This window comes from Eulemur rufifrons, chromosome 7 (assembly GCF_041146395.1).
Source record: "Eulemur rufifrons isolate Redbay chromosome 7, OSU_ERuf_1, whole genome shotgun sequence".
Taxonomy (NCBI): domain Eukaryota; kingdom Metazoa; phylum Chordata; class Mammalia; order Primates; family Lemuridae; genus Eulemur; species Eulemur rufifrons.
Genome location: NC_090989.1, coordinates 79361402 through 79469123, shown reverse-complemented (window position 1 = coordinate 79469123; position 107722 = coordinate 79361402). Strand labels below are relative to the sequence as shown.

At 38.3% G+C, this 107722-nt stretch overlaps 1 protein-coding gene across 2 annotated transcripts; it reads left to right on the top strand.

Annotated features, from left to right (window-relative positions):
- Positions 1–9120: 9120 nt before the first annotated feature.
- On the top strand, positions 9121–104295 carry YEATS2 (YEATS domain containing 2). Of its 2 annotated transcripts, XM_069472865.1 has the most exons (31): positions 9121–9309; positions 23630–23748; positions 26365–26462; positions 27335–27427; positions 32189–32434; positions 33992–34107; positions 36706–36867; positions 43998–44109; positions 51984–52028; positions 54355–54535; positions 55376–55615; positions 57135–57293; positions 58891–58991; positions 61362–61469; positions 61978–62160; positions 70450–70708; positions 71891–72052; positions 73591–73802; positions 74593–74751; positions 82664–82840; positions 85451–85634; positions 89036–89164; positions 89657–89755; positions 94341–94443; positions 95355–95428; positions 97003–97082; positions 97783–97984; positions 99621–99847; positions 100750–100824; positions 101251–101324; positions 102659–104295. In XM_069472865.1, the coding sequence occupies exons 2-31, from the start codon at positions 23649–23651 to the stop codon at positions 102765–102767; spliced, it is 4269 nt and encodes a 1422-aa protein (XP_069328966.1). In that variant the 5' UTR covers positions 9121–9309; positions 23630–23648; the 3' UTR covers positions 102768–104295. The 2 variants fall into 2 exon arrangements, with proteins under 2 accessions (XP_069328966.1, XP_069328967.1); XM_069472866.1 differs by lacking the exon at positions 9121–9309 and having other exon boundaries at positions 23649–23748; positions 55373–55615.
- The last annotated feature ends 3427 nt before the right edge of the window (positions 104296–107722 follow it).

The following is a 107722-nucleotide window of genomic DNA, read 5'->3' as shown; positions in this document are numbered from 1 at the left end:
TTTTGACTGCATTTGATGACTCCAAAATCTAATGTTCAGTCAAGATTCATATATCCAAATGTCTTCTACAAATTTCTATCTGAGTTCTTAATATGGAACTACTAGCACCTGAAATTCCAAAACCTCTTTCTCCAAAAATACCCATTTATCTTGTATTTTCTCTTCTGGTTAATAGCAACAATATTGACTGTCTATCAAAGCCAGAAGTACAGGAGTAATCTTTTCTGTTATTCAAACATGCATTTCAAATATTTATTTATTTAGTGTCAGGAACTCTTCCTCTTTGACATCTAAATCTATCTATCTATCTATCTATCTTTACATCCTCCCTATCAATGCCTTAGTTAAGACTTTCATCATCTCTTAAGTGGAAGAGCCTCCTAAGTGCCTTGCTTAAGATCAACATTCCTTGTTGGCTTGCAAGTGAAACCAACTCTCTCTGAATAGGGAATTTATTGGAAGGTGCCAGAAGCTCACAGAATTGATGAGAAAGCCAAGCATTAGTCACATGGTCAGATGGCCACTCCTGGCTGCTAGGGTAGGTGGGAAATTGAGTGTTTAACTTTCCAGCTTCTACAGAAGAAGGGAAAAGAGAAAGGGTTGGGAATGAATGCTAAATCTGCCAAGCTACTGTGTATGCCACATCTAAAAGAAGAGTTTCAAAAACGAGGAACAGCGGTGATTAAAGGGAAAGGGGGAGACACAGCTTTTTATCCCTATGTTGTTGCATACATCTTTTATACAAAATATAGATGTCAGCATTGTACAAGGAATATGTAATTAAGGGTCAAAAAATCATATGAGCTTTCACAGCTATCAGTTTATCATATCAGTCAATATTATGATTTTTTCCTTTAAAACAGCCTGCCTGCATTTGGGGCCATGAAAACCAGACTCAGTCTATACACAAACTCTGATTACCCAAACTCTCAATTTGGTCTTATTTATAGAGAATAGAATACAAAGCAGCAGGAAAAATTCCCTGACAGTTTCCCCGTCTTTTGTTTCTTTTATAATGAGAACAGTTCTTCTTTAGGCACATGTATGATGTAGGGGCCAAGGAAAAACTTCCCTGTCACCCTCTGAAGGTTCCCTGAAAATCAACTAACAAAAGGCAGATTAATAGGAGAAAAGGCATACAAATTTATTAATGTACATGCGGAGAATCCCAGAGTGATTACAGCCACCACGCAATGGGGCTATATACCCTTCACAGGATAAAGGGCGATGGAGAAGTGTGGATGATTTTAGGGAGTAGCAAATGATTTTGGGGGGAATTCAATGGGTTTGAAGAACATACAGTGGCCTGGGACAAACTCTGTTGGGCCTGCAGAGCAGATGATGGTTTGTGACAAAAGTCTGTCCAGATGTGTTGGCAGACTTCAACCTTTCTTCCTGCAATATGAGTTCAGTGAATGAAAACTCAGGTAATATTCTTCTTTGACAGTCAGACTTTGGGCAGGTAAGGGAACATCAGAGGATAACTACCTCATCTTGTGCTTTGGGAGAGACAAAGGATGGGGTGGGGGAAGGCCAGAGAGACCTTGAGGCTTCTTCTTCAGTGTAGCATTTCGAAGTGCCTGCCATATATTGGGATATTGGTTTCTGAGCCTCAGCAATGACTGTTCTGACATTATCTGCTGCTTAACTAGGGAACACCAACTCTGCATGAATTTACTACTCTAAACATATGTTACTCTGAACATATAAAATAGGATAAATTCATATTTAGCCTATGAATAAAGCAAAGAAAGAGAAACATAATGGTCATATTTTTTTTAAAAAAAGACTTTGGGAATGTTTGGAGAAATAAAAATTACACATGTGGTGTGTTTCCCTGCCAAAGTCAAGTCATAGAAGGGTGCTCTTTCCAACCAAAGTCCCTGTTCACTTTCACTGGAGAAATCTTAAGATCTGATTACAGGTCAATGTTCCACAAATCTGCCATTGGGTGGCCCATTGTGAAGACAGAATAAGACATCCAACAACAGCCCCCAAAGGATAGGACTCTGGGCAGTAATCAATTCTTGCAACCTTATATATCCAACATTATTTGTTTTGGGCATCCTCGGTCTAGGCCAACAGTGGCCTCTTATTACATTTAAGAATGAGGGCTATTTACAGTTAGGAGTATACCTCTTCACTGGGGGCATTTCTAGAATGGATAGGCCATAAACTGGAAAGCAAGGAAAAGATTATGAGGAAAGCTAACGTAGGACAACACAAGTAAATACCATCAAAGATATGAAAAATTCTTTCAACAAATAAATAAGCTCAGGACTAGTGTCTTTATTTATCTTCCACAACAGAGACCTGTAATGTGGAAGTCCAATTTAAAAACAATAAATGAATATATCTCAGTATCATATTAACTGGGCACTTAAAAGCTGATTAAAGATGTAAATAAATACAACCAAATTAAGATAAAAAGTCTTCAATCTTTAAAAACTTGACCCAAAGGTTTAAGTACAACCATTTTCACACATTCCCCTTTTTACATTGTCCATATTTCATCAAAACCAATTCATAACAGAAACCTGCCTATTAACAACTGAAATTTTATATTTATTTTACCTTACCTTTAGAAATGATTTTTAGACATTTTTAGTCTACATCCAGAGGTTTTTTTGTTGTTTTTGTTGTTTTTAAGAGACAGAGTCTGGCTCTGTTGCCCCAGGCTGGAGTGCAGTGGCATCATCACGGCTCACTGCAGCCTCAAACTCCTGGGCTCCAGTAGCTGGGACTATACGTGCATACCACCACACTCAGCTAATGTATTTATTTATTTTTTTGTAGAGATAGGGTCTCGCTATGTTGCCCAGGCTGGTTTCAAATTCTGGTCCTCAAGCGATCCTCCCATCAGAAGTTTCTTTTATTAACAACTCTGTTGAGATACAAGTTTTTGCTATGAACGTTTGTGTACAAATGTTGTGTGGACATATGTTTTCATTTATCTTCGATATTTACCTAGGAGTGGAACTGCTGGGTCACATGGTAACTCTATGTTAAACACTTTGAGGAACTGCCAAGCTGTTTGCCAAAGCGGCTGTACCCTTTTATAGTCCCACCAGCAATGAATGAGTGTTCCAATTTCTCCATATCTAAAGGCTTTATTTTTATATTAAAAAAACACAGGGAAACCCACCAGTTCCAACTATAGAAAGTTTCCTTCTGGGGCAGATATTCATTTTTTTTTAAATAAATGACAATGTCTTGCATCATGTCCCCCATCCCCAATGTTTGTATTACGTGATGACTGTACAATCCACATGGAGGGTGTCTTAGTCCACCTGAGCTGCTACAACAGAATACTATAGACTGAGAGGCTCACAAACAGAAATTTCTCACAGTTTTGGAGGCTGGAAAGTCCAATATCAAGGTGTCTTCCTGCAGATTCAGCCTCTGGTGAGGGTCTTTTTCCTAATTCATAGACAGCTATCTTCTTTCTGTGTCCTCACAGGGCAGATGGGGCAAGGGAGCGCTCTGGGGCCTCTTTAATAAGGGCACAAATCCCATTCATAAGGATTCCACCTTGATGATGTAATCACCTCCCAAAGGCCCCACCTCCAAATACTGTCACATTGGGGATCAGGTTTCAATATATAAATTTGGGGAGTCACAAATATTCAGTATTTGCCATAGGAGGAGTACCATACATGGACTCTTTTGGGTTATGATAGGGCCTAATAAAATCTACAAGGGTGGGATACTGTTTTGCCAAATCTCAAAAAGGCCAATCAGACATTTGGTTTCATGTTTTGACCTGGTTGGGGAAAATAATTTATTTTTAATTGCCTGAGTATAATTCCCAGGCTCTAATGACTTTAACAGTATTCCTGGGGCTGTACAAAAGTGGGGTTCTCATTTTACTAATCTCAGTCTAATTAGTATCTGCATTCAGTAAGGGAACCTCATCACCTTAAGCCTTCTGGGGGTCCCACTCCTACTAATCTTAGCAAGCGTAGTTGGTCTTCCCAGGAAGGAGGCCAGGATACCTTGGGCCTGGGTATCTCTGGGTCAGAGCTTAGCAACATTTTCCATCTGAGCCGGTTTCCTCATTCCACTATTACGCAGAGCTCTGGGCTCACTATCCTTCTCGTGCTAGCCTTATTTCTCTGATCACTGCCTTCAGCCAGCTCCTCAACCCCAACTTAAGCCCCTCAAGCTGCTGGGCACCAGCTCCCAGCATGAGCGCCACCCCCAACTACTGGACTCCTTTTCTTGGGTCAGTGTCGACATTCCTGAAACTTTCCTGACTAACTTTAATAAAAGTTGCTTTTCCTTTCACTAATATTTTACATTTAACATCCACTCCCCCCCCCCCACTGTCACTCCCACACGTTTACTAACAGACTGGTGAGCAATCCAAACCACCCCATTCCCCTTTCCCAGTTAGGCAGAGTCTGTAAGAAAAGCCAGATGCAGTAGTACACGCTTGTAGTCCCACCTACTCCGGAGGATGATGTGGGGGTGTGGGAAGATCCCTTGAGCCTGGAAGTTCTGAGTTCAGCCTAGGCAACAGAGACCTCATTAAAATAAAAGAATTTTTTTAAAAGCCTGTAAGACAAGACCTCAAACTGACAACTGACTAAAACTGTATTTTTCCCCCAAGACTTGAAGACTTGAAATCAAGTTAAGCATATTGTCAGTCTTCTCCACCTTAGTCTAAGGAGATTGGTCTCATCTAAATAACACTACCTAAAATAAAAAATTAGTTATTTAACATTTTAGTTGCCTTGTCTCTGGGTCATTTTCTTTCTTTCTTTCTTCCTTTTTTTTTTTTTTTTTTTTTTTTTTTTTTTTTTTTTTTGTAGAGGATGGAGATCTTGCTATGTTGCCAGGGCTGGTCTCAAACTCCTGACCTCAAGCGATCCTCTTACCCCGGCCTTCCAAAGTGCTGGGATTACAGGCATGAGCCACTGCACCCAGCCTCTCTGGGTCATTTTAATCTCATATACTTGGGAATGATTGATCATCACAAGAAATATGATTGTATCGGAAGCATAGAAACATACTTAAGAGTTTCTTATACATATTTGTTAATTTGTTTTCACCAATATTAATCTGACAATTAATACACAAATAGAAGTTTACAGTCTAATTATTTTTAAATTCTTATCCATAGAACTTAGTTAGATGTCTTTTTTTTTTAAGACAGGGTCTTGCTATTGCCCAGGCTGGCCTGGAACTCCTGGGCTCAAGTGATCCTCCTGCCGTGGCCTCTGAAGAGCTGGGAGACTAGAGGTGTGCACCACCACACCTGGCTGGAGTTAGATGTCTTAACTGAATATTTTTAATTTTCTACTTGGCATGGTTATAGAGAAATAACTCCCTAGTATGAGAAAATAGTAGTGCGAGTTAAACAATAAATGGCAACTCCTGCTCAGACTTAGATAGGGAGGGGTGTCAAGAAAACCGTAGGGTGTGTTGGGACCTTCACCCTGAAAGCAATAGGGCTTCTCTAAATGGGAGTGCAATACTCTGGTTTTTCTTCAGATTGTATAAATGTTTTGCCTTTTCTAAATGGGATTGCAGCTTTCTAGCAGCTTCCCTGGTAAGTTAGCTAAACTCTCAGACCCTGGGGCCAGACTGCCTGGGTCTGCAACCCAGCTCCACATTTCTTTGCTGTCTGACACAGCTAAGTTAACTCAACCTGTTTGTGCCTCAGTTTTCTCTTACTTAAAGTACGAATACTAATAAAGTTCTCATGAGGATTAAATTTGTGAACACTGGGAACACTGCCTGCTAGGAAGTGTTAGCTAATATCTAATAACAATGTGGGGCCAGGTTACCACAGCCTCTGATTTTTCATAGAAGCAGAAATCCAGGTTATTATGTGAAATTTCTCAATGTTTGAAATGTTGGCTTGTTTAAAGTAAACATGTTGACAACTGTAGGCTGTGGCTGTGCGACCTCTCCACATTGCACTCTCTTCCATGGCAACCTCACCAGCTCTCACGAACTACCTGCTGACAACATCATGCTGACAGTATCACCCATCAGGTCTCCCCTGAGCCACAGAGTCGTATGTACAGACATAATATCTTCAGGTGGATGCCTCAAACTTAAAAGGTCCCACAGGAAGTTCTTGATTCTCCCATCCCCATCATACAAAATCTGTCCTTCCTTCAGCCTCCCTCCTCTCAGTAAATGGCACCACCACCCACCATTTGCCACTGCCAGAAACCTGGGAGCCACCTGGTTCTCCTCCCTCCTAAACTTCTCCCTCCCAGCCCACCCCAGTGGTTGTGCAGGCAAGTGCCATCTAAGGGGATCTGCCCAACTAGGGGCCTGAACTCCAGCCTCTAGCAACTTGCCAAGCCCCAGAGCAGGGCGTGATCTGCTTGGAGGAAGAGGCAGCTTTTTCTAAGAGGCCAATTGACTTAGTAGGGGCCAGTCTCCTCCCAGTTCATCACCAGGTCTTTGGTATTTTCTCCATAGTTCTTGTAGCTATCCATTCCCTCCATCTCCACTGCCCAGTGTAAGCCACCCTCATTTTTCACCTAGATGACTCAAACTGCTTTCCAACTGTCTCACTGTTTCTCTGTTCACACTCCCCTCCCCGGTCATTCTCCACCCATTTGCTGGGACAAGTGATCTTTTTAAAAGAGCAAATAGAATACTGTACTGAACATCACCCCCCCTGCTTAAAACCATTTGATGACTTCCTGTTGCTCTTGTGGTAAAGATCAAAATCTTACCACCACCTCCCTGCATGATCCTGCTCCTCCCTGACCCTCAGCCCCAGCCCCGGCCACTCTGCTCTTACTTAAGGCGCCCTGGGATTCATTCTCACCTTGTCTCAGGTCTTATCCTTCCCAACAGCTTCCACTTCTTCAGGTTTCACTTACTAATTTTTCAAAGAGGACTTTTTTACCTTCACATTAGATTTGGTTCCCTGGTGTTGTGCTTCCCTAACATCCTGCCCATTTCCTTCTTAGAGCTTATCTCCCTTACTGAAACGTCCACACTGCAAGCATGTGTGTAAAAATCTGTAGCTGTGTTATTTCTTTAAATGATGCAAACGTTCTCAAGGGCTCTCATTCCTATCAGGGAGCGGGCTAAACCTCAACTTGCCAGTGAAAGTTATCTGAATCCCTTCTGGTCTAAAATAGTTTCATTATACACCTAAATCTATCAAAATATGAAGAAAAAAATAAAATAGTTTCATTTTTGGTAAATATTTGGGTAAATGGTTCAAAGTTGCAGTCCTAACAGAACGTTCCCCTCCTCCCCTTGACTTCCCAAGGTGGGCTATGGGATAAAGGGGAAGCCTCAAGGCAGTGGTGGGAGGGGTCTCAGGTTTGTGTGCAGAGTTGTAAGAAGTCCTCACTGGCATCTACTGCTATCTATGTTCCTGGTCACTCCTGGTCACCACTGCCCTGCTGGCAACAGCTGCAGAGCTGGTTGGCTGGCAAGCTCATGACTTGTTGCTTCAGTGCCTTCAGAGTCTGATGTCTCACCTTTCACCCCCACCCCTCTATCCCTGCTCCTCTCACCAGTGGACTTACAGGACTTCAGCTCTGTTGCCATCTTCAGCTCTGCCCATCCTTGGAGTCTCAGCTACATTCTCCAGCCATTCCCTGCCCATCAGTCTACCACAAGGCCTCTGCTTAGGACAAACTGACCCCTGGCAAGTGGCAATTGGCCTGTCCATGGCCTTCAACCTGCTACTTTCCGTATGGGCAGCAGGGAGCATGGAGCATACCAAGAAGTCTGGGTTTCTGGCACACCATCTTCCAGCTGTGGAGACCCAGCAGTACTATCTCAGACTCCTCTCCCTTCCACTGCCACAGTCTGCTCCTGAGCCCTGCTCAGTGTGAGACTTCTCCCAAAATTGGGCAGCCTTCCAAGCTAGACCAGGGGAAGTGTGCTTCTAGCTTCCTTGGCACTTAGTTGGATATCTCTATGCTGCTGCCTCAGGGTTAGAGTCCAAGAGTTGAGAAACACTAACACACTCTTTCAGATCTTTTACCTTACCTTTTTCTCCATGAAAATCATTTTTATCTCCCCAATTTTCCTATTCTATCTTGAGTCTTAGCTTAAGGCTCAAGGAAGCCTTTCTTAGCCTTTCAGATTCAATTAAGTTTCCCTGTTATATGATAATTAGACTCTAAATTTCACAAGGACAGGAATTCTGCTTTCACTTCTGTGTCCTCGGTGCCTAATATAGTGTTTGGAACATAGCACCAGCAAACAGAATAGAAATGCAATAAAAATTTGTTGAGCAAATATTGTTAATCTGCTTTTACCTCTAATAGACCTTAAGGTCAGGAGGCCAGTGGTGACATATTATAAATTCCTCTATTCCTTCATCATGCAGAGCTTTCTACTATTCATACTTTCAACAAATACTTTTGGAGTACATACTGTGTGCAAAGCACTGGGCTTGCTATTGGGGATATAGGAGTAAATCCCCTAAAACATTGTTAAATAATACATACATCAAAAAATTGATCACATGTATGTAAAGTATAACAAATTGAACCCCATAAACCCACCACCCAGCTCCAACGGTAAATCTTTACACAATGAGGAGAAAAGATTGAGGGCGGGCAGAAGTAGATCCCTGGAGACCAGTTGGGAGGCTACCACAGTCTTGGGCAGAGAGATGGGTAGGGGGTAGGATGGTATAAAAAGAATGAAAGAGAAGGTAAACCTCAGAGATATTTAGGGGGAAAACTGGACTTGACGCATTGTCACTCACTAGTTGTGTGATCTAGATAAGTCCTAAGTTTTCTGAGCCTTAGTTTCCACATCTGTAAAATGGGTTGGTAATAATTATTGTTAATTTGTGTCCCTAGCACCTAGCACAGAGCTTGGCACAAGTTGGCACACACAAAAATCATAGTTATTATTGTTATTATGGCAACTCATAAATAACGGTAGAATGAATATTTTGTCAAACTTGGGGCTGGAACTTGCCATCTTCTTCTAGGCAGGTAAATGAAGGATGATGGTGCCTTCGTCAGAACCGATGCCTACTCCGTGCAGGAGGCGCGGCCGCCAAGGCCAGGGTGGGATCCTGGGCCAGCCCCGCCACGCCACGCCCCCATCCCTATGAGCTCCGCCCTCTGGACGCGCGCGCCAGCGCGCGCCGCCGCCGCCGCTGCGCTCCGCCCCTGCTGCTGACGTGCGGGGCGGAACAGGCCGGGCGGGCTTCGCGGAGCTGTGTGCTTCCGCGGGCTGCGGGGTCGCTAGGGCCTCGTGGCGGGGCGGCTCCGTGGGGCTTCGTCGGCTAGCGCGCCTCGCCGTGCTCTCTCGCGGCGCCTGGCGGGGCCCGCCGTGCAGCCGGACACCGGAGAAAGGGTGAGTGTTGGCGGGAGCAGGATGGGACTGGTCGGGCGCGCGCCCCGCTCTCCAGGGCATTGTCTGGGCGGGGGCGGCGCGGGCACGTGCGCGCCCCTCCCCCACCCCGCGGGCAGCGCCGAGGCGGGACCAGCGAGTTCCCGGCGGAGGGGAGGGCGGGGAGCTGGTGACTGCGGAGAGGAGAGGCTCTCGAGGTGAGTGTCGGGGAGCCCCAGGATTCAGATGAGTGGGGGGGTTCCTTTTCAGCCTGGCGCAACGCTCTCTGAGGGACTGGGGGCCCTGGAGCCTCAGCCGCGGGAGCGTTCGGACGGTAAGCCTGGTGGCCTGCTGATGGCACTGGAGACCAGATGTGGCCCCAGCACCGGCAAGTTGTGGATACACCAAAGGATCCTGGATCGTCCCTCCAACCTGTCACCATCCCTACCGTCTCCCCAACCCCCACTCTCGTGAAGGATGGGCAGGCTTTAGAAAGCTTGGGGAATATTCCGGGGATGGTGCCAGAGTGAAAGCCCCAGAGGTGTGAGTGCAGGGTTGGAGTGGAAAGTGAGGACCCGCAAGAAAAGCTGGCTTGGTGGGCTGTGGCCAGATTGCAGGAGACAATGAGGTTTATAACATAACCTTTTTTTCCCTATTATGAATGTACTTACGTTAAAAATAGGAAATAGGGGAGGAAAAATATTACCAGTAATCCTACAGCCGTGACACATCAGTCTTAGAGTTTTGATAGATGTTTGCTGATATCTTCATCTAAAGCATATTCCTTAACAGTTAAGAGTTGACCTACATTTTCCATTCCCTTTTCTCTCTAACGTGTAAAAAATGCGGTGCAGTAGTATATAGTATTCAGCAATATCATTTCCCCTTTCTTAATAAGTAGCAAGTATTCATTGTAGAAAAATTTAAAAGTACAGACAAGCAAAACGAGTAAAAGTAGATTTACTGTCTAGAGATAATACCTTTGGGTTGTGTGTATGCTTTCAAACATAGGAGCAGATGATACTGTGGTTAGGAGTTTAGTTTTTATGGGAAGCCTTTGAAGGTTTTAAGGAGGCACGTAGTATGATCTGACTACTATGTGGTGGAAGAAGGCTGGAGTGGAATCTGGGAGATCGGTTACTGTGCTGTTTGCAGTGGCTTGGGCTAGGCCCATGGCATTGGACATGGGGAACAGTAAAAAGATTTTAAAACATTTTGAAGGTAGAATGAACAAGACTTGGAAACGGATTGGTGAAGGAAAGGGAAGAGTCTTTGCGTTCTTGATTTTTGTTTGGAGCAACTGAGTAGATGGTGAAATTGTTTACTGAGATGAGGTGAGAAAAATCATAAATTTTTATTTTGGACGTGTTAAATATGAGATGCACATTGATTGTGAAGTCAGTATGTTGAAGAGGCAGTTGGATGTACAGGTCTGGAACTCAGGGAAGAGAAGCTAGAGATAAACTTTGGGAATGATCAGTATATAAATGATACTCAAAGGTATGGGACCATGTGAGATCACTTAGGGAAAGAGTATAGAAAGAGGAATGCAAATGGCTCAGGCATTCACATATTTCTCAGTCTGGTAGATGAGGAAGATTGAGCAAAGGACGCAGAAGAAGTAGCCAGTGAGGTAGGAGAAAAAGCAAGAGACTGGTATGGAAGCCAAAAGAGTTAAATTTCTGGAAAATGGAGAATTGGTCCTCTATCAGTGGCTCTGAGATGCTTAGTAAGATTGTTGATTGGATTTGGCAACATGGACGTTTTGGTTTTGGTCATTGTTCCTACCACAGTTCTGGAAGTGAGAGGTGGAAACCAGATTAGAATAGTTGAATGGGGTGTGAGGAAGTGAAGAAATAGAAAAAAGTGCCCCTCATCTCCATCTGTCCCCAACTAAATTTGTTAGATGAAAAATGGTGTCTTTCTTGTTTTTCATTTTTTGATTACTAGTGTGTTTGAACATTTTTTCACATTTATTGGCCATTTGTGAATTTCTGTTCCTTTTCCTGTGCATCTTTTTTGTTTCCTAATTGATTGCCAAAAGTTCTTAAGATATTAAAAATATGTAGCTTGACATATAGCATGCAGAATTTTCCCCATATGTTTTTCATACAGTTTTAAATGCCTTCACATTCTTTGGATGACTATAGGTTGCTATGGACTTTTTTTTTTTTAAGACAGGATCTTGCACTGTCTGGCGCAGGTTGTAGAGGAGTGGCCTCATTATAGCTCATTGTAACCACGAACCCCTGGGCTCAAGCAACCCTGTCACCTCAGCCACCTGAGTAGCTGAGACTACAGGCAGTGCCTCCATGCCCAGCTAATTTTTCTGTGTTTTCTGTTTTTTCTCGCTCTTGCTCAGGCTGGTCTTGAAATCCTGGCCTCAAGTGATCCTCCCACCTTGGCCTCCCAAAATACTAGGATTACACAGGCCTGAGCCACTGCACCAGCTAACTATTTTTTTAATCACAAAACCTGTAAAAAGAGAAAAAGTAACATTTAAGTTAGTTTTCTCATTCAACCATGGATTTTTTTCCATTTGAGAAATTCAGTTTAAAAAAACATGGATTTTTATTTGAATCTTCATTGCCACTTTCTTAAATTGACCGCCCCATCTCCCTGTCTTTATTCACTCCTTTTTCAGTCTATTTTCTACAGTGCTGCAGAGTGGAGGGTGGGGCTTGGTGCACCTCTCACTCAGAAAACAAGACTTAAGAAGCAGATTGTTTCTATATCATCTGTTCTGTGGGAGTTAGAAAAAAAGTTTTCAAAGCCTGGAGTTCATGGATGGCTCAGAATTTGATTCTTGAAGGCTGAAGAGCAGTTTCAGTGAGTGGAGAAGGTAGAGATGAAATATGAACCCAGGGGAAGATGATTGTGAGATGTCCAGGCATGTGAACTTTGATGACAACAGATGGGGAGAGGTTAGAAGAACTAGTTCTCCTCCTAGACAAGAATTGTTTATTCTGCTCATCTCAAGAGTGAGCTGTGGAGGTAAATGAAGGCTGAAGGTGAGGAGAATGCAGGGGAGGCTTCAACTTTATTTGTAATGGTTTTATGCACAGAATTGCAGATGCAGTGCTGATTGCTATGTGTTTTGTTAAAATTTAGTTTATCTGAGAGTGTAGGTATACTTTTAAAATTGAGATATAATTCACATAACTTAAAATTCACTGTCTTAAAAGTGTGTAATTTGGTGGGTTTTTAGTATATTCACCAAGTTGTACAACTACCATCACTTAATTCCATAATGTTTGTATCACTCCAAAAAGAAACTCCCTACCTATTAGTAGTCAGACTCAATTCTCATCTCCCCTCGTCCTTTGGCAACTACTTTCTGTGTCTATGGATTTGCCTGTTTCTAAACATTTCATATAAATAGAATCATACAACATGTGGCTTTCTGTATCTGGCTTCTTTCACATAACACAGTGTTTTCCAGGTGATTCCATGTTGTAGCATCCCTTCTTATTGCTAGGAATTGTAGAAATGTACCACATTTTGTTTATACGTTCATCAATAGATGGACGTTTGTGTTGTTTCCACTTTTTCGCTATTATGAAGAATGCTGTTACAAACATTCATGTACATGTTTTTTTATAGACATATGTTTTCAGTTCTCTTGGATATATACCTAGGAGTGGAATTGCTAGGTCTAATGGCATTTCTTTTTGAGGAACCACCAAACTGTTTTCCAGGGAGGCTGTACCATTTAACATTCTCATCTCAATGTTTGAGGGTTTTCATTGCATATTCTTTGCACATTTTTTGGCAAACTATATTTAATAGTTGTGTGTGTGTGTGCGTATGTGTGTGTTTAAACAGCTTTATTGAGGTACAGTTGGCATGCTACAAACTGCACATATACAAGGTGTACAATTTGATAAGTTTTGACATTCATATACCTGTGAAACCATAACCATAATCAAGATAGTAAACATATCCATCATCCCCAAAAGTTTCCTGATGCCCCTTTGAAAATCCTCTCTCCTCCCTATCCTTGTGCCTCTCCCAGGGCACCCACTGGTGAGCTTTCTGTCACTCTAGACTAGTTTGCATTTTATATAAATGGAGTCATATAGTATATAGTACTTTTTTTTAAGCTGTCTTCTTTCACTCAGCATCATTATTTTGAAATTGTTGCATGTGTCAATTCATTCTTTTTTATTGATGAATAATATTGCATGAATATATCACTGTTTATCCATTTATCTGTTAATGGATGTTTGGATTGTTTCTAGTTTTTGACTATTTCAAATAAAGATGCTGTGAACATTTGTGTACAAGTCTTTGTATGGACATATACTTTTATTTCTATTGGGTAAATACCCAGTAATGGAATGTGTGGATCATATAGCAGGGGTATGTTTAATTTTTTAAGAAATTGCCAAATGGTTTTCCAAAGTGGTTGTACCATTTTATATTCTCACCTGCAATATATAAGAGTTTCAGTTGTTTCACATTCTGAGTTGTTGTTGGTTTGTTTTTTTTAAACATACAGAGAAGTAAGAAGAAACCAGAAAGAGACATAGAAACATCTATAATCCATTTTCCAGATTAGTCCTTTTGGCATTTTTCTACCCAAAATAACAACACATTGGTAGAAAATTCAACCATGGTAGTCAGGAATAAAATGAAAAGCAAATCAACTACCCAGAGGCAGCCATTAAAAACCACATTAATGGTTTTTGATCTTTCCTTCCAGAAAACCTATGCAAGCATACACCAGCTCATCTTTTGTCTCTTCTTTCTCCCCGAGTTACACAGAAGGAATCAAAATATAAACACTTTTCTGCACCTTGGTGTTTGTTTTTCACTTTACAATTTATTTTAGAAATATTTCCATATCAACACATTCTTTTTAATGGCTGCATTACAATCTTAAAGTAATATAGTCAGTTTTGCTATAAGAAAATATAAATTTGTTCCAATGCAGTTGTTAATGTTTGGGCACTATCTGAGCATAATGTGAATTTAACATTTGTTTATGCATGATTCCATCAGCAAGAAACACTAGGTGAATGCAGAAAACTGCACCCTGATGAACTGATCCATGGAAAGAATACACAAGGCGCACACGCACACACCTCAAATGACTCCCAGCAGTCTCAGCTTACTGCTATTTTATGATCCACACTCATGCACATCTGGTGTTACAACTTTCTGTTGATCGCAAATAACTCTTCCTCTACCACTTCCAGTAACTCAGGACCTTCACTGCCTACTTCCACAAGTAAACTCAAGGTCTTTTTCAAGACAAGGTGTCATTTATGTAGCATTTATATATTTCTTAACCATCTAACGTGTAAAACTGTGCTGCCATTTTTATTAGATTCCTTTTTTATGTCACTGATAATGATTTTGATGGAGTGTTGTGCCCCAACCTTATTTACTCCATAAGCCCTGTGGGTTTTTATTATGCAATTTTACATAGCAGTGATTTTTAAGAATGCATATGTCATATTATAGCAGAACTGTTCCATAGTGTGAATGTACCATAATTTATTTATTTGTAAATTTTTTAGTTTTTAAGAACTGTGGGCCGGGCGCGCCTGTAATCCTAGCACTCTGGGAGGCCAAGGCGGGTGGATCGCTCGAGGTCAGGAGTTCGAGACCAGCCTGAGCAAGAGCAAGACCCTGTCTCTACTAAAAATAGAAAGAAATGATTTGGACAGCTAAAAAAAAAATATATATATATATATATATATATATATAAAGACAAATTAGCCGGGCATGGTGGCACACGCCTGTAGTCCCAGCTACTCAGGAGGCCGAGGCAGGAGGATCGCTTGAGCCCAGGAGTTTGAGGCTGCTGTGAGCTAGGCTGACGCCACGGCACTATAGCCCAGGCAACAGAGTGAGACTCTGTCTCAAAAAAAAAAAAAAAAAAAGAACTGCGAAATATATATACCAAAGGGGACATAAAATAAGTATGTTTTAAAGAATAACAATAAAGTAACAAATTCCTACTTTTAGCTACCACCCAGCTTTAGAAATAGGAAATTATGAATACTTTTGAATATCCGTATATTCCTGTAACTGATCATTGTATACTTTTTTGAATACCTAAAATATTTTATGGTAAAATTAAGAAGTATTAACAACTCCCCCAACCCCAGATTGGTCTTCCTAATGTTGATTCCCAAGCTATTAATAACTGCTCTTTCCACCCCCGACCCCTTACCCCCAGCAAAGGTATGCATAGCATGTATACACATACTTGGGAGGAAGGATAATCTATAAATAGGTAGGTTTCTGTTTAAGGTTAATATATATTGGGTTTATCATTGTTATTTTTTAAAACAACTTTCTTGAGATCTAAGTCACATAATGTAAAATTTACCCTTACAAATTGTAAAATTTCAGTGGGCTGTTTTTTAGTATATTTACAAAGTTGTGCAACCATCACCATATCTAATTTTATTATTTTATTATTTATTTATTTTTTTGCACATCTGAGCTGAGGGTGGAGCCATATCTAATTTTAGAAAATTTTCATCAGTTGATAGATTTTTGAAGATGGATAGATTTTTCTAGATTAGGTAGAGTTGGTCTGAAGAAAAAGCAATTTTCTAGAAATTTATTTCATGGTTTAAAGTGCTTGTTTCCTTTCTAGAATCTCAACTCCAGATAGAAAGACATGAGACTTACCTCCATAAGGTTTATTGTCCGTTTGAAAGCTCCATTGAAAGTCCCTATTTAGTGGTGTGTGCAAGATTTGGTTCAATTTATGTATTCTCAGTGACTGTGCCCTGGAGTGTGACAATCTTGATCTAGTCCAGTTCCTTTTCTTCTTTTCATCCTGGATTTTTAGACTAGTGTTGTTTCCTTTTTACTTCCTTTGGAAAGAAAAATGGCATGGCTTCACAACTGAAACAGCAAAATTGCCATGAGACAGAACTATCATTTTAGATAATTTCAATAACCTTTGTCTGAAAGTGACTTCAAGGAAGTCACTGGAAGGTTATGTGGCCTCCCTTATGTCATCTTAAGAAGAATTTACCTTAAATATCTCAAAACCCTTGAATATCCCATAGCTCACTCTTCAAGAAAAAGTATGGTGAACTGGTGGGGGAAAGGACTGGTAAAACTCACCTAGAGTCAGCTCTCCAGTTGTTGCATTAATGGCTAGACACAGTGGCATGGATAATTTAGATCAGCTGTTATATCCTAAACTCTTAATTATGAGCTAGTTTGCAAGGTTGGAGATAAAATACCAGCCTAAATGGATCCTGGGGCTGACCTTATTAGCAAACTGTGTAGTCCTAAGCAATTTTATTTATAGGAAACTAGATGTTTCTGATCTATAAATACATAATACTTAATGAAACAATTTTTTTGAGCTCAGCTGTCTAGCTTTCCCATTTTGCTCGGCTCTTTATATGTCATATTAGGAATGGCCCACATCAGTTTGATGCCAATGACCCAGGCCCCTCTCATCTTCCCACCATTCTGGTCCAGTGTGTAAAATTGTGATTATGTTTTTACTTGAAAGACCTGTTTTTGTTTCCATACCAGATGGTTTGAAGAAAAAGTGATCATGTAGCCCCCAAAGTGGGAACATACTCAAAAGGTTTTGTGTATAAGACTTGGCTTAAAATAATTAGGATAGAGGTTTGTCAGTACCAACGCTAGTGAAAACCGCACCAGAATTTTCTCTCTCCTAGATTTCTCTTGGTCTGAGTTTTTCCTATGGTAGATTACTTCAGATTGCTTGTATTGTAAAATGAGCATAATTTGGGGTGAAAATTAGGTGTATTTTTTCAGTTATCTATATCAATGGGAGATGACAGTTCTATGAGTAATCTTTAAATGGATGGAAAATTTTAATTGACATCAAAATATACATTTTGATTTTTTTTTGTTTTTTTAAAGAGACAGGGTCTTGCTCTGTCACCCAGCTGGAGTGCAGTCTCTTGATTATAGCTCACTGGCAGCCTCGAACTCTTGAGCTCAAGCAATCCTTCTGCCTCAGCCTCCCAAGTAATTGGGACTGCAGGCATGCACCATCACCTGGCTAAGTTTTCTTATTTTTTTTAGAAACGGTCTCAGCTGTGTTGCCCAGGCTGGTCTTGAACTCCTGGACTTCAGCGATCCTTCTGCCTCAGCCTCGCCTCCCAAAGTGCTAGAATTACAGGCATGAGCCACCCCGCCCAGCCACATTTTGATTCTTTTAATAGGACTTCTATCTGCCTAATGATTTTTCTCAAAGTATTAAAATGGACATATATTTTTTGGAGTGCACATTGGAAAGACTTTGGGAAGCCTGGATGGTGTTTGTATAAAAGCTGCTGCTATTTTTAGTTTGGAAAATATAATTCATGAAATGTATCACATGTATTTGGATTACTGAGTCAGTTGCATTAAAATGTTCTAAAGGTTCAACATTAGATATGTGTAGTGCAAACCATCTTCATCTGAATCGTCCTACTTAGGTTTTAGGGTTTAGCTTTTGTTCATTCTGCTTTATTTTTTTTCTTTTGCTGGCAGTAAAACCTACCAGTTGTGATGTATTATTCTTTTTTTTAAATTCTTTTAATATCCTGCTGAATTGGATTTGTATCTGTATTTGCAAATGAAAATTGGTTTGCTATTTTCCTCTGAGGATGACTTTGATCACATTTCCATAAGTTTGGAAATGCTGTTTTTTTCATCGTTAGTTTTTTAAATAGTCTGTTATTTTAGCTTTAATTTCTTTGAGCCGTGAGTCATTAGAGGAGTATGTTATTTTCCATATCATAGTGAGTTAACAATTTAATATTTAATTTTATTAGAATCAGAAAATGGCTATAACATTTCCATTACAGTCCAATTACAGTAAGACTTTATATCCTATTAGATGACTTAAATTTAATGAACTTTTATAGATATTTTAAACAGATTTTTTTGTTGGGTTCAGAGTTATATGTATCTTTTAAATCTGACTTGTTACTTGCATTATCCATATCATCTGTATTTTTATCTGTTAACTTGATTTTTTAAATTCTTGAGAGAGATGTGATTTTCTTAAATTCTTATATTTCTGGTTTTGTTTTGTTTTTTGGTGTATTTTGATAGTCTGTTGTTTGGTGTATAGTTTATGATATATTTTTGTGCTTTTGTTTTTTAATAGTAACATCTTTATCATATTAAATATTTTTTGCTGTGAATTATTCTGTTACTAACATTGCCATGCCTGTTGTCTTTTTGTTTGCATGTACACATCACTTTATTTTAAACATTTAGCTGTAGTGCCTTTGAAGATGTACCAGTGTCAACAAATAGATTTGTAAGTGGTATGAAAAAAATGATGAAAACTTAGTGTAGCTAGTATGTTCCCTATGGGTATTTATATTTTGACAAATATTTTAGTTCATTTATTCAGCAAAATGAGCTCCTCCAAGAACTTTGAAGGGGGAAGGTGGGGAGAGCTAATATTGGATGGGGCTCAGGGAATGCCTTCCCTGGTAGGTGGACATTTGAGCTGGAGTCTGGTAAAGCTAACCTAGGGAAAAAGCATTCTAGGCAGAAGGGCCCATAAGTCCAAAAGCTCTAAGGAAAAGTTGAATTGAAATGTGTATGAGGAATAGAAAGAAAACCAACATGTCTGTATCTTAAAGATAAGGGACCAGTGAGGGAGACAGTGCTCGGTCCCTATAAAGTCTTACAGGTTGCATTAAGGAATGCTAATTTATTCTCAGTGTTATGAGAAGCCACTAGAAGGTTTCAAGCAGGGGATGATATTATCAGAAAAATATTTTTAAAGTTCTTTTCTAAATTGAAGTGTAGTTTACATACAGTGAAATAACAGATTTAAGTGTACAGTCGGATGAGTTTTCACAATTGCGTATGCTCATGTAACCTATACTCTTAAGGGTTGAGCATCCCTAATCTGAAATCTGAAATGCCTCAAAATCTGAAATTTTAAGCGCTGACATGATGCCACAAGTGGAAAATTTCACACCTGACCTGGTGACAGATTGTAGTTAAAATGTAGTTAAAACTTTGTGTTATACACAAAATTATTTAAAACATTGTATAAAATTACCTTCAGGCTATGTGTATAATATGTATATGAAACAAAAATGAATTTCATGTTTAGACTTGGGTCCCATCCCCAAGATAATCTTACTGTGTATATGCAAATATGCCAAAATCCAAATAAGTCTGAAATCCAAAACACTTCTGGTCCTGAGCATTTCAGATAAGGTATACTCAACCCATATAAAATATTTCTGTCACCCCGGAAAGATCCTTCATTCTTTTTCCCAATCAGTTCCCACCACCAGCACCCCCAACTACTATTCTCATTTTATTTACCATAGATTAATTTGTCTGTTTTAGAACTTAATGTAAATGTAATCATTTAGTTTGTACTCTGGTATTTGACTTCTTTTGCTTACCATAATGATTTTGAGATTTGTTTCTGTTGCTTGGATCCAGGAGTTCATTGGGTATACCACAGTTTGTCCATTCTCCTGTTTTGATTTTGTAGACATTTTTGAAATGTCTCTCTCTTTGCTTAATAGAGGAGAATCAATTATAGATTCTCTCATTCAGATATTTAATAAAGGAACATGATTGTCTTATTTACAAAGGAGAAAATATTTTGTTTGAAGTGAAGAATATAGAAAGGACAGGACCAAAAGGACTATAAAATTATTACCAGCATCTCAGGAATGTCTTTCTGTATAGAGGCAGATGGAAAATGATTGTGCCAGTTCCCCTCCCCTCTTCTTAAACCAGATGGGAAAAGAGAACAAAGTTCAGTAGTTCTGAGATTCAGATGCTGTGAGGAGCATAGAATTATTAAGAAGGTACCTCAGGTAGGACATAGCTAGTCTTTCAGATGCTGTATTTATTAGATTTTACTCCTTCCCCCTCAGCAATTGGCCATATCTCATATGATGTGGTGTTTGCAAAACAAAGAATGGTAGAGTTCTAGGACTGGGTTCAGGGTTCTAGATCTTCCCTGACATGAAAACTAAGACTTTTTAGTAAGAATTGTATTGTACATTACATACAGTAATTGTACATTACATAATTTTTATGTTTTTAATTATACAGTTTTCATTTTAAAATTATCTTTCTCCTGGTGTTATTTCAAAGTATAAAACATTAAAATTTTTGTTTTGGTTTTGGTCTCTAACCTTTGTCAAAAACTCTGACTTGCTTATGTTATTTGAACGTGTATGATATGTTTCCATTGGTAGCATTATATGTCTATGAAGTTTTGTTTTTCTTGTGTTATTTATGGAAAAAAACATTTTCTACATTTAAATTGACATTTACTTTTCATAATGAAGCTATTTTGATAAGATAATTTTAAATTGGTAGAATGGATGACAGTAGGCTTATTTTCGCCCCAGCATTACATTTTATTCGGTATTTGTTTTTTGTCCCATAGTATGGAGAAAATCCTTTCTCATATACAAATTAGAAATGGTAACAGATTTTTTTAAAACAGTTCACATTACCATCTCGGTATTCTTTTCAGTTTCAACTGATTCAAAACCTAAAGAGGATTAGTAAGACATTTTGTTTCAAAGTTGAATTGACAATGTCTAACAACTGCCCACATTTCTTTTTCATAAATCTACATGTCAGCCAAGAAGATTCCAAAACTTAATATTATTGTGGGTCATTTGTTACACATTCCATTCACTTATTTATTACATCATGATGAGAGCATGCCTCAGCAGATGTCCTAACCGTAGCTAGCATTTACTTGAATGTGGCGTGTGTGTATACTTTAGCATTGTTCTTGCTGACAGAAGCAGACCTGAATTATTTAGAAATGCTCAGTGCAGAGCTAACATTTTCCTAAATGTGTTTATCGAAAGCTCAAATGTGTGCCCAAAGATGACAGGAAAAGCTGTGTTCTAAGGGCTTCATGAAAAATGAATTACCTTGGCAGCACAAGTTAACTCATTAGTGGTTTCTTCCTTTCCACACCTCCGCCCCCCCCACTTCTTCTTTTTTTTCTCCTCTTCTAGTCCCCTAGTTTTACAGCAAAAATCAAAAGAGTGTTTTGATTTATTTTTTAAGTGAGGATAAAATAAAATACTGTTTTCTTCAAGGATCCCCAGCCTTTTGGGGGAGGAGCCACTGCTATTCTTGAGATTACTTGGGAGGTGGGAGGAGAATATGCAGATTATGAAGTCCATAGAATGGGTACATGAGGATGATGCTGGACTTGGACTCATCCTTACAGATAATCTCATAAGACTCTTGGCCAACTCTATAAGACAGGTACCTGCTGAAGAAATGGTATGGTGCAAGAACAAGTTTGGGCATCTGCTGGGATTTATCTACCTCTGATTATAGGTTTATCTACAAGTAGGGATTGTTTTTTAAATTCTGTCTTCATTAATGAAAAACAAATGGGGTTTACTGATTTTTGAGAATGTTCTTTATATAACTGCTCAAGATTTTCTCAAGTTGTCTAAAATTAATTGCAGACCAAATGGAGAAGACTGAAGAAACAAGACCTTACTTGCACTTTTTTATGAGCTTTAAAAACTGAAAATAATAGTTGGACTCTGGGCCTGTCCAAAAATAGTCATTTATTTTGTAAATTATAGCAGGTAGCTAATGATTATGAACAAAGATTAAGTGACTTGATTCGGGATATTTATAAATACTATGGGTTTTTAGAATGTTTCTAAGCTTAGTGATACCATACAAGATAACAGTTATAGGAAAAATGTTCTCTCAGATTTAGGACTATATATATATCATTACATAATGAATCTCTCTCCCAGCTGAATCAAGTGAGTCTGTTTCTCAGATGGGTGAAAGAACTATACTGAGAGCCAAGGGACTTTTAAATTATTATTTCTATTTTAACTTTGAAGGAATACAAAATAAGTATTTTTGAGCTAACATTTTATTTTCATTAATTTTATTTTAAAATACTTTATTACCTCCAGAAATATTTATTGTGTATTTCTGCCTTTGGTTAGGTAGTCTCCCTTACTGGTAGAGCAGAGGTTTGGAAATTAGGGAGCTCTGGTAGTCTATTTTGTGTCATAGATTTGCACTGTAAGGGTTAATTTATCTAACCATCCTGGATCTGTTTTCTTATCTATAAATCAGTAGCTTCACACTGCCCAATAAGGAAGCCACTGGCCACAAGTGGTTATTGAGCCTTTGAAATGTGGCTAATACAAATTAAGATGTGCTGTAAGTGTGCAGTAGACACCAGATTTTAAAGACTTAGTAAAACTATGAGAATATAAAATCTCATTACTGATTTATTTATATTAATAACATTGTTGGGATGATAATATTTTAGAAATATTGGTTAGATAAAATATATTATTAAAATTAATTTCACTTATTTCTTTACTTTTAAAAATGTTGCTAGAAAATTTTAAATCCTGTAAGTGGCTTACCTTGTATTTTTATCAGACAGTGCTGGTCTGGACAGTGTTTCCTAAACTGACTCATGAAATATTTATAAATGTTCAATGAAACAGTTGGGAAGAGGAGCATTACCAATAGAACTTTTGCAGTGACATAAATGTTCCATATCTGCACTGTCTGCAGCTACTAGCAACTGGTGGATATTGAGCACTTGAAATATGACTAGTTATGAAATATGAAAACTTAAAATGTAGAAAAAAGGAACTGAATCTTAAATTTAATTAATTTATTAATAACTTTAAATAACCATATATGGCTAGTACTGGGATAGTGCAGATCTAGAGGATTTATGGGACTGTTTTATTCAAAGACTTGTATATCTAGGACTTGTTTATCATATTGCAAATTTGTTCATTAGTTTCATATAAGTATATGCAGCTTGTGTTTATAATGACTAATAAATGATCAGTAACAATGGTATCATTTATTGAGTACCTATTATATAGCAGGTACTGTGTAAGTACAAGAGACAGGATTTGTGTAGTAAATTATTTATTAAACCCTTAACTGTATCGCTTATATTTTTAATATGCTTAATGCTTGGTGAATTCCAAGACACCATGTGCTCTTACCATAGAAATCTGACTTCTTTCCTTTCCTTATGAGGGTCTTTCTATGAGAGCCAGGTTTCTTTTGAAAAGTCTGAGCAATGTGCTACTTTGTTAAAGAATTTTCTCTTGAAAGAGAAACCCATGCTTTTTACCAGATGACTGATGATGAAAATATTTTTTGGAAAGTTCTAAAGTTAAACTTATGCTTTATCCTTTTGGCTTTAAAAGGGATATATATGTACATACATATACGCACAGATGTGTAAGTACCAGTATTATATAATATTTATTAAATATTATTTATTATATTTGTATGTGTATACACATATATTTAAAAGTACTAGTGTCATGCAGTGTTATTAATTAATTAATTTATTGCTTCACAGTGAAGAACTGAATGTCATCATGTCTGGAATCAAGCGAACAATCAAAGAAACTGACCCGGATTATGAAGATGTGTCTGTGGCCCTTCCAAATAAGCGGCATAAAGCAATTGAGAATTCAGGTAGAAATTGACCTGCCTTAGGAAATTATTTATTTCGTTGTTGACCTATGCCTCCACTATAAGTTTTATAAGAACTAAAATGAAATGAATTTCTACTGTTGTGTATAATTTGAAGGGGTTTGTGAGAGGGATTAGCCAAGTGCTCTGTTTAATATTAACAGTAATACACCATGTGTGGCAATAAAAGGCAGAAGATCTGGCAGGAACATGATCAGGTAGACAGTGAAAGTATCAGTAATGAGATAGGCTACAAGTTTTAGCTATCATTTTACTTCAAGAATAATCATAAAGTGTCTGATATATGTAGTACAATGTGACATAATCATATGAGATGATTATAGGTGGTACGTGGATTAAGTTTTTTTATTTTAATTACATACTGTTTTAATTTGCATAGAAAAAAGAGTGATCCCTTCAAACTTACAGTTTCATGGCCAGTATTGCTTAGGAGAAAGCTAAAATTATTTTAAAATATTGTATTGGTAAAGTGTTTCATGTGGTTCTCAGATGTGGTCTATATCTTGAAGGTGGTACATGAATGATGGAAATTTGGGAAACATCTAGTTCAACACTGCACTTAGCTTCTAGTGGGTAAAGTTCAGAGGCATTAAATGACTTGCCCAACATTATATAATTAGCTGAAGAGCAAACCATCAACTGCGTGTCTACCCTGAATGTCTTAAGCGATCTCAAAAAATTGCTAAATTTACTCTTTTAAAACAAATTATTGCTGAACTTCATAAATGTTTATTTAAATAATTACATTAATTAATACTTTTAGGAGGGTAAAGAAGGCATCTAAGTCATAGTGAAGGTGTTGCAGTTTCACAACGATTAGGATCCCTAGAATGTAAGTGGTGAAGAAAATTCCTATCTCTGCAAGTGCAGGCACATATGTCCCTCCAAAAAGTCTTTGTGGAGGGAAAACGATCAAATCCAATCCCAAATAATGAAAACATTTCACTGCGACTCCCCTCCCCCATTCAATTATTTTATTTATGAGGAAATACCATTTCCTTTCAATAACAAGCCAAATAAATGTGAAAGTATCATGTAATTTAAATCTGTTGTTCAAAAGCTTCACATGGGCCGGGCGCAGTGGCTTATGCCTGTAATCCTAGTGCTCTGGGAGGCCGAGGCGGGAGGATCACTCGAGGTCAGGAGTTCGAGACCAGCCTGAGCAAGAGTGAGATCTCGTCTCTACTAAAACAATAGAAAGAAATTAGCTGCACAACTAAAAATATATAGAAAAAAAATTATCTGAGCATGGTGGCACATGCCTGTAGTCCCAGCTGCTCGGGAGGCTGAGGCAGTAGGATTGCTTAAGCCCACGAGTTTGAGGTTGCTGTGAGCTAGGCTGACGCCACGGCACTCTAGCCCGGGCAACAGAGTGAGACTCTGTCTCAAAAAAAAAAAAAAAAACCAAACACAGGATCATTTTTGCAAAATCCCAGGTTTGTTTTCAAGCAGTCATTTGGCTCCTCTTTGTTTTGTATCAGGCCACATTATAGATTTTGATATTTTTAACTTTGAGTTGCATATTGCTTTGATTAGTTATCATCTGAATTATGTCACCTTCAGAGGCATTTTCTTTCCTTTTGAATTCCTTCTTTGCTCATTCCTTTAGATAGTTGTGATCAGAAACTGCTGAATTGCTTGCTAGACCCTTCTCTCCAAAGGAAGTTTTATGAACTGCTCTAGTGTCACAGATTACCTCTTTCTCTACCTAACTCTTTACTTTCTTTCTCTTTGGGGTTGTGGTTTTTCATGGGTCACCAACTATTTCTCTCAGAATCTTCATGGGTTTCTTTTTTTCTTTTTTGGTAATTTTATTTTGCTATAATTTCACACACAGAAAAATTGCAAGAAGCTCCCATGTCTTATCCAGATTAATTTACCAGTTGTTTACATTTTGCCACATTTGGTTTATCATTCTTTCCCTTCCCCGGAAACATGCACACATGCAGATAAATAAGCACATGATTAATATTTTTCTTTGTAAACCATTGGAGAATAAATTGGACACCTGTAAATACTTCTGTGTATCCCTTAAGGGCATTCTCTCATATAACCACACCACAATTGTCAGAAACAGAAAATTTTAACATTGCTATTAATATGTTACCTAATCTATGGTCCTTATTCATTTTATCAGTTGTCCCAGTATTGTCAGTATTGTATCCACCTCCCAGCCCTAGAATTTAATCCAGGTCACACAGGGCATTTTGTTGTCCTAACTCTGTAGTATCTTTCATTCTCCCCAACCTTTTCTTGTCTTTCTTGACTTTTTTGTTTGAACAGTACAGGCCAGTTATATCGTAGAACGTCCTTCAATTTGGGTTTGTCTGATATTTTCTTGTGAGTAAATTCAGCATTTTGAGCAGGAATACCACAGAATGATATTGTGGTCTTCAGTGCATTATATCAGAAAGTACACAAAGTCAGTTTACCCCAATATTAGTGATTTTAATTTTTCATCATCTGGTTAAGGTGATGTCCACTAGGTTTCTCCACTTTAGAGTTAATATTTTTTGGGTTTCTTTTGTTGCTTGCTGACTTAAGATAGCCACTGATTAATTAATTAGGACTTGACTGTATTTTATATTCTTTGTACAGCTCGAGATGCTGCTGTGCAGAAGATTGAGACTATCATCAAGGAACAATTTGCTCTTGAAATGAAGAATAAAGAACATGAAATTGAAGTCATTGACCAGGTATAATGATGATAAATTGAAAAAACACCAGAGATATTGGGGAAAAAATCTATATATAATGAATTGAAAAAAAATCTCTTGAGATAAAGTCATGGTTTGCTTTTTCCCCTTTGTTGTTCTTTGAAAAATAGCTTTCTTGTTTGGGGGAAAATCCCTATTTTTTAAAAAATGAAATTGCAGAAAGGATAAAAAATACTACCTGAAATTTCATTTTAAAATACAATCCTCTTTGGTCTTGTGCTCAATATCTTTGTGAATATTTCTCAATGAATACGCACATGAACATACATAGTAATATATTTACTTACATACCCTTGTAGCATGGTTTTTTGTCATTTTACATCTTTACCATTCTGATAGGTGGCAAATGTCACTCTTTTTTTCTTTAATATTAGAGAAGTTGAGGGTTTTTTTTTTTTTTTTTTGGTCATTTGTATTTATTATTTTGTGATTTGTTTATACATCTCTTTTACAATTGCCTTTTTTTTTTTTTTTTTTTTTTTTTTTTGAGACAGAGTCTCACTCTGTTGCCCAGGCTAGCGTGAGTGCCGTGGCGTCAGCCTAGCTCACAGCAACCTCAAACTCCTGGGCTCAAGCAATCCTCCTGCCTCAGCCTCCCGAGTAGCTGGGATTACAGGCATGCGCCACCATGCCCGGCTAGTTTTTTCTATATATATTTAGCTGTCTATATAATTTCTTTCTATTTTTAGTAGAGATGGGGTCTCGCTCTTGCTCAGGCTGGTCTCGAACTCCTGAGCTCAAACGATCCGCCCACCTCGGCCTCCCAGAGTGCTAGGATTACAGGCGTGAGCCACCGCGCCCGGCCACAATTGCCATTTTTTTAAAAGTAATGAGCTATTATTTGTTTTTAGCGACTGATTGAAGCAAGAAGGATGATGGATAAACTTCGTGCCTGCATTGTAGCAAACTACTATGCTTCTGCAGGTCTTCTAAAAGTTTCTGAGGTAAGTATTCTTCATAGTCAGTCATTTTCCAGCCACCCATATTTGTTGCGTGAGGGGAAGTTATGTCAATGTGGAATCCCTGCCTTGGAAACATTTATCTTTTTTATTTATTTATTTATTTTTTTTATTTTAATTTTTTTTCCCATAACACAGAGAACCATTCAGGAAACATTTATCTTGACCTTCAGAATTCAAGAAACCTAGCCTACTTTCCTGGGAATATACATAAACTTATTACTGTGTTCAACCATGGTCCTTCAGTCATACCTCTCTACACTGTCAGTAACCCTAAGGAACATTTTTTCCTTTTTACTTAATCCTTCTACTAATTGTTAGCATTATGCTAGGCTTTGTAGATACAAAAATGAATGAGACCTCATTGCAGCTTGCTCTAGTTTATCATTTGATTGTGGCCTGTTTTGGAGTAAGTTGTAGATTGATTGAGTTTTCCCTAGCCTTTTATTCAAATAAATGGCAGTTTTTAGTTCAGAAGATTTGCCCTACTCCATAAGCCCTGATTTCTCCCCCTTCCTTTTTTTTTTTTTTTTTTTTTATTTTTAAATAGAGATGGGGTCTTGCCATGTTGTCCAGAATGGAGTGCATTGGTTATTCACAAGCGTGTTCACAGTGCACTACAGCCTCGAACTCCTTGGCTCAAGCGATTTTCAGCCTTCTAATAGCTGAGACTATAGGTGTGCACCATCATGCCTAGCTCCCCCACTACTTTTTATGGAAAATTTCAGATATACAGAGAAAGGTGAACTAAACACCTATTTGTGTACCACTTAGATTTGACAGTTTTGGCATTTTGCCATATTTGCTTTTTCTGTAAAATATTTAAAGGTAAGTTCCAGGCATTATGACACTTCACCCCTAAACACTTAAGCATGTATTTCTTAAAGGACGTTTTTCTTTTTAATCATAGTACCTCAGAAAGTGAACCAGTCCATATTCACATTTCACCAGTTGTTCTCCAAATCTTTTAAAGCTGTTGTTTCCAAACCAGGATCCAATCAAGGTTTATGGGTTGTGTTTGGTTGTTTTGTGTTTCTAGTTTCTTTTAAATCCAGACCAGTTAGTCTTCTTACCTTTTTTCTTCCATGGTACTGACTTTTTGAAGAGACCAGGCCATTTATCTTACAGAATGTCCCACATTTTGGATTTTTTTTTTTTTTTTTTTTCCCCTAAAGTTACTCCTTCATCTTCTCTATTTTCCTGTAACTTGGAAGTCAAGTCTAAAGGTTTGCTTAGATTTCAGGTTAAGTATTTCTGGCAAGAATACTTCATAGGTGATGCTGTAGACTTGATGTTTTATCACATTAAGTAGGCACATAACATTAGGTGGTTCTGTTAGTGATTAAGTTTGACCATTTAATGTGATTACCACTAGATCATTCCAGTTATAAAGGGAAGTTTTTTCCTAATTTTGTTTTCAATAAGCATATGAAAAATAAATATCTGGCTCTTTTATCGTAGTAATCTGTCCAAATTCTGGCAGAGGGGATAGGACTGAACTGAAATAGGAATATTTCTTCCTGTTTGACATTTTCAGAATATAGCTTTTGTTTGTTATTTCTCTTTTTAGTTTCTTTTTCCTAAGTTTTTTTTCAATTTAGAATTAATGTCAGCTGAATTTCCTCTTTGACAATACTGGCTTAGTGAGAACCAGGGAAGGGCTGGAGGGGTATAATAAGAGGTACTTGTCATATTTAGGCTTTCATGTTATCCTGTGGAGCTTTAGGGTACCTGGCATTGGTGCTACACTGATGTTGTCTAATAAAAACTAGAGCATTGAGTTTACTCTTAGATAATAGACGAGTTTTTCTTTAGTACAGGAGTTTTCATGGTACACATTAGAATAATCTGTATGAGTTTTCTAAGGCTACCATAACAAATTGCCTCAAGCCTGGTGATGTAAAACAAGAAAGATTTTTTAATCTCACTATTGTGGAGGCTAGAAGTCCAAAATCAAGGTGTCAGCAGGCAGTGCTCCTTTTGAAGGCTCTAGGGAAGAATCTTTTCATGCTTCTTCCTAGTTTCCAGTGGTGGCTGACAATCCTTGGCTTGCAGCTGCATCACTCTGATTTCTGCCTCTATTTTCACACGGACGTTTTCTCTCTGTGGTATGTCTTCTCTGTATCTCTCTCTGTCCAAGTTTCCGTCTTACAAGGCTACCAGCCATTAGGGCCTAACCTAATCCAGTATGACTTCATCTTAATTTGATTACATCTGCAAAGACCCTATTTCTGAATAGTCACATTCACAGAATCTGGGTGGACATGAATTTGGGGGAAACACTTTCCAACTCAGGACAGATTCCAGTGTCATCTGTTGCATGGCTCACTATGAAATTCAACAGGTGGACATCACGAGTTAGCATCTGCATGATGTAGCTACTCTGAGGTAGCTACTGTGTTTGAAAAGCTGGTTATCCATTTAATGTTTTGTTGCTTTCTGTTAGCATTTCTGATCTGTGCTATTTGGTGGTCTAGGAATACACTGATTTTATCCTGTTTCGTTCTGATTAGGACTTACTTAAGGATATTTAGTTATGCTTTTGTCTATTATGATCAGGCATTTAATTATTGTTAGTTTGTAGTAGCAAAACACATTTATAGCTCTGAAAAACCGTTATTGAAATTCAATGACTTTGTTGCTTTGACTCTGAAACACTAGTCTTTTGCTCCTTTTTTCTTACTAAAACAATTATTTTAATGGCACATTTTTAAAAGCTAGGCTTCCTAAGAACATAACTACAGTGTATCACATTATAATAGAATACACAGTATTTTGTATACAAGTAACTAAGATACAGAAAAATACCCTAGACTTCTGTATTGGACTGAGAGCAAACTTTGTACAGCAGCAGTAATTATTTTATGGCAATCTATGTTACAGTTTACTCCTGTGTGAGGACCATTTTAAATATATTAGGTCGTTAAATATGAAATGTCCGATTTTTTAATCAAAAGTTTAGTTTATTATATCTCAAATAGGAAGCAGTACAGTTAATCAAACTATGTGCCTAAACTATCAACACAGTTTTGCCATCTTAACAATAGCTTGTTTATGCCAGTAGCGAAGAAACCTGGAGAGCAAGTGGCAATGAAATCACGAAAGGCATTTTCAACAACTTGTTGACAATTGAATATTTTTCCTTCCAAGAAGTGGTCCAAAGCCTGGAAGAAGTGGTAGTCAGTTGACACAAGATCTGGTGAATACAGTGGATAATAGAGAGTTTCTCAAGTCCAGCCTCTGTAGTTTGAACAGCATTGTTAGTGTGATTTGTGGTTGAGCGTTAACTTGCAAGAAAATTGGCCTGTCTCTATTGACCAGTCTTGGCTGCTTAATCACAAGCATCCTCATCCTTTCGTCCTCATCATTTGGTTGCAGTAGACATCTGCTGTAATGGATTGACCAAGTTTCATGAAGCTGTAGTGGGTAAAACCAGCGCTGCACCACCAAACAGACACCATTAGTGTTTTTTGATGAATATTTAGTTTTGGACTGTGTTTTGGCACTTCATCTTTATCCAACCATGTGCCAAATGCTTGCAACTATCAAAAAGAATCCATTTTTTATCACACATAACAGTATGGCGTAGAAATGGTTTCCCTTTATTTTGTGACAGCAAAGAAAGGCAAGCTTCCAGATGATTTCTCTTCCAACGCTCATTTAATTCATGTGGAATCCATCTACCCAGCTTCTTTCTTTCTTTGTTCTTTTCTTTTTTTTTTTTTTTTTGAGACAGAGTCTTACTCTGTTGCCTGGGCTAGAGTGCCATGGCATCAGCCTAGCTCACAGCAACCTCAAACTCCTGGGCTCACGTGATTCTCCTGCCTCAGCCTCTCGAGTAGCTGGGACTACAGGCATGCACCACCATGCCTGGCTAATTTTTTCTACTTTTAGTTGCTCCGCTGATTTTTTTTCTATTTTTTTAGTAGAGGTAGGACCTCGCTCTTGGCTCAGGCTGGTCTCGAACTCCTGAGCTCAAGCAGTCCTCCCACATCGGCCTCCCAGAGTGCTAGGATTACAGGCATGAGCCACTATGCCTGGCCAGTCCAGCTTCTTTACCTTGCTGATTAGCCACATCCTTCCCAAACACTTCATTGATAGTTCTAGTTGTCTGCGCTGCGTTGGTTCCACAATGGAACTCATATTTAAAAATAACATGAATTTTTGACTTAGCCATGGTTTCGCAAAAATTGCTGTAAAAAAATGTAAAATATAATCACAAGCCAAAAATGTGAGTTTGAAAGACTGAGGATGTACCTTTACAATAAATATAAACTAAGGAGTGTCAAAGTAAAATGCCAGAGATATCGACTGTCAAACTTTATAGTTAAGGAAATTGAACATTTCATGTTTAATAATGTAATACATTTCCTTCATTTTTATGTTTCTTTTAGGAAACTTATTTAGAGCAGTAGATATGTTGGTGTAAAGTGATGTGAAACTTATTTTTTTGAGTCAAATCTGATTTTCCGTATGTTACCATATATTTATCTTTATTTCTCATTTATCTTCAGAAGATCCCGCATCTTTAGCTTTTAGTGTTAGAAACTTTGCATAATTATTTATCACTCAAATTTTTGTTTGTTCAGACCATGTTAAAGAGTTTGGATTTCATTTTATGGGTGTTAGGAGATTTTGAAGGATTTTAAGCATGATCCTGTAATAGATAAGGGTTTTGGAGAGATCAGATTTTTGCCTACTTTTGATGGATTTGATTAAAAGTTTGTTTGCTTTCATTTTTTGCAGGGATCAAAGACATGTGATACAATGGTTTTTAATCATCCTGCTATCAAGAAATTTTTGGAATCACCATCTAGGTCATCGTCTCCTGCCAATCAGAGATCAGAAACACCATCAGCCAACCATTCAGAAAGTGATTCTTTATCACAACACAATGACTTCTTATCTGACAAAGATAATAACAGCAACATGGATATAGAAGAAAGACTCTTAAACAACACAGAGCAGAGACCAAGCCGAAATACTGGAAGGGTATAGTTGGATGGATTGGTGGTAGGGGTGGGGAGTGTTAAAGGAGAGAGGAACTAGTATTTATTAAGTATGCACATACTATCTCATTTAACTTTCACAGGAACGCTAGGAAATAGATTGTTTTCCTTTTAGAAGGGGGAAAATGAATCTTGATGTGGTTAACATTATATTTGCTCAAATGTATCAGAACTGAGAATTAAACCCAGGTGTTTCTAATTTTAGAGCTTAGGGCTGTGTGCAGCACAACTTCTGGATACCATTCACAGATATGAAAGAAACCTTTAGGAGTTGGCAATTCTGTGATCTTGCCCAAGGTGTTTTTACTTTGTCATATTTAATCTCTCAAGTGTAATGGCTCTTCAGTTTCCTTTGTGAGACTTTATATTAATTAAATATAACATATATAAATTAAATATATAAATATGTTATATTTTAATGGTGTAGTAGCTGGAGGAAATTTGACAAATAATAAATAGAGTTGAAAACCATTTATTGCTCTTTTATCTTGCCTGTTTAAGTTCCCATTTCAAGGAACTTGAAACTTCTTGATATAATATTTGGCTATAAAGTCATTATGGGGTTAGATCAGTGGTTTTTCTCAGCCAGGTATTCTGTGACAGAGGAAATTTCCAGGTGTCTTTCCATGTACTCGGACATCAAAGATTTGACTTACTTTTGATAAAATAATTTTTTATTTTTCTGATTATAAATTTGTATGTGTTCATTATTGTTGAAAATTGTAAAATATGGAAAAGTAGAAAAAAATAGAAAAGTGATTCATAATGTTACCACCCCAAAATAAGAACTCTTAGTTAGGATTTACTTATATCTTTTCAGTATTTTCGGGCAAATATTGCACAAGTTTTTCTTTTTTTAAATTTAAAAGAATTTAGGTCATACTAGTCATAGGATTTAGAAACTTAACATCTTTATACAATACATGGTCATTTATGTATGTATTTATATAGCAAACATTTAGCACTTACTATATACCAGGCACTTTTCTAAGAACTGTACAAACAATCACGTGAGACAGGTATTTTATAGATGAGGAAATTGAGACAGAGAGGTTAAATAATTACTCAAGATTACATACACATTAGTAAATGGAAGAGCCAGGATTTGAACCCTAGCAGTCTTATCTCTGTAGTCAAGCTTTTAATTAACCGTTTTATTTACATTCTCATTGAAAATGTTTGATTAGTAGAGAAGGTTAAAAAGATAGTAAATTCCATTTACCCCGTCTCCATTTCCATTTTTCAGAGGTAATCATTGCATTAATATTAATAGTTTCTTGTGTATCCTTGCACATCCTATTTGCATGTCCAAAGTATATGTATATGACTATTAAAAACATGGAATTATAGTATACAAACTTTTTTATATAAATTAATGCATTATTTATAATAATTTTTTTAATGTTTTGAGAGGTACCACAAAGCCAGAATTTTTCTTTTTAATTTGAGTTATTCTGTTCTATCTTTTATGATTTTTTGATTTCTGTCCCGTTAAGAATTGTTCAAAATGAAAATGAATGTTGATTATGATTTTTTTCAGGATACTTCTGGTGTTATTGGCTCCCATAAAACAGAACAGCGGAGTGCTGATCTCACTGGAGATGAAACTTCACGACTTTTTGTAAAGAAAACAATAGTTGTGGGCAATGTGTCCAAGTGAGTATCCAGTTGAATTTATTTTGTCATCCATTTATGTTAATAGTTAATATTAAAGTATTACAGTAGGAAGAGGCCTCAGGAATTCTTTTCCCCAAGCTCTTAGTTGTTTCAAAAGTAAATCAAAGTCCAGAGTCTTTCTTAGAGTAATCTTGCTCATTTGTAAGCACAGAGTTTGAATCCAGGTCTCCTGTTTTTCATGTGGGTATTGTTTCCTCTGTACTGCTTCTCTGTACAGTGCCATTCTGCCTTCCTTTCACAGTATCCACAAATGGTAAATAAGGGGAAGAATTTTTTTCTCAAAATATCACTAGGGAAGAGGCAGCTTAGTAACCTCTTAGACTCTCCTGTGTAGTTTGTAAAAGATGCTAATTATTTGGAAACCAATGAGAATGGTAAATTCTGAGGCACTATTCTCAACTCTAACTTTCAAATCTTCATTTATTCCTCCACATTTCCATTCTTGCATCTGCCATTTATTTGTGATTGGCACTTCCAAAGCTGAAACCAGATTTTTCTTCCTGGGAACCCATTTACTGTTCTTTGTTTTCTTTTTCCTTTTTCTTTTCTTTTCTTTTTGAGATGGAAGGACTTAAGTGTGATGAGTTTCTTTGACTTTTTTTTCTTTTTCAAAACCTTACTTTAGTGACTCTAATGCAAGCCAAAGAGGTTTGCATCTAGCAAGTCATTGGGATGTGAGAACAAATAAATAAAGTTTCATTTTCAGTCATCCATTTATGTTAATATTTTGGTATAAATACTCTTATGATCCTAATATTATAGTAGGAAGAAACCTCATGAATGTTTTTCTCAAGGTCTTAGTTCAAAAGTAAACCAAGGTCCAGAGACTTGAGACTCTGCTTCAGTGTGTCAGTCTTTGGCTCAGAATAAAATAGTGCTTAGTAAAAATTTCTAAGATATGAGCTCTTACTTAAATGTATTTCACCAAGCATATTAATGTGTGTAAGTTAGGAGGAACTTTTGATTACTTCTGTCCTAGTTCTATCCTTAGGGGCCTTAGCTAATTCCTAAAAATGTTGATATGGTTACCCAAATTGAAATGCTTTAAATTTGTGACAAAAGGTATGGAGCAGGTGTTAAAGACAGAATCCCTCCAAGCTAAAGAGCTGTCTCTATCAGTGTGACCTCATGCTGTCTTGTGGGAGCTTCATCCTCTCTTCCACATGTCTAAGGGCTGGATAAAGATATTATAAATCTTCTCAAAGCTTAAGGATATTATGTTACGTAAATATTTGGCCCAGATGTAAATATGTGGAAGGGATTAAATTATCTTGATAGAGAAAAATTGATAACATTGGCCAAGATTTTAAACTACGGCAGTTTTAATTAATTTTAATTAATTTATTTGCTCATCCTTATTAGTTATAGTTCCTTTATACTCTCTTTTGTCATTTTTATCATGCTATCATTTCCTATTTTCATTTATTTTTCACAAATCAGATTGGAATCTCTTTGGAGTAGAAACTATGTCTTTTCTGTTTTTGTACGTTATAGTACTGGTTTAGTAAATATTTAATTGATGAATTGATACATTTGTGAAACAAAAAATATAAACATTTACAAAACTGGTAAAATTAATCAAAGAAATTAATCAGAGAAAAAGAAGATACAAATAAATAATATTAGAAATGAAAAAAGAAGATACAGTTACAGATGCTGTACTATGAAGGAGATAAGAAACTATTAACATTGTTATGCCAGTATGTTTGAAAATTTAGGTGAAATGATTGTTTATGCCCAATCTTCTTGTGGCCTGGTGGAAATTCTTCTGAATTTTCGGGCTTGGCCTTTTCTGGGCTAACCTGTCTTATAAAGATGTCACTTCTCTCCAAATTGATCTGGAAATATTTCTATTAAAATCTCAACAGCGTTCATGAAATTTACAGGCTGGTTCTTACATATGGAGAGTAAAGGGCCAAGATTGGATAAGAACACTCCTGAAGAGCTGGGTTGGGCAACTTGGCCCTCTGCATTACTAAGGATTAATCATAGGCTAAAATAAACATATAGGAGGACATGACCATATTGTCCACCAGAATCTAAGAAAGGGGCCTCATACTGAAATAAAGACAGGTCCCATGAAGAGGAGGGCTAACGATGCTGGTTCTACCATGGTCAAGACTTATGGGAATGACTTGTTTTGGCTTTCAAAAGGCAGGAAACCAGGTACAGCCTCCTTGACAGTAGTGAGAGGCACCAGAAGGGCCTAGAGTTCTTGCACCCTGAAACCTGAATGAAATCAACCCAAAGGCTAGAGAATCCCTATCCCAGGAATAAAAATATGCCTGTTTATTTCCACCTTGTATACCCACTTGGCAAGAAAAACAAGTTTGATTTTTTTTTAATTGCACACTGATAATCAGAAAACAAAACAAACTCTTCACAGAATGCCCTTTAGGCCAAATAAATGTTTTAGAAAGAATGAAAAACAAAATGATTTAGCTGCAAAGACTTTGGTTAGCTGATACAGCTATTAAATATTGCTGGAATTTTAATCTTGTTTTAATTAGGAGTTAATTGTTTTGTTAGGTTTTTGAAGGAAAAAATAATTCTGGTTTCTTTTTTTTTCTTCTCTAGGTATATACCTCCAGATAAGAGGGAAGAAAATGACCAGTCAACTCATAAGTGGATGGTATATGTCCGAGGGTCTCGTAGAGAACCCAGCATTAATCATTTTGTCAAGAAAGTTTGGTTCTTCCTTCATCCCAGCTATAAACCAAATGACCTTGTGGAAGTGAGGTAAGCACGTGTGAGTTATTTAACCTAGGAAGTACAGGTTTATTGAAGTGAAAGAAAGTGATTTAACTTCACAACATTCCCTGGAAAATTTTGTGTTACTAATAATTTACTCAGCATTGACTCTTAGTCATAATATAGTTTCAGCCGTGGTTCCCTCTTGCAGATTACTGTCGCAATGAACAGGTACCGTCCCCTCCTGTCAGGTTGTTACTACGCTAATTACATGAGCCGATTTTGCTCACCTCTGGAAATAGCTAACCTTGTTTATATAGATACAGATAAACATAAAAGTGTTACTGTTTTTTATAGTTATCAGAATATAACAGAGGATTCTAACATTACAGAAATACATAATGCTGAAAGTTCCCCATGCTCTAACCCTCTTATAAGTAACCCCTAGTGATATTTTTCCTATGCATATTCTAACCTGGTAGAGTCGTCGTTTGTTATGGTTATTTCACAAAGATGGAGTGATGATATATTTATACTGTTGTGAAATTTGCTTATATCGTTTAGCTGTATTCTTTACATCTATATGATGTTTTGCATCATATACGTGTTTGCTGTATAAATGTACTATGGAAGTGGTTGTGGGTTTTTATCAGTGAACTCTCTGTCCTCTGTGCTGTTCAGAACATTTCCTTCCACCCCAACTCTTAAACAGCAATGGGTATCTCCTGAGAACTCTGCTTCTGTAGCCCTTTCAAGTGGTGGCTGTTTTTTTCCCCCACATACCATTGGGTCTAGGGGTGGGGTAGATGTCTTCCTTGATCATATTTGTAGCTTCCAAACCACTTTTCCCCTTTCTGCCTAAAAAACCTTAGGTCCTTTGAGGTCCCATATGATCTGCTCCTCCTTTGTTGCAGTTATCTACTAATTTCCCACATCACTCCGCTCTTTCAAAAACAGTCTTGGCATCTAGCTTACTGATGTTCTCCCTACCAGTACTTTTGTGGTGTTCTTAAGGATTTTACGTGCATATAGGCAATTCATACAAAATCCTGGGTTCTTGGTTCATTGATTTCTTCACTTTAATGATTAGGTTATTGTAGTGATATACCGTGGAATCTATGCTGAGTAAGGAGAGAAGTGAATTATATAAGAGCACTGATGGATAGTGAAGATTTCTGTGGGCAAGAAATGGAAGTCTGAGTGAGGTTAGAAAATAGTTGGATTAGGGGTAGAGCTGGAAAGATAGAGGTTGGTGGCCAGAAAGTGGAATGCGTGGAAATCAGATTTTTGTAGGTGATATAGAATGTTTATCTTCATATGAATAATAGTTAACCTAGTTATCAGTTGGTCTGTTTTTTTCCTACATCTAATATACACTGAATTCCCACATAAACTTACATCCTGTTCTAGACTATTAATGACATTTATTCCTGTAACAATATTATACTATTTTAGTTGATTTGCTTTATAACATGTTCTGATATCTGATATAGTGTCATCATCATTCTTCTGGATTTTTTTCTTAGCCATTCTTGAGTATATTATGTTTTTCTGGATTACTTTGGAATCAAATTGTCAAATTGCAGATTGAAATTGCACTGAATTAAGGATTAATTTTCACTTTTTTTTTTTTCATTTTCAGCATTTGCACAGACATCAGTTTTCACATTTTTTATGGTATTGCATCTATCTCCTGTCTGCCCGAGAATCAATCAGTATAGTAGTCTTGCAGTGCAAATAAGATTTTTTTTTTCTTTTATTACTACTCATAAAACTTTCTTCATTTTCTTGACATATCATTACTGGATAGAGCCTTAGAAAAGTGTTGATACCTGTTTTGTTTTGTTTTGTTTCAGTAGTAGAGCTTAATTGATAAAAGAGCAATTTTATTCTTAGGCTTTCAAACCCTAGTGTTGAAAAGACTTTGTCTCTGATTTAATTTAAATCTATATGTGGTATGTGAATCCCTTCAGAAATGCCCCATACAGGTAAGCTCAGGATCCATCCTCTCCTAGAAAACCACCAATGACCTAGACTTGGGTTTTTTTGCCTAGAATACCATTTTCCTCCCTATCATCTGTCTTCTTCCTATACTCATGCAAGCATACACACACTCACACACAGTATGGCCATCTTTCTGAAGAGATTTGCTCTTTATCCTTCAGGACATAACTCCAAAGTTCCTCAGTGAATCCTTCCTTGTTCTTCTTTCTTCCATGGGTTAAATTACAGTAAATGGTTGTTTACTTGAATGCCTGGGATTTTAATAATATTTTACAGTTTAACGATACCTTATAGAATGACAGTATTTTCTGAGTTTAGATAGCCTAACTCCAAATGAGCACAGTGTTTTAATAAAGATATTTTTGTGAGTTTGGTAAGAAATAGACAAGTTTAAAAAATGCTGTGTCTATAAAAATGTAAATAATAAACATAATATATTTTTCAATGTCCAGATCAATAAGAAATTCCCTTACATGTTAAAAATTAAAATGTGTGGTCTTAGGAAAACATATACTACAAATGTGAATCAGTTGACATGTATTAATCATATTTTTATTGATGATAGATATGATTTACCCAAAAAATGAGATTAAAAACTCATTACATAAAACTGTTACTACTTAACAATAGAAACTAATGCCTGTTTCTTCCCTCCGTTCTCATACCAAGAATTACAATTTGTAAAACACACTGACTTCCTTTAAGTTGCAAAAAAATAAGCAGTAATAAACAAGATTGTATTTCCTTAGAAATCCTTACTAATCTGCAAGTAAAGGTGTGGCAAATCATTTGTCAGAATGTGTTATAACAGTCTAAGAAAATCCAAAGAAAGGATCATGCTGCATCTCCTTTTCAAATTTCTCTTTCATCTTGTACATGTGGAGTATTTTCTGCTAATAGTAAATGAACTTTCTTTCATGAAATTTGTGAGATTTTACATCATTGAAATAGCCTGTGGGCTGGGCACAGTGGCTTACTTATGCGTGTAATCCTGGCACTTTGGGAGACTGAGGCGGGAGGATTACTTGAGTTTAGGAGTTCAAGACCAGCCTGAGCAAGAGTGAGACCCCCAGCTCTACTAAAAATGGAAAAAATTAGCCAGGCATGGTGTGCACCTGTAGTCCCAGCTACTTGGGAGGCTGAGGCAGGAGTTTGAGGTTGCATTGAGCTACGATATGATGACACTGCACTCCACCCAGGGCAGTAGAGTGAGACTCTGTCTCAAAAAAAAAAGAAAAGAAAAGAAAAAGAAACAGCCTGTGATAGTTGTTTTCAGTCTGATCCTTGTCACTTTGACAGTATTGTGTAGATTGGCTGCTGTGATGTGACTAAGCAGTTGGCTGTTCACAGCCTGGTGACCTATACCATTACCACATGCTTTTCCCAACAGGAATTCAAACATTATGAACAACGGTGTTAGGATTCTTAAACAGTATTTTAAAAGAGATTATTACTTATATGCTTCTGGTGTTTAAAACTCCTGAGGAAATCATTTGCTGTGATCAGCCACACTTCTGTGTTTTTTTATAGCAAGTAACGTGGGTAACATGTGTACATCTATTATACTAATTTACATATATGTCTCCCTTACTAGACTTAGAGCTTCTTGATGTTTGGAACCTTGACTCGCTTGTCTTATGAGGGTCTAGTATAGTCCCTAGCATGTAGTAAGTGCTCATTTCATGTTTGATGTTGAGTAAGTTATTGAATTCATGAGGTGGGCCCTTGTATTTGTAAGTGGCTTTGTTCGTGTGGAAGTTTATAATTGTACTGAGTAGAGATCTATTATAACTTTCTCTAACTTCTAAACTTTCAGTACTTTCATATGCCTGTGCCACCACACAGGCAGAATCATTATAATCCCTTTTCCATGTAGCAGTTGTTCAGATATTTGAAAGCAGCTGTTGGGTCTCATCCACATTTGTTTCAGTTATCACTTATGTGGCTTTGTTTTATGTTCTTTTGTCCTCCAGGTTATATTCCTTGACACGCTCCAGTTTATCTATATTTCTCTTAAAATAGTCTTTTTAGAACTAAACCTAAAACTCCAGACATGGTATAACCAATATAAAGTAAGATAGAACAGTTAGCATATGTCTTAGATTTAATTATAACTCATTATGTTCTTCAGGACTCTTAAGATGTTTCTTGTATCAGGTATCTAAAGTGATTTGATGAAATATGGGAGGACTTTTGCATCTGCCTTGAAACTTATGGTTTATCTTACTGTGATTCAAAGTACAAATGTGTTTCTGAAGCACCCTGAATCTCCTCATCACAACATGTTTCCTGACAAAGAGCATAGGTAGATTATGCTCCTATAGAAGTATCATTTTCACATTTGGTTCAGATGTCATGGCAACTCTTAGCCAACTTCCTAAAAGCTGTGATTGTAATCTTTGTTTTTAGGCACACGACAGTCACTAAATGTATGCTAAGGTTCAGGGCTTGATACAGGGGTTGCAAAGATGAACACCATGTGGTCCCTCCCTTTGAGAAGTTTAGTGGAGTATTCCTGCCCTTGGTGTATGTGAGACTAGCCTGGGCTAGGTCCCCAGAGAAAATCCTGGTGAGCTTCTTCAAATGATTATATCTGTTTCATTTAGCTCCAATATAGGAATTCTCTAGAGTAGCACTGTCCAATAGAAACATATGTTGTGAGCCACACATGCAATTTTAAATTTTCCAGTAGCCTCATTAGAAAAGTAAAAACCAAAAGGTAAAAACAAATTACTTAGCATGGTAATGCAATAATGCAATTTTAGGCTGCTTTATTAGACGTCAAGGAGACTTGCTGTGCCCTGCAGCAGTCTGACAATATCCAGTTAACACTATGTGCATCTAGAGGAGAGTGGCCTGGGTAGTGAGGTCTGCCACCTTGAGGATGTGGACTAGCACAGTGGTTAAATGTGGGCCCTGGAGCCTTTTGCTTGAGTGAAAATCCTGGTTCCACTACTTATTAACTGTGTGATCTTGGCAAGTTAGTTATTCAACCTCACTGTGTCTCAGAGGGGATATTTCATAGTGTGATTGTAAAGATTAGATCAATTAGTAGATATAAAGGGCTTAGAACATGGTTGGATCATAGGAAATAACTGTGTTTGCTGCTGCTACTGTTCTGAGGAACAGAGGTATTCATTCTGAAAAGAAAAGACTGGAATGTTATAGGATGTTCTTTTGAAGATCTTTCATGTAGAGGAAGAATTTATTCTTAGTGATTCCAAATGGCATATCTAGAACTGACATGCGGGAAATAGAAGAAATATTTTTATAACAGAGCTATTTAGAAATGTAATGAAGTCTCATTAAGTAGTGAGTTCTTGATCTCTAGGAGTGATCCTGAAAGACTGGTTGGCCATTTGAATTAATTAGTTGAACAAGAAGTTATGGTTCGTTCTATATTTCTGATAAAGGCTTTTTTTTTTTTTATAGCCCTATAGTATGATTTTTCCTTCTTGGCCATTGATATATTTCAACATCTATGATTAATCCAGAAATACTGATGTTTGTTCAGGGGAGGCAGTCCTTTTTTGTGTGAAGTAACAGATCCTTTGAAGTATAAAATTTCCATTGATAATTGGTAGGTCTTAGATTCTTTTGTCTTTCTTTTTTTTTTTTTTTTTTTTTTTTGGCTTCCAAAAATATGGTTGTGTAGGAATTTCCTGTCAAAAAGCATTGTTCCTTTTTCTTGGCTTTATGTTTGCCTGTGTCTTCCCAGAGGCAGTTCTTCCTGTCTATTCACTAAAGGTTAGTCCGTGTATAGAAATTGAGGAACAGACCTAATTTATTATATCCATTGTGAGAAAAATCCAGCATTGAAACAGTGTGATTAAGACATATTACAACATGAACCACTTAGCTTTACAGAAATTTAAATGACTTAACATCAATAGAATTTCCATTAATTACTCTTAAGTCCACCATGCCCCTTAGCCCCACTGCATCTCTGGTCTTAGATCCATTTTCAAACTGTTATCTCAAGTCTACCTTCTCATTTGACCCCAAACCTAAATCTGTACCAACATCAGGGCTACTTCTCTCAGCTCAGCTGGTTTCTTCCATGCAGGACAGTCTAGTTTTCTTTACTTTCTTTTATCTCTGGTGTGTAACATATTGTTAATTTCTCTGCTTTCTAGGCTACTCTCATACTCAGGGTTTTTTCCTATCTTGGGCTCCGCTGTTAGCTTCTGGCTCTGTGCTGCTTAATTCACATCTGTTAGATTCTTCTCCAGCTGTGTTCCTGTACTCTGCCCTCACTGAATTCATGTCTCTCCTTAGTTTTCCAAAAACACATCCCACTGGAAGTTTTTCTCCCTGTAATTTTGGCATCTTCTTTCACTATAATAATTCTAAGCTAGTGATTCCTAACCAACATTTTCATTTTAAAGACATTCTCTCTCTACCCCATTAACTTAAACCATATTATTTAGAGTACTTAAAGATCTCTCAATGAAATTTCTACATTTTTTATTATGGAAAATTTCAGACATATAGAAAACTAAAGAGTATAATGAACCCTCATGTACCCATCATCAGTTAGTAACAGTTTGCCATTCTTGTTTCATCAGTTTCCCTTCTTTTCCCTTCACAAATTCATTGTGACGAGAATTCTTCAGTCCACTTAGCATTCACTTACATTCCACTCTACCCACTAAAATCATAGTCATTATTTGGGGGAGATTATGCTGTGAACATAGGCTCTTTATTTTAAAGTCCTTAGTAGACAGTTTCAGTTGAATTACCACTTGGAGATTGAGCAATGATTTATTTTGTTTTTGCCTCAGTGGAGGAATAAATATGAGGGTCTGGGATAGGGAACATATTACCTCAGTCTGTGTTTGTCACGTGCTAATTAAGGATCCTGCCCTACTGTCTGACATTCATCACATCACCTTAGTTCCCTCATTCATGAAAATGACATTGGATTATATGGTCTGTTTACTCTTAGCTCTTAGCATTTAGTAACTGAAGATTAATACAAGCTTGAGTTGAATTTTTCTTTTATAATTTAGCATTTTAGAAAAATTCAGCATGACGATTTAGCTTCAAATGAGGACACCTAAATGGTTCTCACACAGACATGAATTTCTTATTTGCGCAGTATGAGAAACCTTTTCCTGTCTAGGATGAGAGAATGAACATGGGCAAATGTGTTAATGTCTGCTTTTCCCTAGAGAGCCTCCTTTTCACCTGACCAGAAGAGGCTGGGGTGAGTTTCCTGTCAGAGTTCAAGTTCACTTTAAGGACAGCCAGAACAAGCGGATAGATATCATACATAATCTGAAGGTATTGTAACAAAACATTGCTCCCCAGAAGTGAAGTCTTTTTTTCATTAGCTTTTGACCCTTGAACAACATGAAGGTTAGAGGTGTCGACTCCTGTACAGTCAAAAATCCACATATAACTTCTGACTCCTCAAAAACTTAACTACTAATAACCTACTGTACACTGGAAGCCTTACCAATAACATAAACAGTCAAATAATACATATTTTGCACAATGTATGTATTATATACGATATTCTTATAATAAAGCAAGAGAAAAGAACTATTAATAAGAAAATCATAAGGAAGGGAAAATATATTTACTATTCCTTAAGTGGAAGTAGATCATCATAAAGGTCTTTATCTTTATCATCTTCACATTGAGTAGGCTGAAGAGGAGGGTTTGGTCTAAGTGGAACTGGACAGTTCAAACCTGTGTTGTTCAAGAGTCGACTATATTTAAAGTGGTAATGGTAGGTTTTCTGAGACAAGTGACCAAGGATAGTGGAAGGAGGAGATAATATTTTTGAGTGTGTTATGTTTGCTGCTATACAACACTTCTTTGTCCTCTGAAGCTTGGGGAGGAAGTCACTTACAGTACAATGTATATTCTTTAAAAAGATGAACTAACTGGTCAGGTAATCAGAAGACATAAATCTTTGATCTAACCTCACTGTTAATACGTTTCTTGGGGCTAAGTTACTGAAATCTTTTTTTTTTTTTTTTTGAACTTTATTTACTTTTCTATAAAATGGGACAAATAATAATCCTTGTCTGTTTATCTCATAAGAATAAAGGATATGTTTATCTTATAAGGATAAAGATAGAGGTGAACAAACATGTTTTGTAAGTTATAAAGTTATTAGACTGTAATGCTTTTGTAAGGAATCCTTCATTAATAGATACAGCCATGTGGTTTATTGTGCAGCCATTATAAATTTGTTTTATGAAGTATTTTCTACACATGGGGGGAAATTGCCATTACAGTAAGTGAAAAGCAGTAGGCACACCTTGTTTTATTGTACTTTGTAGACACTGCCTTTTTTACAAATTGAAGGTTTGTGGCACCCTTACATCAAACAAATCTGTTGGTGCTGTTTTCTAACAACATGTACTCACTTTGTGTTTATAATGTTTTGGCAATTCTTACAATATTTTCAGACTTTTTCATTATTATATCTATTTTGGTGATCAGTGATAATTAATGTTACTACTGTTACTCTATTGAGTCACGATGAACCACGCTCTTGTAAGATGGTGAACTTAATCGATCAGTGTTGTATGTGTTCTGACTGCTCTACCACCAGCCATTCCCCCTGTCTTTCCCTTTTCTCAGGTGTCCCTATTCCCTGAGACACAAAAATACTGAAATTAGGCCAATTAATAACCCTACAATTACCTCTAAGTGTTGAAGGTATTGAAGTGAAAGGAAGAGTCACACACCTCTCATTTTAAATCAAAAGCTAGAAATGATTAAGCTTAGTGAGGAAAGCATATCAAAAGCCAAGATAAACCAAAACCTAGGCTTCTTGCAACAAACATTTAGCCAAGTTATGAAAGCAAAGGAAAAGTTCTTGAAGGAAATTTAAAGTGCTACTCCCATGAACAAATGTAAGAAAGTGAAACAGCCTTCTTGATGATATGGAGAAAATTTTAAGTGATTTGCATAGAAGACCAGCCATAATCGTCCCTTAAACCTAATCCAGAGCAGGGGTCTAACTCTCTTCAGTTCTGGGAAGGCTGAGAGGTGAGCAAGCTGTAGAAGAAAAGTTTGAAGCTAGCAGGGGTTGGTTCATGAGGTTCAAGGAAAGAAGCCCTCTCCATAACATAAAGGTATAAGATGAAGGAGCAAGTGCTGATACAGAAGCTGCAACAAGTTATCCAGAAGATCTAGCTAAGATAATAAATGAAGAGGCTACACTAAAGATTTTCAGTGTAGATGAAACAGCCTTCTATAGGAAGAAGATGCCATCTATGATTTTAATTGCTAGAGAGAAGTCAACGCCTGGCTTTAAAACTTTAAAGGACAGACTGACTACCTTGTTAGGGGCTAATGCAGCTGATGACTCTTAGTTGAAGGCAATGTTAATTTACCCTTTTGAAGATCCTAGGACCCTTAAAATTATGCTAAATCTACTTTGCCTATAAATGGACCAACAAAGCCTAGATGACACTGTTTATATCATGGTTTACTGACTATTTTAAGCCCACTGTGAGACCTGCTGCTCAGAAAAAAAGGTTTCTTTCAAAACATTACTGTTCATTGACAATGTACCTAGTCACCAAAGAGCTCTGATGGAAATGTACATTTCAAGTCTTATATTTAAGAAATATATTTCCTAAGACCATGGCTGCCATACAGAGTGATTCCTCTGATGGATCTTGGCAAAGTTAATGGAAAACCTGGAAAGGATTCACCATTCTAGATATAATTAAGAACATTTGTGATTCATGGAAAGAGGTCAGAATATCAACATTAACAGGAGTTTGGAGGAAGTTGATTCCCACCCTCATGGGTGACTTTGAGGGGTTCAAGACGTCAGTGGAGGAATTAGCTGCAGATGCGGGGGAAATAGCAAGAGAACTGGAATTAGAGCCTGAAGATGTGACCAAATTGCTGCAGTCTCATTATCAAACTTGAACAGATGAGAGTTGCTTCTTATGGATGAGCAAACGAAGGGGTTTCTTGAGATGGAATCTACTTGTGGTGAAGATGCCTAACATTGTTAAAGCAACAACAAAGGATTTAGAATATTATATAAACTTAGTTGATAAAGGAACCACCGGGTTTGAGAGGGTTGACTCCCATTTTGAAAGAAGTCTTACTATGGATAAAATGCTACCAAACAGCATTGCATGCTACAGAGGAATCTTTTTTGAAAGGAACAGTCAATCCATGTGGTAAACTTCATTGTTGTCTTATTTTAAGAAAATGCCACAACCACCCCAGCCTTCAGCAACACTACCCTGATGGATAAGTTAGCAGCCATCAACACTGAGTGAAGACCCTCTCTGCCAGTACTATAGTTTGTGTCCCCAAACCTCAAGTTGAAATTTGATCCTCATTGTTGGAGCTGGGGCCTAATGGGAGGTATTGAGGTCATGGGGATGGATTTCTAGTAAATAGATTCTTGTCCTCACTGTGGTGGGGGAGTGAGTGAGTTCTGGCTCTGTTAGTTCCTGTGAGATCTGGTTGTTAAAAAGAGCCTGGCACCTTCCCTCTTTCTCTCTTACTTCCTCTCTCACCATGTGATCTCTCTCTGCACACACTGACTCCCCCTCACCTTCTTCTCTTTGCCTTCCAGCATGAGTGGAAGCAGCCTGAGGCCCAGCCAGATGTCCAGTCTTTCAGCCAGCAAACTCACAAGCCAAATGAACCCTTTTCTCTTTTTTTTTTTTTTTTTTTTGAGACAGCGTCTTGCTTTGTTGCTCAGGCTAGAGTGAGTGCCGGGGCGTCAGCCTAGCTCACAGCAACCTCAAACTCCTGGGCTTAAGTGATCCTACCGCCTCAGCCTCCTGAGTAGCTGGGACTACAGGCATGTGCCACCATGCCCGGCTATTTTTTTCTATATATATTTTAGTTGGCCAGATAATTTCTTTCTATATTTAGTAGAGACGGGGTCTCGCTCTTGCTCAGGCTGGTCTCGAACTCCTGACCTTGAGTGATCCACCCGCCTCGGCCTCCCAGAGTGCTAGGATTACAGGCGTGAGCCACCGCGCCCGGCCGAAATGAACCCTTTTCGTTCTAAAAAGAAAACCTTTACCTAGTCTCAGATATCCCTTTATAACAATGCAAAACAGAAAAGACAGCCAGCAAAAAGATTATGGCTTGCTAAAGTCTCAGGTGATCATTAGCATGTTTTAGTGATAAAAGTATTGTTTGTTAAGGTACATACATTGGTTTTTTTAGACATACTGCTATTGCACACTTGATACAGACTAGACAGTATAGAGTAGTACACTATACTACACAGTATAGTGTAAACAACTTTTATATGCACTGGGAAACCAAAACATTTGTGTGCTCACTTTATAGCAGTATTGCCTTTATTGCAGTGGTCTGGAATTAAGCCTGCAATATCTCTGAGGTATGCTTGTATAAAACTGTATGCATACGAGGTCAACCATGATTTTAAAAAGGTGGAAAAAATACAGAAAAAATATACCAAAATGTTGGAGTAATTGAAATAATGACATTGTGAGCAATTTCCCTTGCCCTTTGTTTTTGTTTTTAAAAATAGTTTTGCAATTTTATATAATAAACATACTTCATTTTTATAGTGGGAAGACAGACCATTCCTTAATGTTTCTCTAGGCCTTCTTTATAGTAGTTTCATGTATATTTTCTCTACATAAGATACAATCCTAATACTGTATGTCTCCCAAGGCACCCTTACTTAGTGGTTTATCACAATGTTCCCATTAATGGCTCCCAAAATTGCACTAAATAAAGATGAGTACATCTGTAGAATTCCTTTTTCATTCCCTTTGTTCTACAGATGCACCTCTTTAAACCTTAAGGCATGCTGAAATTTGCCTTCCATTGGTGATAGATGGTACTACTTAACCTGATGTTTACGCTGTTTTCTGGAGATTACTGTAAGGCTAAATTGCCCTGTGACCACAGAGAAGCACTGAAACCAAATAAAGAGTATATAGCCACTTTGTTTATAGTGGCAGAATACTGCCCCATTACTTAGGGGAAGATCTAAAATAGTTTTGCTTTCTTTTTGTTTTATTTTCAGTTCTGCACATACTACCTTATGCTGCACTGAGCCCAGCCCTAATTTCTAAAATAAAGGGAATTGTTTACATAGCTCTCACATACTATATTGTACATATTACTTAGAGTTCTTGATGGAAGATTATTTGATATGGTATTCTAAAATGACAATAAAGTGTTTTTTAACCTGTTTTTTTGAAAACATTGTTTTACTATTTTGTAAAATAGTAAATCACATTAGTATTAGTATTACTGTGCTGTTATTACTAATTAGTAGTAATACTGTTATTACTAATCAGTAGTAATTACTACCAGTAATACTATTAATAGTAATAGTATTTTGGGTATTGGCTTTGAGACCTTAAACACCTGGATCGTGCCCATTTAATCCTTATTTGTATTACAGTATCATTTTCCCTGTCATTTCTGTGTTAACTCTCAGAACCATCTTTGATTTTTCCTTTTTTCTAAATAATTGCTTAGTTGTAGACTGTTATTCTTTGTTCATATAATCTCTTTTACATTCTACACTGCGCCCTTCCCACTATTGCTAGGCTGTTATCCTACTATCTCCTGATTGGCTTCTTTAATCTATATCCTTTCCCCTCAGTCCCCTCTACACATCACGATCATATTAGTCTGCTTAAAACAGCAGAACCATTATGCTATTCCTTCTTCAGAAAGTGTGATTGAATTCCTATTCAAGTTCACACTCCCATGCCTGCTGTTCAGGGCTCTGCCCATTTGGATTCAACTTACTTCCCTTAAATTATTTCTCATTAATCCCCTGAATGAGCGCTCTACTCCAGCCATGTTAATCTATTCATGTCCTAGAAATGCCTACGGCCTTCTTCTCTTGTGTCTTTATTCATGCTGTTCCCTTCCTGGAATGATTGTCTGAATTTTTTCCATTCTTCAAGTTCCTATGTAGCTTTTCCTGGCTATTTAAGCCTGCTGTGATCTTTGTATTCTGAAATTCTGTAGTAAACAACAATGTATATTTGATACTGTAAATATTAAATGCTAAATACTCTAATGTTAGAGTTATGTAAAATTTAAAGTTCCCGGAATTTAAGAAATTCCCATATCCTGCATTTCTGACTGATAATCATTTAACCTCTCCTAAACTGTCACCATGGAGCACAGCACTTCCCAAGCTAACAGATTGACCCATTTAGTAAATAAACTTTTAGAAGTTTCTTTCATAAATGTACCTCAAACTGCTGTGTTTTAAAGAACCTTGACCTCATTTGTCTTGGTTTGATTTCCAAAATAATATAGAATAAGACCTTTTTTTCACAGTAACCTCAAACTTCTGGGCTCAACCGATCTTCCTGCCTCAGCCTCCCAAGTAGCTGGGACTACAGGCAGGTGCCACCATGCCCGGCTAATTTTTTCTTTTCTATTTTTAATAGAGAAGGGGTCTCACTCTTGCTCAGGGCTCTAACTCCTGAGATCAAGAGATCCTCCCACTACGGCCTCCCAGAGTGCTAGGATTACAGGCATGAGCCACCACGCCTGGCCCTAAAACTTTGTTTTATAAGAACTCTAAAAATGTTTGATAATAACCTTCACGTGTCTCCTTAAATCATTTCTTCTCCAGGCAAAACCTGTTCTTGTAACATTGCTTGTGTGCTGTGTTTTCCAATTCTTCTTACTGTTTTGATAACACTTCTGTTTTATCAATGTCTCTTAAAATTTGGTCCCAATGATGAAACATACACCAGTGCAGATTATAAAGAGACTATTATTTCTGTGCTCTGGAGGATATGAAAATGAATATAACCTAAAATTGCCTATATCTTTTTATAAGTCATATTGTTGGCTAAGATTGAAATATTAAAACTCCAGATCTCTTCCATGGAACTACTATTAATCTTTTATCTTTGTATCATATAAACACTAAATCTCATGACTGACTGAGTTGTCCTCTCTGTTGGCTGCTGAGGAACTTTGCCAGATTTGATACCTACCTTTTACAAGCCTTTAAAACCTTGTATGTACTAACCTACCCCTGGCTTCATCTTTCTCTCTCTGTCTTTCCTTGCTACCCAAATTAATCATTTTTTTATATCAGTCTTATTGTATAATGTTTATATTCATAAGATGTCATAAATCCTTTTTTAAAAAGTGATAGAATATAAATTAAAAACAAACACCTTAGCCTCTTTCTATGCAAGTGTAAATTCTTTTGTTTATGTTGTTAATATTCTTTCAGTTTATAATCTTTGCTCAAAAATAAATCATCATGATGTTACAATATTTGAAGTCATTAGCATTACCTATACTGCCTAAATTTTCATTTCTTTTTTCTTTTTTCTTTTCTGAGACAGAGTCTCACTCTGTTGCCCAGGCTAGAGTGCCGTGGCGTCAGCCTAGGTCACAGCAACCTCAAACTCCTGGGCTCAAGCCATCCTCTTGCCTCAGCCTCCCGAGTAGCTGGGCCTATAGGCATGTGCCACCATGCCCGGCTCATTATATATATATATATATGTATATTTTTAGTTGTCCAGCTAATTTCTTTCTATGTTTTTAGTAGAGACAGGGTCTCGCTCTTGCTCAGGCTGATCTCGAACTCCTGAGCTCAAACTATCCGCCCGCCTTGGCTTCCCAGAATGCTAGGAGTAGAGGCGTAAGCCACCGCGCCTGGCCTTCATTTCTTTTTTCAAAAATGCTTGTAAATATATTGTGTCATCATACTGTATGCATTTAAAATATTTATAGCCTATATTTAAAATATTTTTATACAGTTTTTGTAAATGTCATCTATGTGGCTGCATAATTCACAAATTGATGGTCCATGGTTTACTTAAACATTCCTCTATAATGGGATGTTTACTTTGGTTTTAGTTTGTAATTATAGATAATGCTGCAATAAACATCTTTTTGTGTAAAACTTCTTCCATTTTTAGATTGTTCTTAGAATAGTTTTTTAGAACTGTATTATTTATATTAAAATATATAGTATTGAGATTGTTTTTATTGATTTTACTCAGTTTTTTTCCCTCAGAAAATTGAAGATTTTTATTACAGTGATGATAGTTTACATTATGAAAAACTAGATCCTATGGTATCAAGACTTGTGGAGAAAGGGGGTTTAGATAAGATTGTATCCTAAGATGTAGACGTAAGCACAGTGAGATTTAACACTCTTCTTTTTCGTGTTTCAATAGCTGGATCGAACTTACACAGGCTTACAGACTCTTGGAGCAGAAACGGTAGGTTTTTTCCTACAGGATTATTTGGGAACAAAGGATGAAAATTAATCTTCATTTTTAATTAGGAAAAAAATAAGTGTTAGATTTTTTTTTTAAGTTGGCCTTCCCTGTTTCATCCCCTTTTTAAAAAATTGGTTAAAAACACATAATATAAAATTATCTTATCCATTTTTTAGTATGCAATTCAGTGACATTAAATATATCACCATTGTTATGCAGCTATCACCACAATCCATCTCTAGAACTCTTTTCATCTTGCAAAACTGAAACTCTGTACCCATTAAACATCAACGACCCATTCCTCCCTCCCTCCTCCCCCCAACCACCACCCTACTTTCTGTCTCTATGAATTTGACCTCTAGTATACTTCATATAAATGGAATCATATAGTATTTGTTTTTTTGTGATTTCTTTATTTCATTTAGCATAATGTCCTCAAATTTCATCCATGTTGTAATGTGTCAGGTTTCCTTCCTTTTTAAGACTGAATAATAATGCATCATATGTATATACCACATTTTATTTATCCATTTATTTACTGATGAACACTTGAGTTGCTTCCACCTTTTGGCTATTGTTAATAGTACTGCTATGAACCAGGGTGTGCAGGTATCTGTTTGAATCCGTCCTTTCATTTCTTCTCAGAAGTGGAATTGCTAGATCATTCTATTTTTAATTTTTTGAGGAACCACCACAGTATTTTCCATGGCAGCTTCCATACCATTTTACATTCCCACCAACAGTGCACAAGTGTTCCAGTTTCTCTACAACTTGTTATTTTGTTTATTTTTTTAAATTTGTAATAGCCATCCTAATGGTTGTGAAGGGGTGTCTTGTAGTTTTGATTTGCATTTCTCTAATGATTGGTGATGTTGAGCATCTTGTCATGTGCTCATTGGCCATGTGTATATCTTTGGAGAAATGTCTATTCAAGTCCTTTGCCCATTTTTTTAATCAGGTTTTTTTGTTGTTGAGGTATAGGAGTTATTTATATATTCTGGATATTAACCCCTTATCAGATATATGATTTGCAAATATTTATTCCCATTCTGTGATTTATTTCTCCTGTTTCACCCTGTTGATTGTTCCTTTGATGCACAGAAGTTTTTAAGTTTGATATAGTTCCATTTGTCTGTTTTTTTCTTTTGTTGCCTGTGCTTTTGATGTCATATACAAGAAATCATTGTCAGATCCAGTGAGGCTTTTCTCCTACATTTTCTTCTAAGAAGTTTATTGTTTTAGCTCTTACATTTAGGTCTTTGATCCACTTTGAGTTAATTTTAGTATGTAGTGTACAGGGGTGGGGCATCTGCAGCCTTTGGGCCACATGTGGACTTCTGGGTCCTTGAGTGCGGCCTTTTGACTGAATCTAAATTTTACAGAACAAATCCTTCTAATAATAATATATTATTAATATAAGATAAGGGTCCAACTGCATTCTTTGGTGTGTGAGTATTCAGTTTTCCTACCACTATTTGTCAGAAAGGCTGTCCTTTGCCCCATCGAATGGTCTTAGTCCCCTTGTAGAAAATCATTTGAGTGTATATGTGAGGGTTTATTCTGTTCTGTTGGTCTGTATATCTGTCTTTATGTCAGCACTATACTGTTTTGATTACTGTAGATTTATAAATTTTAAAATCAGGAAGTATGATACCTCTAACTCTGTTCTCCACACCACTCTTTTGTATTCATGATATATTAGCAATAGCCATTTAATCAGAGTTAGCTGATTAAGAGTAAGTTAAATCTTACTCTGCCTAGAGAAATGTGCTGTATTATCAGAAGATATTTATTGAGCACCTACTATATTCTAGGCACTAGTCCAGGTGTTGGGAATACAGAAATGAAAAAGCTTCTAGCTTCTGTCTTCAAGGTGTTATATTCTTGGTGGTGTTGAGAATGGGGAAGGTAGACATTAAACACAAAAGCAAACAATAATTTCAGTTAAGTGCTATGGGGAAGAGTAGCTGGAGGACAAGGGAGTTGTTTAAAATAGGGTGGTTAGGAAAGGTCTTTCTGAGAAGGTGGCATTTAATTGAGAGCCCATGGTAAGAAAGGCAACTATGCAAAGATTGGGAGGAATGGTGTTTTAAGGAATAGAAATATCAAATGAAAAGGCACCGGTTTTGTGATTCATTTCACTGAGATATGTATCTGTTAAGCCAGATTACATTATGTTCTAAGGTAAATCTCTTAGTTCTTCAGATTGAAATGGCCTTTGAAGTATGATTAGAAATCATTTGTCACAACTCTTAGGCCACAGGATTTGAGCTTTCTGTGACATTGATGATGGACTCACAAGCCCAATTTTTGCCCAATTGTGTAGGTAGTGGATGTGGAACTCCATCGCCATTCTCTTGGAGAAGACTACATTTATCCTCAGCCCTCTGAGTCAGACATCTCTGATGCCCCTCCATCATTGCCTTTGACCATTCCAGCCCCAGTGAAAGCTTCTTCACCAATAAAGCAGACACATGAGCCAGTACCTGATGCCTCTGTGGACAAAGGTAGCAAAGCATTTTTCCTTGTATAGAGTCATTCTGGGGCATTCCTTTCTCTCATTTGCTGCCTTCAGAGACCTATAAATAAATTTTCCATAAGTAGACATGCTGCCTCTACTATATAGTTCTATTATGAAAATAGCCAAATCTCTGCACTCAAGAAAAATTTTTGCCATAAAGTTCTACCAACGTTTTATAAAATGCAAAAGTCACTAAAAAGCATTAGATTTTTATCCTTTGATCATTATGAGAATTTCTTCTAGTATATTTCAAGAAGACTTTCTGGTTCAGCTTCTGTGTGAACAAGAAACTTGAATACTAAATAGCTAATGTGATATGTAAGTGAAATCAATATATATTTAAGTGTTCACATATAAGTGTATAAGATATAAAATTGATCTTAAATGGTGTTTTATCTCAAAGCCTGTATTTTGATGTGATATTAATATTTTAGTTCTTTTATAAAATCTCAACTTTATTCCTCTTTACATCTCAATTGCATCTTCTTTATGGGCATTTAGTGAATGCTTTTGAGTTTTTCCTCTTCTCTAACTTAAACAATTTTTCAATTTATATATTAAAGAATGTAGGGACATATTATATTATATATGGTTTATAGTTAATATGTTTTCTGATTTCTTGAAAGAAGCATTTTTAACTAAATTGCATTCTAAGCATATTTATTTTTTTATCAAAAAGATATAAAGAGGTAATTGATTATATTTATTTTACTACCAGTAAGTGGTTTAAGTGGGTGCTGAAATTTTTATTCTTTTCCTACAATGGTGAGGTTTTGTTATTTCAAAGTGATCAGTAACTTACCATTTGCCTGTTTGTTTCAAGCAGGATTCCCAGCTAGCACTGAAGCTGAGCGACACACTACGTTTTATTCTTTGCCATCTTCTTTGGAAAGAACACCCACCAAAATGACAACATCCCAGAAAGTTACCTTTTGTTCTCATGGTAATTCAGCTTTTCAGCCAATAGCATCAAGCTGCAAAATTGTGCCACAAAGTCAGGTTCCTAACCCTGAGTCACCTGGAAAATCCTTCCAGCCCATCACCATGAGCTGCAAGATTGTGTCAGGTATGCCGAAGATGTGTTGAAGACGATATGTGTAGACTTGAGTCGATGTTAGGATTGTTGGAATGGCAAAACAAAGTACTGTGGCTTGTTTTCCCCCTTATGTTCTTCTAAGTAGTGTTTGTTTTAACAAAAGAGAGTTAATCACTTTTGATTGGCAAAGCTGTCACAAAGCAAACACAAAACTCATTCATATGAAACTAATTTTTGAATGAGGGAAAGAGAACTTAAAATTGTCAAATTTTTGTCTCTTATAATCAGCACGGCTAAAATGTTTGCTAGGTTATATGGCTGAAACTAAGGTAGGAATTGAGTTTGGGGATTATATATGGAGACCAGAATGACTAATAATAGAAGAAATTTAGAGGCCTTTTGGCTTGGAATTAAGCTTTAAGAATTAGAATTGGTTCAGAATTGAAGTATCTTCTGTTCTCTAACCACACTAGAAAATTACTCATTCCTGTTAGTTCTGAGTCTTCTTTTTCATTAAAGTTGGATTGTTGTTTGCCTTGTGACAGTTTCACATTTATGATAAATAAACATGTAGTAGGGATATACTTTATGGTTTTGTATCACCTCAGAAAAGACATGAAAGAGGGCAATTGAAAACTTCCAGACATTGGGAGGGCTTCTGTGCAATTCTTAAATGAAGGAGGAAAAAAGGAATGTTTAGTGCTAAAAGTAGACAGCTAAGCAAAAATATCCAAATCTTTGAAATGATGAGAGGTAAAGAATGTATAATTTTACCTACCAGTTAGAAACATACTAGAACTTGCTGCTTCAGAGGTGGAATAGGCTGAACATATCAATTGGTTTGACATTTAGAGAAATTCACAGATGACAGATTTGATCAATGAAAGACAGTTGGGGGTGTTTAAATGTATGTCAGTAGCCCTTGAGAGTATTCTGTGGGAAGTGAATCTTTCTGGATTGTAACTGTGACATAATATTGACAGAGACTTTTGTCCTGGGCAGGTGAATTTTACATTTTCCTATTTGAAATGAATTGGAAATCAGGATACTAGGCTCCTAAAGCTAGCTATTCACTTACTGATTTCCTCCCTAATTTTAGTGTCTTTGAGTATAACCAATATTATAACCACCTGTAATGTTAAGAGATTTATCATGTCAAGACTCAGCAGTTCCACACTGTTATGTAAAGCTCTGCTTTTTTAACTTCAGTGTGCATACCAGGGGATCTTATTCAAAGCAGATTTATATTCAGTAGGTCTGGAGTGGGACCTTAAATTCTAACAGTTGCTAACAGTTTCTAACGATTTCCTCAATGATGCTGATGCTGGGGTCCACAAGGATAAGGATGCAGAGGGTGAATCATACTACTCCCAGGCCTCAGCTGCTCCTCTGCTACTGCCTAGCCTCAGAAGCATATGGTCCCATTCACTTTTCCTCATTTGTCACCTTTGTCCTGGTGGCGCTGCCCCTCTTCCTTGGTCCTCAACATCTTATTAGATGAGTTGAATATATTTATTTTGTTTCTCTTCTCTCTTTTTAATTAATAAAGGTTCCCCAATATCAACTCCAAGCCCATCACCATTGCCTCGAACCCCAACTTCCACTCCAGTCCATGTGAAGCAAGGAACTGCCAGCTCCGTTATTAGTAATCCCTATGTTATCATGGACAAGCCTGGGCAGGTTATTGGAACTACCACTCCCAGTACAGGTGTGTTTTTGTTCAATTTTTGCCAACCCAAAAGGTTTGATCTTTATTAAAAATGTAAACCTGGCATGACGTTGCCTTGTGACAGTTTAACATTTATGTTAAGTAAACTTTTAGTGAGAATACACTTTATGGCTTTGACTGTACCGCTGTATAATGGTGTAATGGGAGAATGAAATCTCTATCCATAAACAAAAAGGAGGAATATATAAAAGTAACTCTAATACTGTTTCTGTAAGGGAAGATTTACTCTTTGTAAAAGTTACGTTTTTAGATTTTTATGTTTTTATGTTTTAAGTTCTCTTTTTAATTTCTAAAAATTAAAAATGAGCCATAATTAATTTTCTAAAAAAATTAGTTTTCATTTGGAAGACTTACTCTTTTGGAGCCTGCAAGCAGTGTAGTTACTTTCTTTTTTTGTTTGTTTGTTTTTGTTTTGTTCTCCGTGAAGGGCACAACTTTCTAAATTAAGCTTTTAGTAGCTTTGTGGGCCATGAACATTTCTCCCCAAATTAAGAAAAAGACGATATTTACTTTTCTGCAAATAAGGTAGATTTTTCTTGTGGGAGGTAAATTGAAACATGCAATTATAAAAAGAAAACTCTAATAGGAAGAATAAGAAGTCCTTGGATTCACCATGTTGTCACCATAATCCCATACAATTACATAGTGCTTTTCAGGGTTTTCTGAAGTGCTTTCACTAACATTATTTTACTTATTTCCTTTATTTAACCTGTATTTAAACACATGCTCCTAAGTGTAAACTTCCCTGTAGCTTTCACTTCTAATTAAGGGAAATAGACAAGAAATGAAACAAAAGAGATGATTATAAGGTAATGAGGCTGATTTTTTTTAATGTATTAGATTTAATACACATGAATGTATGTTAGGCTTTTCCAAGTAGCTTTTTTTGAAAAGCTAAGCACATTAACAATTATTGTAATTGTGGAACTCCTTTTAAAAATATTGCAGTCAGGGCTTACTGAGTAGCCTTTTGTACATATTTAGGGATGCCAAATAGGTGTCCTTTGAGGACATTGAGTTTTAGGAATCAGCCTAAAGTCTTTGGAGACAAGTTTGGTAAATGTAGTAGGTGATGAAATACCAATTGGGGTCTTATTGTTGGCTATAGATTATGTAACTTATTTTTTTCGGTCCCTAAAGGCAGTTGTTCAGATGGAGCATAAAATGTTTAATGTTGGCAGCATATTGGAGTAGGTATAACCTTCTAGTGAAAACTTTGAAGGCGCTAGCGTTCACTTCGGTGCATATATTCTGGCACATTTGTTAACCAACCAATATCATTATGTTACAATAGCTCTTATTAGGAATAGAGTATATGACATATACTTACTTTTTCTTTTATACATCTTTACTAGCTTCTTTCTTATCCCTCTGAGGTTGAGCATGTGATCAACTTCATAGGGATGAGTCCTTGAGTGTTACTTTCCATAATAGTTTCAGGGTTGTGGGTTTTCAGCCCTTAAAAATGAAAAACAAATAGTGGGAAGAGGGAAGGGTGGTGGAAAATGCTTTAAAATTACATTCTGTAAATTTTACTTTATTTATACATTATTTTTAAATCTGCCTTGCCTATCAGGAAGTCCGACAAACAAGCTCTCCACGGCTCAGGTCTCCCAAGGAACAGGTTCTCCTATTCCTAAAATTCATGGAAGTAGTTTTGTAACATCTAATGTCAAGGTAACACTCTTAATGCATTATTGCACTTTGCTAGTTTCTAAAGACAGCGTGTTTAGCCTCAGCAAGAATGCATCAGTTGATGATGACACAAATTCCATAAGGTAGAGTCATCAAGCTCATAAGTATCTTGAAGAACACCTACTCCAGACTCCACTACCTTGCTTTGCTCGTTTCCTAGTGTAGAAAATGCTTTTCAAAACTTTTGTCAAATGATCACTCAGTATCTATTTGAAAACTTAACTGCAATGAGGAAGTGGCCTTGTTTATTTACTTATTTATTTAGACAGTTTTGTTAAAATAATTACCTTGAGGATCATAACTCTGCCAGTTTATTTTTTAATGTTTATTTTTGAGATAGTGTCTTGCTCTGTTGTCTGGGTTATAGTGCAGCGGCATCATCATAGCTCACTGCATCTTCAAACTCCTGGCTCAAGCAGTTCTCCTCCTCAGCCTCCTGAGTAGCCGGGACTACAGACATGTACCACTATGCCCGGCTGATTTTTCTGTTTTTTGTAGAGATGGGTCTTGCTACATTGCTCAGGCTGATCTCAAACTCCTGGCCTCAAGTGATCCTCCACCTCAGCCTCCCAAAGTGCTGGGATTACAGGTGTGAGCCACCATGCCCAGCTTTATTTTTTAATGTTTGTTAATGATCTTTTTAATTACATAGTCAAGAAGTGTTCTTTTTTTTTTTTGTTTGTTTTTAAACAGAATATATCTTTTATTCATTAGGTAGAAATTAACAAGACAGCTAATATCAAGTTTTTATAAATCAGTGAGAAATTAAAACCCTCTTATACTTTTAGGTTTTCTCCAAATAGTTTGGAGAAAAAAATATTTTTGGTATTTTTATCAAAATTTTAAATTCTGTTAAAGTCTTTGAAGCCACAATTCAACTTTTGTCACACAAGGAAATAAGTGACAATTGAACCTGAAATTCTGTATCCCCCATAACAAGATGAAATAAAAAAAAAATAGTGGCAGCCAACCTAATATATTAGTTAAGTGAAGGTCAGGCAAGAGAAGTGTTCTTAACTTTGCTTCTTGCTCCTATAGTTTATGGCAAATTGGCTGTGTTTTTTACATTTTGTGTTTGAGAATTAAAAATAAGCTACAGTAGTTTTGAATGTTTACCATTGTTATCTTTGCATATGCTAATTATTTAAGTTCTTTTTGTTGCTTTAATTTTTAATCATTATTGAAAATTTTTCCCTTTTATTCTGAGTATTTATTGAGTAAATTTTACAAATCCAATTGTGAATACTGTTAAAAGAGAGTATATACTGAAACATTGCAACTGCCTGTTTCCTTATTTATTTAGTGCCTAGGCTCTAGGGATATAAAAGAAACAATAATAGTCCTTGTCCTTTAGTGATTTATAATCTGGCAGGCAACTAAACATGCAAACCGATAAAGTCTGCCAAATATTAGCTTATCTGCCAAATATTAGCAGTAGTAGGATAGAAGTCTTTCCAGCATACCACAGGACACAGATGAGTGGGTTCTTGCCAAGTTATAGCTTTTCTTTGCATTGGGTTTCTAAAACAATATTAAAATGCAGGTGTAGGCCAGGCATTATGGGTCATGCCTATAATCCTAGCACTCTGGGAGGCCAAGGTGGTAGGATCACTTGAGGTCAGGAGTTTGAGACCAGCCTGAGCAAGAACGAGACCCCGTCTCTACAAAAAATAGAAAAACTTAGCCGGGCATGGTGGCATGAGACTGTAGTCCCAGCTACTCAGGAGGCTGAGGAGGAGGATCACTTGAGCCCAGGAATTTGAGGTTGTAATGAGCTATGATGACACTACTGCACTCTAGCCTGGGGGACAGATTGAGACTGTCTCAAAAAACAACAAAAAAAAAATGCATGGCTCACGCCTGTAATCCTAGCACTCTGGGAGGCCGAGGTGGGCGGATCGTTTGAGCTCAGGAGTTTGAGACCAGCCTGAGCAAGAGCGAGACCCCATCTCTACTAAAAATAGAAAGAAATGATATGGACAGCTAAAAATATATATAAAAAAAAATTAGCCGGGCATGCCTGTAGTCCCAGCTACTCGGGAGGCTGAGACAGGAGGATCGCTTGAGCTCAGGAGTTTGAGGTTGCTGTGAGCGAGGCTGACGCCACGACACTCACTCTAGCCTGGGCAACAGAGTGAGACTCTGTCTCAAAAAAAAAAAAAAAAAAAAAATGCAGGTGTGGAGGCTTGGAAGACCCACACAGTTTCAGTTTCAGGCTTTTTGTTTTGTTTTGTCTTTTGGTTGTCTATGTTGCTAAGGAATGTCACAGGTTTGTATCAAATATAAATGACTAGAATATATGAAATCACCAATTTATCTTGATTATAAAATAAGCTATTTTTATACACACAGCAGGAGGATTCTTTGTTTGCATCTATGCCACCTCTTTGCCCAATTGGGAGTCACCCTAAGGTTCAAAGCCCCAAACCTATAACTGGAGGACTTGGAGCTTTCACAAAAGTGAGTATTTATTAGGGCATTATCCTACAAGTCAGTATGGTCTTGTTTCATAATTGTTTTTGTGTAATGTTGGAGTTCACTGACACTCCTACAACATGTTAACTTTTTAGAATGTCTCAACTCTTAAGACCAGACTTTACTTAGATCTGAGACATGCTTTCATTTATTTAGTGGTGTCCACAGGACAGCTCTTGGAGTCCAGTAAGATGGGAATTCAGAGAGCACAAACAGTGTGTTTCTTTCTTTGTTTTGCCATATGTCACCAATCTGTAAAACAAGTGACTAGGTTGAGTTTGCAAGAACACGGGATCAAGTCCAGATCCTACTTTTGGTCCCTTTAATAGCTGTTATGGACTATATTTAAACAGCATTTTTACCCTTCTGGTGGAATCCTTCTCTACAGATCAAGCTTCATTAATTTGTTAGTCCCTGCAAAGAGAATAAATCATATTAATAGCTTTTTAAAAATGGGATATTTGTTCAATGTCATTATCCTGTTTGTTGCAAGGTGATCATCAAACAGGAACCTGGTGAAGCCCCTCATGTGCCCACCACAGGAGCTGCCAGCCAGTCACCACTTCCTCAGTACGTGACTGTGAAAGGGGGTCACATGATAGCCGTGTCCCCTCAAAAACAGGTCATAACTACTGGAGAAGGGACTACCCAGTCACCAAAGATTCAGCCCTCCAAGGTTTGTGTTGGGTAGGGATGGGAAGGTCAACATGTAAGTGAATGTTGTTTGTCTAAATAATTGACAGATGCTGAAAAGATTCAAGGGGACAGAGGCTGATCCCATAAAAACCTGTAGATGAAAGCCCAGTTGGAAAAGCAAGTCAGTTAATGTTAACACAGTGACTGCCACACTAGAAAAAAAATTTCCTAGGGCCACGATGTTTTATTATGAAAATATTAATAGAATGAAAACTTCGAAAAGTAAATGATCCTTTCTAATTTAATGAAAAATGTGTTATTTTTTAGTGTTTTTCTGTGCATGAGTTATATGCAACTTGAAAAATAGTTCTCGCAGCTCCCAAGGTGAAGAGATGTATCAGTTACATATGCTTCAGGAGGTCCCGGGCTCAAAAGTAATGTGAGTTAACTACAACTCACATGGCAGTTAATGTGTTAAACCCTTCTGCTCCTATAGTAATCATTGACAAGAGCTGGGGCATATATTATAGAGGGTCCAGAAATCGTTCAAGAGGCAAAGAGACACTGTGTTATCTCTGGCAGTGAAAGGGACTGACTTCATGGACTCAGCTTTCCACTTGATTCAAATCTAAAATGGGTCTACTGTTTTACTTTTTTCTGATAGGGGAGTGTTCCAGTTTACACCTGTGATATCCAGACTGTGTGATGTTGATTGATTCTTGGCTTTCTATAGAGAGTTTAATTTCTGTATAATTTGGAGGTATAGGCGAATTAATATATTTGGAGAACTGTAAAATAATACATAGGTTCATGTTTTCCTGAGTCAATTAAAAAGACAATCATGTGTTGCTTAATGACAGATACCTTCTACGAAATGCGTTGTTAGGCAGTTGCATCGTTCTTTAAATGTCATAGAGTGTATTTACACAAACCTAGATGGTATTATAGCCTACTACATACCTAGGCGCAATGGTACAGTCCTGCAGTCTCCAACCCCCAAGGTGCAAACTGGTACCAGTCCGTGGCCTGTTAGGGACTGGGCCACAGAGCTCTGTCCTCACCCACCCACGTCTTCTATGAAACTGGTCCCTGGTGCCAAAAAGGGTGAGGACTGCTGGACAGTCTATTGCTCCTAGGCTACAAACCTGTACAGAATATAACTATACTGAGTACTGTAGGCGGTTGTAACACAGTGGTAAGTATTTCTGGATCTAAACATATCAGAGCATAGAAAAGATACTGTAAAAATACAGTATTATAATCTCATGGGAGACCAGTGTTGGAAATGTGGTCTGTTGTTGACTGAAATGTAGTTATGTGATACATGACTTTAGTATCTGTTGAGTGCTTTTGTATGCCATGCTCTTATTGACTTTATCTGTAATCCTCACACAACCCTGCAGGATGGGTATTTTCACCTTCACTTTACAAATGAGAAAACTGTCGCTCTGAGAGGTGAAGCAACTTCCTCGAAAGCATACAGCTTATAACGGACAGGGAGTTTGAACCCAGGCCTGCTGATTCCAAACTCCCAGTTTCAAAACTATGAAAATTTGTGAGCCACTGTCTCTAACTTAAGCATGCTTTTAGAACATCCAGAGTTAAATTATCTCAATTTTTTGGCAGGTGTATTCTAAAGCTGTTAATAATATTATGTGGATGTTTGTTTTTCAACTTGAAAGCCAGCTTGTCTAGGGAGAGTGAATTGTTTTGAGAGGAATATTTCTAAAATAGAAAAAGATTTTAGATATCACATAGCTAGATAAGGACCAAGATAAAAATTCATAGAGTTACAGGTGGTTTTAAGTTCTGTAAGAGTTTATTAACTACTTTCCCAGCTGTATCTGGTTATAAGAATTATCTGCTGATTAAAAAAATACAGATTACTAGGCCTCCATCTCAAACTTACTGAATCAGAATCTTCTTGGGAGCCTTAGGAATCTGGATTTTTGATAGGCTTCCCTGCTGATTTATATGCCTAGACAAATTAAGGAACCAGGGAGCTATAGCATCAGATTTGACTTAGAGGCTTCCATAGCCAGGATCATTAAGACAGGCATCCCCAACTGCTTCCCAACGCTCCCATTGTTGTTTTGGCCATACAGGTAAGCATTCTGTCAGCAACCTTTAGTGAATCATTTATTGTCATCTGAACTCTCTATTCAGACTTGTTCTGCCTGTATGTTCCTAAAAATTTATTTTGTTTCACATAGGGATATATGGTTTTACCAATTTAGGTTTTCAGTCAATCTAGCATTGCTATATATGGTCAGAAGCTCTGGGAGAAGCTTAATCTCCACTTTTTGTCAATCCACTCCTCCAATAATGCCGAACAACCGTACTGTCTTGACACATTACCACCTACCTAATGATAATATAGGCCTAAGAGAAAATAGGTGGGGTTTGTGTTAGAATGCCCTGAATGCAGTTTAAAGATACCTGAAGAGAAGAGCCACACCAGAATGTGAACTGCAAAGAAGCAGTAGAGAATGAGAAAAGTCACGGCTAGGAAATTTAGTACATCCTTTGCACTTGAAATAAGGAGCTGACTGCAAGAACAGACTGTCCCTGGTTGTTGCTAAAGTGCATTCTTAGAAACTATGCCAGAAAACAGGAGGATGGAAAAAGTGGTACTGTTGAACAATAGAAACACAGCTTATTCACCATTAAATTAGAACTAATTGATCAACACTCATATGCACGTATGGAAATAACATTCATCAGAAATCAAGCAGGTGGTGGGGGTGGAGAAGGGGATGGGTAAATTCACCCCTAACAGGTACAGTGCACACTCTCTGGGGGATGGGCACACTTATAACTTTGACTCAAACGGTACAAAAGCAATTTATGTAACTAAAACGTTTGTACCCCTGTAATATTCTGAAATTAAAAAACAAACAAACCTAAACAACAACAAACTTCAATACTTCACCCTTGCACATTACTTACAAAAGAAATTTTGACCATATAGTTCGTGTATGTGGAAAATAGAAAAAATTAAAATTAAAAACTGTTTTGAATTCTAAAAAAAACACACACAGCTTATGTTTTTCCTGAAAGTGGAGAGAGGTGCTCCCTTTGATGAGAAAGGGGGCAACTGAGGAATAAATGGGTTCATGTGGGAAGGAAGCAGTATGGTATAGTAAAAAGAGTTTGAGCTTTGGAATTAGAGCTTGTTGCAGATCACAGCCACTTACTACTTTTGTGACCTGGACAGGTTACTTGATCTCTCAACCCTGGTTTTTTCATCTAGTGTAAGAGAATAATACCTTCTGTCTTTCAAAGTTGTAGGAGATTTAGATCATTGTATATAAAGGACCTAGCACAGAGCAGGTGCTCGGTAAGTAGTAGCTAATGTGAATGTCATGTATATTCATGCCCAAGTACCATGGTAATGTTACTGTTGAACACTTAACTTATAAATGGTTGTATTTTTTAGTATCTGGAGGGGAAAATCATATACAGAATCTTCCCCTGAAGTAAATTTTAACTTGCCAAAGGTATGTACAGGGCACAGGGAGAGCAGAAATAGAAACATTGAATCAAAGTAAAGTATATTTATAACAAATACAGAGCAATGGGTGTCTGCATTTTAAAGCTAGGAGGAAAATAACAATACAGAGAAGTGTGAGGATGAGAAGAGTTGGTAGGTGCATTCAGGTTCTAGGCTGAAGTGTGCTGTTAAAAGCCAAACTAATTTGGCATTATAGTGTCTAGTTTCAGAGCCCTTACCTTTCTTCCTTGTTGTGTCCATAATCAGCTGGGCCTAGAGTTTTTCCTAATAGAATGCAACTTCCTCATTCTTTTGTTTTCTAGACAAAGTTGAGGGAGGGCATTCATCTTGCAAGTGGTTGCACATAGTGGATAAGCTGATAGTAAAGACTGCCCTCCTGTGGCCAGTTTGGGACACCACGTTTTATCAGGCTTTTGGAGAGATTAAGTGTGTCATATCCTGGGAACTTTGAAGCAGTTGGCACGAGAAGGGAAAAGTAAGTCAGATGCATGGAATTTTGAGAAAAAGATAAAAATAGGTCCAATTATGTCTTGATTTCTTTTAAAGTCTTTGCTTTCTTTGTTAGTTTAGGAACATAAAAATAGGCTCTATGTAATTTAATTTATGAAATAGATTGCCAAGTTTGATATGTTTAGGAGATGTGAAGATTCTTGTCTTAGGAAAAAGGTGAAACTGTTATAGCAGAGAAATATACATACCAGAGGCTTAAATAAATTTATCTCTCTCATAAAAGACCAGTAAGCAGTTTTGCTTTGGTGGTTCCATGGTCATCAAGAATCTAAACTCCTCCTGCCTTTTTGCCTAGCATTCTCAAATTTTGGTTTTCAGCTTGTGGGCTAAAATAAACACTTCATGTCATGTCACCATGTTCACACTTGTTGCCAGCAGGAAGGGAGCAAGGGGAAAACCCAGGGCAGGCACAGCCCAAAAGTTACACTCATCATTTCTGTTCACGTCCCTTTAGCCAGAAATCAGATGGCCACATCTAGGTGCAAGAGGGCTGGAAAATACGATCATGATTCTATGTGGCCATGTCCCCAACTAAAAACTGAAGTGTCTGTTACTGTATGAGAGAAAAGGAAAGAATAGATAGTTGGGGTTCAACTAGCAGTTTCTTCCACACCCCAAAAATGTTTTTCTATATAAAGAAACTTTTTATAAATGTACAGGAAAGTTCTTGACTAGTAAGAAGGGTTTCTGTATCTCCACATCTCTAGGGAAATGACCTCACCCCACTCTGGCCACAGAAACTCCCAGGTCCCCTACAGAATGACGCTCATACAGTTAGAATAAAAAAATGTAGGGTATTTCAATAAGCTAGAAGAGCTGGGAGAATTTCTCATCTCCATTCTGGGCTAACTTGCTTTTTTTCATTGGTTCATTTATTTTGTTTCTTCCTTCTTTCTCTCTCTCCTTCCTTAAACATTCATAAAAGTAGACTAGTATAATGAATCCCATGTGCCCAGTACCCAGTTTCAACAATTATCAACATTTTGCCAATCTTATTCCTCTTCCTGGAGTATTTTAAAGCAGATCCCAGATGCTATATAATTTCACTCAAGATTAATTTCTATTTGAGTAACTGAATCTGGGATTTAAGATCAAGGTCTCTTGCCTTGACCAAATGCTGAAGATAGCAACAAATGTTTGTCTCTCGGCTCTCCTTTTCTAGTCTCCACGTGAGCTCATGGAGTACCATTCTTCAGTTAATAGTAAGTGTCATGGTTAGCAGCAACAGCAGCTAGGCATTTTGTAAATTTATTCTCATTTTGTTTCATGATTTTATGAGGTATTAATAAATATCATCTGTATTTTATAGATGAGGCTAATGCTAAAGCTCAAACAGGTTAAATAACCTAGCTACTAACTGGTATAACTGAATTGGGAAACCAAATCTGTCTGCTTACAGAAGCCTATGGTCTTTCCTCTTTATTACACCGTTGATTAGGGACTGTTTTCTTTACATCAGCCATATTATGCAAGAACAAAACACATGTATTTTACTGTACTCAGAGTCTTTGAATAGAAACCATGTGTAATTTAGTAATTATTTATTTAAAACATCCCATTCATCACTAGCATATAATTTATCATTTTATTCCATCTCCTAAATAATCCTGTTATTTTTTAATTTAGAAAGAGTTTTAAATTTCAGTAAAATATAGAGAACAATATAATCAACACCCACATATCTTGCACCCCAAGTTAACATGTTAATATTTACACAGATCTTTTTTTAAAAATTTTTTATTCATATAAACAGTTTAATATACTAGTCTAGACAGGTTGTTAGGCATAAGTACATTATACAAAAATCAAAACCAATACATCCCCCTTTAATGACATCTAGCTATGTTTCTGCATATTTTGTACTAGTCATTTAATTACTTCCAAAATCAACTGTACTTGTGAGTGAGGAGAAAAAGCTAAGCAATCTTAGCATCATGACTAATTTTGACTTCACAAGCACTGACCATATTTTCTTATAGTCACCAACATTCAGCCCCTTCTGGAATTGGGGGGCATAAGGCCAAGTGAGTAGTCTGTCACCTCTCAGGGGATGACATGAAAATTTGAATTTGTAACCAATTCTCACATGAATCAAATGTCTTTAATATTAGAATAGCAGATTTTTCTGTTTAAAGGGCAGTATTGAAAAGGTGTCAAATATGCCCCCAGTTTTTCCAGTCATGTGCCAAAGATTCAGACCCTCCCTGTTCAAAAAAGAAAGTCAGTTTACCAACTCTTTGCTAATTAAAGGATGCCAAATTAAGTATTGTCAATGCCCAATAGCGAAGCACAGCTCCTCTTTTTTCCCCAAAGAGTTACCATTCTCCAAAGAGGGAATCGTTAATGAAGTCAAGCTGCTGGATGACAATTGACAATTGCAAGTAGCTCTCCAAAAGCTCAGACCTTTTATTCTGCAAATAAAACGTGACTGATAAATGTTGTAGTCCACTTTGTTCTTCCCAGAAGCAACACTATCATGACTTCGATGTGTAGCCTTCCAGTCCATACTTCTATTACATAAATATGTAGCCACAGAAAACATGTAATATTTGTGTTTTGAAGCTTTTCATAAAAGATATATGTATATATATTTTTATGTATGTCTCTTTTCACTCAATATGTATTCTTTCAGTCTTTGTATGCTAAAATATATACTTCTACAGGGTGTCCCAAAAGTCTCCATACATAGGGAAAATAGGAAATTGTAGCTAAATATACCTTTATGTACAAAATTTTTCCTTTGTATGGAGACTTTTGGGACTCTCTGTAGTTTCATTCATTTTTGCTAATGTGTGATATTCCATTGTCTATCTTAAATCACGGTTTATCCATTCCTCTATCTGTACATATTATAATGTTGTTATGTGCTATAGACATTAGGTTCGTAACAGTTTTTTGTAATTACAAATAATGCTCCCTTGGACATTATTCTATATGTTCCCTTGAGCACAAGTCTAAAATTTCTCTAGGATATATTCCTAAAAGTAGAATTCCTACTATATGTATGGGGTATGTGAATTTTCAATTTTAGCAGATATGCCAGTGCGTCTCTGGAGTGGCTTTAGAAATTTACCTCTCTACCAGCAGTGAACAAAAATTCCTATTTCCCCATAGCCTCTAGCCAGTTCTTGGTGTTATCAGATTTTTAACTTTTTTTTTCTCCAATCTGATAGGTAAAAAGCACTTCCTATTTTATCTTTTTCGCCTTAAGAAGGCAGATCATTTGCATTTCTTATACCCTTATGAAAGTCTTTTCATCTAGTTTCTGGTGAGTTCTTTTTATGAAATAAAGAAATGGGAGTGGGAAACAGTGCCCCAATTTGCCATTAGTTTCCTCTAATTTAGCCGTTTACTTTGTTTTAAAAGAGCTCCAGAGTATTTTTTTACTTGAAAGGGTTCACTTTACTCTCAGAGCCAGATATTTCCAACTTCCATTTGGATATTGAGGTCTTTTTTTTAAAAATCCAGTTAAATATTATTCTTGTTTAAACTTTTTAAATCAAGTATCCACCTTCAAGGAAAGGAAAGATTAGGAAGACATAACGGAAAAGATAACTTTTTTAAAAATTCAGTCGCAAGAAGTGTCGTATATTATAAATGATGTGAGCTGTTAGGAGTTACAGAGATGAAAGAAGAGATTATCAATTCAGGTAGGGATAATATAGAAGTTACTGAAGAGGTGATATTTAAAAGTATCTACGGGAATTTATAGTTCTTATATGAGAATGTTTATTGCACAGTTTTTTATAATATAAAATTTAAAATTACCTAAATATCCTACAGTAGTGAAATGTTCTACATAGATTATAATATTATCTATTTTAATATATTATTATTTGGTCATTTAAAAATAACATTGGAAAAATGCTTGTGATGTTTAAAAAGTTACAAAACTATATGTACAATGTGATCCCAATTCTGTGTTTTAAAGTGTACATTAGAAAGAATTGGAAGTAAATACATTAAAAATGTTTGAGATTATTTCTGAATGAGTAGAATTTTTTTCTTTATGCTTATGAATTTCCCAAATTTTCTATTAAAAATGATTTATTATCAAAGTAAGTTATAAAAGTAGGCAAGGTAAGACAACAATCTTTAATCTTTTATTATTATAATATCCAAAATGTAAGAAATAATGGTTGTTCTTTCGCATCTGTCCAGATAGCATTCTTAGATGACTGAATTAGACTCCATGTGTTATAGCTAGGCCTTTGCTCCTTGCTAGAACAGAGTGACTACTGTTCTAAGAGCTCTCAAAGGGATTATGAGAAGCAGCACTGTTGGACTCTTTTCTATTTTGAACAGGTTGTTGGGGTGCCAGTTGGGTCTACTTTACCTTCAACAGTGAAACAGGCTGTGGCAATCAGTGGTGGCCAAATCCTTGTAGCCAAGGCCAGCTCTTCTGTTGCCAAAGCAGTTGGTCCAAAGCAAGTTGTGACCCAAGGAGTGGCCAAAGCAATTGTGAGTGGAGGTGGAGGAACCATTGTAGCCCAGCCGGTGCAGGCCTTAACCAAGGCTCAGGTCACTGCTGCTGGTCCTCAGAAGAGTGGATCCCAGGGTTCAGGTAACTAACAATCATGGGGGTCCTTTCAGCAGCAGCTTTGTCCAAAATTTCTTTTGCTAGTGATTTTATCTGATATCTAATCCTGTCTAGGAAAGCCCAGTTAGGTTGATGCTATAAGAAGTGTATAAAAACATTTGTTATTCTTCTTTATAGAACATTTTACATAGAGGTGTGTAAGCAGTTTGCTTTAAATTTACACATATGCACACAGTCTTCCCTTGGTATCTGTGAGGGATTGGTTCCAGGATCCCCTGCTGCAGACACCAAAATCCATGGATACTCAAGTCCCTCCTGTAAAACAGCGTAGTATTTGCATATAACCTATGTACATCCTCCCATATACTTTTTTTTTTTTTTTTTGGTAAGAGGTAGAGTCTTGCTTAATCACCCAGACTGGTGTCAAACTCCTGACCTCAACCATTCCTCCCACCTTAGCCTCCCAAGTAACTGGGACTACAGGTGAGAGCCACCATGCCTGGCTTCTCCTGTATACTTTAAATCATATATACATTACTTATAATACTTAATACAACATAAATGCTCAACGTAAATGCTACATAAATAGTTGTTATATAGTGTTGTTTGGGGAATACCAAGGAAAAAAGTCTGTATATGTTTAGTACATATGCAACCATCCTTTTTTTTTTTCCCTGAAATATTTGAATATTTTTGATCTGCAGTTGTTTAAACCCATGAATACAGAGGGCCAACTGTACTTGCCAATTAGGACAGTAGACCTTGCCCTAACTTTGACTTTAAACAAATGGGGGAAAATGTGTATTCATCCATAGATAGGGTCATTGTTTAATTAATTGTCTAGCCCTCAGTACTTTGAGAGTAGAAAGAGTCACTATTAATAATTACAATGGAACATCGGTGTAACCTAGAACTGTTCTGGTCAAAACCAGGAAATAGGCTCACCCTGTTTATATACAGATGTAAATGAGTTGACAGGCTCTTCTGGTCTAAATTATTTTTTAATTAGCAAGATTAAGATTAAGCAAGATTAAGAATATCAGCCTTTAAAGCATTCTGCATCTAGGAAACAAACTGTAAGTTTACTGTTTGTTAGTGTTTTTATATATAAGATTTAATTGCTCCTATTTTAATTTCAGAGTGTTGCCTTTAGTTCCAATTTATCTTACAGTTTTTCCTCCTTTTTTTTTTCCTTTACCATTTTAGTAATGGCAACATTACAGCTCCCAGCCACTAATTTGGCCAACTTGGCAAATTTGCCTCCTGGCACTAAACTCTACCTTACCACAAACAGCAAGAATCCTTCAGGAAAAGGAAAACTGCTGCTGATCCCTCAAGGAGCCATCCTGCGAGCTACCAACAATGCTAGTTAGTTAAATCATTTGGTTCTTGGGTCTTTGACTGTGTTTATCTCATCCGCCTGAGAGGGAGTTTTTACCTATTTCAGGAATCATTTCTATAATTCTTTGATGGTGTAATGGTAGCATTTGCCCAAATGGATTTAAAACATATGGGTAATTTAACTAGAAGTGAGTTTACTATTCAGTTTGGGATCAGGGATGAATGACTGGGTAGAGATGGCTGTTAAGGCTATGTTGGGAGAAAGTTGTCTGCATGAACTGTAAATGAAGAGTTCTTCCTTTCAGTGGCATCTGAAAATTATCTGGTGATACCTGAGGGAAGATCTATCTTCTTTTCAGTAGCTGGAAGTCTAGTTTCATTTTAAAGGGGATAGGAATAGGATTAGAATCAAATGTCTCTGCCTGACATTATTTAGATGTACTTCTTAACATTTGCTGGGTTTGGAGATAGAAAGAGGAATACAGGCTCTACCTTAGTGTATACATTTAAAGCCCAAAGGAGATTAGATAGTTATCTAGAGTTACATAAACTTTTGCTTTACCGTATAGAGAAAAACAATTTGGGTGGTGGTGAGAAGGAAAAGATATAAAGGAAATTATTTGCCTCTGAATCAGAAGTAGAATGGTACAGTAGTCAGGTTCATTAGAAATTAACCACCCTTGCCAAAAGGCAGTGTGTAAGCTTACGGCCATTGTGTTTATTGACTATGATGGGTCATTGCCACTCTTGCCCTGGTATTTTTTCCTCATACCTAAGCAGTGGCATGTCTAAAAGTTAGATATGTAAGAAAAGAACAATGTGTAGTATTCTGAGATAAATCCAGATAGCTACCCAGATTCTTATGATATCCTCAGGGTCAAAATAAACCATTGGGAAGGAATCTGTTCCAGTAATAATCACTGGAATTAAAGTGGGGAAGGAAGTCAAACTCTAATATTTATTGAGTGAATATAGTCCAGGTAATTCATATACATTACCTGACCAAAAGGGAAGTAAAAAGAGTCCTAAGGCTTTGAAGTGGGATTTAAAAAGCAAAAGAGAATGGGGCCCTGGAGTCATTTTAAATGTGAGGGAAGTCTTATTTTTCCCAAGTCAGGGGAGACAAAATAAGAGAGTACTGTAAAATTACACTAAATCTCAGCAATTTCACTGAAATTGGATGAGATGCTAAAAGGTTTAGAAGCACCTATCTGAGCAAATTCAAGCATTGATTAAAACACTTGGCTAGAAAATGTCAGTAGCAGGCCCTCTCGATCTCCCACAGCTAAGTCAAAACACTTGTCAAAGATGCGTTCTTCATTGTACTTGGAGCTGAAATATAGTCAGCTGCCATTCAATTGAGAGTAAATAGATTTCAGTCTTCTAACTCTAGGAAGTTTTCCTCACTCTTGTCACAGAATAGGTAGATAACAGAAAAGGAGGGAAATAGGAAAGGAGAAGAAATGGTGCTGTGAGGGAAACATCTCTCTGGGCTCATTTGTTTTCTCTGTTAAAACTTGGCTTGGTACTTTTTATGATGTTGCTGTCATTCATTGTATTTTTAGATCTCCAGTCCGGCTCAGCTGCCAGTGGTGGTAGTAGTACAGGAGGAGGAGGAGGAGGAGGAGGAGGCGGCGGCAGTGGCAGTGGCAGTGGCAGTGGTGGAGGTGGCAGTGGAGGAGGAGGAGGAACAGGAGGAGCGCAAAGTACCACTGGCTCTGGAGGGATATCCCAGCACCTGACTTACACATCTTATATCCTCAAGCAGACTCCCCAGGTCTGGTTATTTGTGGACTGATCTTTTAAATCATTTAGCTGTTTGATAACTGCTTTTAATGATAGTTGATTTACCTTTACAGCTCTGGGATCAGGGGTCAGTTCTAAGAGTTTAGCTATGTTATAAATCTGTGTTGTTTTGGGCCTGCTTTGAGAGAAGAAGAAATGGAGATTCAGGAAGACGTAACTTATCCAAGATTTTCCTGCTCAGCTAATGGTAGAGTTTGGGTTTAAACCCAGATCTTTCTGCCTCAAAGAAAGATTTCTACTATGCTAATTGCCTCCCAAATCCCTGAGGTAATAAACAGTATACTCTAGAGTTGAAAACTTGCTCTCAGAAGGGAGTAACCAAAGAGACAGTGTCAAGTTGTGGTATTTGGAGTTGGGTTAGATTAGATTAGGAATGGGTTTCCACTTTCTTTCCCCTTGTCACTGAAGTCTTTGCTCTCCCCTAAGGAAAGTAATAGACTTTTGGTTTCAGATGTTCTTACTGAGAAAAATGAATATTTAGCAGTCTGAATGATTAAATCTAGCTTTGAGGACTAGATTGCAAAACTTGAGTTTCCAACAGCCTGCTCTATAACTACGGTGCAAAGTTTGAGAAATGGGGAAAACTGTTGGAAGTGATACTTAGGGCAGAACCGTTCCTTTCAATTATTTTGCTGAGTTGCAGAATCGAAGGGGAGAGCATTGTAGCTTGTAATGTGGGACCTTGTGATTTGAAGAATCAGAGCGATTCATTTGAATTTGACAAATTACTGGTTTGTTCCTTATATTTTTTTCTAACTTAGGGCACATTTTTAGTTGGCCAGCCATCACCCCAGACTTCTGGAAAGCAACTGACTACTGGGTCAGTGGTCCAGGGAACCCTGGGAGTCAGCACATCTTCTGCACAAGGACAACAAACATTAAAAGTCATCTCTGGACAGAAAACCACTTTGTTTACACAGGTAAATATAGGCTCTCACCCCAAATATATGCTGATTGTGGCATTTATTTGCATATTTATAGCTTGTTTCTATTAACAAAGAAATTAAGATTACAGAAGACAATGAACAATAAAATGGTATAGAAAAATAAGAATAAGTCTTGAGGTTTGGGAAAATATAAGGAGAATGAGAAAATAAGGCCCCAGGGGTTATTCAGATATGTAAACAGTAAGATATCCCACATAGTTAATAAAATGAGGTATAAATGTGACAGCAAAAGCAAAATGAAAAGCATGATCAGTTATAAAATCACACTATTTGTGAGAGAGAGGAAAAAAACACCCACTATTTCCTTATAAGAAACAAAGATTTTCATGACATTTCATTATAATATTTCTCTGGAGAGACTTTCTGAGAACACCCTGAATAGTGTAATAGGCAATTTCAGCCACACTATCCATACAGTAAACAAGTGCTACAATGGGATTTGTTACATGTTTCTGCGGCATTTTTTAGTATAAACCTAAGAATAATGATAGGGAATCTTATAATAATGACAAGTGAGGGATATTATAATGATTTGTAGGATGATCTTATAGCTAGATCTGTAAAACTTACCAAATGAAACAACGGTGTAGGAGGATACATATAGTAAGATACCACTCATCAAAAAACAATGCATTTTCTATGACTGTATGTAGGTCAGCATTTCTCAAAGCATGGAATGAATATTAGATTTTTATCAAATGCTTTTTCTATTGAAGTGATCACATGATTTTTCTTGTTTAGTTTGTTAATATGATGAATTATATTGACTGATTTTTCAAATGTTAAACCAATCCTGCATTCTTGGGATAAACCCCACTTGGTTATCATGTATTATCTTTTGTTAATATATTGGATTTAATTTGATAAAGTTTTGCTTAGGATTTTTGCCAGGGATATTTGTCAGTAGTTCTCTTTGTAATTTCTGTTTCTCTCGGTATCAGAGTAATGCTGACCCCATAAAATGAAGTGGAAACTTTTCCCTCCTCTTTTTTGGGAGAGTTTATATAGAATTGGTACTATTTCTTTCTTAACTATTTGATTGAATACACCAGTAAAGCCATATTGGCCTGGAGTTTTCCTAATTGAGAAAGCTTTTAACTACAATTTCAGTTTATTTAATAGGTATAGGACAGTTCAGATTATTTATTTCTTCTTGAGGGAGGCATGTTTGTATCTTTAAAGGGATTTTTTTCCATTCAACTAGGCAGTCAAATTACTGGCTTTAAGTTGTTCATAATATTCTCTTATTACCCTTCAGTGTCTATGGAACCTTTGGTGATGTTCTCCTTTTCATTCTTGGTTTTGGTAATTATGCGTCTTCTCTTTGTTTCTTGATCAGTCTACCTAGAGGTTTATCAATTTTATTGATCTTTTCAAATTCCAGCATTTGGTGTCCTTTACTATTAATTTCCCTTTAGTTAGATGTCCCCAGCTATTTCAGACAGATATGACACCTCATACTTCTCTTTAGGCAGTTCTTTTAAATCTTAGCAGATTTCTTACCTGCTGGGGTTACAGCCAGTACAGTTTACCCTATTCTGCCACGGATGAGACAATTACTGTTACCCTTCCCTCCTTGCAAGGACCGCCTATCCTTAGATCAGGTTACTTGGTTACTTTGAAATTTCAACCTTCCCATATGTTCCCCCAAAATAAGATTTTGTAGTTAATCTAGCCTTTTCTTGTTAGGGTAGGAGCAACATGCTTTACAGCCTTTCGCATCCTGTGTGGAATCAGAAGTCCCTCACCAGTAGATTTTAATGTAACAGAGAAGCTTAATTACTATGGTTTCAGATTATGTAGTACAGCCAAACTTGAGGAAACTTCCACTTCTTTAGCTTTGGTGTAGCATCAAAGAAGAATAACAACAGTATTTGTCTTCCCTTTTCCAACTGTACCCTTCTAGTATAGCTCGAAGTCTGATAAATTGATGCTTCCCAATTTGTTCTTTTTCCTTAAGGTTGCTTTGGCTATATAGGGTCTTCTCTGGTTCCATATGAAGTGTAGATTATTTTTTCTAGATCTGTGAAAAATGATGTTGGTATTTTAATAGGGATTTCATTGAATCTGGAGATCACTTTGGGTAGCATAGACATCTTAACAATCTTGATTCTGCTGGTCCATGAGCATGGTATGGTTTTCTGTTTCCGTTAACAATCTTGATTCTGCTGGTCCATGAGCATGGTATGGTTTTCTATCTGTTTACGTTCTCTGCTATTTCCTTCCTTAGTGTTTCATAGTTCTCCCTGTAGAGGTCTTTCACCTCCTTAATTAAATATTTTCCTAGGTATTTTATTTTCTTTGTTGCTATTGTAAAAGGTATTGAGTCTTTGATGTGGTTCTCAGTTTGACTGTTGTTGGTATATATGAATGCTACTAATTTGTATACATTGATTTTGTAACCTGAGACTTTGCTGAACTTGTTTATCAATTGCAGTAGTTCCATGGCAGAATCTTTGGGGTTTTCTAGATACAAAGTCATATAATCAGCAAAGAGCGATAGTTTGACCTCTTCTGCACCCATTTGGATGCCCTTGATTTGCTTCTCTTGTCTGATTGCTTTGGCTAGAACTTCCAGCACTATGTTGAATAAAAGTGCTGATAGAGGCCAACCTTGTGTGGTTCCAGTTTTAAGCGGAAATGCTTTCAATTTTTCCTTGTTCAGTATGATGTTGGCTTTGGGTTTGTTGTACATTACCTTTATCATTTTCAGGTAAGTCCCTTCTATGCCTATTTTGTTATACATTCTTATCATAAAAGGGTGCTGAATTTTGTCGAAGCTTTTTCTGCGTCTATTGAGAGAATCGTATGGTCTTTGTTTTTACTTCTATTTATGTGGTGAATTACATTTATAGATTTGCGTATATTGAACCATCCTGCATCTCTGGGCTGAAGCCCACTTCATTGTGATGGATTTTTTTTTTTTTTTTTTTTTTTTGATGAGCAGCTGAACTTGATTTGCTAGGATTTTATTGAGAATCTTTGCATCTATATTCATAAGGGATATTGATCTGTAGTTTTCTTTTTTTTGTTGAGTCCTTGCCTGGCTTTGGTATCAGGGTGATGTTGGCTTCATAAAACGTGTTGAAGAGGATTCCTTCCTTCTCGATGTTGTGGAATAATTTCTGCAGGATAGGCACCAGTTCTTCTTTGTAGGTCTGGTAGAATTCGGGTGTGAAACCATCTGATCTGGGACTTTTCTTTTTAGGAAGGTTTTTTTATTGCTGCTTCATTTTCAGTACTTGATATTGGTCTGTTCAGGAATTCTATTTCTTCCTGATTGAGCCTAGGGAGGCTGTGTGTTTCTAAGAGTTGGTCCATTTCCTCCACACTTTCAAGTTTATGTGCAGAGAGGTTTTTATAGTATTCATAGATAATGTTTTGTACTCCCGTGGCATCAGTTGTAATTTCTCCTTCTTCATTCCTGATGGAGCTTATTCGGGTCCTTTCTGTTCCGCTTCTCGTTAATCTAGCAAGAGGCGTGTCAATTTTGTTTATTTTTTCCAAGAACCAACTTTTTGTTTTATTAATCTTCTGTATAGTTTTTTTGTTATCAATTTCATTTAGTTCTACTCTGATCTTTGCAGTTTCTTTTCTTCTGCTGGGTTTGGGGTTGGTTTGCTTGTCTTTTTACAGTTCTTTGAGATGATTCCTTCAATTGTTTATTTGCGATCTTCCTGTCTTTTGGATGTAGGCATTTACGGATATAAATTTTCCTCTCAGGACTGCTTTAGTGCTGTCCCACAGATTTTGACAGCTTGTGTCTCCTTTGTCATTTAGTTCAAAGAATCTTTTGATTTCCGTCTTAATTTCCTCCTTGACCCAGTAACCATTCAGCAGTAGGTTGCTTTCATTTCCATGACTTTGTGTAGAGTTGAGTGTTTCTGTTGTAGTTCATTTCTAATTTTATTCCACTGTGGTCTGAGAAGATGCATAGTATAATTTCTATTTTTTTTAATTTGTTGAGACATGTTTTGTGGCCTAGGATGTGGTCAGTCTTAGAGAATGTGCCATGAGCTGATGAGAAGGACGTATATTCAGTGGCTTTTTTGAGGTAGAAAGTTCTGTAAATGTCAGTCAGGCTTATTTGTTCTGGAGTTCTGTTTAAGTCCATTGTTTCTTTGTTTATTTTCTGTTTAGAGTATCTGTCCTGTTCTGTCAGTGGGGTATTGAGTTCCTGGCTGTTACGGTGCTGCTGTTTATCATTTTGTTTAGATCAAGTAGGATTTGCTTTATGAATCTGGGCGCTCTTCTGTTGGGTACATAAATATTTAGAATTGTTATCTCTTCTTGTTGAATTGTTCCCTTTACTATTATATAATGACCATCTTTGTCTTTAATTACTTTTGTTAATTTGAAGACTAAGTTATCTGGCATCAGAACTGCTACACCAGCTTTCTTTTGGTTTCCATTTGTGTGGAATATTGTTAGAAAATCCCTTCACCTTGAGTCTGAATGAGTCCTTGGGGGGTAGATGTGTTTCCTGAGGACAGCAGATACTTGGCTTGTGTACATTTATCTATTCAGCCAGCCTATGTCTCTTCAGTGGGCAGTTTAAGCCATTCACATTTATTGAAAGAATTGATAAGTTGGGTGGATTTCTGTTCATCCTGTTGAGTAGAACTTTGTTGCTTTGTTTTACGTCTTGAGCCATTGTGGTATCTGGCCTTTGACCTTTAGCTTTTAGATGATTTTACACTGGTGAGTGTCTATTGTGCTGATCCATGTGTAACACAGTTCTGAGTCCTTCCTGCAGGGCAGGTCTTGTCTTGATGAATTCCCTCAGTGTTTGCTTGTTTGAGACAGACTTTATTTCCCCTTCATATAAGAAACTTAGTTTTGCAGGATAAAAAATTCTAAGCTGGGCATTATTCTGTTTGAGAAGACTGAGAATGGGGCCCCAGTCCCTTCTGGCTTGTAAGGTCTCAGTTGAGAAGTCTGTAGTTAGTCTGTTGGGTTTCCTTTTGTAAGATATCTGCTGCTTTTGCCTCATGTCTCGTAGAAAGGCCTCTTTGGTGTTTTTTTCGGCCGATCTGATGACTGTGTGTCATGGTGTTTTCCTCTTTGTGATGAATCTCCCAGGAGGCCTTTGAGCTTCTTATTCCTGGATATCTAGATTTCTACCAAGGGCAGGGACATTTTCCTCCATTATTCCTGCAAATAGATTATCCAACCCTTCTATATTTTCTTTTTCACCCTCAGGGATACCTGTGATTCTTATATTAGGCCTCTTCACATAATCTCATATTTCTTTTAGGCTTTGCTCTTTTCTCTTATTTCTCCGCTCTATCTCTGTGACTGACTTGTTGAATTAAAAGGTGTTGTCTTCAGGCTCTGAGATTCTTTCTTCTGTTTGATCTAATCTATTCTTAAGGTCCACTGTATCCCTGATCATCACCTAAATACAAATCTGGGAACGACACCAATTGGACATCAGACTGAGATGGGGGGTGGGGGAGGGGATAGGGGTATGCCTACACAATGAGTGCATTGCACACCGTTTGGGGAGTGGTAACACTTGAAGGTGCTGACTCGGGAAAGGGGGGGTGGGGAAAAAAATATGAAACTGTTGTTTTTAACTTGCATTGTTCACTTAATAATTTATCATGAATATTTCCCATATTATTTCATATCATTGTACAAGAAATAATGTATACATTATGAGGACATACTATATCTAACAAGATATACTGTTAGACTCTTTGATTCTGTAAAATTAAATTGTTATTAATGATAAAAAAAACAAAAAAAAAAAAGAATGCTAAAGAAAGTTCTTTAGGGCTGGAAGTGGTGGCTCAGACCTGCAGTCCTAGCACTCTGGGAGGCCGAGGTGGGGGGAATTGCTTGAGGACAGGAGTGTGAGACCAGTCTTAGCAATGTAGCAAGACCTTGTCCCTACAAAAATTAGAATAATTAGCTGGGCATGGTGGTGCACACCCGTAATCCCAGCTACTCGGGAGGCTGAGGCAGGAGGATTGCTTAAGCCCAAGAGTTTGAGGCTGCAGTGAGCCGTGATGATGCCACTGCATTCTACCCTGTGCAACAGAGCAAGATCTGTCTCTAAAAAAAAATAATTAAAAAAAAGAAAGTTCTTTAGGCTGAAGAGAGACAACACTGGATAGAAACTCTCACTAAACCTACCATTAATAATGTAGAAGAGTTATGACCAAAGGTGACCATGGGCCTATTTCTCCCCCAGTGGAGGTAATAAAATGTGAGGTTATCATTCATGCTGTTCACCAAATATTTCTGGTTTTCCTCCTTTTAGGTGTATGGTAGAATTGCCAACTCCACTTATTGGGGTTGGGTGTGGCCACATGGGTAGTCAATGAAATGTGGCAGAAACTATCAGAATGTACAGTTTGCCTCACTTCCTTTTTTATGGCCTTAACAATCACTGTATTATTATTAGTACAATAATAAACTATTGGTTCTCCAGAAAAAAAAAAAAAGGCCCACTGTATTTTGTAATTCCTTGAATAAATTTTTCATTTCCAGAAGTTCTGTTTGATTTTTCTTTAATATTTCAATTTCTTCAGTGAATTTTCCATTCATTTCTTACATTCTTTTTGTGGTTTCTTTGTGGTGGGTTCCCATTTTATCTTGCATTTTATTGAACTTTCTTACAATCCATGTTCGAAATTTTTCATCTGTCATTTCAATATTCTGATTTTGATTGATATCCATTGCTAGAGAACTGGCATTCCCTTTTTGGGTTGTGCTTTCAGTTTGATTCTTCATACTTCCAGAGTTCTTTCGCTGATTCCTTCCCATCTGGAGCAGCTGTTGCTTCTTACCTTTGGATTTTCTTTTACTTCTGGATTCTAATCATGACTTCTTCAGTTACTAGCTGTGTGATCCTTTTAAAGTCAGTTAGCGTATTATCCTCATCTCAATCTACCATATAAAGTTACTGGAAAGAAGGACCTATGAATGGCCTAGATATGTACACATGCTCTCTGCCATTCCTGCCAAATAGTAAGCTCTCAGAAACTGATAAATGAGTTAGAGTTGAGGAGTTGCAACAGAGATCTTATGGCCTGTGAAGCCAGAAATAATTACTCACATCATTTACCCAAAAAAAAAAAAAAAATTGTTGAGCCTTGATTTAGACCACTGAGACTATAATTTGTTGAATGGTTCAGATTCTAAGCCTGGATCCAGTCTACAGCACCCACTTGAATCTGTCCGTTTCTGTGCTTGATTTTCATGTTTAAAGATTATATGTACTTTTTTTTTTGAGACAGAGTCTTACTCTGTTGCCCGGGCTAGAGTGAGTGCCGTGGCGTCAGCCTAGCTCACAACAACCTCAAACTCCTGGGCTTAAGCAATCCTACTGCCTCAGCTTCCCGAGTAGCTGGGACTATGGCATGCGCCACCATGCCCAGCTAATTTTTTCTATATATATTTTTAGTTGGCCAGATAATTTCTTTCTATTTTAGTAGAGATGGGGTCTCTCTCTTGCTCAGGCTGGTCTCGAACTCCTGACCTCCAGCGATCCACCCGCCTCGGCCTCCCAAAGTGCTAGGATTACAGGCGTGAGCCACCGTGCCCGGCTATATGTACCTTTAAAAGTATCTTGGACTCAATTATTTTGAAAACAAATGGTGTATTATTTTTGAAAATACTGCTGCCAAATAGTAACTTGCAAATACATTCATTTACTTGTTTTATATTAGGGGTAAAAGAACATTTGTAGGTAAAAGGTCATAGAATTTAGAGCTTATTAGAAAGGTGTATGCATAAACACCTCATATAGTTTTGATTGGCAAGACTTTCTTGGATATTCTCCAATTCTTAGGGCATATCTCAAACGTAGATAAGGAATAAATTGTGCCTGTTAACCAAGGCAACATTACTACATCTACCCACTTTGTTTCTGCAGGCAGCCCATGGAGGACAGGCATCTCTAATGAAAATATCTGATAGCACCTTGAAGTCTGTGCCAGCCACCTCACAACTCTCAAAACCTGGAACCACAATGCTGAGAGTAGCAGGAGGGGTCATCACAACCGCCACTTCCCCAGCTGTGGCCCTGTCAGCAAATGGTTCTGTACAGCAGGTGAGAATCGGCATGGCAGTAGAAATAGAAAGTCAAAGTGAAACATGAAGGAAGTATAAACATGGGGAAGATACTGAGCAGGCACACCAGGGGGCCTTTTTGTTCTTTTTTTAAAAAATGGGATTACATTCATACCATAAATTTCACCATTTTATAGCGTACAATTCACTGGTTTTTATTATATTCACAGGTTGTGCAACCGTCAGTATCATTATCTAATCCCAGAACATTTTTATTAGCCCAGAAAAAAAACCCATATCTATTAGCAGTCACTCCCTACTCTTCCCTCCCGGCAGCCCTAGGCATAACTTATGTACTTTCTCTGTGAATTTGTCATTTCTGGACATTTCATATCAATGTAGTCATAAAACATGTAGCCTTTTGTTTCTTCTTTTGCTTAATGTAACCTTTCAGGGTTCATCTACATTGTAGCATGCATTGGTACTACATTCCCTTTTTTTTTTTTTTTTTTTTTTTGAGACAGCGTCTCACTCTGTTGCCCGGGCTAGAGTGCCATGGCATCAGCCTCGCTCACAGCAACCTCAAACTCCTGGGCTTAAGCGATCCTCCTGCCTCAGCCTCCCGAGTAGCTGGGACTACAGGCATGCGCCACCATGCCCGGCTAATTTTTTCTGTATATATTTTTAGTTGTCCATATAATTTCTTTCTATTTTTAGTAGAGACGGGGTCTCGCTTTTGCTCAGGCCGGTCTTGAACTCCTGAGCTCAAACGATCCACCCGCCTCGGCCTCCCAGAGTGCTAAGATTACAGGCGTGAGCCACCGCGCCCGGCCAGTACTACATTCCTTTTATTCAGTTTTATGGATATACTGGCCAGGAGCGGTGGTTTACACTGTAATCCTAGCACTTTGAGAGGCCGAGGTAGGAAGACTGTTGGAGGCCAGGAGTTCAAGACCAGCCTGAGCAGTAGCGAGACCCTGTCTCTACAAGAAATAGAAAAAGTAGCCAGGCGTGGTGGCGTGTACCTATCATCTGAGCTACTCAGGAGGCTGAGGCAGGAGTGGTCCTGAGGAGGACCACTTAAGCTTAGAAGTTTGAGATTGCAATGAACTATGATGACACAACTGTTGTCTGGCCCAGGCCAACAGAGTGAAACCCCGTCTCCAAAAAAAAAAAAAAAAAAGGTAAAGTTTTATGGATATATGCTACATTTAGTTTATTCATTCATCAACTGGTGGACCTTGGGTTGTTTTCTACTTTTGACTCTTACGAATAATGCTGCTGTGAACATTTATGTATAGCTTTTTGTATAAACATGTTTTCATTTCTCTTGGCTGTACACCTAGGGATGGAATTGCTGGATCATATGGTAACTCTGTGTTTAACATTTTGAGGAACTGCCAAGATGTTTTCCCAAGCGGCTGCTCCTTTTTAGATTCCCACCAGCAATGTGTGAGGGTTCTAATTTTTCCACATCCTGGCCAACACTTGTCTGTTTTTTAAAAATTATCACCATCTTAGTGGGTGCCCATTTTTTAGTTAGGTTATTTGTCTTTTTAGTAGGAGTACGGTATATTATATTTTTCTTTTATTGCTGCTTTTTGGTGTCACATATAAGAAACCATTGCTTAATCCAAGGTCACAAAATTTAAGCCTATGTTTTCTTCTAAGAGTTTTGTAGTTTTAGGTCTTACATTTAAATCTTAGAGGCCGGGCACCTGTAATCCTAGCACTCTGGGAGGCTGAGATGGGAGGATCGTTTGAGGTCAGGAGTTCAAGACCAGCCTGAGCAGGAGCGAGACCGTGTCTCTATAAAAAAAAGAAAAAAAGAAGAAATTTTTGAACAAAATATATTAAAATATATTTTTAAAAATAAATAAATCTTAGATCCATTTCAAGTTAATTTTTGTATATGGTATGAGTGAGATAGGGGCCAAACTTCATTCTTTTGTATGTAAATATCCAGTTGGCCCAGCAACATTTGTTGAAAAGACAATTACCCCTCTGAATTGACTTGGAACCCCAAGGACTTTTATGATCTGACCTGATTTACTGTTCTCAAGCTTCATCTCTTACAACTACTGCTTCTCATGTCCCTTGTCATACCCCCACTCTACTTTGCAGTTCCTTGAACATACCGTGTTCTTTCATGCCTCTCTTTCTCCGAACTCTCCTCTGCCAAGAAACACTCCTTCATCTCTCCCTTTCTCTGTTTTAAATCTTGAAGATTCCCCTGAAGTACTATGTTTTACCTGAAGCTTTTTCCAATATCCTCCCCTTTCTGTCCCTGGGCAGTAGTAGTAACTTTCCTCTCATTTGTCTTGGTGACATTTACCTATGCTTGCTGTAGCATTCATCACACCTTGGTGACCACGTTCCTTAATGGCTTTGATCTCTATGGCCTAGCATTTACCGCTATACTATGCCTGCCATGTAGTAGACATTTGTTGAAGTGACGGACTTTAAAACATTGTGGTAAATTCTTAATAAAGCTCATTTTATTCCATTTTTACATTCAACAATATGCCGTCCTACTTTTTTGGTGTTGAAATAGCCTTTTATAAAGTGATATGGTAGGTGGTAAAGTTTTTTTTAATATGGTAACCCTAATTTCTTAATTTCTTTATTTTCTGGCCCCGTGGGTAAGCAGTCTGAAGGAACAGTTCCCAGTTCATCATCTGCCGTCAGTTCTGTGATGAAAACTTCTGGGCAGCAGCAAGTGTGTGTGAGCCAGGCCACCATGGGAACCTGCAAGGCCGCCACCCCTGCTGTCGTCAGTGCCACATCCCTGGTGTCCACACCTAACCCCATCTCTGGGAAAGCCACAGTATCAGGTGAGTAGGATCATGATATTATTTCTCTTTCTTTCTTTCTTTGGGCTAGAATATCTTTGGGAGGGTTTTAAAAAACACTTAAGTCTGAGAGTTTAAGTTTATCATTTAAAATTATTATTTAATTTGTTATTTTAAAATTATTTACAATTTACAGAGTGAATAAATTTTTTTTTTTTTTTTGAGACAGAGTCTCACTCTGTTGCCCAGGCTAGAGTGAGTGCCGTGGCGTCAGCCTAGCTCACAGCAACCTCAAACTCCTGAGTTCAAGGGATCCTCCTGCCTCAGCCTCCCGAGTAGCCGGGACTACAGGCATGCACCACCATGCCCGGCTAATTTTTTCTCTCTATATTTTTAGCTGTCCATATAATTTCTTTCTATTTTTAGTAGAGATGGGGTCTCGCTCTTGCTCAGGCTGGTCTCGAACTCCTGAGCTCAAACGATCCGCCCACCTCGGCCTCCCAGAGTGCTAGGATTACAGGCGTGAGCCACCGCGCCCGGCCCTAACTGAATGTTTTATGTGAGGTGCTGTGTTGGGCACTGGAATAGAAATTACAGAAATAAAAGGAATTATTATTATAAGTAGTTCATGCCCTCCCCTCTTGCCCTTCCTCATCAGGCCTTTAGCATGCAATAGATGAAATCTCCTTGCTTTAAATTCTAGTTTCCTAAGTTGCAGCCGCAAATGCACCTTTCTGTGTAACATTTTCATAAAAGGCTCAAACTGTTTCCTACTACAACCAGCAATTTTTTAATTAAATTTTTTGTGTGCATTATACGCTATCTTAAACAGGGTCCCGCTGGGACAGAAGCAGAGGGAGCAAGGGAGAGAGCACTCAGAGGTGAGGTCAAGGCAGACAGGGCCTGTGTGGGCCACTGGGCGGACTCTGACTCCAGGAGAAGCCGCTGGAGGGACTTGAGCTGAGGAGTGACGTGATCCTTACCTTTTAGAGGGATTGTTGGTGCTGCATGGAGAGTAAACTGTGGGGCACAAGGTGGAAGCAGGAAGTAGACCAAGAAGTAGACACTAAGAAAGAAAATTCTATGATGTATCAGTTAACTCTGGCCAGACTAAAAGGAGTTCCAAAAAGAAAACAAAAAATAGAAGGAAATGATCCAAGAAATGAAACAAGAATTTTTCCCAGAATTGAAGGGCATGAACTTCTAGGTTCAAAAGGCACAGTGTCCAGCACAATGAATGAAAGATGGCCCACACACGGGCACAATGTGTTCAAGAAATCAAAACACCAGGGAGAAAGGGAAGATTTTAAAAGCTGTCAGAGAGAAAAAGAAATAGAAAATTTCAGACATTACATTATCATTGAGCTAAATAGCAGTGCTGGACTCTAGCATACTACTGTTTTTCAAAATTCTAGGCGAAAATTACTTTCAGTCTAGAATTCTCTAGTCAACAAGATCATTACTGAGGTGGAAGTATTTTTGAGTTTCATATGTATTTCCTGTGTACCTTGTCCAAAGACATCACTAACATATATGTTTTATCAGAATGAAGAGGTGTAAACTAAGAAAGGACAAAAGTAGAAGATGATCCAACATAGAAGGAAGGCAAAGGGAATTCCCAGGAGAACAGTAAAGGGACATTGCCAAGATGAGTTTTGTGGCAGGCCTAGAAAGCAACAGTCCAAATTGGAGCAGATCAGAGACCTCCAGGAGGGATATATCTTATAAAAAATGGACTGTAAATTGTGTGGGAGATGAGACTATGTGGAAAGTTGTACTCTTGACTGGCTTACAGAGTTCTTGAAGGAGATAAGAAGACTGAAGGTAAGATATTGAAAGAAAACTGAGCAAATGAAAGAGGAGGAAATTGTTAACTTCAGAAAATAAAATGTAATCATACATAGTATCATGGTATACTTCTTTGGATTAACAGAGAATACTAGAAGCTTCTCAACTTACGATGGAGTTACGTCCCAACAAACCCATTGTAAGTTGAAAATATTGTTAAGTCACAAAAACTCGTGGCTGACTGGGAGCTGCAGCTCGCTCCCACTGCCAAGCACCGTGAGAGAAGTGGGATTTCTGCTGAATGCACGTCACTTTCACATCATCAGAAAGTCCAAAAATTATAAGTCAAATCGTTGTAAGGGACCATCTTTATAGAGAAGAGAAAACATAAATGCCTTAAAAGGCTTTTATCGACCCTAATAGTAAGTCAGTAGATTACGTGAAAAATTGGTGAAATCAAGGCCTGCAATATACAGATTACTTTAAAAATACTGAGGTAAATATTGAAAGAAAGAACTAAAGAGTTAGAAGTAGTTACTACTGGGAAACTAGGTGAGGATAGGGAGATAGAACAAGGAGTAGCTATTTTTAGTTACAAGCTTTTTAATACTTTTTTTACTTTTCAGCTGATCAGCATATAATTTCATAGAAACATGAAGACACCAGGTCATTGTTGTATTCCCCAAGGGCACGTCTCAGTAATTGCTACTTTCTTATTTATTTAAGGCCTGTTCTAGAAGTATTTAAGATGATTCCTTTCCTTAGCTCAAACCACCTGCTTTCCAGTGCCTTAAAGTATCTTTAGCCTCTGATGTTGTTTTTAAGTAGTTGTTATTTTATAACATGTGTTTGTATAGCTTGTGTCTTGTGTGCTCGGTCACAGTAAAGGCCCTTCCTGATTTTTTTACTAGCCCTCTGAATGCCTAGAATGGTTTTGTAATGGAAATGGGAGTGTGGAAATTACCTTTAAGGTAAAATGAGGGAGAGTGACCCTTTCTAAAATAATGGAGAATAGATATTTGAAAAGTAAGGGCTACGCAGAAATAGGAAATACAAGGTATGATGTGTAGACAGATGGAAGTATTAGATATGTAAGGATGGTGTGAAGGAGGTGTAGATAAATTGGGACCGGATTAAAATAGACCCTGAATGCTTTGAAGCTAATTTTGGAAATATTCTTTAGGCAGTTGGGAGCCACAATAGATTTTTAAGTACAAAAATGCCAACTTTTTGTGTCAAAATACAAAACTTTGTATCCAGTTTGTACACATTATACCTATTAAATATGTACAGAACAAATGAATTGTCATAGAAAACAAACAGAAAAGAACTTCCTCAAAATGTTAGTACTGATTATCTGCAGTAGGACTTTGGGTGACTTTTTCTCCTTCCTGTTAGTCCTGCTTTTGCAAAAAAATCTGTATTACTTTTTGGATGTGGGACAAGGCCACTTTAAAAATAAATAGTTATCATCACAGATGTTTTACTGTGAAATCTGTAACATCCATTGCCTCATGCTTCCAGCTCTTTCTTTACTAAAAGGGTAAACATCCTAGAAACTTCCTCCTGTGAGAAAATATGAGTGGCAAGGAGGGGAAGGAATTTTAAGGAAGTATCAGATCTTCAACTTGGCCTTATCTTCTGATTTATTTTAGGATTATTAAAAATTCACTCCAGTCAATCCAATCCCCAGCAAGCTGTCCTAACAATTCCCAGCCAGCTCAAACCACTCAGTGTAAACACATCTGGAGGTGTGCAGACTATACTGATGCCTGTGAATAAAGGTAAGTCCTTCTCCCATGGGCCTGTCACACTGTGGCTGTCTCCAGGTCTATCAATGTCTATCAGTCGGTGACTGCTCTTTGTACAGCCTGCCCTTCAGATGTCGTGGTATTCACTGGCACCTGGAACTCTCAGGCACCGGGGCTAAGACTGAAAGTAAAACCCAGCTCACCTACTGGCTTCTAAATAGATGCCCATATCTAACATTGAGTTGAGGGGGAACATTTTAAACATTTATGAGAATTTACGTTAATTGGATTTTTATTTTCTTAGTTTAGTGACAAACCCCCATTTCCACAGTTGAGGATATAGCTCAGTTATCCTGATAACTAATAACAGCCCAGCTTGTCAGATCACTATAATAAAAAAAGGACCTTACCATTCCCATTGTTCTAAAGTCCTGTTAGTTTGACATGGGGCTGTCACCTGGGATCATCCTCATTAAAAGTAATTTCTGTATTTGTTGTACCCTTCCCCCCCTTTTTGCCCTTTAGTGGTTCAGTCATTTTCTACCAACAAACCACCTACCATTGTGCCTGTAGCCGCCCCAACTCCAGTTGTCCCCAGCTCTGCTCCGGCAGCTGTTGCAAAAGGTATGTAGGATCTCACAGTATTTTTGTCCAGAAGTTTTATGCAGGGCATTACTGTAATCTGAGCCCTTTCAATTTTCAGCATCTATGAATCAGTCACTTTGCAAATAATATACTAAGTGCTTACATAGTAGACTTGACATTGAGGTAAATACAGAGACATATGAAGCATCATTTCTGCCCTTCAAGAATTTATAATCTGGTTGAAGAAAATTGCCATAGATAGCAGGCAATGATTGGTAAATGCAAGATGAGTGAGTGGTCTGGAAAATGATTGCTGAAATATTGCAGTCTAGGGTGTCTGATCAGAGTTGGCAGGGGGTGTGAGGGGAACAGGACTTTGTATGGGGTATGGATTATAACCTGGACTTTTAAAGAGTAACACTTTTCTAGCTGCAGAGAGGTCAAGGGGTTTGCCAGATCAAGGGAACAGTGGAGACAAAGACTCAGGGCTGGTTTGGGGGAGTAGACCAAACAGAGGGGCTCATTTGGGGAATATAATTGTGATGAAGAAGCTTTACGTATAGGCTAGACTTTGGCAAGCTGGCAGTGAGGGACATTTCTGACAAGAATAGATCAAGATAGTGCAGTGGATTAGAGCAACACATTTGGTACCTATAACATCTCCAACAGAAACGACAGCTACTGTGTTATAATGAGAGCCTATGCTGTACCAGGCACCGTGGTAGCTGGTTTAAATATAGCATTCAGCATAACTGTTAATGCCCGTTTTGCAGATGAGAAAACAAGTTTGGAGATATTAAGTGTGTATTTTCCAAGTCTAGAAAGTAGTAAAGTTGGAATTTTAAATACATCTGTCCAGTACCATGGCAGGCTGCTTTTCAGTCATGCCAGGATCTCTCACTATAGTCTTGGGAAGAGGTGGATTTGTTTTTTTTTTTTTTTTTTTTTTTTTTTTTTTTTGAGACAGAGTCTCACTCTGTTGCCCAGGCTAGAGTGAGTGCCGTGGCGTCAGCCTAGCTCACAGCAACCTCAAACTCCTGGGCTCAAGCGATCCTCCTGTCTCAGCCTCCCGAGTAGCTGGGACTACAGGCATGCACCACCATGCCCGGCTAATTTTTTCTATATATATATTTTAGCTGTCCATATAATTTCTTTCTATTTTTAGTAGAGATGGGGTCTCGCTCTTGCTCAGGCTGGTCTCGAACTCCTGAGCTCAAACGATCCGCCCACCTCGGCCTCCCAGAGAGCTAGGATTACAGGCGTGAGCCACCGCGCCCGGCCAAGAGGTGGATTTGTAACTTACTAAATGACCACCTAAAGCAGAGTCTGGCAGCCTACAGTCCACTGCCTCTTTTTGTGAGTAAAGCTTTGTTGGCACATAGCTATGCCCATTCATTAATATATTGTCTCCCATACTTAGTTCCTGCAGAGATCAGGTGACCCACAAAGCCTAAAATATTTACTGTTTAGCTCTTTATAGAAAAAGTTCACCAACCTCTGATCAAAAGACAGCTCATGAAAGAATTGGTGTCCCTCTCAACAGGAGGTACATGGCATAGGCCTGCCTCACATGGATTCTGATTCAGTTAATTTTGGACTGGGCCAGAGCATATCTGTTTTAGTTTTTAATTGAAGTAAAATGTTCAGTGAAATGTAGTTACACCTACCATTTGATGAGTTAGCAAATGTTTAAATCCATGTAACCAACACCCCATTTAAGATAAAGAAATTTCCACCGTGTGCCCCTCTAATCAATTCCCAACCCCCATAGGCAACTGCTATTCTGATTTCTATTACCATAGATTAATTGTTTCTATTTTTTAACTTTATGTAAATGGAAGCCATATGTTCTTTTGTGACTGCTTTCATTCATTCAGCATAATGTTTTGAAATTCATCCATGTTGTTGCTAAGTAATATTCCACATTGTAGGAATGTACCATAATTTGTTTGTCTTTTTTCCTGTTGATGGACATTATGGTGGTTTTTAGTTTGGAGCTATTATGTACGAATCTTTGGGAACATACGTTTTCATGTCTCTAGATCTGTCGCAGCCTGAAAATGCTATGATTATATAATGCTGTAATTGAGTGTCAGATTAAAGTGAGTATACTTGAACCTACAGAACTGGAGTATCTGAACTTTTTCTGAGGACTTCTGTTTCTTAAAGTCTGAAATCATTAGGAGTTGGGAGAACATGCATTGTTAATAGTGAAATTAGCAGGGTCACTCAGTATAAGTCAGTATACATTAAAAAATCATTTGAATTTCTATATACTAGCCATAACAATTAGAAATTGAAATTTAAATGAACATTTACAGAAGCACCAAAAATACCAATATTTAGTTAATAAATCTAAGGAAAGATAGTCTTATATGCTAACAATCTATTAAACATTTCTGAGAAAAATTAAAGACATAAATAAATGGAAGGAATATACCATATTAAATTTTTAAAAGACTTGATGAACACACCAGTTTTCCACCGAAAATGACGTCTGGATTCAATACTGTCCCAATCATAATCCCTACAATGTTATTTTTGTTGTCTGTATATAGAAACTGATGCGCTAAGTCTAAAAGGTATATGGAAATGCAAAGGTCAAAATAGCTGAGACAGTATTAAAGAACAAAAAAGCTGGGGGACTTAGACTACTAGATACACATCCTATAAAACCACAGTAATTGAGATTGTATGTGGTGTGGGCTCAAAAATAGACAGACTAATGGAACAGAAAAGAGAGCCCAGAAATAGACTCACATACGTATACATATGGTAAACTGATTTATGACAAATTCAATAGGCAAAGGTTGGTCTTTTCAATAAATAGCACTGGCTTAATTGGATATATCCATTTAGGAAAACATTGAACCTTTGCCTCTACCTCGCACAGTAAACAAAACCTGATTTAAGTTGGATCATAGACCTAAATGTAAAAGGTAAAAAAATAAAGCTTCTAGAAGAAAATGTGAGACTATCTTCATGACCTTGAGCAAAGATATTTTAAACAGGACACACAGGAAAACCATAAAAGGAAAAAATTGTTAAGTTAGACTTCATTAACATTGGGAACCTCACTTCAGAGATCAAGAGCAAAAAGTCAAGCTACAGACTCAAAGATATTTGCTCTCTCTCTCTATATATATATATGTGTGTACATAAAGCAAAGGAGTCATATCCAGAATATACACAGACCTCCTAAAAATCAATATTAAAAAGACTGACACTGATTTTTTGTTAATGGGCAAAAAATGTGAATAGGCACTTCACAAAAGAGGAAATCCCAAAAGTTCATAAGGCTATGAAAAATTATTCAACCTCATTAGTCATCAAGGAAATGCAAATTAAAACCATAGTGATCCACCGGAATCACCAAATTAAAAGGACTGACGATACCAAGTGTTGAGAACAGTGTGAAGCAACTAGAAATTGCATACACTGCTGGTGGGACTCTAAATTGATACAATCACTTTGGAAACCAGGTTGGCAGTTTTTAATAGTTAAACAACATCTGCCCTGTGTTCTAGCAAATCCACTTCTAGGAAATGAGTGCATATGTCCACCAAAAGACACATGAGAATGTTCATCACATGTTATTCATAATAGCCAAAATGATGCTGATGCAAAAGAGTGTGTACAGTATGACTCCAGTTATATGAAATTCAAAATGGGTGAAAGGTGAATACCTTTGTCAAGGAGGAAGTGCCAAAAGCATAAGGGCGTCTGCTTGGGGCAGGCAGGCTACATCTTGGTTTGACTGGTGAGTACGTAGGTATATACAAAGTGTAGTGAACTTGATATTTGTGTATTTAACTGAATGCAAAGTATACATCAATAAAGAAAAGAGGGAGGGAAAGATGTACTACTACTATATCTCATTTGTAGGCCCCTGTTGTATAGGGAACCACTGAAGCATACTGAGTAGGGAAATTATACCAATCAGCTATTTTAGGAAAATTATTTGGTGCTGATGTGCAAGTTGGATTGTCAGGGAAGCTGGTGCTGAAGCATCAAGTGTGCGGTCATGGTTTTTTGAGCGAAGAAGACTGCTGAAGGACAGGAAGGCACATGCACCTGAGGCATTGCTATCTTCCATCAATAGATTTAGTAATATTTAAAGCCCGGTGTGGTTAGCTTGGAGGTCTCCAAGCACAGTGGATCTGATTCTTGCTTTCAGCCTTCTGTCTCACAACATTAAGATGAGGCTGAAAGTTGTTAATAAACTAGCTGGAGAGATAATATCAAAAAAATCATGGTATTAGAACTTAGAACAAGCCAGCATTGTATTTTAATGTGGCATTGTTCAATCACATGTGTTGGTGGGGCTGAGGGATGTCACATAGCAGTGTGGGTGGCCCTTTAAAAAATATCTAAAAAGCCATTTTATTGCCCCATCTTGTCATGAGCCTGGAGTTGCTCCCCCCGAGACCCAGGCTAACAGTTCTTCCCTTGTCTGCTGACCCTGTGATGATGGGAGCCATCTCAGTCTCCTGGCTGTGTCCCTACAACAGCTGGAGTGGCAGTTTCCTCACTGAGCTTCAATGGAAGAGCTTTGTTTGTGCCTGCACATGTCCTTCCACCACTGAATCCTGACAGCTCTCCCTTTGTTGCTCTTCCCTTGTAGTGAAGGCTGAACCAGAAACACCTGGGCCAAGCTGCCTCTCCCAGGAGGGTCAGACAGCAGTGAAAACAGAAGAAAGTTCTGAGCTGGGAAACTATGTCATTAAGTAATTATTCCAGTCTTTTCTAAAGGAGTTCTGCTTTGGGTGTTAGTATGATGCTTTTTAAAAATCAGCTGTCACAGCTGAATATGTGTAGAGTTGTATTTGTTTGGAGTTAAGCCCTTGATGGGGGAAACTGTCCACGTGTGGTGCACACAAGTATTACCACTTGATGCACAGCGGTACACATCATGTACCATGATGTGATGTGACTTAGGGGTGGCACTTGATTTGTGGTCTTAGAAGCCTCAGATGGGATTACAGACCTCCCTTCAGTTGGGCTTGCCAACACATACTTTCTCTGTGGAATCCTTGGGGATGAAACGTCTTGTGATATAATCACTCAGGTGTGTATACATTCTGTGATGCTGTCCACACACCTGCCTGATTTTACACAGCCACCTCTCCACGGGCCATACACACTCGTAGCTTCTTCTAAAAATGCTTCCTGAGGTTTTCTAATTTCCAAATTGGGAACCCACCTATGATCACATCATTTGAAGTATCTCCACCTGTTGGGGACAATAAAAATGTTTCAACATAAGAGATGGACGCATGAACTGGAATAGCTCCAAGCTGGGCATTTATGTAATAGAATTTTTCTGCTCTAGTAGCAGTCACATTGCGAAAAAGATTATGTCACTATTTAACTTAAAAATAATAGATAAAATGTCTGTGATAATTGCATAATTGCCATTCCTGGGGTCATAATCAGTTTATTTAGTCTTGACATTCTCTTTTTAAACACATTCTTGCTTTTTAAAGAAGGCTGTCTGTGGAAGGAAAAATGTGCCATATAATGGTTTTAAATTATAATTTCCTCAGAAACGGGAAGTATATACACAAAAGACATGTATATATGTGTCTCGAAACTGCTATAAGTATTTATTACCTTAATTTTTTTTTATCCTTCTCAGGATAGATCATTTAGAGACTATCCAGCAACTCTTAACAGCGGTAGTAAAGAAGATTCCATTAATCACTGCAAAAAGTAAGACAATTATACTGATTATATGCGTACATTTTTTTAAAGCTATAAACTATTTGGGGTATTGACTCAAATCTCTTGGGATTGTAAATTAACACAGATGTGGCAGTTATTATCTTATGAGGTTTTAGCTAGAGATATAGCTCATTTGCAGGGGTTTTAGAATTCACATCCAGTTAGTATTTTACTATTTTCACTGTGCTTGATCTGTAAAAGGAATTTCTTACAATTATTTTTATATATAAATCATAAATTTTGTACATAATTAAAACTCTGGTAGCCAGGTGCATTAGCATGTGCTTGTAGTCCCAGCTACCTGGAGGATTGCTTGAGTCCTGGAGTTCAAGGTTGCAGTGAGCTGTGATCACACCACTGCGCTCAAGCCTGGGTGACAGAGTGAGCCCCATCTCTTAAAAAAAAAAAAAAAAAAGGAAAGAAAATAATTCTGCATTAGTTTTTAACGTTTATTAGTAAGGAAAGAAATTAGCGTTTGCTTATAGTGTGCCAGACCTTGTGCAGGCTCGTCACATTACTGTCTTATTTACTCACAGTCTCTTGTGTGATAGGTGGTGTCATCTCCATTTTACAGATGAGGAAACTGAGGATAAGCAAGGTTAAGTAATTTGCTCAAGATCACATAGCTGTGGGTGGTGAGGCAGGATACAAACCCCGTTCTGTTTGACTCCAAGATCATTAGTCTTTCCTCTAAAACTCAGTATCACTCACTTTGTAGAAATGCACGATTTTCAAAACACCTAAAGTGAAGTCTGCTGTGTTACTGCCCGTTGTTAGCAAGATTCAATAATTTGCTTCTTAGCCCCAGTTGTGCTGACACAATCAGTAACCCTTGCTGAGGGCCAGGTAACCCGTGGGTACTCAGGCGGGTGCTCCCGGGCAGGATCAGTGTGAACACGTAGAGGGAAGGCCTGAAGCAGATTATCGTATCACTTGCATTCATAGGGATATGAAAATGATAGGCCGGGTACAGACCGCCCTGCTTACTTTGTCCAACTGTAGGAGCAAAGGCATGACCCCTTTTTTTCTCATTTGAAGTTCAGGGAATCATTTTGAGGTAGCTCAAAGTACATTTTCAGTGACAACTTACCAGCCCAACAGAAAAGGATTCCTCTTTTTAAAAATTTAGATACAAATACGGACTATAAGGGCTGAAAGGCAGTTCAGAAACCATCTTTCCCAGCTTTCTCATGTTACAGATAAGAAACGAAAGCCCGGAGAAGTGCTGTGGGTCGCCCCAGGCCACTTAGTTAATGGCAAGGCCGGGCTCCTAGTGGGGCGCCATTTCCACTTATTTTAATAGTTTTATGGCAATGGATTACCTTTCTCTACCAAAGAAGTCGAGTTCCCGAGGAGGGGTGACGTTGTGAGTACCCGCAAGTGGGACACTGTCTCTCTCTTAAAAAGAAGCCCCTCTGTGTTGTGCTGTTCCTGGGCTTGCTCGGTGAGGAATGTGTATGCAATGAAGAGGTCTGGAGAAACTATTGGACGTGCCTCTGGCAATTAAGATTTGACTTGAATCATAACGGCCTTATTCAGAGTGGCTGGTATGTGCATTCCAGGTGAAGATGCCAGCTGCTTTTCTGCAAAGTCTGTGGAGCAGTATTACGGCTGGAACATTGGGAAAAGGAGAGCTGCTGAGGTAATCCCACGTGTGCCTGTTTGAGACACAGGCCACTGCGCCTGTGGGGAGAGGAGAACTGCGACACCTGTGCGTTCCGGCTGCCTCCATAAACCTTGTCTTATGGAACAGTGATAAAACTTGCGGCCTATTTTATTAAAATATTTGGCAGAATGTTTTCCTCAGTTAAAAATGTCATTGTTCAAAGACCTATATCTAACCTTTGAAAAGCCTACTTTATTTTCCTGCATTGGTAGAATCATTCCTCACATTTTCTAAACAGTTTTTATGAATTTCAAAATATTAAAATGAATTCAAGTATTTACTGAGTACTTACAGTGTGGCAGCTGCCATGCCGGGTACAGTGGGGTTGTACGAAGAGGAAGCAGCATGTATAAAGGCGTGTTTAGGAAGGAGTGACAAGTCATTGTGGTTGGTTTGGGGGAAGTTGGGGAAGAAGGGGGTGTGGAAGGTCCTAGGTTGAGACCAGGTGAAGAGCCTTAAAGGCCAAACCCAAGAGTTTCTGTTTTATTATAAGCATTAGGGAGCCAGTAGAAGTTCTTTTTCTTTTTTTAAAACTGAGAGTAACACAATCAGATTTTTTTCCTTAGAAAAAAAGATTCTAACAAGTTAATTTAGCATGGTGATTTACAATTGTGTGACTTTTCAATAAGCAGCTAAGTCGAAGGATTTGATTATGGTTCAAAACAATTTTTTTAAGTGGCAAAGAGCGATGACAATGCGAAAAGTCTTACAAGAAATACTGGAGAAGAATCCAAGATTTCACCACCTGGCCCCTCTTAAAACCAAGCACATTGCTCACTGGTGTCGCTGCCATGGCTACACCCCACCAGATCCTGAGAGCCTGAGGAATGACGGGGACTCCATTGAGGATGTGCTGACCCAGATCGACAGCGAGCCAGGTAGGCGATTGGCTGAACTGCCCCGAGCACCCCAGGCGGCCTGGTGGCACTTGCTGCTGAGCACAGCGTCTCTTCAGCCCCAGCAGCGTTCAGGGGGCCTTCAGCTGAACTACAGCGGCCCGAGGGCTTGGAAGAGTTGCTGTGGAGTGCAGGAGCCTTTGCTTACCCTTGCCTTGTCCCCCCAGGACTGCGCTGTGTCTCTAGAACTGTTTGTACCTAAGTATTTCAACTGTTGTGCCCCAGCCAGGAACGTTCCGGCCCATGCCATCCAGCAGGCATACCCTGTTAGTTCAGGAGTCCCCTCCTCATCGTCATTCTCCTAATCCACCCCCTTTCCTCCAGATAGAGGCGATGTCCCCTTCCTTTGTGACCTTATGACCCCATAGACAAGTCTGTCCTATTCCCATGAAGATGGGGCCTGTCTCATATGTTACTTCGTCTCCAAACCTAGCTAGGAACACTGCCTAGTGTTGGAGGCACGTGTGAACAACTAATAATGTTGCAGCTAAAATGAATTGAGTGTTTTATGATAAAGAAACAGACAACTGCTGCATGGCCACAGGGCCCTAGGAGGCAGGGCATAAAAGGTGTTTGGGGAGAAGACTTTGAGTTTCACCTTAAAAAATAAGAAGGGTGTTTTCCCTTCCCAACCCCATTTATATAGAAAAACAGAAGCCCTACCTCCCTATCTTGAGGGAACCTGGAACACAGAGGTGGGGTCCTTTAAGACTTAGGGTAAGTCCCATTTTCTCCATGAAGCTTCCTGAGAGCCTAATACAGGGTGACCTCTCCTTTCTGTGATCTCCTGTAGCACTTAACGTCAGTACCATGAGAGTTCGTCTGGCGTAGGTGTGTAGACCTTATTGGTCACCTCTGTGCGTCACTGGTCTTGACATATACTAGGCTTTCTGTTAATACGACTGATTATGGATGGTTCTTGACTTATGATGATTTGAATTAAGGTTTTTTGCCTTTACGATGGTGCCAAAGCAAAAGGCATTCACTCTGCTCCTCGACTTGTTTGTTACAGCCCAGTCAGTAAAACAGAAGAGGCCAGGAGCTGGATGCTCTGCCACCATCTTGCTGGGTTCTTTGTGCCTGGTCTCACCTCACGTATTCATCCATAAAGTGAAAGGGGTCTGCTACAACTGGCTGTAAAGTCCTAGCCCTCTTTGTTAGGCTTTGTATAAATCACCTTATTAAAGACTGATTGCACAGTATACACTAAAACATTAACATCCTGCTCTCTGGGCGGTGAGAACATGGGTGATTTTTATTTTCTTTACCCTGCATTTCTAAATTTTACAGATTTAAAAGATGAAAAATCAGTTCAGTCATTAATATTCAGAGGGTGAGGGGATGGCCTGGTTTTTGTGGCAGAAGTCAGAATTATGTACTGTTTTGTCGTAGATGGCAGTTACATCATATAAATCACACACTACACAAGATGCCCGTCTTGGTGCTTTCCTGCCTTAGGAATCTCTAGTTCTCATCATTATAGATCCATGGGTTTCTATTACTGGAAAGAAGGTCAGCTCCCTTGGCACTTATCCTCCTTCCTCAGACTCTTATGGAGGCCGAAAGTCCTTTTCTGTTGTCACCACAGCTGACATAAGACTGGTTACCTCTTGTTTAGAGTGCCCGTCATCATTCTCCTCTGCTGACAACCTCTGCCGGAAACTGGAGGACCTGCAGCAGTTCCAGAAAAGAGAACCGGAGAATGAGGAGGAGGTGGACATCCTGAACCTCTCAGAGCCATTAAAGATAAACATCAAAAAAGAGCAGGAAGAGAAACAAGAGGAAATGAAATTCTACCTGCCACCAACCCCAGGGTCTGAGTTTATTGGTGATGTCACACAGAAGGTAGGGGGCTGTGGCCTATGGATAGATCACAAACCAGGCACAAGATGTTCTGATGTTCAGCCCTATAAACTCAGACCCACACTTTTCTGGTGACATAAATGTATGATTACTTCTGCCTGGTAAACCCAGGCATGCTCTGTGGGCTCCCACCTTCCCCCATCAGAGCCCCTGGGTGAAAACTAATTACATGTGAAAAGGTTGCTTGGTGAACGTGAACTTGAAGCAAAGCCAGCTAGATTTAGACAGTATTACTTCTCATCTTTTCTCTCACCTGCCTCAGGAGAAGCGCCTTTCCTTCATGAGGCATGTCGTTATACTTCAGTAATCTTTCCCTGACATTTTTATAGCTCCTAAGTGCCCTCTGTGGTGTAGACATGGTGCACACCATGTCCTGACTGCGCGGGAGAGTTATTTACCCACCCCTGATTAACTTAACAGCTCTTTAGCATCTGCCACCTGCCAGGACCCAAAGTTGAAAGACAGTGTTTATTTTCACTTAAGGATGAAATGAAAAATGGGACAAGATGAAATTCCCAAATACATCTTGTTCACCTCTTGCAAACATGGCCTTTGAGTCTGATTCCAGAGCTTCTAAAGTATTGATCCTGCTATCAGAATTCATGGCGAATCCTGACCATCTTGTGCCATGAAGGAGATTTGAGAGTAAAAACAGGATTATAATAGCATTTTAAACAATCAGTCAGAAACATGGAAAAATGAAATAACATTTTTTTCTGAATGTTACATTCTGTGTTACTTCCCTATGAGTTCTGTCCAGGATGTTGGTAGAGTCTCTTCCAAGCAGGCATCTCTTTGGGTGTCAGAGAAGTAGTATGCTTGTTTAGAGAGAGGCTTTTTTAAATGCAAAAATAAGAACAAATGGCTTTCTTCTGCTTTTCCAGATTGGGATCACCCTGCAGCCGGTGGCGCTACACAGGAACGTGTACGCATCAGTGATAGAGGACATGATCCTAAAGGTGGGTGCCTGCTGGTGGCATGCTTTAGGAGGTGGCAGAGACAGAGCCTTGGGTTTTCTCTACATGTCACAACAACAGGGAAATAGCCGCAGCTCTCCCATCCCTGGGCAAAGGGGTGAAACAGCCACAGCTTCCTTTTCTAGAGGACCCCTTCCAGGAATAGGGATACCTTGGTAGCAACTCTCACCTCTCTTTTCCTTAGAAACAACATCTGATTAATGAAAATTACCCTGATTCATAATTTCTCAGATTCATGGCCTCTATCATTCATAGTCTGTTATTCAGACCTTCAGTTTTTCCTTAAGGAATTTTTAATCCTTATTTGCAATTGCTTCAAAAGTTTGGGGTAAGGGAGGGGTCCGATGCATCCCCTCTTGCCAGCAAGCAGATGGCCATTTTTGAAAGTAACAGCATCCTCCATTGTAGGCCACGGAACAGCTGGTGAATGATATCCTGAGACAGGCTTTGGCAGTTGGATACCAGACAGCATCTCACAACAGGTACTGCTCTCTCTGCAGTTGGGTATGAGGCTTACACCTGTTTCCTAACAGTTTAATTGCCCGTGAAGATGTTTTATACTTAAATCAATCCGGTAGGAGAGTCCGTGCTTGGGACTAAGAATGCTTAGAACCAGGCAGACTCAAGGGTCTGTTCTTGTTATTTTGAGAAAACCTTGTGGTTGTGAAAGCTCAGCTTTGCCCTGAGGTCTCTATACTCCCCATCATTATCCTCCCCATCATTACACACCTAGGACTCTGTTTTGTTACAGGGTTGAACAAATGTCAGCTCTTTGCAATTAAAGTTAACAATAGTGTCCATTGTGTGTCAGACATTAGGGCCAAGCATTACATATATTACATAATTTATTTTTCATTGCAGAACTATTCCCTTTTTAGAAATTGGGAAACTGGGCTTTGAAAGGTATCTTACCTGGTTTTCCTAGCAAATATATGGTAGAGCCTAGATTCAGACTTAGGTTTCATTGGCTCCGAAGCCCACAGGCTCACCACTGCTCTTTGCTAACTCAGATTATCTTTGATTGGAACACTGAATTTCACTCTTATTCTAGGCTCTGAAAGAATCATATAGGCCACATCCTGCTTTTCTTTCAGAGGAAACAAATATTTTATTCCGTTATGCTAATGGATGTCAAAAATTTATAAACTTGTAACAAAGTGCCTGAGGACATAAAGAGGCCTGATACTATCAGGCCAGACTTCACAGGGATATAATAGAAGTCTATAGAAAACAGGAAGGGGGACAGAGTTCCAGTCCTGCTGCCCGTGGTCCTGCTTGAAACCCAGGAGTGAGCCAAGTGCCTCCTGGGGACCTTGCTCGCCTCCATGGCCCTGATTCTGGAGTGACTGGGTGTTGTGATGAGAACACGCTTGCCCTGGCATGACTCCATGAGATGGAAAATACGGTCCCAGAGTTCTGTGGTGCTTTGACTCATCTCTCAGTCTGCTGAGACTGAATTATAAACATGACATTCTGCTCTGCTATCCACTTTTACTTCCTTTCTCCAGTCCTCAGAATCTTTTTTCCTATTCATTCGACCAGCTTCTTAAAATCTTTCCCCTGCCTGTGACTGGGAAGTCAGATCTGAGCCCTGACCAGGACTGCGACTGAGGGTAGGCCGGACCTTTCACCAGAGCTGAAAGGCAGTGATGGGAAGGGGGAGAGACAGTGTACCTGGACCCTGGCCCTAAGCCGTGCCTCATCACTCATCATTGTCCCCTTCATAAGGCCTCTGCAGGGATGGTCCCTGTGGAGAATTAATTGAAATATACTTAAGAGAATTACACCTGATAATATACTTTGTTTTTTGGACCAGGGTTCCCAAAGAAATTACAGTGAGTAATATCCACCAGGCCATTTGCAACATTCCTTTCCTGGACTTCCTCACAAACAAACACATGGGGATATTGAATGAGGATCAGTGAACAGAACGAAGATGCCCCTAGAAAATCAGGATCTGAAGGTGTATCCAAAGCATGTGAACTGTGATGACTCTTCTCTTTGGAGAAGGCGGTTGTTTTCTTTGTGCCTCAGAATATCATGGCTACCAAACCATTGCCTCTTCCTAATTCTGTAACACCAGAGTGTTCAGTTCCAGATGAAATCCTTTTAGGACAGAAGTTTGTTTCCTGATTCTGGAATGAAGCTGTAAGTGGATACATGCTCTGTCAACTTACATTTCTTCACTCTCTGTCAAGGCTCCATAAGGGGGTCTCAAAGCTGGGCCAAGCTGTGCGTATCGTGTCCTTCTCTCCTCTGAGTGTACTCAAGGGGGCACATTGGGCCTCACTCCCCAGGAGGTAGACAGTGAGTCTGGCAGGGTAGAGATTTTATCCATTCGGTGGGCTGGGGTAACAGGAGACTCCAGCAGTTACCCTGAAGAGAGGGACTGGGCTTTAGCACTCAGCGAGTGGTTCTTTGCTCCTGCCTGGCCTTAGTGTGGAGGATCTGCACTCTTAACAGAGTCAGCCAGCAAGGAACCACAGAGGCCTGGGAGGCTGCAAACTGAGCAGAATTCGTTTTCATGGAGCACAGGAGCATTACTGCAACCAGTGTCAAAGCAACATCGGGATGGAGAGATCCCAGCATAGGTCAGGAAAAGGTTTGACTATAACCCAAGAAGCTCTTAGTAATAGGCAACAACTACAAGTCCCCAACACTTGGCAGAATTGTACCCACTTTACTTGTGTGTGCCAAGCAGATAGCTGGTTCCACACCATTTGCATGGTCTGCAGGAGCTTTGGCTAAATCCGTGTTGAGTGGGAGCAGCCCCTGGGCAGGCTCTGCTGGGATCGTTTGTCCTATCAGTGGATTTAGAATTCTGTTCTTCTCTGTCAAGGAGTTTTTCCCAAGAAGAAAAGTGTTTAAAAGAAACACCTGTGAGTGCCTTAAAATTGGAACAATTGCTGTTCAAGCCCAGAGACAGGGATTCCAGTGCTCAGAAGCAGTGAGACTAGGTGGTGTCCATAGCAAAGCCCCCTCGATGGAGGGAGCAGACAGGGCCACTGCATGGTGTCCAGGTCCACTGAAGCTATCCCAGGCTTCTCAACGTGGTCTGTGTGGAAGGTAAAACGAAAAACTTATTCTGTTAGAAATCTGCTCTTACTCTGCTCAAAGAAAATGTGAAACCTGCGCGTCAGAGTCAAAGAAACTTGTCCAAGCAACATAATTCTTGTTTTATAGTCCTATAGATGTTTGAGTCAGGAAAGTAAGGCAGTGGAGGTGACTGGATAAAATCTACCTTTTTAATTTAGCATCTGAGGGCTGCCAATAAATGCAGAAGGAATCTGTTCTCAGTAGGGCATAGGGCATGCCCTGGCTTAATAAGATAGTTGAGGATGTGAGGCTCAAATATTCTATATATGAACTACTACATGCAAGGCTGATACACAGGTGTACAGATTCGATCAGCAAGTGGACTCAGATCTACAGGGTGGAAGATTTGATCCATATGAGAACAGAATTTGTTCATTACAAGTATGAAAGCCTAAAGAAATTATCTTTTTGCAAAAGAAATTTTAAATCATTTAACAGTCTCCATATGTGTTACTGTTTCAAATGTGTTTGTATCATAATGTGTAACATAATTGTGTAACAAAAATGTCTACAATAAATCTTTTAGTATTTGTGGTGGGTTTTTCTTAGTTTGAAACACTAAGGGTTCTTCTAGCACCAAGTCAGAAAGCATGGGGATGAGGTGAAGGTAGAGGTTTTGGTGTGTTTAAATTAATTCCTCTACTTCTTTCCAAAAAAATTTCCAAGCATGCAAGATAAAAGATTACAGTTACATAAAAGTCTAAAAAAAAATTGGAAGATACATGTTGACCTTGGACATAATCATATCTGACAGCTTGGGGCAAAGGAAAACTGCATAAATGAGCTCAGTTTCCTCAAAGCCAAGGCAAAGAGGGACTTGGCTTCTGTTGTCTAACAAACATACTGGTTTATCTGGCAGGATAAAATTGGACTATGCTGAGGTCTGAAAGAAGTTGCTCCTGTGACACAGTCCTTATGCTGTGACCATCTGCTATCATATGGCTAAACAATAACAAAAAATGCAGTAACGTAAGAGCCTGAAGACTTTGAAAGCTTTGGTTCTTTAAACGCAAGAATCTCTGCAGGGAGACATTGTGATATAGCTCAGGTGTGTACCTTTCTGGGGACCAGACTTCACTTAGGTTCAAAATTGGGAAAGTCAAAAATCTGAATAGTCTGGAGGCACGAGAATCGGAGCATGCTCAGGCTTGCCTTCCTGAATGTTAATCATCTCAGCCAGGGTTTTGACAGGAGCTACAGAGCAGACAGATCAATGTCGCAGAAAGTACCTTAAACGAGGACTCCATGTTACTGGTTGAATGGGACCAACAGAGTCAGCTTTGGGGCCTCTTCTTGACCCTGTCCAAAGGGGGAGCTCTTCGTCTGCCTGGCACCGGCTGTAGGGCCACCATCCAGCAGGGCCTAACTTTTCTCAGAAGCTGCGAGTTTGGCCTAAAGTCCTAGAGTTCTGTATCGTGGAGGAGAGATGGGATGAATGGTTGGTCTGAATGACTGCAAGCCCACTATGTATGAAAGGACCTGCGGGCTTTCCTCTTGTTGAACCTCGTAGTGCGCCCCACGGCTGATGGAGGCAGCTGCTGCAGAGGTAACTGGTTATGGGATAATTAAGGTTGTACACTTTATTTTGGCTGAAATTAGCTAACAGATCGAAATGCTTTTTATTTTTAAAAACTTTTTTTACAGAATTAATACAAAAATGCTTATTTTATAGAAATTTTAGCAAGTATAAAGTGTAAAAAATTAAAACTACCATAATCCCCTTTTCAAAGAGAACCACTGTTAATATTCCAGTGCATTTCTGTCTTTGTGCATATCATATATGCGTGTAACAGATGTGGGTTGGGACCACGTGCCTGAGGCTTGTCTCTGTTGCTTCTTGGGTCACTCACTCAGCAGGGTGTTAGGCCTTATTCAGACCCAGAGTGAGTGGGAGGGAGTTTCTTAGGGACCCAGATGTTCTAATAAATAATGAAGCCTAGTAAGAAGGCTGTCAAGTTGGGTGGGATGTTTGTGAAAAGCTGTTGTGATGCATTGCAAAGAGGGTCTTGGGCATGCAGTTCGCCTTGCAGACATCAGGCCTGGCTGAGGCGGTGGGGCTTCCCCTGCTGTTGCCTCACCAACATTGCCAGGAGGCGGCAGGCCTGGCTTGTCCTAGCTGAGGTACAGCAGAGCTGACTGGTCCATTATGGCACAAGAATGAGTGGGCTTCCCAAACGCCGTACAGTGCGGCAGTGGGCGGGGGGGGGGGGGGGGAGGTGAGTGGCCATGAGCACAGGGCCGCAAGCTGGAGAATGTTAGGGGCTGCAGATGGGAGTAGATCTGGCTCCCTGGGGAAGCGGGAAGGGGTTGCTTAGGCAGGAAAGAATAATTCTGACAGCTGTGCTTTGTTGCCTATTTACTGTCCTGAGCACCCTGCACATAAAATAAACACAGATGCTTGTAGTAAGCCAACAGGTGTAGATGTAGTATCCTCACTTTACAGATGAAGAAACGGCAGCTGACATTGCTTATGGCTAGTAAGTGGAGAGGCCAGGATTTGAGCCTGAAACTAGCTTCAGAGAGAGTCTGTTTACCCCAGGCTCCTGGATGAGCGTGTGGGAGAGGGGTGAAGCGGAAGGGGCACCTAGTGGGTTCTGTGGACAACACCAGTGTGCCCTGCAGCCCACAGAGAGGGTGCTCAGGATTGACAAGCCTCCAAGGGACACAGCAGCAGCCCTGTTACATTAAGTCCTTATCACCAAGAGATAGGATAAAAGTATGAGAAATCTCTTGTGCTTATAACGTAAAGAAATTAAGAAATTCAAACAGTACATTTTTGCATTTTGGTAAAATCTGAGATTGTACAGTTAGTCTGTTCATTTCCCACAGAATGCCCAGCAGGCAGTCTCTTTTCTCTTAGAAACATCTAACCGCAGGCAGGCCTTCCTCAGTGAGTCCGAAATAACGGAGCCTTCTGTGTAAGCCTGTGCTTCTGGCTTCCCTTTAAAGTGAGTCTCATCAGAGCATTTTCCTTGCTGGAACGAGAGGAAGGGCTGTGCCTGCCAGAGCTAGCACCTCTGAGGGGACGCTGCGTAGGCAGCCGGAGCTGGAGAGCCGGCTCTGAAACCTGAGCGCCACCACCTGCGGCTTAAATGCCCATCAGAGGAGCCTCCTGTGGGCTGGAGAGGAAGAAGAATCCAAAAGGAGATCCTGAAGTTTCCTTACCACAAACTGTCCCAAGCTTGTGCCTCTAATATTTAAGAAGAGATGTAAACCCTTTAAATGTTTGTTTGGAGGGCTACTCTGCAGGGAAGGGACCAGGCTAGTCCCATGCAGCCACACTGGCTAGAATTTATGGAGAAAGCTAGGAGAGAGCTTTCCAAAGATAATAAAATGTGCTGCCTCCTCAACAGGTGGATCCCTGGTCACTAAGTGATGGGGGAAGGGGAGGGCAAGGGTTGTGCAGGTGACATTTTAAGGTTTTTCAGGGAATGAACCCAATGCCACCTTCTTCCCCAAAATGCTCCCAGTTCTTACCCAGTGTGCATGGTAGTGCCCTTCCTAGTCATCCATGTGAGGGAGGGAAACTAATTAGTATTAATAATAAAATGTGGGATTCAGTCTTTAGAGACCTACTACAAGGTAAATGTCCTTCATTCAATCCCAAGAAATGTTTTGTTAAAACGTGAGGATCGTTTTGGTCATAAAGAAATTACATCTTTGTAATTGAAGCCCTATGGTTGATATTCTGTTTCTTCTAAAAATTTCATCCTGGTCATTTAGCATTACCACGAGTCACAGTGCGGGTGATAACCTAAGATGTCTTCTATAACGTAAACATGTG

Coding starts and splice junctions, on each gene's coding strand:
- YEATS2 (XM_069472866.1), top strand. CDS start 23,649: ATGTCTGGAATCAAGCGAACAATCAAAGAAACTGACCCGGATTATGAA. Junction 57,294..58,890: donor AACTACCACTCCCAGTACAG/GTGTGTTTTTGT, acceptor CTTGCCTATCAG/GAAGTCCGACAAACAAGCTC. Junction 100,825..101,250: donor TAGAGGACATGATCCTAAAG/GTGGGTGCCTGC, acceptor CCTCCATTGTAG/GCCACGGAACAGCTGGTGAA.